The sequence below is a fragment of the Gossypium hirsutum genome, chromosome A07 (assembly GCF_007990345.1).
Source record: "Gossypium hirsutum isolate 1008001.06 chromosome A07, Gossypium_hirsutum_v2.1, whole genome shotgun sequence".
NCBI lineage: Eukaryota > Viridiplantae > Streptophyta > Magnoliopsida > Malvales > Malvaceae > Gossypium > Gossypium hirsutum.
Window position 1 is genome coordinate 19002023 of NC_053430.1, and position 110081 is coordinate 19112103.

The following is a 110081-nucleotide window of genomic DNA, read 5'->3' on the forward strand; positions in this document are numbered from 1 at the left end:
TCAAAATTTTTCGTGTTTTTTTAAAAAATTTCCATATTTCTAAAATTTTCGTGTTTAAAAAATTTCGTATTTTCAAAATTTTTATTTTTTTCAACAATTCTCGTGTTTCACAAATTCTCGTATTTTAAAATTTTTTATGTTTTAAAAAATAAATTTCTCGTGTTTCAAAAATTGTCATGTTTTAAAAATTTTCATGTTTCTAAAATGTTCGTATTTCAAAAAATCCTCGTGTTTTCAAAAATTCTCATGTTTCAAAAATCTTCGTGTTTTCAAAATTCTAGTGTTTCAAAAATTTTCATGTTTTCAAAAATTTCCCCTGTTTTCAAAAATTCTCGTATTTAAAAATTTTCTTTTTTCAAAAAAAAACTTCCGTGTTTTATAAATCTCCGTGTTTTCAAAAAATTCTCGACTTTCAAAAATTTCGTGTTTTCAAAAAATTGACATTGTTTCATAAATTTCCGTGTTTCAAAAAAAATCCTCGTGTTTCATAATTTATCAAAATTTTTGTGTTTTCAAAATAAAATTGTGTTTTAAAAATAAAATTCGTGTTTTCAAAAAAAAAATTCTCGTGTTTCAAAATTTTCGTGTTTTTTTAAAAAAAATTCGTGTTTCGAAAAAATGTTGTGTTTCAAAATTCTCGTGTTTCAATTGGATCACGACTAAATATTAAATTGAACTTGTATTTTTGAAAATTAAGACAACACATGTTTAACAAGATACCAATTTTGGGCGTCGCGAGGGTGCTAATACCTTCCTCGCGCGTAACCGACTCCCGAACTCGAATTTTCTCTGGATTCTTACGTAGACCTAAAATTACCTCTTTTTTAGAAAATTTAAAAATAAAATTTTCTTCTAAAAGAGAATTTATTAGGTGTCCGATCACACCTAGAAAAAAGATCGGTGGCGACTCCTTTTTCAAATAAAATCGAGATTCAGTTTTCAAATTTTCAACAATCAATTCGATTAGCGCCTATCGCCAAAATTTTTAGGTCGCTACAGCTGGCGACTCCACTGGGGACCCTTTTTGAGAGTCGTGTCTGGAATTAAACTCGCGTTGTCAAAATTTTCAAAGTTCCTTGTTCAAATTAACATTTAGTCGTGATCCTCAAATTTTTTGTTTTCAAAAAAATCATGCATTTGCATCGTGTTGTATATATTCTAACTTGTTTTATCCGGTTGTTTTTCAGCTTTAAATTTTTGGTTTTAGTTTTGGTTTAGTTTTTAAATAAAACGTAAAGTTTACAAGTTTCTCCCCACACACCGTGCACGTGCATTTATGTTGCATAACATGAGCTCTATACCCGGGCTCCGTCCCTGTTAAGAGAAAGTAAACGTACGCCTTCGTGAGTTAACTCGTCCTCCGCACAGGCTAGTGAATACTTTCGGGTTACATATGACTTATGCTTTCGTGAGTTAACTTGTCCCTCCGCATAGGCATAAGTAAATGTAATCCCTCGAATTGATCTCGTAAGCCTATGATGGGCCATGACCGAGGCTCTGTACTAATCTTAGTAGATGACAGTGCAGACGATTCGAGTACCCACCTAGAACCAAAACCGCATATAGTGAACCATACGAGCTATCCAATTAGAGCCATGCCGAACCTCTGTCCGCTTATAGTCATCAAAATAAGTACACGGGGAAAATGCCTTTTGCCTTTCATTTACACTGTTTATGCAAAATAATTGGATTGGGTAGTTTAATTTGTTTTTCAAATTATATTTGTTGTGTTTACTAACCAAGTTTGTTTTTTTTACTTTTATTTTCATCATGCATCATAGGCATCATATTAGGAAGGTGTTGATTAAAAGTTGGTTGCCAAAAAAATGGGTTTCTGATGGAGGAGTCAATTACACAAATAACCGAGAAGAATGCCGTGGTTCAGGACTGGTCTCTAAAAATTCAGAGAGAAAAGGGGGATAGTCTAGTGGAAGGGTGTGTCGCTAATTTCCCGAACATATAACTGTAAATGTTCGCCAAAATAACTTTGAGGATTTGGTTCGAATTTGGAATCAGTGGGATTCAGACACTAGAGACATTTTCACTGAGAGGTATGGAGATATAGCTCACCTGATCACCATCCGTGTAGACGAACAGTTGATTCAAGCCATGGTTCGGTTCTGGGACCCAGCTTATCAGTGTTTCACCTTCAATCAAGAAGACATGACTCCAACCATAGAAGAGTATGCTGCTTTACTCCGCATCGACAATGTACAATTCGGCAAAATATATGTGAAGGAGCCTAAGCCGATGACCTTCAAGAAAAAGTTAGTGAGACTGACAGACATGACTGATGCATGGGCCGAAAAACAGATAAAGAAGAAGAATGAAACCATTTGCATTCCATGGTCCTCCCTACGAGATTTGGCTCTGAACCATCCCAACATGCTGAAAAGGGTAAATCTATTCGCTTTGGCCATTTACGGTTTGGTCATTTTCCAAAAGTTCTCGGACATCTCGAAGTTGCAGTAGTTGATTTCTTCGAAAGGTTAAAACAAGGAATCAACCCTGTCCCGACCATCCTAGCCGAGACCTTCAGGTCCCTGAGTAGTTGTCGAAGAAAAGGGGGGGACGATTTATCGGATGCGCGCAGTTGCTCAATGTTTGGATTTTGAGCCACTTCTGGAAGATAGAGCGCACTCTGTTCCATATGTTTTCTAAAACATTCTCCCCGCTAGAAGCTTACCTCAATAAAGAATGGCCGAAGGAAGTCACCGAGCAACATTGGGTATCAGTTTTTCAGAATCTTCGCGCCGAGAATATAACATGGAGAGCACCCTGGATCCGTCCTTCAGTTCTGCTATACAAATGTGGAAGCCAAGATTGGGTACCTTTACTCGGGTTATGGGGAGGAGTTGGATATGCTCCGCTATTAGTCCAAAGGCAATTTTCTTCGCGACAATTCCTCCCCGCAACTGGAGGATTAGCACAGTTCGAGTTCGCTTTCGCGGGTGAAGGATATATGAAGAGAGTCCGAGACACTGCAAAGTATTGGAAGGAAATTCATTTCATGGAATTAGCTTTGTATGTTGATACCCTTACCCAAGATTACGACATATGGAGGAAACAACGGGTAAATAGTCAGCAAATCTCATCAACAAACTACACCATCCAGAATCCTTTCTCGGAGGAAACGCCGTCTGAGTTAGAAATGGCAAGACAAGAATTCGAACGAGAAAAGGCCAAGATGTCTCGGGACCTTAGTGCCCTTCAAGAAGAAAACTATCAACTGAAGATTGAAGTTCAGGTTGAAAGGTCAGGACTGAAAAAGTACAAAAGAAGCCGAGATTGTGAGAAACGACTTAAGGGACCTTCATTTGGAAAACAAGAAATTAAGAAACACTATAAAGAATAGCGGGTTGGGCAAGTCGACAGCAGAATGGAAGGAAGAAATTAGCAATATCAAGGGAGGAATGGAGTTTTGGAAGGGAAAAGCAAAGAAAGAAGAGGAAAAGGCTGCGCGCGCTGTGATAGAGTTAAGAAGGAAGAACGCCAAGTATGAAATAGTGACTGCAAAATTGGCGAATAGTCAGTCTGAACATCAAGAATTAAAAAGGAAAACACGAGATCTAAAAATATGCTGCAATCTCGTCAACAACAATTAGATAACCTCTTGAAGGCTCTAGAAGAAAAGAGTGAGCAGTACGATAGGGACATTCACGCGTATGAAGGAACTCTCAAAGAAAAAGAAATGCAACTTGACTTCTTGATCAATGAAATTCGTAAAGCGGCTATGCAAGTTGTTCAATTATCAATGAAGCCGAAGTTCTCAGTTGCCAATTCCCTCCGAGCCAAAGATCGAGCATATCAGAGTTTTTAGAGCAACTGAAGAAACAAGGCAATGTGGCTAGGAAATTTGTGTAACTGTTGGAAAAATGAGAACTTTGTGTAATAGACTATGTTGATAAATGAAATGCCTAAATATGGGGCTATCTTGAAATCAACACCAATTTCTTGCATTTCATTCATAACTTACATTCATTTGACATTCATGCATTCATTCATGCATCAATTCATTCATTGCATATCCCATACTCGTTCGCTGAGATTAAAGCGTACAATTCGCAGTTGCCAGACTTCAAGACTGGAACCACGTCATCCGTATAAAACGCGCCGACAAGCTAGAGCAATGGAGAATGAATTCAATGAGAGAATTGAAAGGATGGAAAGGGCTCAAAAGGAATTACAAGAGCAACTGGCCAAATCGCAACAAGAGACGAGTGACCTAATGGTGAGATCTCGAGAGGAATCGCTCGAGCAAAGAGATAGATGGCTAAAATGATGGAGATGATGACAACTTTGGTCAAAGGAAAGGGACCCATGCAGAACTCCGATGTTATGGAACCTCGGTCAAGAATTCACCATGATCAGGATCCATTCTATCCCCCGGGATTCACTCCACCGCCGCATATACAATACAAAGAGGGTATACTCAAGAGGAACCCACTGGTTTGGAACATCGACCTATGCCACCTGCTCCACCCACTAATTTGGGGCAAGGAATGTTAGCGTCGAACCTAGGGGCTAGTCTGCTAATCCACTAGTTCCAGATCTGGATGACCCAGCAGAGGAGCCAAGTTGAAATTGGATAACCATGACGCAAAATATAGGAGTCTAGAGGAAAGACTCAAAGCAATAGAAGGCACTGAAGTCTTCTCCGCACTAGGTGCCAAGGAACTCAGTTTGGTACCTGATCTAATTTTGCCTCCGAAGTTCAAAGTGCCTGACTTTGAGAAGTATGATGGGACAAGGAGCCCAAAAGCACATCTCATTATGTTCTGTCGAAAGATGACCGGTTATGTGAACGAGGATAAACTACTCATACATTGCTTTCAAGATAGTCTAACAGGGTCAGCTCTTCGGTGGTACAATCAACTTAGTAGAGAAAAGATTCGATCCTAGAAGGACTTGGCATCAGCATTTTGCGAGCAGTACAAGCATGTATCGGATATGGTGCCAGACCGTATGACCTTGCAAATGATGGAGAAAAAGCCATCAGAGACCTTTAGACAGTATGCGTAGAGATGGAGAGACGTCTCAACTCAAGTGGAACCCCCACTAACAAAAACGGAGATAACCGTTCTCTTTATCAATACTTTAAAGGCACCATTTTATGACAAATTAGTGGGAAGTGCCACGAAAGATTTCGCGGATATTGTAATATCCGGTGAACTCATAGAGAATGCCGTCAAGAGCGGTAGAATGGAAGGATCAGAAGGCTCAAGAAAAGTAGCACCCTTAAGGAAGAAAGAGCCAGAAGCCCTCATGGTGGGAACTGGGAGTCGTTACATTCCCAATTCGTATCCTAATCAACCCCGACCTCGAGATTATCCACCCTCGAATTTCCATTATCCCCCTCAAACCCCTTACTACCAAGCACCACATCCGTCCTGCCCTGTATACGCCACGAACAACCAAAGACCCGTCACCACTTTCCCACAAAACACGGTACCCGCCCAAAGCCAACCCAGAAACGAACCAAGACCATCAAGGCTAATCCCGAGAGACCGCAATTTACCCCCATCCCTGTGTCGTATGGGGAATTGTACCCAAAACTTTTAGAAAAACAGCTAATTTCTCCCCATTACATGGCACCCCTTAAACCTCCATACCCAAAGTGGTACGATCCAAACGCTAGTTGTGCATACCACGCAGGGAACCAAGGGCACTCTACTGAGAACTGTCTCGCTTTCAAAAGGAGAGTTCAAGGACTCATTGACGCGGGTATCCTACGATTCGATAGTGCTAGTAACGCCACGGGGAACCCGTTCCCTAACCATACCGAAGGGAATGTGAGCACAGTGGGGAAAGAGGATGAATGGAAGGTCAGAAGATGTGTGGCAGAAATAAGGACGCCTCTGCAGAAAATCTGGGAGGTATTAGTTAAGAAAGGATTGCTCTGTCACTCTGATAGAGTTTTTGGAGAAGAAGGTCAAAGTTTTTACAATTTTCATGGGATTGTTGGGCACGACATTCAGTCGTGCGAGGACTTTAAAAGGTTACTTCAAGACCGGATGAATAATAAGGAGATCAAGGTCCTTAACAAGAGTGAAGATACCAACGAAAGAGAAGTATGCGTCTCTGCTAGCCAATCATCAGGGCCCCCTTATAGTGCTGATCGACCGTTGGTAATTTATTACGACGCGATGAGAGAGCCATTGAAACCACAGATGGTAATTGAAGTACCATCTCCTTTCCCGTATAAGGACAACAAAACAGTACCGTAGAGATATGACGTTAATATCGTTACACCGGAAGTTGAAAAGTCCAAAGCCATAATTGAAGATGTTGGGGAGGTAGGTCATTTTACTCGAAGTGGACGATGCTATTCTAAAGAAGTTGAACCAGTAAAGAAAAGTAGCGGCTCGAAGCAAAAAAGGAAAGCAGTGATGCACGAGGTCGAAGTCGAGCAATAAATTCCACCCGTGCAAGAAACTAAAAGCCTGTGAATGAGGAAGAAGCTCAAGAATTCTTGAAATTTATTAAGCACAGCGAATATAGTGTGGTGGAACAACTGAGCAAGCAGCCAGCACGAATCTCAGTTCTATCTCTACTGTTAAATTCAGAGCCACACCGGAACGCTTTATTGAAGGTGTTAAATCAAGCTTACGTGGCCAACAACATATCTGTCGAAAAGCTTGATAGGTGGGTAAACAATCTGAATGCGGACAACTTCATCTCTTTTAGTGATGATGAGATACCGCTAAATGGTAGAGGTTCGGTGAAAGCGCTGCATATCACGACCCGCTGCAAGGGCTACATAATACCGAACGTACTCATCGATAATGGGTCAACATTAAATGTTATGCCATTGGCTACACTTTCCAGAATACCGATAGATTTGTCCTACTTAAAGCCCTGTCATTCCACGGTAAGGGCCTTCGACGGGACGAGGCGTGAAGTCATGGAAAGATCGAAATCCCTTTGGAAGTGGGCCCCTACATATATGAGGTCGAATTCCAAGTGATGGACATTACACCCTCTTATAACTGCCTTTTGGGAAGACCTTGGATTCATTCTGCTGGAGCAGTCCCATCATCCCTCCATCAAAAAGTGAAATTCATCATGGATGGCTGTTTGGTCACAGTCGAGGGCGAAGAAGACATCATCGTATCTATCTCTGCTGATGCGCCATACCTGGAAGTAAGCAAGGATGCAGTGGAATGTTCCTTTCGATCCCTTGAATTCATCAATGCCACTTTCGTCGCTGAGGGAAATAGAATTCCGATGCCAAAACTGTCGAGAAATACCAGAATGGGTGTCAAGTTGACCATAGGAAGGGGAGCTCGTGCGAGAAGAGGTTTAGGGAGACATCTGCAAGGAATAGTGAGGGCTTTAAAGCCAGTGCACACAAGGCCCGATACGGTTTGGGGTTCCAGCCTGACATGCGCCAAAGAAGAAGACAGTGGAAGAAGGATCAAGAGAGAATAATTGCAAGAACTTTGGGCCAAGAACCAGAATGGGAACCAATAGAGTACCCTTCTTTGTCAAAAACATTTACATCTGCGGGAATGATGTACCCTGGACAAGAGGATCCACGAAACATGCTGGGATTAATTGAAAAGGATTTTCAGAATGCTAGTATAAATGCCATTGACAAAGAAGCTGGTGCAAGTAAAGATGTCTCGAGGATACGCCCTTGCCCTCCTGGTTTCATGTTAAACAATTGGATTGCTGAGGAGTTTCTTGTAGTTTATAAGCCTTCAGAGTAATGCCAAACATCAACATTATTGTGTCCTTAGATATAATAGAGTTCTTTTGTAAGAGTTTGCATTCGCTCTTTATCATTTCAATGAATTTCAATGAAGATGTATTTTGTCATGATTTTTCGCATTATCACTAATTTCATAATCATTTTTCATTTCATAGCCTATCCTTACATTTGCCTCATTGCCATGACATAACATTTTGTTTGTTGTTTCCAATACTTGGATGTCCCCCGATAGCTTCCTTTTCCATTCAACTTTCAGGTGCTCAGATATTGACGACATGAATAAGCCCGTTATGAATCTTGAAATTGATGTTGAGAAGGCTGTTTGCTTAGGAGAATTTGAAGCCGAAGAAAATGTTGAATATTATGTCTCGTCTCTTGAATTGTTAAGAATGGTGGAACAAGAGGATAAACAGGTTCTGCCTCATGAAGAATCTGTAGAAACAATAAATTTGAGCACTGAAGAGAGGAAACAAGAAGTGAAGATTGGGACTTCTATTTCAGAAAGTACCAGGCGTAGTTTGATCACTTTACTCCGCGAATACAAAGATGTTTTCGCGTGGTCATACCAGGACATGCCAGGGCTAGATGAAGATTTAGTGGTCCATAAGCTCCCATTAAAGCCAGAATGCAAGCCCATCCAGCAAAAATTAAGACGGATGAGGCCCGAAATGCTGTTGAAAATAAAAGAGGAAGTCAAGAAGCAATTTGACGCTGGCTTCCTACAAGCCTCCAAATATCCAGAATGGGTGGCTAACATAGTCCCGGTACTAAAGAAAGATGGAAAAGTACGAATGTGCATGGATTATCGTGACCTGAATCGAGCAAGCCCAAAAGATAATTTTCCCTTTCCACATATTGACACGTTGGTGGACAACACAGCAAAACATTCATTGTTTTCTTTCATGGATGGATTCTCGGGGTATAATCAGATCAAGATGGCTTCTGAGGATATGGAGAAAACTACCTTCATAACAATGTGGGGAACGTTCTGCTACAAGGTGATGCCATTCGGGTTAAAGAATGCTGGGGCAACATATCAGAGGGCTATGGTGACGTTATTCCATGACATGATGCATAAAGAAATAGAGGTCTACGTCGACGATATGATTGCTAAATCTCGAGGAGAAGAAGAGCATGTAATGAACCTCAAGAAGTTGTTCGAAAGGCTGAGAAAGTTTCAGCTAAAGCTTAATCCAGCCAAATGTACATTCGGGGCTACATCGGGAAAGTTGCTAGGCTTCATTGTCAGTGAAAGAGGTATCAAAGTTGATCCAGATAAAATAAAAGCCATCCAAGAATTACCACCTCTGCGCACGCAAAAGGAAGTTAGAGGATTTTTAGGGAGATTAAATTACATCGCCCGATTTATCGCTCAACTTACCAACCAATGCGACCCAATCTTTGGCTTCTTCGAAAACATAACCCGGGAGAATGGAACGAGGAATGCCAAGTGACCTTTGATAAGATAAAACAATATTTGTCCAGTCCTCCAGTGCTAGTACCGCCAACTCCGGGAAGACCATTAATTTTGTATCTGACAGTGTTCGAAAGTTCAATGGGTTGCATACTGGGACAACATGACGAGTCAGGAAAGAAAGAAAAGGCGATCTACTACCTCAGCAAAAAGTTCACTGAATATGAGGCAAAATATTCGTCTGTTGAGAAATATTGTTGCGCTCTGGTTTGGGTAGCTCGGAGACTCAGACAATATATGTTGTATCACACGACATGGCTAATTTCAAACCTGGACCCAATAAAATACATGATGGAATCGCCGGCACTATCAGGAAGAATGGCACGATGGCAGCTCCTCCTTTCGGAATATGACATTGCCTATGTAAGTCAGAAGTCAATAAAAGGGAGCGCAATAGCTGACTTCTTAGCAACTCGAACGACAGAGGAATATGAGCCTTTAAGATTGATTTCCCAGACGAAGACTTAATGTGCATCACAGAAATAGAATCCGAGTCATCAAAAGAGAATTCATGGAAGATGTGCTTTGATGGTGCGTCAAATGCTTTAGGGCATGGAATTGGAGCAATCCTAGTATCACCAGACGGGAATCATTATCCGTTCACTGTAAGACTGAACTTCTTCTGTACCAATAATATCGCAGAATATGAGGCCTGTATCATGGGGCTTCGTGCAGCTATCGAACGAAACATCGAGATCTTGGAGGTGTACGGGGACTCAGCCCTAGTGATTTACCAAATCCGTGGAGAATGGGAAGTGAGGGACTCAAAATTGATTAAGTACAGTGATTTAGTGGCTGGATTGATCAAGGAATTCAAAGAAATAACTTTTCATTACTTCCCACGAGAAGAGAACCAACTGGCTGATGCCCTAGCCACTTTGGCTTCAATGTTCAAAGCAAGTAGAGAAGCAGAAATAATGCCCCTCAAAATGAGCATATACGAGGTCCCTGCACACTGTTGTAGCATTGAGAAAGAAGTAGACGGACAGCCTTGGTTCCATGATATCTTAGAATATATCAAGAATCAAAGGTATCCCGAACAAGTGAATGAGAACGATAAAAGAACAATTAGAAGAATGGCAGCGGGATTTGTTCTTGATGGGGATATCCTGTATAAAAGAGGAAAGGATCAGATGCTTTTGAGATGTGTGGATGATGTTGAAACCAGAAAAATACTTGAAGAGGTCCATGAGGGAATTTGCGGAACGCATGCCAATGGTTTAATATGGCCAGAAAGATCATGAGACTCGGTTATTATTGGCTGACAATGGAAAGTGACTGCATCAATTTTGCCAGAAAATGCCACAAATGTCAAATCTACGGCGATAAAATTCATGTAGCCCCTTCACCCCTTCATGTCATGACTTCTTCGTGGCCTTTTTCTATGTGGGGCATAGATGTCATAGGGCTAATTTCTCCAAAAGCTTCAAATGGACATCGATTCATTTTTGTGGTTATCGATTACTTCACAAAATGGATTGAAGCCGCTTCATTTGCCAATGTGACGAAGACTGCAGTGTGCAAGTTTTTGAAAAAGGAAATCATTTGCCGATATGGTTTGCCTGAAAGAATCATCTCAGATAATGCCACGAATCTGAACAATAAGATGATGAAAGAAGTGTGCGAGCAGTTCCAAATAAAGCATCATAATTCCTCGCCCTATCGCCCAAAGATGAACGGGGCTGTTGAAGCAGCTAACAAGAACATTAAGAGGATCATTGGGAAAATGACTGAGACATATAAAGATTGGCACGAGAAACTTCCATTTGCTTTGTTTGCATATCGCACATCTGTGCGAACATCTACGGGAGCAACTCCTTTCTCTCTAGTCTATGGAATGGAAGCTGTGCTACCTATCGAGGTTCAGATCCCCTCTCTGCGAGTATTGATGGAATCAAAGTTAGAAGAAGCAGAATGGGTTCGAGCTCGATATGATCAGTTGAACCTCATTGAAGAAAAACGTCTAAAGGCAATTTGTCATGGGCAAATGTACCAAAAGAGAATGATCGCAGCCCATGACAAGAAGGTACGACCAAGAGAGTTCCATGAAGGAGAACTCGTTCTGAGAAAGATTCTCCCAATACAAAAAGACCTGCGAGGAAAATGGGCACCAAATTGGGAAGGACCATACGTTGTAAAAAAGGCATTCTCAGAAGGAGCTTTAATCCTTACCGAGATGGATGGGAAGGAGTTACCGAATTCGGTGAATTCGGATGCGGTGAAGAAATATTATTCTTAAGATGAAAACCCGAAAAGGGCATCTAAAAAAAAAAGAGGGCGAAAACCCGAAAAGGGCGTCTTGATTAGTACAAAAAGATTAGGATGAAAACCCGAGAGGGCGTCCTAATGAAACAAACTTGGCGGTCGAACGATAGGTCAAGTAGTGAGACTACAGTATTTGAAGCATTTCTAAAAGCTCGAAATTTTCTACGCAAGAAGCCATGCTCGAAAAGATTATTGATTGAGGAACGTGGAAGAGTTCATGTGTTGAATATCTAGAGCATTTGTATCCGTTGAATACGACCTTTTCTTTCTTTTTGACATTTTTACTCTCATTGGTTAACTTTCTTTGTTTGCCACACTTGAAATAAAGGAATATGAGATATCCTTTGTGTCCCTACCTGACCATTTTCATGCATCTCATTATGTGTTTATTTAATGATAAATAGTGAAATGACATACTCTAAACAAAAGAAATGTCAAGCATTACCCGGATAAGAATTTGATAAGTGCAAGATCTTCAAAGCAAGAACAAAGTTTAACCAAGGGCAAAAAGGGTGATATCTGAGAAACGTCGATTACTCGTAAAGCTCGAAGATAGGTATGAGGCCTGAAGAGAAGGTCGAGAATCAAACAATGAACGCAGATCCTCAACAATCATGGCAAAAATGACATACGACCAATATGCTTAAGGAGCACTGCATAATCATGTAGGCATAAAGGCATTTAAGACAAACATGTGCATATCATGATGACATCATGCATGGCATATACAGGTAATCCAGTAAAGCAAGAAATCTTGAATGAGAGTCGCACTGAATCAAAGGAAAAGATACCCGAGTTCTACCAAAGGACTGGTTTTGGTATTTTGATGTTTAATATTCATGCTTTCCAAGGAAAATCAACTCATATTGCGAGAAATGAGTTGAGCCTCAAGACACGTTGAGGTATTTTTAAATTTTTTAAAAAAATCAACTCATATTGCGAGAAGTGAGTTGAGCCTCGGGGCACGCCGAGGTATTTTTAGTTTATGTTTTAAATTGACTCATATTGCGAGAGGTGAGTTAAGCCTTTTAATTTTTGTTTTTCAAAATCAACTCATATTGCGAGAAATGAGTTGAGCCTCAAGACACGTTGAGGTATTTTTAAATTTTTTAAAAAAATCAACTCATATTGCGAGAAGTGAGTTGAGCCTCGGGGCACACCGAGGTATTTTTAGTTTATGTTTTAAATTGACTCATATTGCGAGAGGTGAGTTAAGCCTTTTAATTTTTGTTTTTCAAAATCAACTCATATTGCGAGAAATGAGTTGAGCCTCAAGACACGTTGAGGTATTTTTAAATTTTTAAAAAAAAATCAACTCATATTGCGAGAAGTGAGTTGAGCCTCGGGGCACGCCGAGGTATGTTTAGTTTATGTTTTAAATTGACTCATGTTGCGAGAGGTGAGTTAAGCCTTTTAATTTTTGTTTTTCAAAATCAACTCATATTGCGAGAAATGAGTTGAGCCATCAAGACATGTTGAGGTATTTTTAAATTTTTTAAAAAAAAAATCAACTCATATTGCGAGAAATGAGTTGAGCCTCGGGGCACGCCGAGGTATTTTTAGTTTATGTTTTAAATTGACTCATATTGCGAGAGGTGAGTTAAGCCTTTTTATTTTTGTTTTTCAAAAATCAACTCATATTGCAAGAGGTGAGTTGAGCCTCGGCTCACATGCTGAGGTATTTTCAATTTATGTTTTTTTCAATCTATGCTTTTCAAAAATCAACTTATATTGCGAGAGGTGAGTTGAGCCTCAAGGCACAATGAGGTATTTTCAATTTCTGCTTTACTAATTCTACTTTTCAAATCAACTCATATTGCAAAAGGTGAGTTGAGTCTCAGGCCACACGCTGAGGTCTTTTCAAATTCTGTTTTTAATTTCTGTTTTTTTTTAATTTCTGTGTTTCAAAAAAAAATCAACTCATATTGCAAGAGGTGAGTTGAGCCTCAGGGCACGCTGAGGTATTTTCAATTTCTACTTTTCAATTTCTGTTTTTCAAAAATCAACTCATATTGCGAGAGGTGAGTTGAGCCTTTTAATTTCTATTTTTCAAAAACCAACTCATATTGCGAGAGGTGAGTTGAGCCTTTTTCTATTTTTCAAAAAATCAACTCATATTGCGAGAGGTGAGTTGAGGCTTTTGCAAATTCTGTTTTCAAAAATCAACTCATATTGCGAGAAGTGAGTTGAGTCTTGGCTCACGTGCTGAGCTATTTTCAATTTCTATTTTTAATGTCTAGTTTTAAAGAGTCAATTCATATTGCGAGAAATGAATTGAGCTCAGGATCACATGCCGAGTAAAGAATAAAGATTGGACAATTGAACAAAATTTAGTGCTTTTAAGTCTTTGCACTATCCTTGTTTCACAATGATGAGCAAAGAGGGGCAGTTGTAAGCACTAAATTTTTGTCCGACTAGAATTTGTGTTTAATTTTCAAAATTTCAAAAAAAATTTAAAAAATAAAAATTGCATTTTGACCCCTAAACTTTTCCTAAATTTTATTTTGACCCTTAAACTTTCTTTAAATTTCACTTAGACCCCTAAACTTTCATTAAATTTCATTTTAATCCTAAATTTTCTAAAAATTACATTTAGCCCCAGAAGTTTTGCTGCATTTGTGATTTGGTCCTTCAGACAGGTTACGTGATTTGGGGCACCCACTTCCCAGATTTTCAGGCCACAAACATGGGTGGCTGCTCCTTCCCCACTTGCTACCTGCAAAAAAGAAGCAAAACCAACTATAAAAAGGAGTTTAAACTCCAAAAATCAGAGGACCCCCACGAATCAAAAAAAAGGAGAAAAAGAAAGTTTCAAAAAAATTTTCAGCAGCAAAAAGAAAGAGGAGAAAGAGAAGAGAAGAGCCCGACCACAGCCACCAAGGGCGGAGGAGATCGACGCAAGTGGCAGCGGCGGTGAAAGAGGCTAGAGCCGAAAGAGGGAAGGAAGAAGAAGAAAAGAAAGAAAAAAAAAGAAAAAAGGGGAAAGAAAAAAAAGAAAGAAATAAATAAAAAATAATATATTGGGTCGACCCGACCCGGATTCAACCCACGAACCGACCCAACAGGCCCAGCAGTAGCAGGCCAGCCCAAAAAAAAAACCAAAGCAAAAAAAAAGCAGCAAAAAGAAGAAGAAAGAAGCAGAAAAAAGAAGAAGAAAGAAGCAGCCCAAATGCAGGCCCAGCGCAGCAGCAGGCCCAGCAGGCCCCCAGGCCCAGCGCAGTAGCAGACCACCCACACCAGCAGGCCAGGCCCAAGCCAGTAGCCCAACCGGCCAGCCCAGCAGAAAAAAAAAGAGAAAAAAAGAAAAAAAGAAAAAACAAGAAAAAAGGGGTTCAATTTTGTGTTACCCGTTCGGCGAAACTTGTGTCTCGAGATTTTTTGGTAATTTCATTTTTTAATTTTAATTTAATGCTCGTATTTTCTTCCGTTTTAATATTATTAGTATTTTATGCATTTTTATATTTTGGCATTTATATTTTTAATTTAATTTAATTTAATTCAATTTTTATTTTATTTTATTTTAAATACTTTGAATAAATAAGGCAACGAATCGATTTAACATGAACTCGTTGATTTCATCGCTATGTTGGGTGAATATCACCGGTTCGAGTTAAAATCGATACGCCCTTTTAAAATCGAAAAATATTCAAAAAATTCGTATTTTCAAAAAAAAATCCTCGCGTTTCGAAATTTTCGTGTCTTCAAAAAAATTTCTCGTGTTTTCAAAAATAAGGTAACGAATCGATTTGACACTAATTCGTTGATTTCATTGCTATATTGAGTGAATATCACCGATTAGTGTTAAATGCGATACGTGCTTAATGAAAAATCATAAAAATTTTCGTGTTTTCAAAAATTTTCGTGTTTTCAAAAAATTCCATTTTTCAAAATTTTTCGTGTTTTTTTAAAAATTTTCCATATTTCTAAAATTTTCGTGTTTAAAAAATTTCGTATTTTCAAAATTTTTTATTTTTTTCAACAATTCTCGTGTTTCACAAATTCTCGTATTTTAAAATTTTTTATGTTTTAAAAAATAAATTTCTCGTGTTTCAAAAATTTTCATGTTTTAAAAATTTTCATGTTTCTAAAATGTTCGTATTTCAAAAAATCCTCGTGTTTTCAAAAATTCTCATGTTTCAAAAATCTTCGTGTTTTCAAAATTCTAGTGTTTCAAAAATTTTCATGTTTTCAAAAATTTCCCCTGTTTTCAAAAATTCTCAAATTTTAAAAATTTTCTTTTTTTCAAAAAAAAAACTTCCGTGTTTTATAAATCTCTGTGTTTTCAAAAAATTCTCGACTTTCAAAAAATTTCGTGTTTTCAAAAAATTTTCTATGATATTTATTGCATAAGAAATTGACATGAGCATAACTTGTTTGTAGATGTTTAAGAGCTCATTTATACCATGTTGTATATTATTGGATAAGTCTGTGTGCATATGTTGTGAGGGTGACAAATGGCTTGGAAAATAGCCTTGTAATTGTCTACACAGGTAGACACACAGGCGTGTGTCTAGACCATGTGTGACACACGGTCTGCCTCAATGGGCGTGTGCCATGGCTGTGTTTTAAAGTCAGTGTTGCACACCGGTTAAGGGCACGGGCGTGTCCCAAGCCACACGGGCATGTGTGACTACAAGGTCTATATCCACACAGGCGTGTGGAGCCTTAAAGCATGAAATTTTTTTAAGTTTTTCTTAAGTTCTCGGTTTAGTCCCAAACCGCCTCTAATGCATGTTTTGGGCCTCGTGAGCCCGTTTAAGGGACAAATTGTATGTGAAATGAAAAGTTTTAAATTGATCAAAATTTTACGGCCCGATTTTTGTGTGATTGGTTGAGTTTAAGTCAGGTAACACCTCGAACCCTATCCTGGCGTCAGATACAGGCGAGGGGTGTTACATAGAACACGGGCGTGTGTCTTGGCCGTGTGAAACCTAAACTTAATTTATGAAAATTAAATTGACCACAAGGCCTAGCACATGGGCATGTGGCAGACTGTGTGGCACAAGTCAGAGAGTTACACGGGCTGGGACACGGCCATGTGCCTCACATCGAATGCCCACATAGCCTGAGACATAGGCATGTCACTTGGCCGTGTGGCCTACCCACACGGGCGTGTGACCCCTGTTTATAAGAAAAATTTCGAAATTTTGAGAAAAATATTCTAAATAACCAATTTAGTCCCGACTTGATTCAAATGTTTAAATTGGGCCTCGAGAGTCCATTCAAGGGACAATATGAATAGTTTTGGATATGAATAGTAAATGACATAATTTACATGAAATTATTCTGTAAACTCTAGTAATACTCCGTAACTCTTTTCCGGCAACAGATACGGGTTAGGGGTGTTACAATATGAACTGATATGTGAAAAGGAGATACGGAAATATGTTTGTATAGCCTCTGGTAGGGCAGATATATTTGTAAGCACTAAATTTTTGTCCGACTAGAATTTGTGTTTAATTTTCAAAATTTCAAAAAAAATTAAAAAAATAAAAATTGCATTTTGACCCCTAAACTTTTCCTAAATTTCATTTTGACCCTTAAACTTTCTTTAAATTTCACTTAGACCCCTAAACTTTCATTAAATTTCATTTTAATCCTAAATTTTCTAAAAATTACATTTAGCCCCAGAAGTTTTGCTGCATTTGTGATTTGGTCCTTCAGACAGGTTACGTGATTTGGGGCACCCACTTCCCAGATTTTCAGGCCACAAACATGGGTGGCTGCTCCTTCCCCACTTGCTACCTGCAAAAAAGAAGCAAAACCAACTATAAAAAGGAGTTTAAACTCCAAAAATCAGAGGACCCCCACGAATCAAAAAAAAGGAGAAAAAGAAAGTTTCAAAAAAATTTTCAGCAGCAAAAAGAAAGAGGAGAAAGAGAATAGGAGAGCCCGACCACAGCCACTGAGGGCGGAGGAGATCGACGCAAGTGGCAGCGGCGGTGAAAGAGGCTAGAGCCGAAAGAGGGAAGGAAGAAGAAGAAAAGAAAGAAAAAAAAAGAAAAAAAGGGAAAGAAAAAAAAGAAAGAAAAAAATAAAAAATAATATATCGGGTCGACCCGACCCGGATTCAACCCGCGAACCGACCCAACAGGCCCAGCAGTAGCAGGCCAGCCTAAAAAAAACCAAAGCAACAAAAAAAGCAGCAAAAAAGAAGAAGAAAGAAGCAGAAAAAAGAAGAAGAAAGAAGCAGCCCAAATGCAGGCCCAGTGCAGCAGCAGGCCCAGCAGGCCCCCAGGCCCAGCGCAGTAGCAGACCACCCACACCAGCAGGCCAGGCCCAAGCCAGCAGCCCAACCGGCCAGCCCAGCAGAAAAAAAAAAGAGAAAAAAAAGAAAAAAGAGAGAAAAAGAAAAAAAAGAAAAAAAGAAAAAACAAGAAAAAAGGGGTTCAATTTTGTGTTACCCGTTCGGCGAAGCTTGTGTCTCGAGATTTTTTGGTAATTTCGTTTTTAATTTTAATTTAATGCTCGTATTTTCTTCCGTTTTAATATTATTAGTATTTTATGCATTTTTATATTTTGGCATTTATATTTTTAATTTAATTTAATTTAATTCAATTTTTATTTTATTTTATTTTAAATACTTTGAATAAATAAGGCAACGAATCGATTTAACATGAACTCGTTGATTTCGTCGCTATGTTGGGTGAATATCATCGGTTCGCGTTAAAATCGATACGCCCTTTTAAAATCGAAAAATATTCAAAAAATTCGTATTTTCAAAAAAAAATCCTCGCGTTTCGAAATTTTCGTGTCTTCAAAAAAATTTCTCGTGTTTTCAAAAATAAGGTAACGAATCGATTTGACACTAATTCGTTGATTTCATTGCTATATTGAGTGAATATCACCGATTAGTGTTAAATGCGATACGTGCTTAATGAAAAATCATAAAAATTTTCGTGTTTTCAAAAATTTTCGTGTTTTCAAAAAATTCCATTTTTCAAAATTTTTCGTGTTTTTTTAAAAAATTTCCATATTTCTAAAATTTTCGTGTTTAAAAATTTCGTATTTTCAAAATTTTTTATTTTTTTCAACAATTCTCGTGTTTCACAAATTCTCGTATTTTAAAATTTTTTATGTTTTAAAAAATAAATTTCTCGTGTTTCAAAAATTGTCATGTTTTAAAAATTTTCATGTTTCTAAAATGTTCGTATTTCAAAAAATCCTCGTGTTTTCAAAAATTCTCATGTTTCAAAAATCTTCGTGTTTTCAAAATTCTAGTGTTTCAAAAATTTTCATGTTTTCAAAAATTTCCCCTGTTTTCAAAAATTCTCGTATTTCAAAAATTTTCTTTTTTTCAAAAAAAACTTCCGTGTTTTATAAATCTCCGTGTTTTCAAAAAATTCTCGACTTTCAAAAAATTTCGTGTTTTCAAAAAATTGACATTGTTTCATAAATTTCCGTGTTTCAAAAAAAATCCTCGTGTTTCATAATTTATCAAAATTTTTGTGTTTTCAAAATAAAATTGTGTTTTAAAAATAAAATTCGTGTTTTCAAAAAAAAAATTCTCGTGTTTCAAAATTTTCGTGTTTTTTTAAAAAAAATTCGTGTTTCTAAAATTCTTGTATTTTAAAATATTTCGTGTTTCGAAAAAATGTTGTGTTTCAAAATTCTCGTGTTTCAATTGGATCACGACTAAATATTAAATTGAACTTGTATTTTTGAAAATTAAGACAACACATGTTTAACAAGATACCAATTTTGGGCGTCGCGAGGGTGCTAATACCTTCCTCGCGCGTAACCGACTCCCGAACTCGAATTTTCTCTGGATTCTTACGTAGACCTAAAATTACCTCTTTTTTAGAAAATTTAAAAATAAAATTTTCTTCTAAAAAGAGAATTTATTAGGTGTCCGATCACACCTAGAAAAAAAGATCGGTGGCGACTCCTTTTTCAAATAAAATCGAGATTCAGTTTTCAAATTTTCAACAATCAATTCGATTAGCGCCTATCGCCAAAATTTTTAGGTCGCTACAATATTGCAAACCAGATTGGCAGATCACAAAAAAAATGCTCTTTAAAATGGAAAAAAAAGATATGTGAATGATACATGCCTACTATATTTCTGATAAACTATTACTATTATTTCTATCACTGTATTACTAATTGCATGTTCAATATGTCTACTGTTACTGTTGAACCAAATACATGTTAAGCATGTCTATTGTTTCTTTATTGTTCTGTTACAAACATGACATATTGGTTTGCATGGGGTGGGACGATATGAATAGAGGAAGTACTGGCAGTTTAATAATATGCAAACACTGGTGGTTTATCCATAATTTTTACTAGAAGTTTATCTGCCAATTACTGGTGGTTTATCTACAATGCAGTGTGTAGGGTTCAATGAGTTTTGGGGTACTCTTATTGTGGTGTGTAACGGAGTTGGGTGCATTTGTCATTCTCAAAGCATTTAGATCCAAAACTGTGAATAAGATATTATATTGATGACTAGATCTGAAAAACTGATTTGTTATTCAATTTTGATTATTCTATGAGTTGTTATTTTGTATGTTTTGTCTAGCATTTTGCACTGTTTTTCTTATGATAGGACTCACACTGAACTTCTTAAGCTCACTCCCCCTTAATTTTCATCTTTATAGATTCCCCATAAGATTAGGACATGAACTCGACATACAGAGGGCTCGACTTGGTTTATTTTAGCTAAAAGTATTTTAGACGTATTTATATTATTTCTATTATTTTGGAATTGTAATGCTTTACTTGAATTGTGGCATGGGGCTTAGATTTTGTGTTTATTTGGCATGCATGATATTTAATTTGATTTTAGAATATTGAAATATGGATTTTGAATTAGTTATGCATAAAATTGTGGTTTTTTGTTCATCAAAACTCTTTTGAATATCACTTTTCCGCTACAATATCACGTAAATGAGATTTTGAAAAGTAAATAAATTGAAAATCAACTTTTGCTAAGTAAATTTTAAAATCCATTGTTTTTGGAAAATTATATCTTTTAGTGAAAAGAAGATAACACGCAAAATTTTTCTTCAAAAATAAGCAAATGTTTTAAACGACTATTTTATAAACTTTGATAATTCTACTAGGCCATTTCGATGGCCAACGTAATTTTTAGAATTTGGTCGTAACGCCAAGGCCGGGTTAGGGAGGTTACAATGTTATTTTCAACTCATTTTAACCTCCCAACTTTAATAAGTTTTCATTTTGGCCAATTATTTCTTTTTTTTTAAATATATTTTTGTCAAAAAAATCTGAATCTATACCAGGAATTGAGCTATTTAGTTGTGGAAATGAAACCCAAAGTTTTCCATAAAAACTCAAGTTTTTCCTATAAACCCCAGGTAATTCACAGTAAAAACCTAAGGAATTTCTTCTTTTTTCTTTTACTAAAAAACTAAAATTAATTCCAAAAGAGGGGAAGGAAATTAAATAGATAAAATGGTTTTTCTTGTAAAAATCCAAGTTTTCTCAATTAAAACCTAGGAAATTCCTTGTAAAAACCCAAGTATTCCCCTTTTATTGAAAAAAATAAAATTAATAATAAAAAATAAAAAAATTTCCTTGTAAAAATTCAAGTTTTTCTTATAAAAATCCAGGTAATCTCCTATAATAATAATAAAAAAACTTATGTTTTCTCCTTTTACTAAAAAAGAAAATAAAAAAGATAAAATGAGTGATGAAAATAAAAAAATTCTAAAGTTTATTGACTAAAATAAGTGTAAATAATTTTTAAATATAATGCGTTGAGTTATGAGAATTGAAACTTTCTAATTTAACCTTTAATTGAAATAGAAATGAAGGGAACTAACGGCATTAAAAATTATAATAAAATGGAAAGGAAATGAAATCAACGTGAAAAACAAGGAGCTAGAGAAGGCATCAAATAGAAAGAAATCGTAGATGAATAAATACTTCATTTCATCTACTATTTTTTTTTTAAAAAAAAAAAGAAAAAAATAAGATGTTTTATATTGAATATTAATTATTTTTTAGCATCATATCAATAAAATTAAAGTCAAAATTTTAATATTTGCAATTATCAACTACAATAAGATCTGTGGAAGTATTGGCTGTGTGCATTTACGTATACGTGAATTATGAATTCAAATTTTATTTTATTTTAAGTCTTCATCTATTTATGCATGTAATAGTTTTATTTTTCCATTTGTAGATACTATTTGGTCCTGAAGTTGAATTCTCTTATGTTTATTGTACTATTTTTTTAGTTTTGTATGATTAAAAACTATATTTTCCCAAACTTCGTCTGGGGAAATCCTTTTATAAATAATAATGATTTGTAATGCATACATTATTTTTAGTATTTTGCTACTGTTATGATCTCCCTACTACAATTAAGAATTTAATATCTTTTCTTTAATTTTTATGTAATTTGGTCGTCGTTGGTTAGTTGAAATAGTAATTATTCTGGCTAAAATATTGAGTTCGAATTTATCCCTTAAAAATATTCATTCCAACTTCATGTAAAAATATATGTATTGTGTTAGAAAAATGTTTTAAAGAGAAATTCATGTAATCATGTATCATTTACACTAACTAATTTCATTATAAAAATAGATGATCAAATTATATCAAATTAAAATATAATAACTAAATCTCAAATGCAAGCATAGTAGAGAGATCGAAGATACAATTTTACCATTATATTATAATGACTAAAAAAATGTTGTCTTTAGATAGCCCAAATATTTAGTACCCTACATATTTTTTTTGTAGCTGATGTGAACTTTTTTAAATAACACTCTTTCCAATTCATTTTGTTAAAATATTTGTTATTAGAATAGTATTTTTTTTGAAATCAACATAAAAAATTTAATTAAAATAGTTAAACATGTTAATTATTTAGAATAATTAATGTTATTGGAATATTTGAGAATTAAATTATATCAAATTAAAATATAAGAATTAAATCTCAAATGTTATTATAATAGAGGGACTAAAATTGAAGTTTTACCATTATAATTATAATTAGGATTTTGAGTGCTTAGGTTTGATACGCATGGTACATTTACTTAGTGAATTTAAGTAATAGTTTAATTTTGATTGTAGTTTAATTTTGTTGTACGCTATATTAATTGAGTAGACTATATGTAATTAATAATTGTAGTGATATTCAGGGGCGAAGTAAGAAATTTTTTTTTGGAAGTCGAATAAAATTTTAATTTTTTATATTTTATATCTTTATCATCCTTAAAAGATTAAATTAAATTTTATAATTTTAGTGGGTTATAGTGCAATTTTAACTTCACTAATTTAAAATTTTAAAAAGCTTAAATAAAAATTTTCTAATTTAAGGAGGCCAGTCCTCTGCCAACCCCACTAAATTCGCCTATGGTATACCTAAAAAAACTTGTACAATTACCAAACTCTTACACCATATTTGAACAAACCCCTTACAATTAGGTAATATTCTTTTTTTTTCTTTTTTTTTACTCATTTAATATAAAAATTTATTTACTAAACACTCCAAAATCTCTTACAATTCCTTTTATTTTTCCTTTTTATTGAAAAAACTAAAATTAATAATAAAAATGAAATTAAAAAGAAAAAATAGTTTTTTTCATGTAAAAACTCAAGTAATTCTCTGTAAAAAAAATTCAGATTTTTCCCTTTTACTGAAAAATAATGAATTCTAAAAGAAAAAAAATAATAAAAGAAATTAAAAAGATAAATTAAGTTACTAAAGCTTGGTGACTAAAATAAGTGTATAATTAACCGGATGTGATAAATAAAAATAATTTTTTAAATGTAGTGCTTAAAATGTAAAAAAAAAAAGTTGATGCTCGAAATGAAAATTTATGAAAATTATAGTTGACCTATAATATTTTTTTTATCAAAATAATTGACCTATAATTGAAATTGAAAAGAGGGGAATTAAGCTTTCCGATGCATTAAAAATGAAATGGAAAAAAATTAACGTGAAAAATAAGGGAGCAAGAGATGGCATCAAATAGAGGCTTAGAGAAAGAAAGTGTAGTATTTTATTTTTAAAGAAAAAATTGGTATATTAAAAAAATGTTGATGGGTGATTTTTCGAGTCTTATGGGTTCTAAGATTGCTCACTGTTTATTGTTAGTTTTGTATGATAAAAAAGAAATATTATTAGCGGAAATCTTTTTATATTTTTTTTATGCAGTCGATGAGAGCACAAAAAATATTTTATTCCCTACAAAATAATGAAAAAGAACAGTAAAGAGGAAGTAGGGTCGAATCCTTAAGAACCACATTGCACGAATGTTTGTTTCTCGAAATCCTAGGCAGAATCGTATCACCTATTAAGGGACATGGACGAAAGCATCAGCCCCGTAATGCGGAGAAACGATGAATACCCTGTTAAGCTCGAATTCTAAGCCTCATGAACCCTTTTTGGAGAATTTTGACAACTTTTGGCTAGATAGATTTAGTGGTTCATGATTTTTGGAAAACAAATAAATATAATAGAAATGGAAATTTTATTGAAGAAAATATGGAGAGAACAAAAACTAAGCTTTTTTAGAGAGAGTGTTTACAGAAAAAGATATGTCTAATTTGTGCCACTCCATCTCCTATTTATAGTACTAGAAAACCTAGTCTATTCCTAATTAAATTCTAAAAGATAAATACAAATAAATAAAGATAATTAAAGATAATAAAAGATAAATGAAAATAAATCCTAAAATTAAATCCAAATAATAATCCTTAATAATTATCCTAATATAATTGGAGTTAAAATAAAGTCTTGTGCTATAAAATCTCTTCTTTTGTATTTTTGCCCCAAAAGTCTTGCGCACTTTGTATTTTCGACATCACTTCTCTCCTACTTCGCGTGCTGGCCTAATTCATCCTTAATTTCACGCTTTTTGCTTACAAAATTTTTTTTGCCTTCAATTTAGTCCCTACAAGACGAAGAACCATAAATAGCCCAAATTAGTAGGATCATACTCAAAATAAACATGTAATTAGCACATAAAAATATGACGTTCTAGAGTATTATCAAATTCCCCCTACTTAGCCCATGCTTGCCCTCAAGTATGGTTCTTATCCACTGTGGAAATTAGATCCTGCCATGAAAAAAATACTACTCCAAAGTTTTATAAAAATTAGTCAAAATGCATACGAAAAATAAAGAGAACCCTTAGCTTGATTTAAGTAAAATTGAAAAAATGTTCCAATTAACACACACAAAAATTAAGATCGACTTGGATTATTTCATGAAAATTAGGTAATTTACCAAACCTATCAAGACACCCTAGTTGTTTCTACCTTTAGTCCCCACATTTTATTAATACATCTCTTTTTTTTCTTTTTTAATTAATTAATTTTTGCTCAGGAATATATTGAACCTTTTGACGCGAAGAGAGATGACAGCCGAGCACCTCACCCTGGTTATTCAGCCCAACACACTCTTAATTTTTATTTTTCTTAAGAACATATCGAACCTTTTGACGCGAAGAGAGATGACAGCCAAGCACCTTACCCCGGTTACTCAGCCCAACACATTCTTAAAAATTAATTCCGGTTAGGGGAGTTTTACCTAACACGTCACACAACCTTTTAACGCGAAATAGGATGACAACCCAAGCACCCTACCTTGGTTACTCAGCTAGTCACATCTTAAGTTGCACTTATAACCACAGAAACATTATTATTAAACGAAATTTTAATTTTGGAGGACTTAGGAGCAACAATCAAGTGTCAAAAATAAATTTCAGCAACCACCTTAATAGTCATGTACATATTTTAAGCATGCAATTGTATTAAGTGTCCTCTCTATATTTAGACTTAATCAAATTTACTAAAAGCAAAATAGGGTTAACTCTATTAATCATAATTATTTTAACATAATATAAATAAAACAGTGGGGATGAAATCAATTATAGGAAAATCATAATTTTCTCAGAAGACAAAAATCATGATTGTAAGCCAAACAATGGGCAATTCCTGGTAAAAATCTTAGGTATGAAAAGAAACAGAATATTCTTAAAAAAATAAATGTGGGCAGAAACGAGTGCAAGGCAGCAGCAACAGTAACACAACAGTAAAATCAGCAGATAAAATGACAGAAATAATGAGGAATGTCTTCCTCCTACTTAAAATACATTGTCCTCGATGTAAAAAATAATATTAATAAATATGCTGAAAAGAAAGAGTATAGAACATTCCCCATGTCGTCACTATCGTGTATGCATAAATGCAAGGAGAAAAAGGTTTGACGTCGCGTGGAGGAGGGGAAGGCGTTCATCGGCTAAGTTGACGTGTTGGGGCGCTGGGTATTGACGCCGGCAGCTATTCATGGTGAATGATGGTTCAGCGGTGGCTCGACTTCGGGTTTTTACCATGGTGTTGGAGAAATCAGCGGTGGAAGGGGTAGAAGGAAGTTGCAATGGCTGGTGGGAGTTTGGGTGAAAAATAGGATAAGTTTTTAGGGTTTGGAGGTGTATAGATGGAGTGTTTGGCTGAAGGGTTGATGTTTGGTTGCAGGTTGTGGGTAATCAGGAGCATGGATGCGCTATTCTTGGTTGAAATAAGGATAAGATTAGGGCTATTTCATGCCATTTTTTTTAGTTTTTCTCCTTTTTCTCCCTATTTTCGCGTCGGTGTACCCAAATAAAAGAAGAGAAATTAATTATCACCCAAACAAAATAAATTAATAAATAATAAAATAAAATAAAGTAATGAATAAATATATAAAAAATAAAATAAAATAAAAAATAAAAATTGGGTTGCCTCCCAATAAGCGCAGCGCTTGTTTAACATCGCTAGCTTGACGCCTCAACTAGTATTGGGGTTGTTCCAGCTGAATTCTTTCGTTTGTATGGGTTTCGAAATTCTCTTTTTTTATCACATTCATCATATTTGGGTTTAATTGTCCTTGCGCCTCTTTCCTTGGTTTCATATTTTCCTCCAAGGGGTTGATCCCTTTTAAGTCGTCAATGGTCTCATTATTCTCCAAAAATGTGAATTTGAGATACTCGGGAAGTTATTTTAATTTCGGATCTAGTGCCTGCACAACAGAAGGTAGAAGTTTAGTATCCATAGGTGCCAATAATTTATTAACAGATTCAAAATCATCAAACATCATTTTAGATTTATCTCCATAAGATGACTCAAAAATTTTTTCTACTGCTGAGTCAATTATGTCGACATGGTTTACACCCAAGACTTCACTTCGGTGACTAATAATGCTATATACGTGAGGACTATCAAACATCATTTGGTGGAAGTTGACTCTAGCCAATAATCGCTTTTGTGGGACTATCTTCTACTAGATAGTCACTTCCCAACGGCGAATACCACGCCATTTTGTCTCTTGGAATCGCCAACCTCTGACGCAGAAAGCCAACGAACCTACTGTGCAATCTTCCCAAAATGTAAAAAGCGGTTGTTCACAAGTTGAAAATATCACCTATTAAGGGACATGGACGGAAGCGTCTGCCCCGTAATGCGGAGAAGCGATAAATACCCTGTTGAGAAGACTAAGCGCGGATTCTAAGCCTCATGAACCATTTTTGGGGAATTTTGACAACTTTTGGCTAGATGGATTTAGTGGTTCATGATTTTTGGGAAAGAAATAAATATAATGGAAATGGAAATTTTATTGAAGAAAATATAGAGAAAACAAAAACTAAGCTTTTTAGGGGAGAGAGTGTTTACAGAAAAAAGATGTGTCCAATTTGTGTCACTCCATCCCCTATAAATAGTATTAGAAAACCTAGTCTATTCCTAATTAAATTCTAAAAATTAAATATAAATAAATAAAGATAATTAAAGATAATAAAATATAAATGAAAAAATTAAATCTAAATAATTATCCTAATATAATTGGAATTAAAATAGTCTTGTGCTATAAAATCTCTTCTTTTGTATTTTTACCCCAAAAGTCTTGCACACTTTGCATTTTCGACACTACTTCTCTCCTAGAAATTTTATTTTGCCTTCAATTTAGTCCCTACAAGACAAAGAACCATAAATAGCCCAAATTAGTAGGATCATACTCAAAATAAACATGTAATTAGCACATAAAAATATGACGTTCTAGAGTATTATCATTTTTCTTAAAATTTAATGATATGTTATGTACCAAAAGAAATTAATATTAATCAATTTCATTCCAACATGTTTTTATCATTTGTAATGCATATATTGTTTTTAGTATTTCTTTTTTATAAAAAAAATTGAATGCCAAATGATCCCTTTACTAAGTTACAATTTACAACTTAGTATTTATTCTTTAATTTTATATAATTTGGTTCCTCTACATGATGTCATTGGTTAGTTGAAATAGTTGAACCTTGATCAAAATGTTGAGTTCGATTTTTTCTCTTAAAAATATTCATTCCAACTTCATGCAAAAATATATGTGTTGTATTAAAAATTGTGTTTTTAAGAGAAATTCATGTAATCATTTTATCGATATAATTAAGGATTGTAATTATTTGGACTAACTAATGATGACCGAATTATGTCAAATTAAACTACAATTTTACCAATATTATAATGACTAAAAAAAGTTGTGTAAGTTCAAATATTTACTACCCAAGATATTTTTGGTAGCTAATGTGTATTTTTTAATAACACTTATTCCATTTCATTATGTTAAAACAATTTTTTAGTAGAATAGTATTCTTTTAAAGAAATAATTAAAACAGCTAAGGAGGTTAATTATTTAGACTAATTAATGTTATTGTAAAATTTGAGAACCAAATTATATCAAATTAAAATATAACTAAATTTAAATGTTATAATAATAGAGGGACTAAAACTGAAGTTTTACCATTATAATTATAATGGCAAAAAAATCAACAAAAGGTGATTGGATGCGTGTCAGGAGGTGTTAGGCATTCCTTTTATATAGACTCAGTAGTATGATTTCAGCACGCTCGGTCTTGTATTAATTATTTATTTATTTTAGATTAATTTATAAAGTAAAAATTTAAAAATTATAATATGCTTTGTATATTTGTAATTTATTTTTTTATTTTATTTTAAAAAATTTAATATTTTTATTTTTTGGATTTAAAATTGTAAGTTTAGTGCTTAATATTGTTAAAATATATCTATTAAAATTAAGTTCATTACAACATCATTTTTTATACATTACTACTAAGTAAATAATTTTTTATTTCAAAATTTCATTTCAACGAAATTAATAAAAGAATTTTGGCAAAGTTAATAATTGAACTTGAATTTTTAAAATATAAAAAGTAGAAAAACTAAATCTTTAAAAATAAGAATAAAAAAATTAAATTGTTGAAAATAAAAATAAAAAATAAATTTCAAATATACGAAAAAGTACAAATATTTGGATAGTAAAATAACTTTACCAAATTTAATTTATTGCTAAAATAAAACTTAGGAGGGGTTTGATAAAATATTGAAAAATTTCAAATCCATTTAAAAATTTTGGAGAGTATCTTAAGCTAAAGTTGATCTATTTGGAAGGATTTTTTTTTGTAAGAATTTATGTTGAAAAGCTTTATGCGGTCCTAAAACTGGAAGTGCTTTTATGAAACTCAGTTGTCGGGTCCTCAGTTGACTTTTTAATATATTTTTCTGAATTAAGATTAAATTCACATCATTTATAATGTTAAAAGACTAAAATTTTAAAAGCATCGTCAATTTTCTGTCAAATTATTTTTTTATTAGTTATTTAATGGTAGACGACCAAAAATGATAAATTTAAAAATATTAATAATTATTTTATAATTTTTTATAATTAAACGTTTAAAAAGGAAATAAGTGATTACTTATATAATTTGCTTTTTTTTTTTGGCTTATATGAAAGATAGGTACTCAAACTTTGTAAATTTTCCACTTTAGGTATTTAAAGTAGTTTTTAACTAAAGTTTTGTTCTGTTACACATTTAAGTTCAAAGTTGACATCTGTAAGAAAAGAAAACTTGAACTCCAATGAAATATTTACACAGGACAAAAAAAAAAATATTATATATATTCTTTTTTTCCATTTGTTATTTTTCCTATCTCTCTTGAATTTTTTAAAATTAAAATTAAGATGATAAATTTTGTAAGCGTTAATAGTTAAATTTATTAAAAATTTTAAATTTAAAATCAAATTGTTAAAATAGGTAAATATTAAATGGTTAAATTTATTATTAAGTCAATAAAAAAACCTCACACCCACTTTTCATCCCTTATCTAATAGGAAACTGAAACTGACTGAAACATTTGTTTTCATAAAATTAAATGACTAAATAATTAATAATAATAGTTGAATCACCAAAATAAAATTAAAAGCATAGTATACTCACTATATTTGTAGTTTACCCATAAAATAAAATAAAAGATAATTTATACAAATAATCAATCAACTATGCCCGCATTCTTGGTTATCCAACTTTAAAAATTTTCAATTTAGACACTAACATTTAAATTTATTTCTATTCTAGTCATTGAAAAAACTTTTTTTTTACTAGTACAATAACATATTTAGTCCTCAATAATTTGATACTAATTCTAAATAATTCAATGGCAAAATTCGTCATTATATTTGTAGTTTAGCCATAAAATAAAATAATTAAAAAAATTAAATAGTAATCTATAAATTAGAGCCTTTATGATACGAGTAATAAATACATAATTTCATAACAGTTGGGAAAAATCAACAACGCAGCCTGCGTCTATATATTTCATTATTGTATGTAATTTTTAGTATGTCCTGTAAACAAATCAACATCGCCTTGAGATTCATTGATAACAGACAAAACTCCTCCTCCTCCTCCTCCCTCCCAATCCCCAAGCTGCTGCTAACCTCTGACTAACAAACACAAATGCATTGATGCCGATTAAAACTCTATACTCTGGATGAAAATGGACAACGAGCATTTGCCTCTTAAAACGGAAAAAAAGATACCTATCTACGAGTTTATATTCTGCTTATGTCGCGACCGAACACAAAAGTTGTGAGCCAGTTAATAGCCACATAGAATCTGTTCCTCCAGCTGACGACTCGTGTTAGATATGCCGAGCGCCATATAAACCAGCTGACAAAGCCTGCTAGAGATATCCCTTTTGCCTCCTATAAAAAGGAATCAAATAAGTCTCACAACTCATCCAAACTAATAGCTCAAATGCGGGGAAAGAAAAAGAACAGAATCACCTTGCTCTGTCTTAGATCAACAAGAGCCTTAAATCTGCCCACAGTTGCCATGCTTCCAAGATGCTTGTACTCAAACGGATCCCCCAAGTTCATGTCCTTAGCACCGTTGGCATGTCCTCCACCATCTTTACAGATTTTATTCAATAGCTTTGCCAGATACTTTCCTTGTCGCTCGGCAACCTGAACAGGATTGAAATATTGGCACCGCAGTTGTTCGAAGCAACAAAAGGGTAGGCATTATCAATCTCCCTGGTGTATAAAGAGAACTATATATCTAGTCTAGAAAGCTAATATAGAAAGTTCATCATAGAGTTTGACATTCAATTGATACACAACTTGGGTCCAACTCTGTATTGTACCCGTGTTTTGGATTGAAAAGAGTAGTTCGAAAAAAACACCATACGGAAGAATCAAATTTAAGTTAGGAGTAGGTAAGAACAGTTCACTTAGCCAATCCAATGAATTCATGTAGTAACAAGCATGCAGGAAACACCCAAGTCCAATTTCGAATGGAACTGGATGATCTTATCTCGAACTTTATGAGAAGAAAAAGACTTGAAGGAAGGCATGGAAAAGGTTGGGGTCCTAGCTTACCTGCGCTAAAGCCGGAAGGACTGGTTTGCCGGTACTTTCCAGAAACCCGCTGCAATCACCAATTGAAAATACATCTTGCACAGTAGGAACCCGAAGCCACTCATCAACACCAATCCTGTTAGTAAAAAGGAATTGAATTAGGTGAACCAGCTGGTATCTTAAGTTTTATTTACAATTTATGAAAACTTACCAACAATTTTTATGCCAGTTGGTTCAAAACTCTATAAGGTGCATATTACCAAGCCATCAAGAAATCTTCATAAAAATAAAAACAATGTCACTGGGATTTTATCTTACCTTCCACCCGGAGATTTCGGAAGTCCTAGAGAGTTCACAAAAGGAGAAGGACCAACACCTGTTGACCATACTAACAATCCATAGGGAACCTCAGAACCATCAGTGAGGACAAGATTTTCAGGTTTAACATCCTTCACAATCCCACGAACTAGACGAACTCCTGACTGAGAAAAAACTACTTGATGAAATAAAAAAAATAAAATAAAATCCTCTCTTCTCAGCAGCCTAACAGAAGATATTTAAACTCCTTCAATGGAGTTAGAAAGCTAAAACAATATTTGCGTCAATCAACCATCTTTTACCTTCGTTAAATGCTTAATTGCATAGCGCCGGAGACGATCGTCAAAGGAAGACAGTATCTCATTAGCCTGAAAAAAAGATAATAATTTTATTATAATTCACAAATCTCCTCAATTCAGCAACTTAAAACAAGGCATGAGCACAAGAAGAATCTCAAGAAGGTCTTCAAGTTTCCAGGCAGAGTTCAGAAAGCCAGCACTGGCTTCAACAAAGATATTAGAAGACAAAAGAACTACATAAATGGCAGTACGGAGGAAAAACTGATATCGTAGTGAAACAAACCTCAATCAGTGTGACATGGATATAGTCTTTTACATGAGTGTATCTTTCATGAACATCCCTCCTAATAAAATCACTAAGTTCACCACTAAACTCAACCCCGGTCGGACCGCCTCCTACAACAACACAATGCAGCAATCTACGTTTCTCTTCTTCAGGAAGCCCTGCCTCGACACCGAACCAATAGGTAAAACATATAATCATACTCAAGAAATTATTTTCCATTACAGCAGGTAGAAAAACCAAAGTGTGGCATTACCCGGCACATCGGATAGCATCAAGTTGAGAAGTAGCTTCCTCCGAATTTCCTGAGCATGGTGAACTTCACGCAGAAAAATAGCATGTTCCTTCACACCATGGATTCCGAAAGTCGATGCCTGTGCTCCTGATGCAATTACCAACTTATCATATGAAATCTTAAACTTCCATGGGTCCAGGGTGTCGGTTCCATCAGTAACAGTCTCACAATGCACCTTCAAATACCCAAAACCAAATATTCCATGATCAAAAGGTCAAAAATCCAAAATTTCCTACTGCATTTTATTTTTCATCAAACAGAACAAGAACAAAGAACTTTCCGAGTACAGTGAGGGAATGCTACCAACAAGCTTAATTCAACAATTGCATTCTACAAAGCAATATCTAGACATACGATCCATCACTATTCTCTAGTTCAAAAAAGTAGAAATCTTTAGTAAAATTAAACTAAATTCAATACCCAAAAGCCCAAAGCCAAAAATTTAAACAATCAAGCTAATTTTAGAATCATAAAAGGACTCCCAACCTTAAATTGACATTCAACTCAGCCAACAGTCAATGCCTTTTGATTTTAGTTCTCCCAAAACGGAAATAATAACTAATTAAACCCAATAAAGGCGACATATTGTTGAAATACCTCATGGTTTTCAGTATCCACTGCAGTAGAATTGGCAAGAAAAAAATAAGATCCAGGTGCTGAAGAGATGGAGGGCTGAATCCTCGCAATGGGTTCGGCAACGGACCTGAACTCAAGAGTCCCAACACAAGTAGAAGCCAATAGGGGAGTAAATACCATATGGTTCCTAGGCGAGACACAAACGATGTCATACAGCTTGGGGTCCAAGCCTTTCATTAGCCTGCAACCAGCCCATCCAGATCCTAACACCACCACCCTTGGTTTGTCGTGTGGCTTGGTGGGTCCGAGACCTGATGGCTGAGCCTGAGCCGAGGCAGGGGGTTGGTTGGCGGTGCTGAAGTTGGATAAAGAAGCTTGTAGAAGATTTTTGGTGATGGGGGTTTTGGATTTGATAGGTGTGGATAGTTTGATCAAGTTCCTATACCAAAACATGGCTGCCTGATTACGTTTCTTTCATAAAACAATGAGAGATTGCTTTGGGGGAGGATGTATTGGGATTTGGGATGGGAGAGTTTCAGTCAACTTCAGTGGCACGTGTCAGGTGATGGTTGAAATTTGCATGCAAATAGAAAAGCCCATTCCCTCACTGGGCTAAAATTTTCTAAAAGAAGCATCATACTCCATTTAGACTGTGATTAGAAAGAAATGGTTGAAGTACATTTACACCTTTAAGTAGGCTATAGCATGTTACTAATTTGGCTATCCTCTCATTTGTGCCATTTAGATCATGGGACTCCATTGAACTTTCGTGAAGAAGGAAAAAGCATCACTTGCAGAAGAGACTCCTATGGAAACATGTGGGAAAGAGGAGATGCAGACCAAACAAGTCATCTATGGCAATGCTAATGCCATCATTCCCATTCACTGAGAGAGAGTAAAACATTGGCAAGTCACGGTCAATACATCTGAGTCCTAAAGTCTACAAGTCAACAACAGATTATCTCGGATAGTCTCTGTCAGATGGGAATAGTTGGCAAAATTGTCGGTAGTTAATATACCTCCTTCCTGGCAATTAACATGGTTAAGCATTGTGTTCCTTTCTCCTCTCTTGCTGCTTCCATTTTTCTCTTACTTTGTTTTATCTTTTCATTAGTTGCAATTGGTGTGTATTTGAAAGGTTATTTATTAATGTAACCAAGAGAAAAAGGTGATGGTAAGCCTTTGGCAAACCTTTTCAAACATTCTTAGATGAGCTTTAATTTTCAGGTCATAAAAGTATTCCACCCTGAAAGCTCCATAGCTAACAAAGAGTCTAAAAGGTTGCAGAGGCAGAAGACGAATAATACTCCTTACAGTGAACATGAGTATACTGATGGAGACCAGATTTCACAACATAAAGACAACAGGTGTGTTCCTCTGGGATTAAAGTCAATGGAGGGCACAGAAGTTTATAAGACCATCTCAAAACCGCCTCAATATGAGTTTGCTTGCTGGGTGTACTGGATTAAAACAGATGTAGACTGTAAGTAAAAATCTAACCATATTGCTCATTCAAATGATTTATCCATTGTCTGAAATAGTGGATACCAAAAAACAGGGATTAAAATAGCAGTCGGGTAGTGGAATAGAGGCTGGTGTATAGCGGTTGGGGTGCCATCCGAAATCGCTATTGCTGAAATAGCTGTGTGAAGCGGAGTCACACCAATAGCAGTGGATCGTGGTTGCAATTTAATGGGTAACGGTCAATTGCGGTAATAAGAGTCGTTATTTCCGTTATTTTTTTCGTTATTCCCGTTTATATCTTCTTCTTTTTTACTTTGTTATTAGTTATTAGTTGTGTGAATTTTAAAAAAAGTCACAACCGCAATACCTGCAGTGACCGCAATAGCATCCATTATGTTCGTAACCGCGATAAACATAACGCGACCAAAAACGCAGCCACAACCGCAATTTAAATCCCTGCAAAAAAGTTTCCCATAAACTACAAGTATTACTATTATCATAAAATAAGAGGTCGTGGGGGCAGGAGCAGTGATCCGGGATCACAAAGGCTCTTGGATTGTTGGCTCATATGTCATTTCGTCATGTTCCACTTGCGACTACCGTAGAAGCGGACTTATGGGCCCTTCGTGACGGCTTTAGACTTGCTAAGAGCTTAAATATTAGGCATTTGGTCATTGAAGTTGATTCTACTTTAATCATTCATTTCATGTCTAATATAAATACTACTAATCTACTGTTATCTCCAATTATGAATGATTGTAAGCCTCTGTCTATTGATTTCTAAGAGTATTAAACATATCTTTCGAGTTTAGTACGTATTCGGAACAACCTTCTTGATAATTCCTCTTTGGTTTGTAACTCTTTTGATGATTTCTTTTGTACTGGTAACTCCCCTCGTAGCTCCTTAATTCCAATTGTTGAGGCGGATGCCAGAAAGGACATTTTGTTCATGTAGAACCTTTTATCAATGAAGTTCCTTTCTTGACAAAAAAAAAAAGGAAAAGAAAAATGACAATATTACATTTACATCGTCGTCCCATCACTTTAATTTTTACATACAAAAAAAAAAGGCATAATGCAACAGGCAACAGCTATAAATACAAATCTAATTGTCTTATTCACTAAAAATTAATCCCTTAAAATCATAAACGACAAAAAGCTCTTTACTTACTTCCAAGCAAGTGTAGTTACATGGGATTTTGACAAGTGGAGTTCTTTTGAAGCTAAACATGTAAAAATTCGAACTTTATAGTCATTTCTTTTCAAGGAAGGGATTATTTTCAGAATTTCAGTAAACTGGTTAAGAAGTTAAGTTGGGTGCAGAGAAGTTTGAGTACTAAAGGCCAAAAGTCAACATTAAGTTTATACAAAATGCGAAAGATGGCTGATGACGTGGAGAAAGACGAGGACCGCGGTGGTCCGTAGCGCTGCAAGCGGTAGCGGGACTGGAAGAAGATGACCTTTTTTTTTTTATTTTTTTTTATAAAATGATTATTTTGTCTTTTGGTAGATTCTTGACTGACTTTCATTGGGCCACCGCATTGTACCAAAAATCAGTTCGGCCTAATCTGTAAGCCCAAGAGCTTTTTCTTTGGCGAACAGGAAAGTATATAAAAGAATTTTTATAAAAATTTGATAATTCGTAGAAAATTATGATTTTTCTTTAAAAAATTGAAATTTTTTTAATTTTTATTTCTTAACTAAAAGTTGAATCGATTGAACTGAAAAGGTAAATATTTAATCGATTTGACAATAATTCAATTTTTAAAATTCTATATATTATCTATTATATATTTATTGATTGAATCTCTCAACAGCAATAAAATATTATCTCGTATCATAATTTTTTCTTTTAATTCTATCAACAACTCAAATGCTTTAAAAAAACTTATTCATAACAAGAAGTTCACTGAATCAGGACTCTCTCGATTGGAGGAAATATTAACCGCAAATATTAGAGGAAAGGTGTATGGAACTTAGAATGAAGGGTCAGAAGCGTATGAAAGCAAATTGAGGACATGGCACTCTTGGAGCACAACGTGGATGTTGTAGCGCCTATGACGTGTGTTGCAACGCTTTTGGCCATTTTGGCCCCATTTTTGTCTTTAAATGCAAATTTTCGACTCTTTGATGCCAAGTCTGACTTTGAAACCCTAGAAGGTCATACAAAGACATATAAATAGCATACTTTAGGCTACGATAAATATGTGAAATTAGGTTATTAGAAACTATTTTGTTTTTATCTAATTTTCTAACTTAGACTTTTAGTTCTTCTTTGTTTTTCAAGAGTGATTGTTTGGAGATTTTGTTTGTAAATTCGATCAACTCTTAGATTGAATTATTGAAGAAATGTGCTTCAATTGAATAAAAATTTTCTTCTTTTTTCTTTAAATCTTTTTCATTGTTATAATTATGTTATTATTTATCTTTTTGTGTTGATTTGAATTTCATCATGAATTAATTCTTCCAAATGATTGAGGATAGGCCAATGGATTGAAAATTAAAATAGGTTAAAGATTGCGTAGTGTAATGTTTTGGAGTTAAGTTCAGGTTTAAGAATCCAAAAACAAAATCTACATGCAAACATACACGTAATCATAAAATGATTAGTAAATTCAAATGAAAATCACTATACTTACCTTACCTTGATATGAGCATGTCAAACATATATCTTAACAAAGTTATACGTTAAACTAGAATAAAAGCATGGCAATGTTAAAGCATTCAAAATTGTATTAAACATATAATGAAATTCTCTACACAACAAGTTTTAGCATAATCATTTTCATTCCACGTCTCAAGATTCAAAACACATCTCTCAATTAAACTAAGTATGTTATTATAATCACACAAATTATAATCACATATTGATTTCATTAGTATGTTATTATCAGAATTACGGATTTCACACTTAGTGTAACCTTAGTAAAACAAGACTTTGACACACACATTTTCACTAAAATATATCAAAGAAAACATTAGCATTATAAGTGCAACTATCCAAACATCGAGAGAGTTTTCAAAAAGATAGTATATACACTTTGTTTGCATAATATGTCCAACCAAGGGATTACACATCAGAACTCTATATCCACATTAAACTAGAACAAAAATGTACATATAACATTAATTAGTTTGTCAATCGTATTAATACAATATTAATAGATTTTAAGCGAAAATTTTGGTGGAACTAAAATTAAAGAGGACATTGATTTTATTAATTTCTTTTTTTTAAAAAATTTATCTTCAAATTTTGATAAAAAGAGATCATTTGTTATATTATTTCATTTTTTCCAAAGCTTAGAGCGATTCGTTGAAACTCAACTAAAAAAATGAAATAATATCACAAATGATTTCTCATAGTTTTATCTTAATTATAGAAAAATATTTTTTTAATTTTACTAATCAAGATAATGGCCAATTTATTAGTGACACCAATTTAATCTACATAATAATTGTTAAATTTTCATTTGAGCCCAAAAATGATAAAATACACTTTTTGGTCCAAGTGCGGATTTTGGTAAATAAACTTTTGAATAAAAAATAATAAAAGGTAATCTTTTCCGCATTTAAATACTATAGATTACAGTTATTTATTAAGACATAAATTTAATTTAATTTCAGCAGGCCACACCAAATCTTTCTTTTTCTACAACGTAACATGCGAATAAGAAATCACAGCCATCAATGGTTGGGCCCTAGTTGATGAACGTCAAAGATGCATCCAAAATGCAGCGAAAACTGGTTCTTGATGAGGGAGCATAGCCAAGATGAAGCGAAAATAACGTGAGAGAGAGTTGAAAAAAGAATATATTCCGATTTTTTTTTCTTTTCTTTATCTGTTGTTTTTTTCCCCTTTTTTAACTTCTCTTCATATGTATATATATATATATTATTTGCCATGCTTAAGAAGAACGTACATGTTCAGTCAAATGGCGGCACTGGTGTTCGACTGGAGAAACCGACAAACCCTCTGTTTTGTGGGAAACTGAAACGTAACAAAATGAGTGGGAGGAAGAAACTTGATGTTAAGGAAAAAGTTGAGGTAATGTGGTTATTGCCCATTATGGTTTTTGTGATTTTTTTTTTCAAAAAAAAAATTGGTTTCAAATTCTGGGTTGTAATTTTGAATGTTCTTAATGTGGGTACTTTTCTTAGAAACACTGGGTTGTTATTATTATTATTTTTGGTTTTGTTTATAGTTGAAAGTTTCAAATACTGTTAATCAGTCTAATTAGAGCTACATTTTGTTGTTTGGTTCTTTTTCTCTGTAGTAATTTGCTTATCTGCCTGTTTTGGGGTCTCTTTGGTAGCCATGCAATTAAAACTTGGAGCAAGTGTTTTTTACGCTCAAATTTTCGTCTCTCATTGGTTGGGCTCTTAGTTTTTGAATATGAATAAAAAAATTGGATTTGAAGTTTTAGTTCATTGCATAACAAAGTTGGTATGGTGTAGGTGAGGAGTGAGGAAGAGGGATTTCAGGGCTCATGGCATCAAGGGACTGTTATTGCATGGGATAAGCGGGGGTTTCACATCAAGTATGACCACATTGTTGTTGATGATGGTTCTGATAGTCTCGTTGACATTGTGGGTGTTTCACCTGGAATAAATGGTATTGACTGTACCTGTGAGAATCATCGTCACTATCGAGGGTTAATGAGGCGATTGCCACCTAAGCTAGAGTTCAGTAAATGGAGTCTTTGCTATGGTATCTGTGTGGATGTATGGTATATGGATGCCTGGTGGGAAGGTGTGATTTTTGACCATGAAGATGGTTCAGAGAATAGGAGAGTGTTCTTTCCTGATTTGGGTGATGAAATGGTCGCTGGACTTGGCGATTTACGGATTACACAAGATTGGGATGATTTTGAAGAGGAGTGGCACCAACGTGGAACTTGGTTGTTTCTTGAGTTGATTAAACAATATGAGCATGAGTGGTACATTTCTGTTTCTGTGAAGCAACTCTGGTATGATTTACGGGAGAAAAATAGTTTTCAGAATGTTAGAGAGTGGACTATTTCTTGTGATTCTTTGTGGAAAAAATTGGTGCTGGAGGTAATAAAAGATAATCATGAGATCACTGTGAATCATTTTGTTAGGGTATTAGGCCTTCCTGGGTCCTCTCAACCAGAATCTGAGTCGCAACTGGAGCCTACTATGCCAGATGCAGATTTAGATGGAACTGCTTCTCTTTTACCATTTGAGCATAAGGTTAACAGTAATTTGTTAACTCCAAATTCATCTATTGTTCAACCAATTCAAGAGAAATCTAGTATAGGTCCGTTGATGTGCATCTCAAATGATGATACTCATGTTTTAACTGAATGCAATGGGTCCTCTCTTGATAAAGCACTTTCTGTTTTACCTGAAGCTTTGTTGGTCTCACCCTCTGTTGTGGACGGAATTTCTTGTATCTGTTCTCTAACCAGCAATAAAAGATTTTCCAAAACCGATAATGATATGGCTCAAAGGAGGGCCAGGCTAAAGAGACACAATGCAAAGGTGACATGGATAACTGCTGGTCCCAACCTTGTTCCTGAGGCTGAGTCATGCCCTGATGCCATTAGAAAATATGCTCTTGCTGACAAGAAACATCTGAATGCTTTGAGAACTGATGTTAGGAAGCATCTTCTATATCAAGGATGGAGAATTGAATCGAAGCAAGAAAAACATCTTGTCAGAATGCGATACATCTCACCTACTGGTGTTTGTTATTACTCCCTTTATAAGCTCTGCTCACATTTAATGAATAACACCAGGGAGCTTATTTGTTCAGACACAAAAGATGCGCATCATGTTATTGAATCAAACATCAAGGTTCAACATGTTGTTGATCCTGAATATTGCCCTCAAGCTGTTTTAAATTGGTCTAAAGCTGATATCAATGCGATTTGCAAGCGCCGTCTCAGGAAAAGTGATATGATACCGAAGGCAAAAAAGCATCTCTCATGGCTGGGTTGGGTGTTTCACTATGCAGTCAGCAATGGAAGGCGCTATTTGTGCTATACTTCACCGAGAGGAAGGACATGTTATTCACTTCGTGGAGCCTGCAAAATTTGTATAAAAGAAGGCGGACTTTCACAAGATGCTGCTTCTCCTTCTGTATCTGTCGAAAACATTAATGTCACTGGAGAGGTAGATAGTCAACTAGCAGGCAAGAAGCTTTCTTCTGCACTCTCTAATATGGATATCCAGAGGAAGCTTGTTTGTTCTGACACCAAAGATGCACATCATGTTGTTGAACCAAACATCAAAGATCTACATGTTGAACCAGAATATTGCCCTCAAGCTCTTTTGAATTGGTCTAAAGCTGAATCCAATGAGATTCAAAAGTGTCATTTCAGGAGAAGTGATATGACCCTGAAGGCTTCTCCTATACCCGTAGAGAAAATTAATGTCAATGAGGAGGTTGATAGCCAGCTAGCAAGTGAGAAGCTTAATGTCAATGAGGAGGTTAACAGTCAGCTAGCAAGTGAGAAGCTTTGTTCTGCACTTTCTGATACAGATATCCTGAGAAGCTTGGTGCCATCAAATGCTAAATCTAACAATTGGACTAGAAAATCTTATTCTAAACTGGAGACTAGAAATGTTTCTGAGCAAAGTATAGTAGTAGGTCAAAGAACTCAGAAGCCTAAGAGGAAAAAGGATAGTTTATCGAATCTTGTGACTGACTTAGTTAAAAAGCAAACTGACTCACCTGTTAAAAACACTAGCATCTCAAGATTGAAAGGTGGAAAATCACCTGCAGCATTGATCAAATTAAGAGAGAATCTCAATGGCAATCAACATAACCATTTGTTACGATCAACCAAAAGAGTGCAGCAGGTTGTAACTCCTAGTCTGTTGCATAAAAATCCACGAACTGTGTTGTCTTGGCTGATAGATAACAATGTTGTTTTACCAAGGTCAAAAGTACATTACTGGAGGAAGGAAAAGAGATTAAAAGTTGAAGGCCGGATAACTCGTAATGGAGTTAAGTGCAATTGTTGTGACAAGATATACACTCTCGGTGGCTTTGTAGCACATGGTGGCAGCAGTAACCACAGAGCAGCTGCCAAGATCTTCTTGGAAGATGGCAGGTCTCTGTTGGACTGCCAACGTGAAATGATGCTAAGTAATAAGATGAAGTTTGAAAGAAAACGGAGTTGCCGTTTGACTCGCAATTCTCAAATAGACAAGAATGACGACATTTGTTATGTTTGTCATTATGGAGGTGAACTAATATTGTGTGATCAGTGCCCATCATCATTCCATAAAAGCTGCCTCAATTTAGAGGTATATCTTTTATTCTGTTGTCAGTTTATTCGGATTTAGATTTACTTTTTCTTTTTTCCATTTTCTTAAAACCCCCAGATCTTTGATCTATCATAGAGTATTCCAGATGGTGACTGGTTCTGTCCATCGTGTTGCTGTGGAATCTGTGGTCAAAGCAAGCTTAAAGAAGACGTTGCTAATATTGAGGATGATAGAGTTCTTACTTGTGCTCAGTGTGAGCATAAATGTAGGTTGCTTTTCTCCATTTTCTGACAGGTCAAAGCCACATATTAATGGTTTCTTATGCTTTTTTTTTTTGGTGTGTATTTGATGCAGATCATGTTCGGTGCATATGCCGTAGAGGGGCAGATAGGTTGGAAATATGTGCAAAAGAAAATTGGTTTTGCTGCAAAAAGTGTGAAGAGGTATTTCCGATCTGCTTTATTTTTGTAATGTTTATTGTGCATCAATAAGTGGTAGCTACTGCTGACTGCTTTCTGACCTTTTATTTTGGGCACGTGTAGTTTTGCATCTTCAATCCTCTGTTAACTATTTGAGTGGTTCATAGTAGAAACCTAGTAATATTTTCATTTCTCCCTTGATTTACCTTGTAAGAAGACTTTTAGCTCTTTTTATGTGCATGTTTAGAATCAAGCAGTGAATTGCTAGCAGCAGGGAACTTCTTTTGCTGGAAAAGATTTTACAATGTGATTGATATGATGGAATGATAATTGGTGGGAGATATTTCTGCTATTTATAAAATTAATCACAGGGATTATTGATAGTGACATGGATTGCTTTCACCTGAGAATAACAGCCAATTCTAGCCTTCTTGTCACCGGTAATATTGTTAGGATTAGGTCATAAATGTTATTTCATTACTCATTTATTTACAACAGTAGCCTACTTTAAAGTTAGTATTGCAGCAGTGTAATACCATAGATGATAGTACATCTTGAAAATGTTGCTTATACCCTGGTCTTGCTGCAGATATTTTTGGTCCTTCATGAACTTTTAGAAAGACCAATTCCTGTCGGAACAGACAATCTAACATGGACACTAATTAAATCCATGCCATCGAATACTCATGATGAGGCTTCAGATAATGAAGCCATGGTTGAGAATTATAGCAAACTTAGCATCGCGCTTGACGTGATGCATGAGTGTTTCAAGCCTATAAAAGAACTTCGCACTGGCAGAGATCTTGTTGCAGATATTATATTCAGTAGAAGGTGTGATATTCTTATTTTTCTTAAGCCATCTTGATAACTTCAATATCTACTGAGCATTGAGGTTGTTATTAGTGATGATTTATTAAAATTTTTTGTGTTTACTATTAGAACTTCAGTATTTATTGGGAATTGAACTGATCATTAGTGATGATTTATTCAAATTTCGTGTGTTTACTATAAGCAAATAACTTGAACTTTTATCATCATGATTTTGAATTCTACAGCTCTGAACATAACCGCTTGAACTTCCAAGGCTTCTACACAATACTTTTGGAAAGACAGGATGAAGTCATTACTGTTGCTAATGTTAGGTATGCTTATCTAATTAACAATATTTAAATTAACAATATTTAGCTGTATAGAGCTAAAGCTTTTGGTTTGACTCTTCTGTATGTTTGCTTTGATTTGTCTATTCAAGGGTCCATGGAGAAAAAGTAGCCGAAATACCTTTAATTGGTACCAGATTTCAATACCGGCGACTTGGAATGTGTCGTATTTTGATGGATGAGCTTGAAAAGGTTAGTTACACCTAGTTTGTTTGGGTTTGTATTACCAGTTCCTTATGTTCATTGGTCAAATTCCTTCATAATTTATGGCACTCGATATTTGAGATTAGTTATCATCCTACATTTTTTGTGCTAAAATGCATTGCATCTTACAAATTTCTGACTATTGTTTGTTGATTTCTTCAGAAGCTCATAGAATTAGGAGTTCAGAGGCTGATGTTACCTGCTGTTCCTGATGTGCTGCCCACCTGGACTGGTTCATTTGGGTTTTCAAAGATGACTTCATTAGAGAGATTACAATTTGTTGATTATACATTGTTAGGTTTCCAGGGTGCCATCATGTGCCAGAAGCTTTTACCGAAGAGTTCTTTAGTGGAATCAAACCTATCTCTTGGTATTCCCTGTTATAGCCACCTAGTTCAAGTATTAATTACTGCAATGAACCAGTGATTCACATTCATGTTTACGTTACATCTTCCAGGATCCCAGTTTGAACTTCATAGTGATGAAAATGCCAATGCAGATGGGTCCAGTTCAGTCTCTGGAGCACTCCAAGCGATTGAGGAAAACAGATGTATGGATCAAGGACCAATGGAGTACGTATGACCTTTTTTATTAACTCTAGTTCGAAGGGAAAATGAAAAGTGGAAGGGGTAAAAAAGCTCTAGCTTTGCTCTCCTTAGGTTGGTCAAACTTGTGAGAACTATTGGCTTAGACACTAACCAAGTTATTAAGATGAAAGATCTCCTATGTAAATTTTAAAACTCTTAAGTCAGTTAGGTTCAGGTAGTTGTGGTTTGTGGGAAGAAAATATTCCTAGGTAGTCATCCTTTGGTATTTGAGGTTCTCAGCAAAGAGAGACTTCGCAGTCTTTACAACTATTAGAGAGGCAGAGATCATAAATGACAACTCTTACAAAGCAAATACCCTTTACTGGTATGTGTTGATACTGTTAACTTTGTAAAATATGAAAGCAGTGACCCTAGAATGCCCCACTTCCACTCTTTAGTTTAACCGAGCTACCATGTTTCAGTTGGATATAGTTACAGGTTGTTCATTGCTGGCCTTTGAATCCTGAACTCTTTCAAGTATATCAGTTGGATATGGTTTTCGATGGTAATGATGATGGGTTGCTCATTGCTGTTCTTCCAATCCTGAATGTTTTGTTATCACTTATTAGCCCTTTGGAATGATCAGCATCGGAAGTCTTTGTCTCTTACCAAAGACACAGATGTATGGGATATAGCTGCGTACAGTTGTTTACACCTGTGAATTGATGGTCTCACCGTCTATGCTAATTTATGAAGTAATAAGCTGAGTTGTACACCTATTTCAAACAATTCGGACTCTGCTTTGACTCGGGATATTTATTGGCTCCACTCATATGAACCTCTTTATTTTCTCAAATTTTCATGTTATATTCTCTGTTCAAACATACTGCCGCTGATGCTGCCTGCTAAAATATGTTAATAATAATAGGTATATGATGTTTTGGCAGGATTGATACTGGCGGGTGGATTACTAACAATGTTGATATTGTGGTTACGGTACTTTCTTATTGACTCTCAAGCACATTTCATTAGTCCATCATTAACCTAATTCTTTCATTTTATTTTCTCCTTCTCGACTCACCAGATCTTTCTCAGTTACAGGCGAACCAACCAACTCAAATTGACCATGCTCGATGCGATAATGAAGTCAATCGAGATTGCTCAGTTCAGGCTGCCTATTGTGAGGAAACAAAAGGTGGCGGTAACCATTGTCAAGTGCTGCTACAACAAGCGCAGGAGGATATCTGTGAATAGGAGGTAAGGATACCTACAGATTCTGCCATCAGATGGGAGTTGTGCCATGGTGAAACCAAAATGGTGTTTTTCATTTTTTGGATGCTGTCAACACATGAACACAGCTGCAGGGCATCTGAGTTTTCTTCATGGATGTGTAAATTTCTTGTACAGAACATCTCAAAATCAGATAAGTTGTGTTTATATCAAGTATAAACTTGGGAAATTATACCTTATAGGATGAAGGATACAGATCTCATTTTGATTACCTTTTTGTCCATAAATTCCCTTGTTTCATGTTCTTTTTGATGGGTTTGGCAATTAAAATATATCATAAGTTAAACTGGAAGCTGCACTTCTCTCTCTGTCCCCAGGCTTCAAATTTTACCATAACTTCCTTTGAAGAAGTAAAAACAGGTATGTTGACATGAATACCTTTTCATTCAAGCGAAACATAACTTCTCTCTTTCTACAAATTTTAACTATTTAATTTAAAAATTAATTCCAATACATAATAACACTAATGTTAAACTACATTACTCAGCCTTCAATTGAAAATGTTACAATATAGTGCCATGCTATTTTTTTAATTGGTATAATATAATATAATAAATTTGGTCATAACTTTTATATTTTATATCAATTTCACCTTAATTGCATACAAAAATTATAAAAATATATATATATAATATATACAGAAAATTATAAATATAGATAAGACTTTAAATACATTAAAATACATCTAATTTATTAAAAGTAAAATTTTAAAATATATAAAAATACATTAAAATTTCCAAAAATGTTTTTAATATCTACTTTGAATTTGAATTATTTTTAATTTAATTTTATGCAAATTTTAAAGTTATACATGAACTTTGATTCAATGTACAATTATACACATGAAATTTAGATTGTGGTTCTAAACTTTAATTTTAATTCGACCATGCAGATTTAAAATAAATATATCAATTTATTTTTATATTGTATAATTAGGGAAGAGATCTACTTACACATGGTAAAAAAACTAAAGTAATTTTACACACTTCCATAACTATTTATATAATTAATATTTTAATAATCTAATCGTTGAATTTATCAATATAGTTGTATTTGTCATGTATGTAAATTTTTGAATCGATCCGATATCTCTATCATATTAATCTAAATCACTCTGTATATTAATAAATATTCAATGGTTAAAAAAGTTTTTTACATAAAATAAATAGTTAGAAGTTTTAAATTTATATTAAAATTAACAAGCATAATCTATATGAATAGATCATCAAATATAACGATTAAATCATTAAAATGTTAATCATATAAATAGTTATGAAAGTATATGAAATTAATTTAATTTTTACATTATATAAATATAATTATTTGTATATATAATATAAATATAATTATTATATTAATAATTGTATTAATAACCTATGAATTTTCCTCACCTGCAATTTAATTGGTTCAACAAAAGCTTTTGTCCATCCAGTAATTTGATTGGTTGAACAAGAGCTTTTTGGAGAAAGCAGAGTCTTGAGTAGAAGCCAATGTGTTATTTTGTTCAGCAAATTGCCTGGGATTGGGAGAGGATGATGGCAGAGTGAAATTTGAATAATAATAATATTACTTTCACTATGTTTGGTTGGGTGTATTGGATTAGCCAATACACCCCTAATCCGTGGGCCCCACTTAAGCCCCTCTTAAGCAGTCTTAAGCAGTTGTTTGGTTCAATGTATTGGCTAATACACCCCTAATACGTTACGGCCCTAATCCCCGAAAATCTCTGTTTTCTAATCCCTGACTCCTCCTCAGTTTACATCCGTTTTAGTTTCACGCCCTAATTTGCCCTCTGTTTCCTGGGTTTGTCTCTCCTTTATCTCTTTCATTGCTTGCTTCGCCTTCGGCCAGTAGCCCCAATTTCTTGCTTCGCCTTTCGTGCTTAGTTTTGCTGCAAAAATGGAATACTTTTGACTTTAAATCCGTTCCTAAATAGTAGAAGGAAAATACCAGTTCAAACACTCTACTAAACTGCATCAAATTTCGGATCCTCCATTTCTTTAAAAGAATTTTCTCAGTTTCTTTTCTATTCCATTTTGATCTTATTTATTTCCCACCAATTTTTCTCACAAACTTCCGCGTTGCTGTTGCAAGCAGTACCGGAAATTCCCCTCTCTTTTTATCTTTAATCGGTTTCCACAGTTATTTTTCTTCGATTATTTGAATGAAGCTGAGGTAGCTGTTTTAGGAACAAAGGCGATTTGAAACATTTTTGAAAGAAAGGATTGATGGATAGTTATTTGAACCAGAACTTCGATTTGAAATCGAAGCATTCGTCGGATGAAGCATTGGAAAAATGGAGGACAGTTGTTGGTTTCGTGAAGAATCCGAAACGGCGGTTTCGATTCACTGCCAACCTCTCCAAACGTTATGAGGCTGCTGCTATGCGTCGCACTAATCAGGTCCCTTCACTTTTCAATCCATTCTCTCATTTAGAGATTGCTCAAATATCATTTTCAATTTTTCATCATTTTCTAAATGTAGTAAAGATATACTGATTAGTGATTATCATGAGAGAAATGAGCAGAATTTTTTAGTTTTGTTAATTGGCTTTGCGTTTCTAATATGGTAGTAGGATTATGGCAATGTAGAGATTGTTATTATTATGGAAAATTGCAGGAAAAATTGAGAATTGCTGTACTGGTTTCGAAAGCTGCCTTTCAGTTTATATCAGGTGAGACCGTTTGCTGCAAATTCAACTTTGTTCACGTTTTTATTTCGTAAAACGCCTTTGAATATGTATAAATGAATCTTCGTTTTGCAGGTGTACAACCTAGTGACTATGTTGTTCCTGAGCAAGTCATAGCTGCTGGTTTTCAACTTTGTGCTGATGAGTTAGGATCCATTGTGGAAGGCCATGATGTGAAGAAACTAAAGTTTCATGGTGGAGTAAGTGGCATTGCTGAAAAACTCTCCACATCCACCAACACTGGACTAAGTTCTGATGCTGCTTTGTTGAGTAAAAGACAAGAGATTTATGGAATCAATAAGTTTGCTGAGCCTGAAGCTAAGGGATTCTGGGTCTTTGTTTGGGAAGCTCTTCAGGATATGACTCTTATGATCCTTGGGGCATGTGCTATTGTGTCGTTGGTCGTTGGGATAGCAATGGAAGGTTGGCCAGCCGGAGCTCATGATGGACTTGGGATTGTTGCAAGTATCTTATTAGTCGTGTTCGTCACGGCAACCAGCGATTATCGCCAATCTTTGCAGTTTAAGGATTTGGACAAGGAGAAAAAGAAAATCACCATTCAGGTAACAAGAAATGATTGTAGGCAGAAATTATCCATATATGATTTGCTTCCTGGTGATATTGTACACCTTAATATTGGTGACCAAGTCCCTGCTGATGGCCTTTTTGTGTCGGGATTTTCCGTGCTAATCGATGAATCAAGTTTAACAGGGGAGAGTGAGCCAGTAGTGGTGAATGATAAAAACCCTTTTATGCTTTCTGGTACTAAGCTTCAAGATGGATCATGCAAGATGTTGGTTACCACTGTTGGGATGAGAACTCAATGGGGCAAATTGATGGCAACCCTCAGTGAAGGGGGAGATGATGAGACCCCACTGCAGGTGAAATTGAATGGAGTAGCAACTATCATTGGGAAGGTAGGCCTGTTTTTTGCTGTAGTGACTTTTGCCGTAATGGTGCAAGGACTGTTAAGGAGTAAACTGCAAGAAGGGACTATCTGGAGTTGGTCTGGCGATGAGGCACTGAAATTGCTGGAGTTCTTTGCTCAAGTTAATTCCTAAGATTCAGGTGTCCTCCCATTGTTATTTTTGCTTCAAATACCAGTTAGGTGCTTCTAACAAAAGGATAAATCCTGTAATTCATACCTCAATTCTCGTTTTGCAGGTGATAGCTCGATCTTCTCCTATGGACAAGCATACTCTGGTAAAGCAATTGCGAACTGATATTCTTTCATGCGCCTGATACTAGTGTTATGATAATGATTCTTTGTTAGATCCTAGTAAAATATTTGCTCAAGTATATGTACTGCGTGATATTTACCAAAATCAAGATTCAACTAATCTCAATTCTCAATTCCAGGTGGCTAAGGAGAGTGCTGATGTCATCATTCTTGATGACAATTTCTCAACAATTCTGACAGTGGCCAAATGGGGCCGTTCAGTGTACATAAATATTCAGAAATTTGTACAGTTTCAACTGACTGTCAACATTGTTGCCTTAATTGTTAACTTCTCCTCAGCATGTTTGACAGGTAACAACGGAATATGTTTGCCTACTAATATTTTAAACCAATGTTCTAGCTTCTTTGCAAATGATAATCACTTGAACAGGAATATGAAATATGGTTATGTGTTCATGAGTGTAAGTATCAAGGAAACGAAAACTCCGAACAATATAAAATTTCTCATATTTTCTTATGCTGCAGGGAGTGCTCCTCTGACAGCTGTTCAGCTATTGTGGGTGAATATGATCATGGATACTTTAGGAGCACTTGCACTTGCAACCGAGCCGCCAACCGATCGGGTTCTTCAGCATGCCGATCGCTGCTGCTTTGAAGCTGGTCCCAGTATGAAGCCTATATGCCTGGATTTTGTGAAGAACATCAAGGAAGCCTTAATGTCACTCTTCGTGATGTATAGGGAAGAATTCTTACCAGCACCTGGAATTTACATGAGCTTAGCCTCTACACTATTCATAGTGTGAACCATTACCATTGTGCACCCCTAAATATTGTCTAACTTAATTATTATAACAGTTAACATCATCTGAGAAATAAGCAAAAAGTTGTCTCTACCTTCAAGGAGTTATCATCATTAGGAGAAAAAAAGACCAAGATTCCATCCATTATTAACACTAAGGTAGATCTAGACACCAAATAAAAGTGATGCTGTAGAAACCTATAATCCATCCTTTCTATAATTCCAACGATAGAGCAACAATCATACCCTTCTATTTTCTTCCACCATTTTGATAAATAGTCAAGATGAATGGAAATGCTAAAATACATGAGCGAGAGAAGATTTGCAGGCTACAATCCAACAATATAGGGAGATGCAAGCCTAGAATGAATTACTTTGGGCTCAACTCCGGGAATGCGCCTGATAAGGTTCTTAAGAGATAAAATTTAACCGACGATCAGCGGTATGATGCTTTGAGTAAAATTCCCGATCATCCAACTCAAATGATCGTTTTCTTCAGTTTACCTTCTGTTGCCCGATTGGAATGGGTCAGAAGATTTCTTTCTCACCATTAAATATCAATGTTCAAACTTTTTGATGTTGTAAAACTTTTGAACATATTGATTATGATGTACAATTTCATTTTCATCTAACTTTTTCTTAGTATAAGTTAATTATGTTTATGCAGAATATAATTTTCAAGTTATATATTTAATAATAATTATGTTAATTTATATTTTACAGTATCATATATTATGATTTGAGTAAATTAATATAAGAATATTAATTATTAAGAATTTTATTAAATTATATAGTTTAATTAAAATATATTTAATAATAATTATGTTAATTTATATTTTACAGTATCATATATTATGATTTGAGTAAATTAACATAAGAATATTAATTATTAAGAATTTTATTAAATTATATATTTTAATTAAAATATATTTAATAATAATTATGTTTAAATATGATTAAATTATTTATTATTGATAATAATAATCTTATTATAATTTAAATAACAATAACAATAATCATTTACCAAAACAAATTTATGCTAAGGGTATTCTAGTCATTTTAGTTTTTTCCATTATGCTATTACACCTCTATTCCATTCAACCAAACACAAAATTACTATTACGCCTCTATTCCATTACATTCAACCAAACAGTGGATTAGCTATTACACCTCTAATCCAATACACCTCTAATCCCAATACACCTCTAATCCAATACGCCTCTAATCCAATACAGCGAACCAAACGTGCCCTTTGTAGTTTATTTGTTACGAGAACGCTGTCCCTTGACATGAATTCTTGGGAAAATGGGAACATTGAAATAACTATCCATTTCCTTTTATAAGAAAATCAAGATTTACTAGTGAAGTCAGAAAATATTTTTGTTAAAAATTAAATTATAATTTTTTACGATAGTAAAAATATAATTTTATTATTTTAATAATTTATATTTTTATAATTTTTAAAAAATTAAATCAATTTTTATTATTTTTAAAGGGGATAAAGTGTAATTTTACTTTTACTAATTTAAAATTTTTAAAAATTATCTAAATTAAAAAATTTTCATCTTTAGGAGGGGTCGGGGCATTTCCAGCCTCTCTAGCTAAGCCCTTGTTGTACCTGAAAGGCGTAGCATTACTTGAGATTGAATCTTTAAAATGGGAGAAAGCTTTAGACTTGCTGCAACTGTACTAAAGACACAAAAGACTTCGGCCATCAGAGTTTGAATTTAGTTGATTTAGCTCAAAAGAACACAAGGCAAGACGAGACGAGAATTCTACCTAGACTAGGCAAGAGCTTGAAAAGAAAATATGAAAACAAACCTATAAAAGAGAAAATAAGGGTAAACTACATTGAAGATCATTAAATGATTAGTTACATTTTGGTTATTGAACTAATTGAAAGTTCTTATTTAAGTCACTGAATTATATGAAAGTTTTTATTTAAGCCATTAGGGTATTAAGTTTTATTTTTTAAAAAGTTCGATTAGCGAGCTCTAAGCAATGATTTGAAGATCGATAAGATGGATTAGTACCCATCGATGAGTAGAAGAACATTCCTTCGATCCAAGTCAATTTGAAGGTCAGTGTCAAAGATTAAAGAAGAAAGCTATTTAGATTTTGATTCACATATTCGTGACATTCAAAATTATTTCATAAAAACAAAATTGAACTATAAAAGAGAATGGAAAAGAGATTTTTCAATTGGTGCATGTATTATGAACAAATATAGCGGTGATTTTATTAGTCCATTGACTTAAATGAAAACTTTTAAACAATTCAATGATCATTTTATAACTTTTTAAAATTGAGCGATCAAAACGTAAACTTTCTAATAATTTAATGACATTTGTTGTAGTTTACCTTAAAAAGAAATGTTTGAGTGAATTAAAGGATCAAACTTTGAAGCAAAGATTTCCCTCTTCTCTTCTCTATCCGCAAATCCCTTCATTCAAGCTTAAAATTCAGGCATATAGAAATAGAAAGGGAAATTTAAATTTATATCAATTAGGTTTCCAAGTGAAGTTTGAACTTTTTATGTATTTATATAATTTTCTAAATTTTTATTTATTTTCAAGTATTTATGTATATTTTTTATTTTTTATAATTTTTTAAAAAATTGATTTTTATATATAACTAGGGTTAAATTGAAAAAAATATAAAAATTAAAAACTAAATTTATTGTTAAACCAATTTAAGAATATCATGTTATCATTCTGCTAGTCACCCAACAATAGGGTGACCAAAAAGAATAATTTTGAAAATGTTGGTGATCAAATAGAGTCAAGAGTTGACTCACATGCAAGTTTATTGTAACCTCCTCAACTCAGCCTGGACATTAGATCCGAGTTCGGAAGATTACGTTAGCCACCGAAGTGGCTTGGTAAGCTATCAGAGTTTTTAAAAAAGATCGTTTTAAGACGTTTGTTTAATTTGTTTAGAAAATTTAGTTAAATACATGATTTATTATTCCTCAAGTTTTATTTATTATCTAACAACAAAAAAGCTGGCAATTACTTATTTTTTAATAAAATCGAGGAATGTCATACAAAATAATATCAAATCTAAAACCTAAGTCCCATGCCACGATTTATAAATAATACAATCTTTTAAAGGAAATATATAATATCAATAAAACCTATAATATTAAGGAAAAAAAACCAGAACTAAGCCAAGTCCCTTTGGTCGTCTTTCCTGTACCCTAACCTGGTGGGTTATCTGAAAAGATGAAAATTAAAGGGGAAAGAGCTATGACGCTCAGTGTGAGTTTATTTACAATAAAACCAATGCAAACAGTTGTTAGGACACATTAAATAACATTGCACATAATTATCATAAATAGCAATTCAATTTAGAGTACAAGTTTTTTCAATGCAACCATCATTTAAGCATTAGAATTCACAAATCACAGATTTCAAAATAGGCAAATTCTCATATTTGCCACTATAACCATATAAAAATATACACATTTAAATATATGTATCCACTCATATGCTCATAAATATCATAACATAGTTTCCAGAACTATATGCACATGATATCAAATATGCCATACAATTTCAAGTTTAAACAAAATATATTCTACCTTACCGCCACACACCACATTGGGAGTTTCCAAGAACTCTAACCACCAACATACCAAATTGTGGATTAACCATTAATAGTTTACAGTTTTACTACTGATAACTGTGAACACACAACAATACATCGCAAATGGAATCTACTATGGTTGTGGGTGCACGACAAAGTATTGCAGGTGAAATTTGTCAATGGCTGTGGAAACACAACATGCTCATAAATGATAACTATCAGAGGGTTGTGATTGCACAACAAAACATCATAAGTGAAATCTGCTATGGTTGTGGGTACACACAAGACCATCGCAATTGAACTCTACTATGGTTATGGGTACACAACAAAAATAAATGCAGATATACTACCGATTCTTCCTTCGATCATATCGTCCCAATCCCATGCAATATGCAATATGAATGACAATACAAACACATTTTTAAGTAACAGATTACGTAGTACATTATCACTAAAAAGTTTACTCATCAAATTTCATACAAACAAGTGCAAAACACATAGACTTAGTTTAGATTCCACACAGGTTTACAGATAAGGTTCACATGAAGGTTTGTAGTACAGTATACATAAGGGTCCGCATAATAGTTAAAAGGATCACATAACTGTTTACAAAAGGGGTTCACATATCATTCACTAAGGGGTTCGTATAACATTCACTAAGGGGTTCACACAACATTCACTAAGGGGTTGGCACAAATATTCATTAAGGGGTTGGCATAAATATTCACTGAGGGGTTCGCATAACATTCACTGAGGGGTTCGCATAAATATTCATTAAGGGGTTTGCATAACATTCACTAAAGGGGTTTGCATAAATATTCACTAAGGGGTTGGGCTTATCCGATGATGCATTGTGTGTATGCCAATATAGTTGCTCCGATTTATCTGATGATGCAATGTGTATACCAATATAGTTGCTTTGGTTTATCCGATGATGCACTGTGTATGCCAATATAGTTGTTCCAGTATATTTGGTGATGCACTGTATGTGCTAGCATAGTTTATTCGGTTTATCCAATGATTCATTATTTGTGACAGTATAATTGTTTCGATATATTCAATGATGCATTGTGTGTGCCAATATGATTGTTTCAGTTTTATCCAATGATGCATTATGATGCTAGATTGGGATACAAGTTGGTTGATCTATGTGTCTAGCTTGAGTCCGAGCAAGATTAATAAAAGTTATATCATGTGAATAGGTTAAGAGAAATACAAATTGCGATGTATGAATATCAATAACATGCGGAAGACCATGTGATACAATTAAATGAGTCTAAGGATCAATAAGAAAGATAACAAATGAATTAATTCGATTTGAAAATAAAATTCTAGTATCCTTACCTCTTTTCAGGTTAATTTCGGATACGAAATTTCTTATAAGGGGAGAACTGTAACAACCCAATTTTCAGTGGTGTGAGAAAATGACGGTTTCAGAATTCTATTTTTGATGAGTGAGTATGTAAATATTATTATTAAATATTTACAAAGTTTTTATATAGGTGAATTGAATTTTTGATAGGTAACTTTACTGAAAAGTGATTAATCAAGGTAAAAGGACTAAATCGAAAAGTTTCAAAAGTTAACTCATTGAGATTTTAATTGCTTAGGGGCTTAAAAGATAATTAAATTAAGGTTTGAAATGGTATAAAAAAAATTGTATCACCCAAATTTTAGGACCTTTTAATTTTTGGTGTTCTTGAACTTAAGTAATGTAGTATAAATCGAGGAAAAAACTTAATGATGCTAAAATTTTGATCTAGCGAAATCGAAAAAGTCTTCGATGAACACGTTTGTTATACGAGAATTTAGATTGATCTAAAATTTTGAATAAACTCGGTAGACATTGATATTATTTCATTTAAATGTCACACCCTGATTTATTTCCTACGGATTTATTTTAAGTGATATCGAACTTAGGACATTTAACAAATTATTTATTCTCGACTGACTTTGTAAACTTATCTTCTAGAGATGATCAGTTAACTAAATTAGAAAAAAAATGTAAATGGAATCCTTAAAAACAAATTAAACAAGTAAAGTGGGTCAATTATATGATATAGAAGAGGTTGACGTTAATGCATGAATTGAGTCTTTAATTGTCGAATAAAATGTTATTTTAGAAATGTAAGTTGAGTTTTGCTAATGACAAGCTTAATGTTGTATTAAATAAGTGATTTTAGTGGCTTCATGTGCAAATTGTATTGAATTGTTTTCAAACTTAGAACAAATCTATGTGTGTTTGATGAGGGTATTGAACAAATACTAATATTACATGCTTAAGTTTAGGGATATACCACTAAGTACTTTTCTCTGTGTATGGTTTATTTTTCTCCATGCGTAGTTTAGATTTACTTTGAGATTTTCTGAATATCAATCTCAGCATCCCATCCACAATCCCGGCCTTAGCAATGTTTGGTTGTTCAACCTTAGTTATAATTGGCATGTACCTAGTAGGTTAGGTTCCATAGTATTAAATAATATTACAACTAGACTTTCATCTTCGTAAGCTAGTTCTAATATATATAAATATAAATATATGGTTGATCAGTTGTATGTTATTAGTGGCATATATAAATGAAACTCGTAGTTACTTAAGTATGTTTAATGAATGTATATTCGTTTGATTTTAGTCATAATTGTTTAATTTAGTTGTGAATTATTTGTAGTTGCCTTGGCAATGGATGCGGCACACTGTAGCTCAGACCCGACGATCGGGTCGGGTATGGGGTGTTACAGTGACAAACATGTTTAAACAGTAGTTACGGATTTACTTCTAAATTGTTAGAAATATACTACTCCAAAACAAAAATTGTTAGCATTGACAAAAAAAAACCAATTGAGCGTAAATAACGAAAGAACCACTGTGCCGTGGAAAAACTACTTCCTTAGAAGCAAATCCATCTTGATTGGTGTAATGGTGTAGTGAATGTCGCCTCATAAAGTTAATACTGTACTTCAATATTCATACAACCAAATAAAAAAGGTGGATCACAATTGGTATTGCTCTTCTCACAAAGGAATCAAAACCGAAAAACAAAAGCTCTAAAAGAAATAGATGAGTTGTGGGAGAAAAGATTGATTGTTGTTGTTAAAAATGAGAAGAATGGTATGCTACTTATATTATTTTCAAAGGGGCAAAATGGTAAAATAACAGTGTCAGTTTTCAAAAATAGCAGAGGATTAATATTTTGCAACAATTAGAGGATTTTCTTCAACCGAAAACATTCTAAAAAATAAAGAAAATATTTTTTTGCATTACCAACATTCCCCCACTAATGCAAATGAATTGAAAATTTTGTAAACATGAGAAAAGGTAAAACATGAGAAGAGCAACAGTGAAATTAGCCGCTTAAGCACTAGTATCTTGTGGATTTGAACTAGCACGTAGTGCAATAAGTGATTATTCTTTTTAACAAGTGATCAAATCTTGAACTTGTTAATATACCGGTTAACTCATGACACATGCCTAATCTCATATCCAATTGATGTTCCACAATAGATCAACAAGTTTTAACTAATATACCTCGAGTTGCTAGCAAGTGCTTTAGAAAGACTACCTACTGTCTTCAGCAATGAAACCATCTGTGAAAATACCATGCAATGAGCTATTAACAAAATATTGAATTTTTTTGTTGTTGCCTTCACTCCTAAACATATTCTGATCCCCTCCATTATTGGAATTTCTTGACAGAAGCCTCTAGCTAGTTGGCGCAAACTTAACTCTAATGGTTCCTCCATTAGTAACCTTGGTGCTAGTGGTGCTAGTGCTTTTGGTAGAGATCATAATAAAACTTGGATTATAGGATCATACCATCATATTCTACATGTGGAAACTGAATTTTGGGCTCTCGAGATGGTTTACATCTTACTTATAACAATATCACTAACTGGAAATCGAATTGGATGTTACTACCATTATTGATTTTATGTCAAACATACTCTTAGTGAAGGTAATGAAGGCGTTGATCTTAGGGGCGAAGTCAGAATAGTTGATAAGGGGTCGATATATTTTTATCAAATATGCACGAGTCGGGACTACTTTTACTAATGTATTTTTAAATTCAGGACAATCTTGATTACCAAATTTTAGGAAAATAAAATAAGTTAATGTTCACTTTGTATTAGATATTATAATTATTTAACATTATTTCTTTACCTACTTAATATTTAGATACCATTTATACTTAGATATTGCAATTATTAAACTTTATTTTTACCAGATTAATGTTTAGATACTATTTTGTATTAGTTTACCAAATTAAACTAAAAATATTACTAAATTTATCATTAAAAAGTTAAACTCTATAAAAGAAATCAAAATAAAAACTTTGGGAAAAAACACAAATTTGTCCTTTTTTTTAAACACTAATTATAATATCAAAATAAAAAAACTTAAAACTTGGACTTAAAAATAATTTTACAAAATTTAGTGGGGTGCGGCCTCTGCCAACCCCACTAATTTTGCCTCTGGTTGATTTGATATTATATTTTACTAATACATATTAGGTGCAATGTTGAGACACATTTCACTCATGGAGAGAAAACTCAAGTTCAAATTGACAACATTGTTGGAAATAATAGTTAAGAACCTTAAAAAAAATTGTGTTCATGAATCATAAAAGAAACATGGAAAATACTTTCATAATATTATATATATAAACAAAAAGCGTTAATGCTATTGCTGGTTTGGTAAGTATTTTATAATATCTCATTCACGTATCTCTTTTGGATGTAACTTCCATTTTTTTTACCAAGAGCCCTATGATTGTATTAAAGTGAGTCTAGGGTGAAACTATAAAATTTTTTGAGGGGAGTCGGAATAAAGTTGTATATTTTTATGATAACAAAAGTGAAATTTCACCATTTTAATAATCTATATCTTTATAATTTTTAAAGGATTAAATCAAAATTTTTCTCATTTTTGGAGGGCCAAAGTGTAATTTTACCATATACTAATTTAAATTTTTAAAAATTATAAAAAGATTAAAGTTAAAAATTTTCATTTTAAGGCCTGCCAGCCCCCCTTGGCTTCGCCCCTAAGTGAGTCTGCTAGTTGAAGCTAATGGTAGTGTAGTGTATCCAACCATATTTTAATTTGACACTTATTTAGTCCTCCGATTTTATAGATAATATCATCTTAGTTTTTTATTTAATTTTTCGTCTCTTTTAACTTTTAAATTTGTACTTTTTTTATTAAATTATCTCAAAATGGATGGAAAAATTAATAAATGTTAACTTTGATGATATGGATATACACATGAACTACGACGTGGATGCGACATTAGCAATTAATTAATTTTTAAAAATTTTATTTTTTTATTTTTATAAAGTTTTTAAATAATTTTAATAACTTTAAATTTTTTTTGAATTTTTTAAAAAAATTAAGTACTTGTTAATATCCATATGGTAGTCCACTTGTATGTCCATGTCAACAAAATTAATGTTTGTTATATTGTCTATTTATTTTGAACTGATTTGACAAAAAAGTACAAATTCAAGAGTTAAAAAAAGGAAAAAAGTTAAATGAAAATCTAATATAATTTTTTTGTAAAAACTGAGGACTAAACATGTGATTATACCTTTTAATTTTGAATGAATGGTGATAGAGTGAAAAAATTAAAAAACACAAATTCAAATCCACCGCCAAGTTGAGAAACACACCATGCTAAGCTCACGTGATGGCCTATCATCTAGACCACAACACAACAAAAAAGCACCACTCTTTTATAAGAACCTCACAAATCACCATGGCCTTAAAGCCCCCACATTCTTTCTTTTTTATATAGTAATAATACTGCACTACTATTCCTTTCCAGTTTCCTCCCTCTTTTCTCTTCTTTATTATCTCCTTTCTTATTTTGGCTTTTTCCTTTGGCTTGCTTTCTCTTCAAAATGACCCTTGTTTCTTCTCATCTATTCAAGCCATGTCTAACCTTTGTTTTTCTAGCTTTGTTTCAGTCTCACACAACTTTCTCTGCTCTGATATTGAGCTTGAGGAACCACCGTAGCTACCCCCAACATCCAAGGCCAATGTTCCAAACCAACCGAACTACTTGTGCATTGTTTGCAGGGACTTGGGTCCGTGATGATACTTACCCATTGTACCAATACTCGAACTGCCCAGCCATAGACGCTGAATTCAACTGTCAAATGTCTGGGAGACCTGATTCCGGTTACCTTAAATATCGATGGCAGCCTCTCAATTGTCAGCTCCCAAGGTATCAGATAAACTTTTTTTTTTGCAAAAATTCCCCCCCCCACAGTTTTAGTTGATTTGTTTTTACATTTTGTGATAATCTATGTTGTAGTATGTTAATGTCAGGTTCGATGGGCTTGTTTTTTTGTCGAAAATGAGAGGGAAAACAGTGATGTTCGTTGGTGATTCACTGGGAAGGAATCAATTTGAGTCTTTGATTTGTATGATTTTAGCTGCCAACCCCCAAACCCAGACTCAGATGAACAGAGCAATGCCTCTCTCTACTTTCAAGTTCCTGGTCAGTCTTCCTCTTATCTAACCTAATTTCTACTTTATTCCATTCCCTTACCTTCTTTCTACACTGGTTACAGGCTGTAAGCAACCTATTTTGACCATTTTTATATACTTGTATCAAACACATATTAATACAACGAAAAAAAAAAAAGAGGATCCCAAATTTCCTTTGGCAGATAGTGTCTTTCAAAATATCTGAACCCAAAATTTGCTTTTGCAAATAGTGTTGAAGCTTTTTCAAGTTTTTATAAGTAGATTTTTGTTCAAAGCTTTTACACTTGATGGCCTAAAAGTGGTTTAAAGCACATGTCCTTATAGCAGTTGCTTTTAGCTAAAGCTGAGACATGAATTTGACGTTTGAGGGACCCGAAGTGAGAACTGTTTTGTCAAATATCGTGCTAATACTTGCCAACTAAAAGCCACTACCTAGTCTCTTTTTTCCCCATATTATTTTTGTGCTAATATATTGACATGCTCTTTTTTTTAATTACAATAATTCTTTATCTATGAGAGATGATATTTCATATTTTTGTATTAAATTGTATCAGATACAGACTATTGTTTCCACTAAGTAATCCCAAATGATTAAGAACAGTGAGCATCTTGTGGGTTGAATTTTGTTTACAATGATGAATACAGGAATATGGTGTATCCATATCATATTTTCGAGCTCCATTTTTGGTGGACGTAGATGTGATGCAAGGGAAGAGGATTGTAAAGTTAGACGACATAGCTGGAAATGGAAACGCCTGGCGAATGGCCGACGTGCTGGTGTTTAACACAGGCCATTGGTGGGGTCATGAAGGATCTCTTCGAGGGTAGGCTAAAACTGTTCCTTACTGGTGTTGCTTTTATATTTGTGAAAAGTCTTGAATGAGGGATATCAAATGGGATTTTGTTTTTTTTTGTTTATTTTTGAATGGTTTGAGGTAAATCTTGGCAGGTGGGATTTGATTCAATCAGGAGGTAAATATTACCAGGACATGGATCGTATGGTTGCTATGGAGAAAGGGCTAAGAACATGGGCCAATTGGGTTGACTCCAATGTCGACATAACTAGAACCAGAGTCTTTTTCCAGTCTGCTTCCCCCGACCATTACAAGTAAGTCTCTCAGTTGTTTGGAATCTACCATCGGATTTAAATTGCAATTGCAGATGTCTTTGATTTAAAGGCTTTTTGTATGAATCTAAATTTTTTATTTTCATTAAATTAAATTTATTAAAGAATAAGAGGGGTTGTGGCTGGTTAGGAAGATCTGAATCATATGATAGCAGAAAATATCTACTTGAGGTTCTGATACCCCATAATATCAACATAGTACGATACAACTAATAATGTATTTACTTGATTTGACTGGTTTTATTGTTCTCTTTTTACAACTGTAACCTCGTGAAACAGTGACTGAAGTTTCTTTTTAAACCACTTTTAGTGTCGGTGGCCAATAGCCCTTTATTTTAAATGATGCTTAGAAATGTTACAGTAAACGTGTGCAAGATGCCCTACTGCGACCACACCTTGCAACTGGGCCTATGTCCCTCACAAAAAGGTCATGATAATGCATGGATGACCATATTGCTCTGTTTTGATAATTCAATGATTTTGTTTGGTTAACTCCATTGACAGTCCAAATGAATGGAGTGCTGCAGCAACTGCGATGACTGCAAAAAACTGTTATGGAGAGACGGAACCAATGAAAGGGACTACGTACACCAGTGCATATGCAGATCAGATGGGTGTAGTGAATGAAGTCATCAGGGAGATGCATGTTCCTACATATTTGATGGACATAACAATGCTCTCTGAGCTTAGGAAAGACGGGCACCCATCAATTTACCGTGGTGATTTCAGCCCTTCTCAGAGGGCTAACCCGCAAAAGTCAGCTGATTGTAGCCATTGGTGCCTTCCCGGATTACCTGATACTTGGAATGAACTATTTTATACTGTATTATTCTACTAGTTTCGATCTGGTTCACTTCATTTTATAGTAATATGGTTACTATTGATTTTGATGATAGGTTAGTGTAGCCTTCATTATTAAGCAATACATTATCATTTTGAAGTGAAGATTCTCATTAACGATTAACTTTCCAGTGCAAATTATCAACAACATAGTTTCAAAAGCTTAAGCAACATGTCGATGACAACAACAGACGGTGATCAAACAATCAGAAATTGTTTTAGTTACTCATAAACACCGCTTATAGTACACATCAGAGAATTATGAAGTTTCATGGATATATGCCACAAATTCTACTCTGAATTATTCAATTCATGTGTTCTGCTTTCCTTCCTGTAGGCAGGTACTAGCTCTGTATGGCAACTCTGGGAACTTCAATCATCCGTGGTATATTGTCGATAACCTTGGATGGCATGTTGCTGAGTGGAGTCTCGGCATTGTAAGCAGAGAGATGGACTCCCAGGGCGGCCCTGCCTGAAGGGTCAAGGTTATTCTTCCAGGCAGAATCCCACTCAACTGCTTTAGCAGTGCTGCATGCTACGGTAGCTCCTCCAGGTACGGTCAATCTTGCCGAATTCTGTTTAAACCAAGCAATTATCGTTACTTACAGTTATAAATATATCCTAACTGTGGAGTTTCGGAAAATCACCTGAGGGAAGAATCTCTCGAAAATCATCCTGTAGTAGTAAGCTTCTTTTGTAGTTGGTGTGTTGTGAGGGAAGATGTTAGATGCGTTACGCATCATCTTATTGGTTACCTGAAAGTATAAGGTGAAAATCAATAAGTCATCCCATCACTCTTTTTTAACTTGATTCCACATGGAAATGAGATGATGTTACTTACATGTTGGTCAGCATGTGCTTTGAGACCATCAATCCAACTATAACCCACACCATCACTAAACTGTTCTTTCTGTCTGTAAAGGATATGCTGCAGGGCATCAAACAAAACATGTTAGTTTGGTTACTTGTGTTGTGGACATATGCCAAAGACAGGAGAAGATTATATGATAATACCTTTGGCAGATAGGGATGTTCTTCATCATCGAAGGCCCTCCTAAGAATCCACTTCTCGATGCGTCCTTCATCCTTTTTTATCTGATTCATGAAATAGAGAAGCATGTATAATGAACCAAGCAATTCCAAGACAACAATAAATTGATTGCTTACCATCTTTGATTCAGGGTCTATAGACATGGCAACATTGATGAATTGCTTGTCTAAGAATGGGACTCGAGCCTCCAATCCCCATGCAGATGTTGCTTTGTTAGCTCTCAAACAATCATACTGGTGAAGAGCCTTTATCTGCATAAAAAAGCAACAAAATAGACCAAATCTCAGTATCTTCTTACATTCAAACTCCCCTGGTAGTAATCAAGTGCTATATAAGATGGATCCATCACCTTACGGCAGGTTTCGTGGTGGAATTCATCCTTATTTGGTGCCTTGTGGAAGTATAAATACCCACCAAAAATCTCATCAGAACCTTCACCAGATATAACCATCTTCACCCCTAAAGACTTGATCTTCCGCGACATCAAGAACATTGGAGTGCTTGCCCTGATTGTGGTAACATCATAGGTTTCTATGTGGTAGATGACATCTTCGATGGCATCAATACCATCCTGCAACATTAGAAGGAAGTTTAGCTTTGTCCAAGGATGTTATTAAACACGAAATAGAAGTATTAGTAAATCTTCAGTAAATACTTGAACAGTAAAGTGAAACTCATGATGAACCGTTCCCAGATATTCTGCAACCTCCCTTGCAGCCTTCAAATCTGGTGAATTCTGCAAATAAACCGACCCCAAAAAAAAAAAGTTTCAACGAACAAACCTATAAAGCTATACTTTTAAGGCTTCATTATCACATATTATACCACTTTACCTCGAGGCCAACACAAAAAGAATGGAGCTGGCTTCCCCAATGTTTAGCAGTCTTGGTACCAGCCAAGTATCGAGCTGTGATAGAAGCAACCAACGATGAATCGAGACCTCCAGATAGAAGAACTCCAAAAGGTACATCGGTCATCAGTCTTTTGATCACAGCCTGCAAATACATTCGATGCGACCTGTGAGATAAAATTACTAGAAATGTTCTTTTAAGTGTTGGGTTGTTTCTTCATCGTATCTTACATTTTCAAAAGCACGTCTTAGAACAAGGGGATCGTATGGAACTGATGGAATGGCCTCAGAGAACCATGGTGGATTGTACCATCTTCTAAATACTCCTGTTTTGCTGGAGTACAAGTGACCAGGAGGAAAGCACTCAAAGTGTTCACAGTCATTATTTAATCCTTTCATTTCGGAAGATATCCAAACCGAACCTGAATATTAAAAAAAAGTAGGGAGTTGGCAAAAAACTGACTAAAACCCAGATTTCAAGAGCTGGAAATCGATGCAAAGATTGAATACCGTCAAGTCCCCAGCCAATGTAGAGGGATGTGACCCCAATAGCATCACGTGCAACAATGTAGCTGTTGTCTCGGGTATCAAGCAACACAAATGAGAAGATTCCATCCAACATATCCACAAAGTCTTCCCCATACTCCTCGTACTATCACATAGTTTAAGTTTAAATTAGAGCAAGAATTCGCAAACACAAGCTAGAGAAATTGAAACCCAAAATCAGATTTATGCCTGAAACTTACCAGATGGGCAATAACATCACAGTCACTGCCAGTCCTGAACTTGTGGTTTACCAATTTCTTCCTCAGTTCTTCATGGTTGTAAATCTCTCCATTCACCTAGTTTTCAGCACATTTTGTTCATCTCCATCAGTAAACTTAAAATTACAAACTATTTCCAGAGTGTCATTATTAGCCGCCAAATTTGAAAATATAAGTGCCAGTATGGTTTCTTTTATTATTCATTTCGAAGGTATATTCGGCCAAGTGACCATCATCGGCAAAAAGGGAATATATTAAGCAGCAAATATGTTATTTGGTTTGGAGTGTGATATGATTCATATCCGAATACGCAGAGACCTACCGTGACAACAACACTCTTGTCTTCGTTAAAGAGAGGTTGGTCACCCGAAGCAGGATCAACGATGGCAAGGCGTTGATGGGCCAAATAGCAGTCTCCATGTTGGTGGAGGCCACTCCAGTCTGGACCACGGTGTTTCAGCCTGTTTATACATCAATTTTCAGCTCACTATTTCTCTACTACTCCAATTAGACACTAATTAATTGATAGATAGACTAAGTAATTTATTTATTTATTTATGCTAATATTGAGTTAACGTGTTTTAAAGACACAACCATCAAAAGTAGCTAAAAGGAAAAAAGATGAATTTGCCTGCGGGAAAGTTCCAGCACTCGAACCCTTTTTGCCTGAGAATCGTCAGAACAACCCAAAACAGCTAAAATCCCACACATTTTTCTTTCAAAAAAAAAACAAGAACACCTTTTTTGGGGGGGGCTTGTCAAGGAGAAGAACTAAATAAAGTAATGGATATCCTTAAATCCCGAAGAAAGATGCTGCGAAATGAACAGAGAAAACAGAGGAGCTAAAAACAGGGGAAAGGTAATACGTAACGTAAGCTGTTTTTCCAAAACTTGATGAAAATGCCACGTATTTATAGTTGCAAAACTTTAGGGGCTTTCTCTCTCTTTCGTCGCGCGACACAACTCTCTCTTTCCACCACTTGGTGTCAAGTGATTGGTTTTTACCCTTCCACCATGGTGACCCATTTTATCCATTTCTCCGGTGGGGTCAAAAGTAGTTTGTTTTTTTTTTCATTTTGCTCATTTTCTCCGTTGGCGATGCAATCTAGGCCGTTCATTCATTTCACTTCAGATACCATCAACTGAAATTAGAAAATTGATTTCTCTCCTTTTTATTTATTTTTAATTTTTAAATATTTTTAAATTGAAAAATAAACTTATTCGATTAATTAAAACTAGACTCCATAGCCTCCACCTATACTAACACCTCTAAGATTTCATTGCCATGTGACCTATTTTTTATATTTTATGTGAATTTTTATAGTTAGAAGAACTACGCTGATATTATATATCACATTAAATAGAGCTAAGAAAAAAAAATTAAAACTAACTCGAATAAAAGTGTTTGAAGGGTTTATAAAATGAAAATTAAAAAATTGAGACTACTCGAAGTTGAATCAATTTTTTTTATAATATAGAATTAACATATAAAATAGTGAAATAATTTAAAATTTCTATATAAAATAATTTTTTCAAAAAATAGCATGTAAAATTTATTGCTAATTTTTTATTTACTTGAAAAATTATTGTTTCCTAGAAATATTTATAATATATATTGTATTTTACAATCCAAAAATTATAAAACAAAGTTTATTTTGTGAAAATAAATCTAAAAATTCAAAACCAAAATTTAAGATAAAAAAATTGAAAATAGAACCGAACCAAATTATGATAGACAATTTGAAAAAATCCATAAAAAAAAGTGTAACTAAACTAATATCAAGCAATAGTTAAGATGGTTTTTGAAATTTCTTTTAAAAAAAGAAAAATAATATTTGTAAAAAGAAAGCGTAAGTTTCAAAGTAAGTAAATATAAAATTGTATGTTAAGGTTAGATTGAGAAAGAGATGAGGCAGTAATAAACAAAATAAAAGAAGATGTCAAATATTTGAAAATAACAATACACACACATATATATATATATATATATTACCACTTAGGTTTATTCATTTGATGGTCCATTTTAGTTTTGTCTGCTTTTCTTTTTTCCTTGTACAATTATATCTGATCAACCAAGATGTTATAATTAACATTATATTTTTGCCGTTTTATTTTTGGGTTTGCCTAACAAGTAGATCCCATCATAATGTTTGCATGTTGTATATACTAATAAAATAAAATATCCTATTAGTTTTCGTATTTCTTTAAAATTTGAGATTTAGTCATTATATTTTAAAATAATTTAAAATTTTTTAATCCAATCATTATCGTTAATGGTAATTTTTGTCAAAATTTGTCAACTTAACATGTTTATTTTCTGTCAATCATATACAATGACATACGAGGACAGTCTAATCAACATGTCAAGTTAGAGGTGATATTATTAGGAGAGGCAATTACAAATTCCGAATATAAACCGTAAAACAGACATAAAGAATATTAAAAAAATTGTAAGATTTAAGTTTAAAGTTTTGGCAATGACATCCTCTATTTATAATGTACAAAAAAAATCATTTTATTTTTTTAAATCACAATAATAGACATCTTAGCATTTTAGATATAGAAGCTGAATTTAAAGAGGTGTAAAATGCATCGTTTTGAAGGATGAACAATGTTCAATAGCAACTCACCACTTGTTCTAAAAAGTTGTTGTTCATCATTATCACAACTTCTTAAAAACACAATCCTTAGAGTACATTTATGGTAGAATCTTAAAGATTTTGATATAATAATCTATAATAAAACAACGCCACCATCCAAAGCAACTTATAAAAGAGAGAACGGATCATAATATCTCGAGGAAGGTCACTTTATAACCCTCCTCTCGACTTGAAAAGGGGGGAAGGAATATTGTTATACCCCTTTTCGTATCAACACAAGTGGAAAGCCAGAAAGACGCCCAAATAGTAAGACTACCACCAGACTACACCAGTGATTCGAGAGGTCACCTGCGAATTTTTCCTTTTGAGTTGACTATCCAGACAAGTGCAGAGCATTTGCCATCCGAATCTTTGAACTTCATCGGGAATATGAAGTTGTTGGTCTCCAAATACAATGTAGGTTCAACTGCTACATACCATTAGGTCAGAATAAATAACACGATCTGTTCCATCACAGGCATCCTTGTCTTATCAAAGATATCCACCTCATGCAATCTATAATGATGGCTTAATGGCAAGCCCAACACATTAACATGACCTTACATGAAACTTTTGCCTATAAATTCCTCCAAGAATAAGGAAGAAATGATCGACTCTTCAAGCATACCAAGTATACACTCTGTTAGTACTTCTTTAGCTCTCAAAACTCTTTCATTACTCACTCTACATAACCTCTGGCTCTCCACCCCGACTAGGTGAATTGACCTCCTTAACAACCACTACTACCTCATCTGTACACCCCTCCTTATTATATCATTGTATCAACAATTGTAGTATTTTATTTAAAAATGTAACACTCCAAAAATTTAAGTTTTGTTGTTAAGTTGTGTTAATGAATATGTGTTTGTTTCCGTGGTTGTGTGTTCTATTTGCTTATTTGTGATTTGAGGTTTGAGTCGCATGAATTTTGGAATTTATTAATTTCTTTATTTGAACCTTAGTTTAGGTTTCCTTCCTTAAGTTTAATTTTGTGCCTTTTTGTGTTAAGAATGAGCCTATTGGTTCACTGGTTAAGTATTTGCCCATTCTCTGGTCTCGTGTTCGAGTTTTTACGTATACATCAAAGACTTTTGTTTTTGCATTTTTCTGTAAATCTGTTCTGAACTTTAAATGCTCATTCCTTTAATACGCTTTAAAACGTTTTCTTCTTTATTTTTTTTCCATTTTTTATTTGCTTTCATTCATCTCAAAATTCTTATTTTCTTCCATTCATCTTGTGAAATTGCTACGTTGAGTCACAATATTGCGGTAAGTTGATTTCCATATGTTTTGGTCAAGTGTGTCGAAGGTTTCGACGAAAATTGTTTGTTGTTTGTGTATTTACGAATGTGTTATTGAGTTCGACGTTGGAACTTGTTTTAGGCTTGGAAATTGCATTGTGGTGCTTTTACAACTGTAATACCCCTACCCGTATTCATTGCCGGAATAGGGTACGAGGCATTACCGGAGTTTACGAATTAATTTTTTTTTTCAATTCAACATATTTTCATGATAGATTCATGCATTTATATAAGATAACGTCATCACATATCTATAACCAGGTTTGTTAACCATACTAATGGCATAACATTTACTTTGTTAGCTTATACATGCCATTGATTTCCAAAATAAAGTTTCTTTATATACTGAAATCCTGAGGTTGACAGTGTGATGTGTCTCCGACCAAATCTGACCTCCGAGCTCTTAACACTACAAAACAGGGAAAAAGGAAACGGGGTAAGCACTTTGTGCTTAGTAAGCTCATGTAACAAGAATTATACTTGCCTAATATTTTCAATACAATATAATAAACATTCATATATCCATTCAATGCATTATTACCCTAACATGCACAAACTCAACATTCAAGTTAGTACAATAATTTCCATGTATCAATAATATATATACCATGATTGATGTACTCATCAATACCATGATTTTCATTCCCTTATTATTTTTCATATTTATCCCGTTGAATTTATCAGAATTTCGATGGATTTTCAGAGGTACACTTTTAGTGTACAATTCCGAGTCTGTCAATTCATATTCATGTGCGCACATTTCCATTTCAGAGAGCACACTCCTGCGAACCTCAACCTTGCAGCGGGATTACCAGTCTAGGCTAAATCCCCTGCAATATAAACTCATAGAGTATTGTCGCGATTACCAGTCCAGGCTAAATCCCCTGCAACGACAATTACTCTAATGAGCTTGGATCTGAATTATCAGTCCAGGCTAAATTCAGACCCTAATTCGGATTACCCGTCCGGGCTAAATCCATTTTACACATATTCTTCGGGAGGGCTATATCAGGATAGGATCACCCGTCCGGGCTAGATCCTTTTTACCGTCAATTCCTTTTCAGAGATCCATCGAATTTTCCTTTCATTCAAACGGGGTTTCTTCCCATTTTATCAAATATATCAATGTTTCATAAATTTTCATACAATGAACATTCAAATCATATTCATATCAAAAACATGTATTTCAAGCATTTAAGAATATAATTCAAGTTACATGAACTTACCTTGATACTTGTTTGTAAACAGTAAAAATCTATTAATCCCGAACTTTTTCCTTTCCTTGATCTAGCTTCGTATTTGAATCTTCTGGATCTAAATAAATAAATTTAATTATCAATTTAATACATTTCATGTTCATATGCAACATTCTCTATAATTCAACTATTATTTATAGTTCATTCAAAGCTGTCTACTTGAGTCATAGTCACTAAATTATTTATAACTTGAGCTACGGAACTCCAAATTAAGATCCGTTAATTTTACCTGAAACTAGACTCATATATATTTTTATCATAAAATTTTCAGAATTTTTGGTTTACCCAATCAGTACAGTTTATTCTTCAAAGTCACCCCTGTTCTGTTGTCTAACAGTTCTGACCCTTCTTCACTAAAAATAAATTATCTCTTTATACAGAATTCAAATGATGTTCTTGTTTGTTTCTATTAAAAATAGACTCATTCAGAATTCTAGACATATAAATTTAAGTCCCTAATTATTTTTATTCAATTTTTTATAATTTTTCAAAGTCAGAACAGGGGAACCCGAATTCATTCTGACCTTGTCTCACAAAATTCATTATATCTCAAAATTTACAAATCCATTGCTTACAATATTTCTTCTATGAGAAACTAGACTCAATAAGCTTTAATTCCATATTTTGTTCATCTTCTAATTAGATTCCTACAATTTTGGTGATTTTTCAAAGTTAGTCTACTGCTGCTGTCCAAACTGTTTTAGTGCAAGCTGTTTATTACCATTTTTCCCCTAAGCTTTTAATAAATGATAATTTTGTCCCTACTCAATTAGCCTCTCAATTGAGCTGATTTTTCTCAATTAACATTTTATTCTATCACCTTAAACTAGTTTACAACCTTTAGGAATCAGAATTTCAGCAATAGACTTTAATTCCAAACATTTTCACAATTAGGTCCCAAAAATCAATTTCCATTGAAATTGCCTAATAAAATCATCTCATAAACAAATTAAAGCTTTAATTTCATTCTATTTCATCATAAACTTACAGCACTCAACCATAGTAACTTTAAATTTCATCCATGAAATCAAAAACTAATGAATTTAATAGTAGGATCTAGTTGTAAAAGTCTTAGAAACACAAAAATTACAAGAAAAAGGCAAGGATTAACTCACTTGGTGCAAAAAATTATGAAATACCAGCTTAGAGAACCCTTCTATGGCGTTTTTAGCCGCTGGAATTGAAGAGAAATGAAGAAAAATCTAGATATTTCCTATTTAGTCCTAGTTTTATTTAGTTAATTTTGCAATATTCCAATTTTACCCTTAATTTATCAATTTTTCTGCTGATTTCATACCCTTTCCGTCCAGCCCAAATAACTTTTGGGTCTAATTGCCTTTTATATCCTTTCTCATTAGACTAATAAGCTATTTAATCACTCTAGTAACTTTTACACCTATTACAATTCAGTCTTTTTCATTTAATTGACTACCCAAACATTAAAATTTCCTAACGAAATTTTAATACCACATTAATAACATTTCATAAATATTTATAAAATTGTTTTTGACTTGGTTTTACGAGATAGAGGTCCTGATACCTTATTTTACCCAATTTCTTCAATAATTTCTTTTTCTAACTAATCACTAAATTGATAAAATTTTCCTATCAATATTTTCATACGATTTTCCTATCATATAAATTTTCAAGCAAAAATATTGAAATAAAATTCTCTTTAAATCGGATTTGTGGTTACGAAACCACTGTTCCGATAACATTGAATTTACGCCATTACAACTCTCCCCCTCTTTTAAGGATTTTCGTCCTAAAAAATCTTACCAGTAAAGAGGTTTGGGTATTGTTTCCTCATTGCCTCCTCCGGTTCCCATGTTGCTTCCTCAATCCCGTGCTTTTGCCACAATACTTTCACCAAATTTATCTTTTTATTTCTAAGCTCTTTTGTCTCCCGTGCCAATATCTTGACCGGTTCTTCACTGTAAGTCATATCCGGTTGAATCTCTACTTCTGTCGGAGAAATAACATGTGAAGGATCTGATCGATATCGTCGTAACATAGATACATGAAAAACATTATGGATTCTATCAAGTTTCGGTGGTAATGCCAATCGATAAGCGACCGGTCCAATTCTTTCTATGATTTCATAGGGCCCGATAAATCTTGGACTCAATTTACCCTTTCGACCGAATCAAAGAACTTTCTTCTAAGGAGACACTTTCAGAAATACCTTGTCACCGACTTGAAATTTAATCTCTTTTCGCTTAAGGTCGGCGTATGATTTTTGACGATCGGAAGTTGCTTTTAGACTATCTCGAATAACCTTTACTTTTTCTTCTGTTTCCCGGATCAAATCAACCCCATGTATCTTCCTTTCACTGAGCTCTGTCCAATATAACGGTGTTCTACATTTTCTACCATACAAAGCTTCATACGGAGCTATTTTAATACTGGACTGATAACTGTTATTGTAAGCAAATTCAATCAAAGGTAGATACCTCTCCCAATTACCTTCAAACTCTAGCATACAACATCAGAGCATATCTTCCAATACTTGAATTACACGCTAAGATTGACCATCTGTCTGAGGATGAAATGCAATGCTGAAATACAACTGAGTACCCAAGGCTTCTTGCAATTTGTCCCAGAAACGAGACGTAAATCGGGGATCTCTATCTGATATAATGGAGACAGGCACTCCATGTAACCTGACAATCTCAGATATGTATAGTTCAGCTAGTTTATCTAAAGAATAATCCATACGTACCGGAATAAAGTGAGCTGACTTTGTCAATCGGTCTACAATCACCCAAATAGCATCTTTTTTCCTCGGAGACAAAGGTAGCCCCGATACAAAATCCATAGTGATTCTTTCCCATTTCCATTCCGGTATAGTAATTGGCTGAAGTAACCCCGAAGGTACCTGATGTTCAGCTTTAACTTGTTGACATATTAAATACCTTGATACAAACTCAGAGATATCACGTTTCATTCCCGACCACCAGTACATCTTTTTCAGATCATTATACATTTTATTACTCCCCGGATGTACAGACATAGTACTACTGTGGGCCTCGCGTAGAATCTTCTGTATGAGCTCTGAATTCTGAGGTACACATACCCTACCTCTGAATAATAAATAATCATCAGAACCAATCTGAAATTCAGAATCATTACCTGACTCACACTGTGCCCGTTTAACTTGTAACTTCTCATCATTCTTCTTAGCTTCACATATTTGCTGTAAAAATGTCGGTTTAGCTCTCAATTCAGCTAGGATTGAACCATCATCAGTCAATGATAACCGAGTATTCATAGCTCGTAAAGCAAACAGAGATTTCCGGCTCAAAGCTTCAGCTACAACATTAGCCTTACCCGGATGGTAATCAATAATCAAATCATAGTCCTTTATCAGTTCAAGCCACCTGCGCTGTCTCAAATTCAAATCTTTCTGTGTCATCAAATATTTCAAGCTTTTATGATCAGTATAAATATGAAATTTCTCACCGTACAAGTAATGCCGCCATATCTTCAGCGCAAATACAATAGCAGCTAATTCAAGATCATGTACTGGATAATTTCTTTCATGTGGTTTAAGTTGTCTTGAAGCATAGGCTATTACTTTACCTTCTTGCATCAAAACACAACCTAAACCATTTAATGAGGCATCACTGTAAATAACAAATTCCTTACCCGGTTCAGGCTGCACTAATACAGGTGCTTTCGTTAATAGATCTTTTAATCGGTTGAAACTTTGTTGACATTCATCAGTCCACTCAAACTTTACATCTTTCTGCAATAATCGAGTCATTGGAGAAGCTATCATAGAGAATCCCTATACAAATCTCCGATAATAACCAGCTAAACCCAAGAAACTTCTAACTTCAGATACATTCTTCGGTGGACTCCAATTGACAATAGCTGAGATTTTACTTGGATCTACCCTGATGCCTTCGGCAGATACAATGTGTCCAAGAAAACTCACTTCTCGAAGCCAAAATTCACATTTACTGAATTTAGCATACAACTGCTTCTCTCGTAGAATTTGCAACACAATTCTCAAATGTTCTGCATGTTTTTCTTCATCCCGAGAATAAACCAAAATATCATCAATGAATACTACTACAAATCTGTCTAAGTACGGTCTAAATATCCGGTTCATCAAATCCATGAATATTGCAGGTGCATTAGTTAGCCCAAACGGCATAACTAGAAACTCATAATGCCCGTACCTGGTTCTAAAGGCTGTTTTTGGCACATCTGACTCCTTTAGCCGTAACTGATAATAACCTGATCGAAGATCAATCTTTGAAAACATAGTAGCACCTTTCAACTGATCAAATAAATCATCAATCCGGGGTAACGGGTACTTATTCTTTATGGTTACTTTATTAAGCTGCCGGTAGTCGATACACAATCTCAAAGACCCATCTTTCTTTTTCACAAACAGAACCGGAGCACCCCAAGGTGAATGACTCGGTCGAACAAAACCCCTGTCAACAAGCTCTTACAATTGTGTCTTTAACTCTTTTAATTCTATAGGAGCCATCTGGTACGGAGCTATGGAGATCGGAGTAGTTCCCGGAATCAAATCTATAGAAAATTCCACTTCTCTTTCTGGTGGCAATCCTGGTAATTCTTCTGGAAACACATCAGAAAATTCACATACCACTGGAACTGCCTGTATCTTTGACTCAGATACCTTGGTGTCAAGTACATAAGCCAAGTAAGCATCATACCCCTTTTTGACATACCTCTGTGCTGCCATTACTGAAATCATATCAGATAACCCCTCTGTCTGATCAGATTTAACCCGGAGCAACTCACCATTCTGACATTTTAACATAATATATTTTTGTTTACAATTTACTATCGCATCATGCTGGGTTAACCAATCCATACCCAATATCACGTCAAATTCATCAAATGGTAGTAACATCAAATCAGCCGGGAAACAATAACCTCTTACCATCAGTGGACAATTTTTACAAATTTTATCCACTAACACAGACTGGCCCAGGGGGTTCGAGACTTTAACCACAAATTCAGTAGGTTCAACAGATAAATTTTTAACAATTGCAAGTTTAACACATATATATGAATGCGTAGAACCAGGATCAATCAATGCAGTAATATCAGTATCAAGTAAAGAAAATGTACCAGTAATAACATTGGGTGCTGAAGCATCTTCTCTGGCACGAATGGCATATGTCCTAGCAGGTGCTCGTACCTCAGGCCTACCTATAGTATCTTTTGTAGCTCCTCGACTACCACTGACATTACCGGATGGTCGAGGTGGTCTGCCCATCGAAACTAGATTACTCGGCTTCGATATATGTTCAACTTCTTTTTCAACCCTTTCTGGACAATCTCTGAGGAAATGGTCAAAAAAACCACATCGGTAACAAGCCCCACTCTTAAATCGGCATTCACCAAAATGAGCTTTATTACAGTACTGGCATCTCGGTTTAGGAGTGCCACCACTGCCAACACTGGTCACTGATGGAGTAGAAGGCCTTGGATTAGTGCGTTGAGAACCTCGTTCTTTGCCCGAATACCCAATGGCTAAAGTAGAACGATCCTGATATTTCTTCAATTTCTTTGAAGTAGAAAACTGGGATTTTCCCATCGGTCTTTTACTAAAAATTCGAGCTTCCCTCTCAGCCTGTTTCTTTTCTTTGCTCAATTCTTCTGCTTTATAAGCTCTCTCTACCAATGTAGCGAACTCTCGAATTTAAAGAATTCCGATCAGTAACTTAATGTCTTCATTCAACCCTTCTTCGAATCGTTTGCACATTTCAACTTCTGACTGTACCCATTCTCAAGCATATTTACTCAATCGAACAAATTCTCTTTCATATTCAGATACTGATCTATTGCCCTATTTTAGCTTAAGAAATTCTTTTCTTTTCTGGTCAAGGAACCTCTGGCTGATATATTTTTTTCTGAACTCGGTCTGAAAGAATTCCCATGTAATTTATTCTTTCGGAACAACTGAAGCTTTAGTATTCCACCAATGGTAAGCTGTATCTTTTAGCAGTGAGACGGCACATTTCAGACATTCTTCTGGTGTACAAGATAATTCTTCCAGAACCCGAGTAGTATTTTCTAACCAGAATTCAGCCCATTCGGAATCATCATCAACTGCTGCTCGAAATTCTTCGGCCCCATATTTTCGAATTTTATCTACTGGAGCTTTCCTTTTTCTGACAGATTCAGTACCTGTACCTTGTGGGATCTCGGGAACCGGTGAAGGAGCAGGAGGGGGAGCTTGAACTTGCTGCACTACAGGGTTAGTTCTTAAGTATTGATTAAACCATTCATTCATCATTTGAAAGAAGGCTGTTTTTGCCTCCTCCCCTCGACCCTCTGTCTCGGGCCTTCTACTGCTAGTTTCTTCTCTTTGTACTGAAGCCGGAGCATGACTCCCAACTTCCTCAGATTGAGCTCGGTCGGATGACATTACTATAAGAAAAACACATTTTAAATGGTCAGGAGATATCACACTATCAATAATAATTTAAATGGCATGTATAGCTAATCCCGTATTTGCTACATCGGTCCTAGAACCGGCTAAACCGTAGCTTTGATACCAATAAATGTAATTTCCCTACCCGTATTCATTGCCGGAATAGGGTACGAGGCATTACCGGAGTTTACGAATTAATTTTTTTTTTCAATTCAACATATTTTCATGATAGATTCATGCATTTATATAAGATAACGTCATCACATATCTATAACCAGGTTTGTTAACCATACTAATGGCTAACTTTACATTCATTTCACGTTAACATTTACTTTGTTAGCTTATACATGCCATTGATTTCCAAAATAAAGTTTCTTTATATACTGAAATCCTGAGGTTGACAGTGTGATGTGTCTCCGACCAAATCTGACCTCCGAGCTCTTAACACTACAAAACAGGGAAAAAGGAAACGGGGTAAGCACTTTGTGCTTAGTAAGCTCATGTAACAAGAATTATACTTACCTAATATTTTCAATACAATATAATAAACATTCATATATCCATTCAATGCATTATTACCCTAACATGCACAAACTCAACATTCAAGTTAGTACAATAATTTCCATGTATCAATAATATATATACCATGATTGATGTACTCATCAATACCATGATTTTCATTCCCTTATTATTTTTCATATTTATCCCGTTGAATTTATCGGAATTTCGATGGATTTTCAGAGGTACACTTTTAGTGTACAATTCCGGGTCCGTCAATTCATATTCATGTGTGCACATTTCCATTTCAGAGAGCACACTCCTGCGAACCTCAACCTTGCAGCGGGATTACCAGTCCAGGCTAAATCCCCTGCAATATAAACTCATAGAGTATTGTCGAGATTACCAGTCCAGGCTAAATCCCCTGCAACGACAATTACTCTAATGAGCTTGGATCTGAATTACCAGTCCAGGCTAAATTCAGACCCTAATTCGGATTACCCGTCCGGGATAAATCCATTTTACACATATTCTTCGGGAGGGCTATATCAGGATAGGATCACCCGTCCGGGCTAGCTCCTTTTTACCGTCAATTCCTTTTCAAAGATCCATCGAATTTTCCTTTCATTCAAACGGGGTTTCTTCCCATTTTATCAAATATATCAATGTTTCATAAATTTTCATACAATGAACATTCAAATCATATTCATATCAAAAACATGCATTTCAAGCATTTAAGAATATAATTCAAGTTACATGAACTTACCTTGATACTTGTTTGTAAACAGTAAAAATCTATTAATCCCGAACTTTTTCCTTTCCTCGATCTAGCTTCGTATTTGAATCTTCTGGATCTAAATAAATAAATTTAATTATCAATTTAATACATTTCATGTTCATATGCAACATTCTCTATAATTCAACTATTATTTATAGTTCATTCAAAACTGTCTACTTGAGTCATAGTCACTAAATTATTTATAACTTGAGCTACGGAACTCCAAATTAAGATCCGTTAATTTTCCCTAAAACTAGACTCATATATATTTTTACCATAAAATTTTCAGAATTTTTGGTTTACCCAATCAGTACATTTTATTCTTCAAAGTCACCCCTGTTCTGTTGTCTAACAGTTCTGACCCTTCTTCACTAAAAATAAATTATCTCTTTATACAGAATTCAAATGATGTTCTTGTTTGTTTCTATTAAAAATATACTCATTAATAATTCTAGACATATAAATTTAAGTCCCTAATTATTTTTATTCAATTTTTTATAATTTTTCAAAGTCAGAACAGGGGAACCTGAATTCATTCTGACCTTGTCTCACAAAATTCATTATATCTCAAAATTTACAAATCCATTGCTTACAATATTTCTTCTATGAGAAACTAGACTCAATAAGCTTTAATTCCATATTTTGTTCATCTTCTAATTAGATTCCTACAATTTTTGGTGATTTTTCAAAGTTAGTCTACTACTGCTGTCCAAACTGTTTTAGTGCAAGCTGTTTATTACCATTTTTCCCCTAAGCTTTTAATAAATGATAATTTCGTCCCTACTCAATTAGCCTCTCAATTGAGCTGATTTTTCTCAATTAACATTTTATTCTATCACCTTAAACTAGTTTACAACCTTTAGGAATCAGAATTTCAGCAATAGACTTTAATTCCAAACATTTTCACAATTAGGTCCCAAAAATCAATTTCCATTGAAATTGCCTAATAAAATCATCTCATAAACAAATTAAAGCTTTAATTTCATTCTATTTCATCATAAACTTACAGCACTCAACCATGGTGACTTTAAATTTCATCCATGAAATCAAAAACTAATGAATTTAATAGTAGGATCTAGTTGTAAAAGTCTTAGAAACACAAAAATTACAAGAAAAAGGCAAGGATTAACTCACTTTGTGCAAAAAATTATGAAATACCAGCTTAGAGAACCATCCTATGGCGTTTTTAGCTGCTGGAATTGAAGAGAAATGAAGAAAAATCTAGATATTTCCTATTTAGTCCTAGTTTTATTTAGTTAATTTTGCAATATTCCAATTTTACCCTTAATTTATCAATTTTTCTGCTGATTTCATACCCTTCCCGTCCAGCCCAAATAACTTTTGGGTCTAATTGCCTTTTATATCCTTTCTCATTAGACTAATAAGCTATTTAATCACTCTAGCAACTTTTACACCTATTACAATTCAGTCTTTTTCATTTAATTGACTACCCAAACATTAAAATTTCCTAACGAAATTTTAATACCACATTAATAACATTTCATAAATATTTATAAAATTGTTTTTGACTTGATTTTACGAGATAGAGGTCCTGATACCTTATTTTACCCAATTTCTTCAATAATTTCTTTTTCTAACTAATCACTAAATTGATAAAATTTTCCTATCAATATTTTCATACGATTTTCCTATCATATAAATTTTCAAGCAAAAATATTGAAATAAATTTCTCTTTAAATCGGATTTGTGGTTACGAAACCACTGTTCCGATAACATTGAATTTACGCCATTACAACAACGTTGGTAACAGGTGGGTGTCGAAACCCCTTCTTTTACTGTATTTTTCATTGTCTGAATCGAGACTATTAACGAGATACTGGTTTCCACACAGGCGTGTGTGTAGGCCGTGTGGTGGACCATGTAACTCCCTAACTTCGAATTTGTGGTCACACAAGCAAACCATACAGGCATGTGTCTAAGTCGTGTAACTCATTAAGTTCATATTACAGTCACACAGGCGAGAGACACAGACGTGTGTCCAGACCATGTAACTCACTTACTTCGAATTAGAGTCACACGGGCAAGTATCCAGGCCGTGTGACTCTCTAAGTTTAGATTTGAGACACACGGGTGTGTTGCAGGCCGTATGGGTGTGTAAGCCTGAATTTGAAATTTTGTTAGCGTGATAGTTGATGTGCAAGGCGGGGGGTAAGTCATCGTATGAATTGAACTAAATTGTATGAACTTATTTATCATAAATATTAGTTAGTCCTGAATATCGAAATAAGATAGATATTAATGATATGGACATTTTGCTATATTAGAAACATGTGATTGTATCTGCAGCTGCGTTATATATATGTGTTTGATATCTGTTCCGAAACTGCATGAGGTGGAAGTTATGAAGTGAAGGAAGTGTTTTATGTTGAATCGGTGGTCAAACTACCTATATATTATGTTCAATTTGGCAGTGAGACTGTAAACACTGCAACATGTCATATCGACACTATAAGGTGTATAGGGATGGACGGGTATAATATAACAATTGGTGTGTAAGGGGGATGGAGATGGCGTGTAGCGGTTAGACTAGGGAAATTGCATCTGTATTTATGTCAATATGACATCTGTATCTACCAATGTGTTTGTGTTATATGTATGTCTGTAACTGATCTGTTGTATTTCAGGATTGTTTTGTGTCTGAATTTGTTTTAGGTTACTACTTTGATTGATGATACCGAATATCTGGACACTTAATGGCATCTGAGTTTCTATACATAGTATAGTTTAACTATGTTTTATTCTATTTTGCAACGCTCTAACTATTCGTATGAATTTCAGGGAACTCATAAGACTAAACGATTGGTGGATATGGGACTCGGTCATCTATAAGACTTACTATATGTATGTGTGTAAATCTATAAACTTGAATTCATATTGCAAAACTTATAAGTTTTAACTATGTTTCAAATAATGAATGTTTACAAAACTTAACACTAGTTGAAAGGTTTGCTTAAAATGTAACTAAGTTCTGGTAAGTTGTCGTGGCGTTCTAAACTTGATCTTTCCATCTAAGCTGGATTTAGGGTGTTACAAAAAATAACAAATGCCTTTATTTGTTATTGACTTGTTCAAATTGTTCTTGAATAGTTGTTGTTGTTTTTTTCTTTCTTTTGGTTAAAACCTGAATAAAATTTTAAATTGTTAAAGAATGTGTTTCATTTATATGTTGGTGAAATTTGTTTGTTAATTTGTAGCTCTATCTCTATAAAGAAAAATTAATCTAATTTAATTCTCAACATAAAAATCATCTTACCAGATTTAATAAAATTTTTCAACTTTGTAATTATAAAAACAATACAAATCACAAATTAATAATATATCACCATATGAATTAACACAGTTATTTATGTTCCATTTCCTTGTATTACATAATAGTGTTTGTCTAAAATAATCAATAGAGTTGTGTTGACCTTAACAAATAAGGTTGTAAAAAGTTGAAAACTACATTATTTTGTCTACATTATTGGCAATTAATCTTTTCTTTTATTCCTATTCAATCTCACATTATAGATATAGAAAGATTAATATCTTAATTTCAAGTTACGAAAAAAAAAAGAGCTTAAAACTCTAGTGAGGGCTACAAGCTGTTAACAAAGTCTGAAACACATCAACTATGATCACATGTGTAATTTTTTCTTAATGTTGTAGCAAAAAGAAACTATATCTTCTCATTAATTTAGGTTTTGAAATCTAAAAAAAGATAAGTTGTAATATCCAAATTCCGTCCATTTGAAGGAATGGGGCAAAGTTGAAGTTAAAGTTAGATGAGATGAAGGAGCAGCTAGTTTTTCAACAAATGGGCAATCATTTCTATTTTACATTGGAATTTTCTATCCTTTTGAAAGAATGAAGCAAGTTGTGCATGTGGTTGATATAATAACGAGGTTGCAAGAATTAAGAAACCTCAAATATTATAATGTATTGGGTAATGGCTTAGTTATGGGACCAATTTCATAGCTGCTTTTCGTTTTTGCATGATATGCTTATTCGGGCTTCAACAATATTTTTTTAATTTTTGGAACTTATTAATTAAATATTAATTATTTCAAGATTGGAATTTAAATTATCCTATTTCAATTTTTAAAGTTTAGAGGAAAACAAATAATTTGGTATGGAATGACTTTGAATTTTACAAATTTTAACATTGTCCATAAAAATAAAAACTGACTTTTCATTCCTACGTGGGAAATATGTGGCGTATAGGAAGGATAGTTAAAGTTGATTTTAATAATAACGATTCACAATGAAACTGTAAATTGATCCACAATCATGTTATTTTGTTTTTATTGCTTAACCCCTGCCTCCTTCATTTCTGTCCTTTCCTACCAACATAACATCTCTCACTCAAAAACATTTTCAAAACTCTTATGTAAATTATTGGAATCAAATTCCACCCATAGAAGAGTTAAATTGATTAATTTTCTTTATTTTTAAAATTTTATATCTTATATTTATAATTTATTCGATTAAAACGGTAATTAAAACTAGTTGTATGATCGATTTGATCACCCACTCGATCATGAAAACCTTAATTATTACATCTTTATTTTTTTCAATATTTCTTCTTATTTATCAACAACTTCTTAATCTAAAGACAATAACCGATATAAAAATTCAAAATTTTAAAATTGTTGATGGTCCCAAAAGGGGTTTCGTGCGGCGACACGTTGGAGTTGCGTGTGTAAACTACTAAGAATCCGGCATTCTAATTTTAAGTATACACACTAACCATGCGTGTGTTTTTATATGCAAGCTAAAAGTAAAATCATTTCATTGACTTGCTATATATGCTACTTCCCAATAATAATAATAATAATAATATTAACGTAGTATGCATCCCTTTATGTTTCAACGATGTTTCTTTTTTGAAAACAATTACGATAATGATAATAACTATTTTTCCACTAATGTCTTTGTGAATTGTAGCTCAAATTCCTCCACTTTGGAACGTCTCTTGCAAATCTTTCAAACAAATTTTCTTAACAATATTTTATTCTTCTTATCTTATATAATATTACTAGAGAAATATTATTTTTACGGAAAAAAATATATTGTGAAAGTAAATTGGTTATTCTATTAAAAATTCTATTCATTTTTACGATTAAAAATCGATCATTGTATGTCAATATGAGGTACACCATGTGTCATTATCTAGTTATTTCATCAATCACACCAATTTTTAACGGTACAAATATATGAAATTTTAAATAAAAAATGTCCACTTTACTTTTTTATCTAACTTACATAAACTAATTTTCTTATTTTTTAAATAAAAAAACCAAAATATAATTTAAAACTTACTATAAAAATTTTCACAATACTTTTACCTATCATTACTTAAATAAAATAATATATATTACAGTTTTTGAATTACTCTAAATGATAAAGATAATCCCAAGAATGAAAAGAAAAAATTTTTTTTTGGTAGAATTCTATGTTCAACTTTAAGACTAGGCATATATTCACAATTTCCCAACACAACAAAGCCATTGAATAGTCATAATTTTTGGGGTTGAAGCAACAAATGTTTCCGATTTGAAAAGAAATAGTCATACCTTTATCCATTGGATCTGTTAAACATGATAATTTGGTTTCACCACTCAAATTATTGTATATTTAGATATAAAGATCTAGATTGAATTTTAATTCAGTTGGTATTAATATTGTTACTTATACAAGAGGATGTGGATTTGAATGCTCTGAAATACATTTATCCTCCTATTGAAGCGTTGGCGAGGAACTATGAGTAGTTCTAAAGCATTTATATAAAAAAATATATAAAGATTTTGATAATTTTATAGATAAGAATAAATATTAAGATTATACATAAACTTTGATCTAATATGGAACTTAATGCATGAACTTTAGTTTTGTGAAATTATACATATTAAACTTTAATTTTGGTTCAAATATAGACATGAAATTTTGATTTTGGTTCAATTATACACATTTAAAGAAACAAATACTTCAACTTATTTTTATTTTGGATAAGTATAACTATTAGTGTATGTAATATGTAAATGTAAAATGGTGTTATATTGGTAATGATGTTATTTTTTTTTTTGGTTAAAATTGAATTAAAACAAAATGCCATATATAAAATTGTACAAAATCGGACTTCAACATTGCATATTTAACCAAAATTCGTGTATAATTTTGAGATTTATTCCTAATAAATATTATAGCAAAACTTAGAGTAAATTATATTATTTGAAAATACCTAAAACAATATGCATTATATGCAACAACCTCACTTGTTTTCGATTAGCATATATTTTCTGGATATTTAAGTGAGACATAATTGAAGGTAATTAAGGCTTCAACTTTTGAAATGAAAGTAAAACATAAAACAATATTTTTGTACCACGAAGTCATTCTAATTAAAATATTTAATGCACTTAAATGGTTAATTTTGTTGACATATTCACACAAGATAAATCTTGCTAAAACACCTTTGAACTTTGACATATATGATTTCCGAATAAAAAATATCTTTAGTCAACATTAATTATAATAGTGTAGTATTTAGGTAAAATTATCTTTATAATTAAACTAACTAATGACATTATAAAATAGAATGAGCAAATTATGCAAAATTAAAGGAGAGACTCTATTGCAAATTTTAGCATAACAAAGGGGACCAAAAAAGAATTTGACCAATAAAATATAAGGTTTTATTTGGATCCAATGGGTCCATCAAAGTTGGTTTCAGCTAGAAATTAGCAATTCCAAGCCCTAAACTTTTGGTGGGTAAAGCAGCAGGCCTATTCAAACTTATGAAGCATTGTTAATAAGATTCATAGGCCTGACCCAATGTTATGAGCCTTTGCTAATGGACTATGCCCTACACTTAGAGCTGGCAAAACAAGTCTAAGCCCAAAAGCCCGTTCATGCCGATCCAAGCCAGTAACAATTTAAGTTTGAAAATTTTGAGCTCGTGAAAATTTGAGTCCAATAAAACTTATAACTAAACAACCATAATAGATTTTAATAATTAATATAATTTTATGATAATACTTAAAATATAAATAAATGATAATTATTTACCTTTTGAAAATGTATTGATAAGCATTGCATATTTATATTAAAAATTTATTAATAGAAAAAATATTTAATAATAATTTTTTATGTTAAATTATAAAGTCAAATAATTTTTTAAAAACATTAATTTGGTATAAAATATTTAAAATATATAAAATTAATAAGTATTAAACAAATCTTCATTTACTTAAATTAATGTCCATATAATCGTACCGTCCAGTAACACACTTTAGCAGCATGGTATATTTGTTATTTTTAAACCTCTTGTTAATTGCAATTTAAGTTCCCAAGCTATTTACTAATTAAAAATCTATAGCGAAATTATATATTACAATTTAGTCCCTTGCCCCTAATTAATCACAAATTCAGTTAAATTAACTATCCAAATTTCAATTCATCTAAATTTTAATTCCGTAAATATTCTTATTAAATATTTATGGACTTGGCTTACAGAAATGGGGTCCCAAAACTGTCTTTTTCGACACCACTAGAAATCGGGTCGTTACAATTCTCCCCTCTTAAGAAATCTCATCCTTGAAATTTGTCTGAAAAGAGATGGAGATACTGAGATTTCATTGCCTATTTCAGTTCCCAGGCCGCCTCTTCACGGTATGGCTATGCTAGAGGACTTTTACCAAAGGCACTCATTTATTCCTTAGCTCTTTCACTCATCGAGTTAAGATTTTGATCAGTTCTTCCGCATAAGATAAATCAGGTTGAACTTCAATTTCTTCCACCGAAATAATATGACACAGGTCAGATTGAGATTGCCGGAGCATGGATACATAGAATACATCATGAATCTTTTGCTATTCCAACGGTAGAGCTAGGCAATAAGCAATTGGTCCCGCTCTCTTGATAATTTCATACGGCTTGATAAACTTGAGACTCAATTTCCCTTCACATCCAAAACGTAGGATCTTTTTCCACGGAGACATTTTCCAGAATACCTTGTCACCCACTGCGTATTCGATATTTCTTTGTTTCAAATTAGCATACGACTTTTATCTATCAAACGTTGCTTTCAATCTATCCTTGATTAGTTTTACCACATTTTCAGCTTATAAAAGATATAGTGTTTAATCATTATATTATAGAATTTAATAAAAGATATAGTATTACATTATATTATAGTGTTAAATCATTGATGCATATACAAACTATTAATATATTATATACCACATGATATGATATAGCATTATATAATATAGTAGGAGGGCTATCTTTCAAATGTATGAAAAGTATATGGACTTAGAGCATATTTCAACCAATATAATAATAAACAATAATATATAATAATTAATATACAATGTACTACTATTACATATAACTATTATTATATTATATGATAATAAACAATAATATATGACAATAATTAATATATTATGTACTACTCTACTATTATAGTATGTAAGATAGTATTATACAATGAACTAATATATTTTATAAGTATTAATATAATAAATTTTATTATATTATAGATTATAATAAAATATATGTAATTTAGTATATTAAAATACATATTTATAATTATAACTAGCAATACGAAAATAATATTAAAATTTTAATATCTTAATAAATATTAATTTTCAAATTAGATTTTTAATTGGGCTTTAATTTTTACAAATTATATTTGGGTGTTGGGTTTAATTTATTTTTATTTTGAATTTGAGAATTGAGTTATAATTAATTTATTTTGAATTTGGGTAATAATGAGTATATTATTTGGGTTTGGGATTAGTATGATATATTTGAGTTTTAGAATAAATATTTTAAAACATAAGTATTAGGTTTATAAATTTAATAAGAAAAAAAAGATTATTTAATTGTTAATATAATATAATAATAAACAATAAAAAATATTTTTATTAATTCATATAATGTAATAAAATAATAAATTTTACATACGTTAAGCATTTTAACTATTTTATATAAAACAATTTTATTAAATACATATAATTTATTTTTTATAAGAAAATTTTAAATTATATTGTCAACTTGTCATCATAAAATGAATTGTTAATTTAAAATTAAAATATTTATAATTATAAAATTTAAAATTATTTAAATCTGTGAAAGTCGGATTTAACTTAAATCCAAAAAAATTAAATCAAGCCCAAAATTCCGAATATGAAATAAATCCGTCCGAGCCTGCACGATTAACAGCTTTACCTACGCTTGTAACATTCCACCATGCCACTGAATAATGCTGTGGTTGTGGCCACCGACGTATTCCATCAAACCAAACACTGCACACACTAATGGCTAGTATTATATTTATATACACAAGACATGAGGTAGGCATTAATGTTGTGCTTCACTTTAGCTCCATTTATTAGTTTTTGATAAATCTGAAATTTTAAATATATATTTAAGTGGATTTTCACGTTATTTAGGATGTTATCACTGTCATTATTTTAATTTTAATTGTCAAATTTTATTAGAATTAAATTTATATTAGAAAAATTTATTATTTAGGTTCTAAAATGATCATATTTACTTTTTTTGATATAATACCTAGAGCTATCCATAATCCCATCATACTCAAACTCACGTCCTACATTATTAATAATACTCATGCAATTCGAACTAAGACTCAATCGACAATAATTTCAAACTTTTCATTATTGTTTTATGTAGGCTTCAATTTATTTATTTCGATTGTGTTATAAAATTGGAAAAGATTACATCATTTTGACAACATATAGAAAGTCCCTTTATATTTTATGTAAACTAGAAGCCCCTACCTCAGTATTTTACGCTTAAATTATGCAAATAAATCTTAATCAACAAGCAGGTGAGTAAGTGAAGCAACTTGCTTTTTAAGTTGGTAAGAAACCATTAATACATTGCAAATGTGTATTTACTCAACAATTTGTAAAAAATCATTATTTCGTCACTAAAAATTAGTAAAAAAATATAAATTTAAGTCGTATTTAAAATAAAACAATAGATATATATATGTCAATTTATCATTTCTTTTCTTCAAATATTTACTTGAAAAAGACAATGTTATTTGAAAAGAAAATGTTAATGTTAGGGGCATAGCAAGGGAAAATATAAGACTTTAGTCACTTGGACTAATAATAATTTTATTCCCTTAAAAGAATGTTTATGTTAATTGTGTCATCAATTCAGTTATGGAATTATTAAAAAAATAATAATTAAGATTATTATGACGATACTTTTGTCTTTTTATATCATCTTTAAATAAAAGAAATAAAAATTATAAATTTAAAGATTGAAGACGTTTTTAATAGTATTAAAATAAAAGTTTGTTATCATTCCATCTACATTCATTATTGAATAAATTTTAGAAAATATTTTCTTTCACTGACATTGTGAATGTGACAAAATCTAGTATTGATAAAATTGTTGATTGAGTTAATGTCACAAGTTAACTCAACCCAATTAAAGATATATGACATTACTATAATAAACAATTGTAGTGCATTTAGTATTATGAATCTGATATATGTATGTTGTTTTACTTACAATATTATATATATATTTTCATTTTAATATGTACATATTTCATGTGTTACCATACACTTCATTATTTATTATATGTTATTTTTAAACACACATATTTGTTCTAAATACTAGTTGAATTTAAGTTCTGTAAGACAAAATATCTTCCAAAATTTTTAAAATATATTTAAAAATACATTAATTAATATTTTTTAAAATTCCACAAGGACAATTACTTAGTATGGTTATAGGTTGTATTAAGATATATTTAAAAACTAAAAACAAATTTAAAAATAAGTGAGAGCTAGGATGGATTGTTAAATTAAAAAAAAAAAGTAAATCAACTACCTCAAGGGTTGTGGAAGATGGATGCATTATTGCTCAATTATTATTGTATTTAGTTTTGGCTTTTTAATAAGTTTGACTACCATGACTTGTTAGGGTTATTTTGTTATACAAATAGAGGAAGAAAGCATTAATTTCCCTTTATAAATCTTATTATTATAACTGATCACTACAAATTTTTTTAGTTTTTCTATTAAAAAAATAACTAATTAATCCCTCTACATTAGATGGGTGAGTAAAACAATCCGGTTAAATTTTGGTGTTTATTTGTAAGGTACAAAATTTATTTTTCCCTCAACCTTTTAAACATTTATTCAATTTGACCCCTACTCTTTTATTAGAAGTAAATTAAAAATTTGTGAAACTAATAAGGCTAAAGGGTATAAAAGGCCTTAGTAACAAATAATAAAAAATCAATTAAGCCCTTTTAAAATTTTAAAAAATTTATTTAAAAAATCATAAAATTATAAACAAGATTTATAAAAAGAAGTTATAAAAATTTTAAAACTGTAAATATTTTTATTAAAAAAATTAACAATAACAAAGTCTAATGGTCTTTAAAAAAATTTTGACCCCTACTCTTTTATTGGGTACTGATTGTTATTTTTAATAAAAAATTTATAATTTTTATAACTTTATTTTTAAAAATCATTTTTTTATAATTTTATGATTTTTAAATAATTTTTTTTAAATTTTAAAATGACTTAATTGATTTTTTTAAAATTGTTACTAAGGCTTTTTTTGACCCTTTAGTCTTACTAGTTTAAAAAGAAAAATTCTAATTTACTTCTACTAAAAGAGTAGGTGTTAAATTGAATAAATATGTGAAATTGAAAGTTAAATTTGTTATTATACCTTACATATAAACACTAAATTTTAGCGGAAGGATTATTTTACTCACTCATCTAACATATAAGGACTAATTTACTTAATTTTTAGTAGAGAAAGTACAATGCAATCCGGATTATAATGATAGGGTTAAAACCTGAAAAAAAAAATCAGGGTTAGAAGTTAGAACAAAGTGTCAATATGACAAGTTACTTGCAAAATGAGAAAGTTAGGTCAGTCAAGCGTTCTTTAAAACCGTGAACTGATAAGAAAACCTAAATCTGTAATCATTAGGCTGAAAATAAGGAAGGAGGAGTGTGCGTAGGTAGGCGACCTAAAGCAAAACTCAAATTATAACGATAAATCTTGTAGCGGGGGTGATCTTTCACATGCTTCTTATTTGTGTATACTAATTTTAAACTGTCTTTCATACATTGGCAATCCTTTTTTTTTCTTCTTAATTTTGAGCTAGTAATTAAGAGGTTATTACATGTTCAACCTACTTTCATATTTTTTTCTTTATCTTTTCTCATTAATGTTTATCTTTTGTAAGTTTGGTTTTTTTTTTCATATCATATTGGTTCTCAATCTTTATAAACTTTAATAAATTTGTTGTTTTTTAGATGGAAAATTGATTGGATCATTAAGATTTTGACGATCTTAATATGACAATTTATGTAACAGTTCACATGTCCTTCATTAAAATTTTAAAAAAAATTCACAAAAATCTTTATCAAGGTTATCCATATTAGAAAAAAATAACACATAAATTACTGTGTAGGCCGCCCCATTAATACTATTAAAATTTTAATAGATCAGTTAATTTTTTGATCCAATACAAAACCATTTGACTAAATTTTGTTGGTTAAGGGCTAAAAAAAATAAAATCGAAGTGACAAAATAAAAAAAAAGTTAGAGATTAAATTTATCATTATATCTATTTATAAAAGAGAATGGTTTATATGAAGCTTGTAAAGTTTAAGATTTATGATGATGCATAGCTTGCAATGTGCCTTGAAGTGTGGTTTCAAAGTGTTGGCATATTTCTCTCCACGCCTTAACGGTAGTCAATACACCATTATGAAGAGTTGACAATTTTAACGTGCTATTTATTACTATCTTTTTTAAGTAGCAAAATTGCAACAATTTAGCTGTTGTGCTTAAAAGATAATTATTCTTGCTCAAACAAATATAAAACATTATATATATATATATATATATCTCGAAGACTTTTAATTGATCAAGGAAGTGAAATTCATCACAATGAGTCCTTCCATTAAGACTTCTTTAGCTAATAAGATATGGCTATTTCAACCAAGTAATTTGAGAATATATCAACTTATATTGCTGAAAATGATAAAAGTTGAATATCAACAATTAAATAGACTCACTTATCTCTTGCATATGTAGAGATCGATTTTACCAAACTTTTTTAGTTTATTTATGGGTAGCTTTATATGGTGAGATGGATAGAACATTATGAGAGTGTATTTTCTTTCCGCTAAAGGGATTAGTTTGAGTGCTTTGTATTTTACTTTTAAGTGATTACATACATTATATTGTTTTGATTTGGGAGACTTCATACTAAATGTACTGGAGCGAGGCTATAATTATTTTCTTTTCGGAAAAATGTTTCGTGAGATTTAGAAATGAAATTCTTTTCTGAAAAATGTTTCGTAGACGTCGGCTAAATTCAAACTGTGTTAACAATGCTTTGCGTTCTCTTTTTTACTTTTGTGTGTGACATAAGGTGTGCTCATTTCACTTGATACACCTCATTACTAGACTTTTCAGTTTATATTTATATTTGAATAACTTAAAAGAATAAATATATAAGTATAATCACAATTTTACTTACAAATAATACATTTGAATAAATACAATAAAAACCAAACATTAGAAAAGCACGATTAATTAATAACTAGAATATAACAAGATCTAGATCAAAATAAACCTGAATTTGAGTTACATTTGAATAATTAACACATGGTTTACAAAAGGTAAACTTGAACTTGGAATCTCTAAATTTTCAAGACCTTAATAGTACCCATAACACATATATCCTTGGAGGTTATTTTTAAACTCTTTATATACCATTGTTCTTCAAATATATATATATATATATGAAGTTGCCAATTGAAATAGCGCCATGACTTAATCAACATTAAAATTGATGAAAAATATAAAAAAATTAAATAATTAAATTTAAAAAAATGCAAAGATAAATATGTGTGAACTAAATTTTTTTATAAAAAGAAATATTGTTTAAAATTTTATCCCCATCACTAAAACCACTCACTTTTAATGGTGAAGAAGAAAAAAGCCAATCTTATTATATATCACTATCCATTTTTTAAATAAAACTTATCACTATTTTTCAAAATAAAAATTTATATAAAATATTAAATTTCCACCTCAAATTTAAATTTTTTTTGAAAAATAAAGTAGTTAGATAATATATTCTAAAACATTTAAATTTACATCCTTTTATACTAACAATCATATTAATACTAATCGAACTAATATTCAATTGACAAAATAACTAAATATCTAACTCATGTTAAACTAGTAAACATATGCGATTTAAATGAAGTCGAGATTTTTGTTTTCATATAGGCTTCAGATTTTGATTGGAAAGGCAGCAATTGAGTTAAAAGGATTGTTGGTTTTAAAAGGTAGAGTGAGAGGTAGAATCACGAGGCAATTGTGAGATACAAGTAGAAGGTATGCAAGTGCTGAGTGAGGGTGTGTAGTGTAAAAAGAAAAGCCTAAAGTAAGGGATTATAGTTGGCATAAAGTCGTTGTCCATTGGATTTAGATATTTGATGGCAACCGCTGTCCTCATTTTCCTTTATTTTTTTATGTTGCTTCACCCATTTGTTGCAACTTCCGATGTCATCCGCCAACGCATCATATCTTGTACTAAAAGTCATCACTAAGCTGCTACCTATGTCTTTTTTCCATTTTTATTTTTATTTTTTAAAATTCCCATTTTTCTACGATATTTGCCTCTCTTTTTTTCTTTTCTTCAGACTGAATGTTACATTTCAAGAGATTTCAACTAATTAAGTTATGCTTAAATTCCTTCTCCTTTATTGTAATACCTTAATTGGCTATTAATATAAGAGAATGGTAGAGTTAGTTATATCCTCTAGCATTAGTGTTTCATAAATAAGTTATGGGTTTTGCCGAGTTGATAAATGAATTTTGTGTTTTGGTACTAAATAATTCACATTTTCTCATTTTCTTAGATTCCTTTAAATGTTCAATTTTTTTATTTATATTTCATGTATTAATTATATATAAATATATATTATTTGTGAAAGTAGAGTGTTTATGGATTAAGTCTGGTTGAAATACGACTTGATTTTAACAATTATTTGGCCTAACATGATTAATCTAAATAACCCGTTTTACTGTTTAAAAACAATAAAATATTTAAAACATAGATTTTATATTAATATTTATATGTTTTTATAATTAAATTTAGATAAACATATTGTTTAATTACCTACTTTTAATTCAATCTGGACCAAATCAGCTCAATGATATAAATACCTTGTTAAGCTTTGCCTATTGTGTCAAATTGACTACTTGACTCATGAATAGGTCCAAGTGAACAACAAAATACCATCTCATCAAAAATAAATTTTTTTGTGATACATGTTTTGGGCAAACGGAAAAAAAAATACTATCATTACGAAGGATTAACTAACATTCAAAGAATTTTAAAGAATTTAACTTAGTCATTCATTCATTTTAGATTCTTATATATAATTACTGAAAGATATAAACATTATTGTAATAATTTTAAAAATTTAAAATTTTCAATTGAATTGATATCTAATTAATTTATAATACTAACTTAATTAACAACTTTATAAGCAATACAATTGACATAAACCGATTTTATATGAAATATGAAGGTAGTTTGGGCCCAGCAAAACGAAGCTAAGTTGTTACTCAATCCCATGCCTCAAATGTCTATAACACCACACCAAGATGATTGAAATTCCTAACATGGATGGTGTGTGAACCACCACTAAACATATATATATATATAAATCAATAATTAGAATTGAATGTTTTAAGGCATCTTACTTTCAACTACACTCTAATATATAGTGTTAGAAATGAGAAAGAAAAGGTGCCTTCCACAATACCCTAACACCACCACCACTACGTAGATGGGGGAATGCTTTCGAGTGACGTTTAAACAGATCAAATTAGCCTCCAATATATTCATGTTATGGGGACAGATGACATCATCCTTATATGGACCATCTGTTATGGGGGGAAGAAATATTCAAGTTTGCAGGCGTCCAAAAGGTAGCATAAAATTCATCAAATATTAAATTTACAACTTCATATCTATTGGATTAGATTGTGCGAGTATGAATCTCGAGGGAGGTTGGGTGATCCAGCAAAATGGGCAAGTTGACTGTTTAAAGGATATTGTTGATGTTGTTATGAGTTCCAATCCCAAGAGCCGATGGTTCACTCACAACCAATCATTAATAATAATAATATTATTATTAGGGGAAAGGCAGGCAGGCAGGCAGGCAGCCAAGCAAACAAGTAGACCAGCTTTGTTTGGTCAGTGACAGCCAAGAAACATATAAAACAAAAAGCAGTTATTTATGATAAGCTGTTTGTGTTGTTACTATTACATATGATCAGCAGCAACTTGCACGAACTGTAACTAACTAACTAACATATGTATGTTACAAAGCGCAAGCGCTTTCTCTCTCTCCCAAGCCATACTCCAATGACTTATTAGAGCCGGAGAGCCCTCTCTTCCTCCTTTTCGCTTTCATTGGCCAGTAGTCGAGTGTAGTGTGTGTGTGTCTCTACACTATTACTCTCCAATTCATGACAGCAGCAGCTGCCGTTGGTATGGACCCATCTCATCTCAAACCATACCCAAAACACAACACCCCCCCCCCAACCCCAATACTAGAATTATTCCTTGGTTAAATTTTGCTCCAAGTCCCTTTCAAATTTAGTTTCTGTTTACATTTTCAAAAATTTATAATCTCTTTGAAGAAAACATATTTGGCTGAAGTTTTTTAAAAATGACTTTAAGAAAATAAAAATGAAAATATGCAAAAATTAGAAAATAATAAAAAATATTTTTTATTGTTTTCATTAAAAATTTTAAGACTATGTAATTAATTGACTCTAGTTCAAACCCATATAAAGGTAAAATTATTATTTTTCATTAAAGTTTCAAATATTAAATCTAGTACCTTGATTCGAATCCATATGGATGTAAAAATTATTTATTTTTATTTCTAGTGTTTCTATTATAAAAAAATAATTATCAATCATCTTTTCATTATTGAAAATAAATTTTTATTTCTATTTACCAAATAAATTTTCAATTTTTAAAATATAGAAAATGAAAATTGTTTTCTAAAAATGAAAATGGAAAATGAAATAAAAGATATTTTCAAAATTCAAACCTTTTGTGTTAATATAATTAAAAAATTTCTATTAAATTCGTTGGTATGACATATTGAAATATAAAAAGTAATCACTTGGTAGCCATGTAACAAAAAGAAGAAGTTATATGAACATGAATTTAACCGAAGAATTTTAATAGTATTAATGATTAAACTTGTATTTTTAAATTAAAAAAATAAAGAATTTAATATTTAATTTAAATTTGTCTTCCCCATTTTCAATGATTAATGTTGGTACTAGTTATAAGCTCTCAACTTCAAGTTTAGTTGTAAATTGAGGAAAAGTAACTTGCCTTCTTTAATTGATATATCTTAAACAATTAATTTAATTCTATAATTGTTGAATATTTAATATTATTAGCCGTGTAAGACTCAATTTGTGCCCGGGCTTACACCAAAACCGAAACCAAAAAAGTAAAATAATAAATAATAAATAATAAATAATAAAACCAAAATAATTTAAAAGTCCAGTCCATTTACATTTTTTTTAAATCCAACAATAAACCCAAATCTTTAACAAAGCTAACAGCCCATTACAGTGGCCCAGATCACAGACCTAAACTTCGGTTTCAAGAACTGAAACCCTAGGAAGGTTTGCGCCGCAGCCTCGCTTGGAATCAGTTCCCCCACGCGCCGTTGCTTCACGCTTTACGTCACACCCTACGAACGGCCTCTCCATGTCAGCAGCACCACGACCTTTGTACCTGCAACGGACTAACAACCACAATAACAAGTAGCAGATAATAGCAAATGACAGCAAGAAAATAGAGTTTTTATTTTTTTTATTTTATGCTGTAAAATCCGGCTATAAAAAGCCATCATTTGTACTATAAAAGGGGATCGATAATACGCATATGGAAATCAATACCAAAAGTTTGAATAAAAAACAGTTTTTTAGGAGGTAATTGAAAATCCCTTTTTTCTTTTCATTTTGCTGTTATATATTTGATTTTGTTACTATATGAGTATGAAAATAAAAAATAAAGAAAAGGGAGAGTACTTATTGTAAAAGTCCATTTTTGCCCGGGCCCATACCAACAAAATAACCCAAATAATAAAACCCAAAACCTAAAATCAACCTAGCCCAACATCCAAGCCCAATCCCAAAACCCTAGACTCCCACTTTCCTCTTCCCATTCTCCCATGTTGTCTGCCACCAGCACCACTCCCACTCTCCCATGCTGTCTGCCACCACCATGCCTTTTGCCGCACCTGCAAACAAGCAAAGGAAAAGGACAAAAAATGGAGCAATAAACATTAACAGAATATTGTATTTTTGGCTATAAAAGCCACAAGCAAAATCGGACCAGGGAGGGGGGAAAAAAAAGAGAAACAAAAAAAAAGGAGGGGGGACTTTTGTAACAAAAAAGAGAAGATTCGGCTTTTGAAAAAATTGAAAGAAATAAAAAAGGGGGCTTTAGAAGGTGATTCACCTTGTTTTTTTTTCGTTTTCTTTATTTTCGTTCTATTTCGGTTTTTCTATAGTATTTCTTTCTCTTTTTTTATTATCATTCAATCAACACACATATATATAAGATAAAAAAATAAAAGTAAAAAGGAGTTTACCTGTTTCCGGCGGCGGTGGAAAGAGGAAGAACCGAAAGGTCTCTTTCGATTTTGGCCCTTTTCGCCGGGATTTCGGCTTTTCTAACCCTAGATCTGGACTCTATTCGCAAAAAGGAGAAAAAGGGAGCTTTTTTTGGTTTTCCGGCCACCGCGAACGGCGGCGTCGTCGCCGGCGTCCGGTGACCGGTGCGGTGGTCGATGGCCGGCAAAGGGGGCTCTTCCTCTCTTTTTACGGACACAAGAACAATAAAAACATAAACTTTGAATCGGAGAAGTAATTTTCGTTTCTTTATTTTTGTGTGTTTTTACATCTAGTTTGATTTCTTTTTATTTCTTTCTACTTACGAAAATAAAAACAAAAGAAATAAGGAGAGGAGAAACTCACCGGAGTTGGCCGTGACCGTGCCGCCGGGGTTTTTCTTCCATCGTCGGCCGTCGGTCTTGGTGGCGTGGTGGCACTCAAGGTGTTAAGAAACCCAAGTGTTGGGTGTTTGAAAAAAATGGTGGTTTGAAAGAAGGCAGAGCCTTTTTCCTCTAGCAAATTCAAAAAGTGAAAGAATAAAAATATAAAACATTTTTGGTCTTTTTTTCAATCATGAACGGCACATTAGTGGGGAATCTTGCACATGCTTGTCCTTAATGGGTAATTTATGCATTTAGTCCCTCCATCTTGCGTTGAAATGCAATCAAACCTTTTATTTTTTTCGATTTGGGCCGCGAGTTTTGTTTCTGTTTCAATCAGGTCCTTTGACCATGTATGGTCCTTTGCGCTGAAACGTTGCACTCTAGGACTAGGGAATATTTCTCTTTTCAGTCCTTCCCTTTTCGCGCGCCTCACATTTTAATCCTTTACTCTATTTCATTTTTGATTTCAGCCCTGAGATTTCGTTTCCGTTTTGATTTAGTCCTATTATTATTATTATTATTATTATTATTATTACCTATTTGTTTATATTTATTTTATTTAAATTTTCGGCACATATATACATATACATGCGTATATTTTTGTGATATACATACATTGTTTTTATAACATATATACTTATATAGTTTATATATTTTACAACTTATGTACATATCTATATATCTATATATATATTTTCATTTTCCTAAATATATACATATTTGTATATAATCTTTATAGTTTAAAATATACTTTTTTATAAATCCGTATATACACACATATTACTATTAATTTATATACATACATATCCTTTTATTTTATAAGTATATATATTTTTATATGCACGTACATACATATTTTTGTATATCTTAATTTACATAAATATATATACATTTTCAATATATTTTTTTACATGTATCAAAATTAACGTATTTATTCGTATACATACGTATATTTTCATTATTTTTAAACTTTAATTTGTACATACATACTTTCTTTTATTTTTCAACATATATATATACTTACTTTTATATGTATTTTATTATTTTCATATTCCATAGTTTTATACACCCATATATATGTACATATTTTTATATATACACATTTATCGTTTCTTTTATATATTAAAATATACTTTATACATTTTGTTAATTTATATATATACATATTTTAGTTTATGTCTATATATATCTTTTTATATTTAATTGTATTTGTTACTTATTTATTTCATTTTCGTTATTATTTTGAATGAATATTTTAATTTATTTGTTTATATATATATTGTTATTTTATATGATTGTAGGTATGACTTCTATTTATTTTATATTGTTGCTATTGCTCGTATTATTTTTTATTTTTATGTGTATTATGATTTTACCACGTATAACAACAATGTAATTTGCTTTCACATTTTTTACTACGATTTTCGTGTTTTATTTTACTCGATATAACAAAATTTGTTTTAAAAATATTTCGTATTTAGATTCGAAAGGATCGTACTCTAACTTACTGGGTTTCGATTTTCATAATAAATCTAAATACACGAATCTTTTCAAACTCAAGTTTTTAAACGATCTCGGGAATTAAGAAAAGATCATGCCCTAACTTACTGGGTCTGATTTATTTCTAAAACCAAGATAATAAAATATCTTTTAAATAAGCATTTTTCATCCGCGTATCGGGAATTTGAGACATTGTGTCCTAACTTACTGGATATGATTCTCTTTCTCGAATAACGTGAAATATCCCCTTTTTCCTGAAAATTTTCAACGTTTTAATACAAGGGTCGTATTTTTAAAATTCTTCAAGGTTCTCAATTTTTGACATTAAGACATTAAGTAATCAACTAGGTACCAATTTTGGGCGTATCGAGGGTGCTAATCCTTCCTCGTGCGTAACCGACTCCCGAACCCGTTTTTCTGAATTTCGTAGACCAAACTTGTTGTTTTAATAAAATCAAACCGTTTATTAAAAACAACCCCTCTTCGAGGTGATCCAATCGCACCTCATAAAAAAAAGAGGATTGGTGGCGACTCCCGTTTCTTTTTTTCAAAACCCAAGTCAACCCCATTTTTCATCCTAAAAAATGGTGTCAACACCTTGGCGACTCCACTGGGGACAATAAGAGAGTCAAGCCACGTGTTGATTATTTCTTGTCTTTCTGTTGAAAGTGGAAAATTTGATTTAAATTTACGATCCTCTCATTGCATCTCTTTTGTTTTGAGTTATATTTTTTTATCGTGTTCTGTATTTTATTTTATACCTCTGCACATTGCATTGCATGACCGCTGGTCATACCCTTTTTAAGTGGGAGTGAGAAGCTACGCCTTCGTGAGGTTTTCACCTCCGCATGGGATAGTGAATCGCTTTCGGGATATATCCGTACCTATGTCTTCGTGAGATTTTCATCTCCGCATGGCCATAGGGAAATGTATCCCCCTGAATCGAACTCGGTCCGTATGAGCCTATAATGGGTGAGGATCGAGGAATCTGCTGGTTCAGGTACCCTACTTTAGAACCAAATCACATGTAATGAGCCATAGGAACTGACCTAGGTAGAGCTACTCCAAATTTTAGTGCTTACCTAAATGAATGATTGTCGCTTATTTTAAATCTTATTCTGTGTTTAATGCTAATTTACTTTGTTTGTGATTGCATGGCATCTTCATTCTAAAAGAGGTGTCGATTTACGTTCAGTTTCTGGGTAGAAAGCTTATCATGGAAAAGGGGTTTTTTGATAAAGTAGAGGATAATGTGGCTGTGCGAATATGGGCTGAAACGACACAACGAGAGAAAGGCGATAGTCTTACCGAAGGGTACGTGTCAGAATTGTGGGATTTTACCCGTATCAGTGTAATCCAGAATGACCTTCGAGAAATGAAAGAAGTCTGGGATCAATGGGATGTCGAGGCCAAGCAGCTGTTCTATTGTAACTACGGTGACCTACCTTATCTGCTTAGTGTCAAAGTGGACAAGTATTTATTCCGAGCCCTTGCTCAGTTTTGGAATCCTGCCTACAGTTGTTTTACTTTTGGGAAAGTAGATTTGACGCCTACTGTGGAGGAGTATACGACCTTACTTCGGTGCCCAAAGATTCAAGTCGACAAGGCTTATTCCAGAGCTGCTTGTGTCCCTCCGTTGTTAAAGAAATTAATGAACATCACTGGGATGAGCGAGCAGTGGGTCGCTGCCCGGATCCAACAGAAGGGCAACAGTAAATGTGTTCCTTGGAAAAGTTTGCGAGATTTGGTGCTTGTACATCCTGACTTAAAGAAAAGGGTCGATGTCTTCGCTTTAGGTATCTGTGGACTAGTGGTTTTCCCCAAAGCTTTAGGACACATAGACGAGGCTGTGTCTGATTTGTTTGATCGGCTTAGTAAAGGGGTTACACCGTTTCCGGCAATACTCGCTGAAACTTTTAGATCCTTGAATGCGTGTCGAAAAGCAGGGGAGGGAAGGTTTATTGGATGCACGCAGCTCTTATTGGCATGGTTCCATAGCCACTTCTGGAAAGTCGAAAAGGTCTCTTATCGGGTATTCTCTGATAGCTACTCCCCTCTAGGAGAATTGGTGGCCACGCCAAGACGGGATGATATTTCAGAAGAAAAATGGATAGAGATACTCCAGAATCTCCAGGATGAAGATATCGAATGGAGGGTTCCTTGGTTAATTCCTGATGAGATATTGTACCGATGTGGAGATTTTGACTGGGTTCCGCTGCTCGGGATATGGGGAGCTATCGGATATGCTCCTCTACTCGTATCAAGACAGTATAGATCACGACAATTCATACCAGCAACGCAGGGGTTGGCCTATTGTGATTTTTCCTATAGGGAGGACAATTACAAGAAGAAGGTTCGAGAAATATCTAGTGCCTGGAACCAGACTCGTCGAATGAAGATCTTAGCCGTGGGTCCGACAATTACCCCCGAGTATAGTCAGTGGCGTGATCAAAGGATCAACGACAACATCCCGGCGTCAAATGCAAAAACTGCTTGATCTTTAGAGGAACACTTACAAGTTTTGCCTTCTGAGATAGAAATCATCAAACAAGAATTTGAAAAAAGGAGTTTAGAATTGGGGAAGAAGATAGAACAACTAGAGGAAGAAAAAATGCAGTTAGGACTGGATGTGGACATTCAAAGATTAGAGGCCGATAAATTGAGAAAAGGAAAGAACAAAGCAAAAGAAGATTTGGACAGCCTGAAGACAGATTACAAGAAGTTGCGTAGGTCGGTAAGAGCTGCTGGCTTGGGTAAAACGCCAGAACAATGGCGACAAGAAATTCAGGAGGAAAAGACGAAAGCAAATCAATGGGAAAAGAAATTTCAGGATACTCGGACTCGAGAAGTCGCATTGGGAAAGAGTCTACTAGTTTGCCAAGACGAGAAGACGGAGTTGAAGGTCCGGATAACTGAACTAGAAAGATCGCTTCACCAGTACTGTAATCATAATGCTACGGTTGAATTAAGGGCGAGCTTAGACAAAATTGAAGAATTAAAAGGACAAATAGGAGGGCTAGAGAATGCATTGCAAAATAGTGAAATCCGGATAGAGCTTCTGGAAGAAAATAATGAGCAGTGGCAAAGACAATTCCGTCGGTCTCAAGAGCAGATTAGAGAAAGAGATTATATTATGGGAGAGGCGGTGGCTCAAGTGCGCGAAGTAGCTGATCATCTGCAAACCCTGGCGGTTCAGGCTGATCTATTAAATTTGAAATATGAGTTAGAGTCGGACAGGGGCCGAGAATTAGCTTGGCTTCTTAGAAAGGTTAAGGCTTTGAGTGTAAGGGCAAAGCCATATATGTAGTCTATTTTATGTAAAGAAACTCTTTATCTAGTAAAGTTTTCTAATGAAGTTGAATTAGAATCAGTGCCTCTTTTTCTTTGCATTCTTTTCATGCATTGCATCACATCATATGCATTAATGACCATTTAAAAAAAAACCTAATCGAATAAAATCATTTCAGTTAACCTGGAAAACCAACAAAGTTACGGCACCCGAGCTAAGGCAAAAATTATGGACCAAAGGTTGGAGAAGCTAGAGCGACTTCAAAAAGAAATGCAAGACCAGTTGCAGGCGCAAATGAAAGAGCAAATGGAAAAGATTCAGCGTGACATGGTGCAAAAGATGGAGGAGTCCCAAAATGATCTGGTGGCTAAGATGACGCAATTATTGAAGGGAGTAGATAAGGGTAAAGGTCCTGTGATTGTTGGTGAAGAAGAAAACAATGGTGAACCACTTTATCCTCCAGGTTTCACGCCTCCGCATGCGCAAGTACAGACTGAGCTGCATCCGCGGAGACCCTCTGTGTCGGTTAGGCCCCAGCAGTTCCAAGGCGATGCTTCAATCCCAAGGAATTTTCAACCCGGAGCGGGCTTTAATCCCGGTGATAGCCCGAATAATATTGCTGTCCCAGATCTTGATGAGATGGTTGAAAAGGACAAGGCGAAGGAGGAATTTCCAAAACAATTTGAGGAGAAATGGAAATGGATAGAAGAAAAGTTTAGGGCAATAGAAAGCATCGAAAGCTATGGAATAGATGCAAAGGATCTGAGCTTGGTTCCGGACTTGGTGCTCCCTTACAAATTTAAGATACCGGAATTCGAGAAATACAACGGGACTAGTTGCCCAGGATCCCATATTACTATGTTTTGTAGAAGAATGACGGGGCATATTAATAATGATCAATTATTAATACACTGCTTTCAGGAAAGTCTTACGGGAGCGGCGTCAAAGTGGTACAATCAGCTGAGCCGAGCTAAAATTGCTACTTGGAGGGATTTAGCACAGGCTTTCCTGAGACAATACAATCATGTCTCAGAAATGATGCCTGACAGGATAACTCTGCAAAATTTAGAGAAGAAATCAAACGAAAGCTTCAGACAATATGCGCAGAGGTGGCGAGAGGTGGCGGTTCAGGTGCAACCACCACTTTTGGAAAAAGAGATAACGACGCTTTTTATTAATACTTTGAAAGCCCCGTTCATCACTCACATGTTGGGAAGCGCTTCAAAAAACTTCTCGGATATAATCATGAATGGTGAAATGATTGAGCATGCCATTAAAAGTGGAAAAATAGATGGAGGAGAAAATAATAGGAGGGCACCCCCGAGGAAAAGAGAAAATGAAGTGAATAATGTGAATGCTTATGGTAGGTCAATTACCGTGAATCAACCAAAGAAAGTGGTTGCTAATCAACAGGGATCATCAAGACAAGAGTTGGGAGCTAGGCAAATTACTGAAAAGCCCCAATTCACGCCAATCCCGATGTCATACAAGGAGTTGTATCAGACTTTATTCGATGCACATGTTGTTGCTCCTCGTTACTTGAGTCCTCTACAACCCCCGTATCCAAAATGGTATGATACGAACGCGCAATGTGATTATCATTCGGGAATTTCTGGGCACTCGATAGAAAATTGTACTGCCTTCAAGAAGGTAGTAGAATGACTTATCAATTTAGGTGTTGTCAAACTTGACGACTCACCTAACGCAAAGAATCCATTACCTAATCACTCAGATAAGGGGGTGAATATGGTTAGCGAAGGTACGGGAGAAGAAGTCAAGACTGACATTGCTGAAGTAAAAACTCCATTGAAACGGGTTTGGAAAGAAATGGCGAAAAGAGGGTTGGTTATTTCAGATTCTGAGGAAGGGCATGAGATGGGAAATTATTGTGAATTTCACCATAAAACAGGGCATGAAATCCAAGAATGTGAAGGATTCAAGGCTTTGGTTCAAAGCATGATGGATAACAAGGAGATGAGGTTTTATGAAGATGCGAAAGAAATGAGGAGCATATGCGCGACAGAGTTAGGAACAAAGGCTCCAAAAATAAATCATCCTGTGGTCATTATCTCACGCCCTAAGGGTAATGAGGTTAGGGCTCAGGTAACACCGAAAATTGTAATCCAGAAACCATCAAATTTCTTTTATAGGGATAACAAAATGGTGCCGTGGAATTACGGGTGTAATGTGACCATTTTGGGAAAAGAAGCAGAAAGAAACCAGGAAATAGGTTCTTACACGCGCAACGGAAAAAGACATGACGCTCAAGCAGAGTCGTCCAGGGAAGAGAATTGGAAGAAAGAACAGAGGAAAGGGAAAGCAGTGGAAGTTGAGCCATTGGTAAATGAACCAATAAAAGAAGAGGAGGCAAAGGAGTTTTTGAAGTTTTTGAAACACAGTGAATACAGTGTTGTAGAGCAACTGCACAAACAGCCAGCCCGCATTTCTGTATTAGCTTTACTTCTAAACTCAGAAGTACATCGGAATGCACTTTTAAAGGTGCTAAACGAAACATATGTGGCTGACGATATTTCGGTAAACAAGCTGGATCGGTTGATCAACAATATTGGTGCTGACAATTTTATCTTCTTCAATGATGATGAAATACCATCCGGAGGAAGAGGTTCTACTAAAGCCCTGCATGTTACTGTCCGATGCAAAGGGTACACACTCCCGGGGGCCTTGGTTGATAATGGATCTGCACTAAATGTATTGCCTTTGTCCACTCTTAGTCGATTACCAATAGACAGTTCGCACATGAGAGCATGCCAGAGCATAGTAAGGGCATTTGATGGAACAAAAAAGGAGGTTATGGGGAGAATTGAGGTACCATTAAGGATTGGCCCAGTCGCTTATGAGGTGGATTTCTTGGTAATGGATATTAAACCTTCCTACAACTGTCTATTGGGGAGACCGTAGATACACTCAGCAGGGGCAGTACCTTCATCATTACATCAGAAGGTGAAGTTGGTATCGGAGGATCGGTTGGTAACGATAGATGCAGAGGAGGATATTATCGCAATGATGACTAGCGATGCACCTTATGTGGACATCAACGATGAGGCACTAGAATGTTCTTTTCGGTCGTTAGAATTTGTGAATGCGATGTTTATTGCGGAGGGAAATAGAATTCCAGTACCGAAAATATCCAGGACCACTGAGATGGGATTGCGATTGATGGTAGGAAGAGGAGCCTTACCCGGGAAAGAATTGGGAAAATATCTTCAGGGGAGGATTGAGGCACCAATGCCGAAGGAAAAGTTTGATAGATTTGGTTTAGGGTACAAGCCAGACATGAAGCAGAAAAAGAAAGAAGTAGAGAAGAGACAAGAGAAAAAAAGGGCGCGTTTGAATGGACATGAAGCTAAGTGTGAGCCTTTAACCTTTCCCCACATATCTGCATCTTTTGTGTCGGGAGGATTTATTCATTCTGAATGTGGAGTGTCCGGTAGCGGCATGGGAAGAATGTTGGAAAATGTTTATACCAACGCCATAGAAGCAACGGAAAGGAGGGCCTTGTTGGAGATCTGCCCTTATGAGCCTGGAAGCGAGCTAAACAATTGGACTGCTGAAGAAATCCCTGTAGTCTTTAGGGCTTATTCAGAGTAATGCTCAAAACATTCCTGTTGTTTGTTGGCCTAGAAACGATATAAAATCTTTTGTGAAATAGGCATTGGGCCTAAGTATCATTATTTTAATGAAATACGTGTCTACGTTCATCTCGATCAGTCATTTTTTTTTCCTTTTATATTTTCCATTTGATTGATTGTCTTACAAATAATTCTTTCATTTGTAATTCTTTTGCACAAACATATTCATAAATTTATATATTCTTGGTATATTCTTTGATATGCCCTCATAGGTCTTCAGATATCAATGACATGAGTGACGCTGCCTCAAACGCGGAGCCTATTTTTGAGCAAGAAGTGTGTTTAGAGGGATCCCACGACTTTGAAAATGACGAAGGTTATGATGCATCTCTGGACTTGTTAAGAATGGTGGAACAAGAGGATAAGCATATCCTACCTCATAGGGAATCATTAGAAATAGTGAGCCTAGAGGATGGAAAGGAGGTGAAAATTGGAACTGAAATCACCACAAAGACAAGGCAAGACCTCATTAATTTGCTCCGAGAGTTCAAAGATGTTTTCGCGTGGTCGTACCAAGATATGCCTGGGCTAACTACTAACATTGTGGTGCATCGTCTGCCCATAAAGGAGGATTGTAAACCCGTTCAACAGAAGCTCAGGAGAATGAGACCTGACATTGTATTGAAAATAAGAGAAGAAGTCAAAAGACAATTCGACGCTGGATTCTTACAAGAAGTCAAGTATTCGGATTGGGTAGCCAACATCGTCCCTGTTCCCAAAAAAGATGGAAAGGTACGAATGTGTGTGGATTATAGGGATTTGAACAAGGCTAGTCCAAAGGACAACTTTCCACTGCCTCACATTGATACTTTGGTAGATAACACGGCGGGCTATTCATTGTTTTCTTTCATGGATGGTTTCTCTGGATACAATCAAATAAAGATGCATCCTGGGGACATGAGGAAAACCACATTCATTACCTTATGGGGAACATTCTGTTACAAGGTAATGCCCTTCGGATTGAAGAATGCGGGAGCAACATATCAAAGAGCTATGGTGACTTTGTTTCACGACATGATGCACAAGGAGATCGAAGTCTATGTTGACGATATGATCGCGAAGTCTAGAACGGAAGAAGAGCATGTTCAGGTCTTGAAAAGGTTATTTTTGAGATTAAAGAAATTTCAGCTCAAGCTTAACCCGGCCAAATGCACGTTTGGAGCCAGATCAGGGAAGTTATTAGGCTTCATAGTTAGCAAAAAGGGGATCGAGGTTGACCCAGACAAAGTAAAGGCAATACGAGATTTACCTCCCCCGCGCACTCAGAAGGAGGTTCGAGGCTTCCTAGGGAGGCTGAATTACATTGCTCGGTTCATCTCACAACTGACAGAGAAATGTGATCCAGTATTCCGGCTCTTAAAGAAACATAATCGGGTGAATGGGATGAAGAGTGTCAGAGGGCTTTCGATAAGATAAAGCAGTACTTGGCTAATACTCCAGTCTTATCACCTCCAATTCCAGATAGGCCATTGATATTGTATCTAACAGTGTTGGAGAATTCCATGGGATGTGTATTGGGCCAGCATGATGAGACGGGAAAGAAAGAAAGGGCAATATACTATCTCAGTAAGAAATTTACCGATTGCGAAATGAGGTACTCATCAATTGAGAAGTTGTGTTGTGCTCTAATCTGGGCAACCCGACGACTGAGGCAGTATATGTTGTATCACACGACTTGGCTGATTTCAAAGTTAGATCCTTTAAAGTATATGATGGAATCGACTGCTTTGAACGGGAGAATGGCTAGATGGCAGATCTTGCTCTCAGAATTTGATATAGTATATGTCAGTCAGAAGGCCATAAAGGGAAGTGCAATAGCCGATTTCCTAGCTAGTAGAGCCTTGGAGGACTATGAATCTTTGAATTTCGATTTTCCAAACGAGGACTTGATGTATGTGGCGAATACTGAAGAAAATCCTCAAATGGATCACGTATGGAAGTTAAATTTCGATGGAGCTTCAAATGCTACGGGTAATGGAGTTGGGGCAGTTTTGGTATCCCCAAGTGGAGATCATTATCCTGTTGCTAGCAAGTTGGACTTCGATTGTACAAATAACATGACAGAATATGAAGCATGTATTATGGGCATTCGTGCAGCCATTGAACGGAACATTAAAGTACTGAGAGTATACGGGGATTCAGCGTTGGTGATATACCAACTCAAAGGGGAGTGGGAGACTAGAGATCCTAAGCTAATCGGTTATAGAAAACTAGTTCTTGAATTGGCTGAGGAGTTTGACGATATCACCTTCTATTACCTCCCACGAGAGGAAAACCAAATGGCTGATGCATTAGCTACTCTAGCTTCGATGATTCAGGTGAATAGACTTGAGGCAATGAGGCCTGTTCAGATGAGTATCTCTGAGACCCCGGCTAATTGCTGCAATATTGAGGAGGAGGGAAAAGATGATTGTCCTTGGTATCAGAGTATCCTACAATATGTGAAGAATCGGGAATACCCTGATCAAGCGACAGAGAATGACAAAAGAACTCTGAGAAAGATAGCCATTGAATATGTCTTAGATGAAGAAGTGTTATATAAAAAAAGGAAGGATCAAGTACTGTTAAGATGTGTGGATGCTGTGGAAGCTAAGAAAATTTTGGAAGAAGTCCATGAGGGTATTTGTGGGACGCACGCCAATAGTTTCACGATGGCCAGACAGATCATGAGATTTGGGTACTATTGGCCCACCATGGAAGGAGATTGTATTGATCATGCCAGGAAGTGCCACAAATGCCAAATTTACGGAGACAAAATACACGCGCCTCCTTCACCTCTTCACGTCATGACCTCTCCTTGGCCGTTTTCCATGTGGGGTATGGATGTTATTGGGCCAATATCACCAAAGGCTTCTAATGGGCATCGCTTCATCTTCGTAGTAATTGATTACTTTACCAAGTGGGTGGAGGCTGCTTCATATGCAAATGTCACGAAAGCAGTAGTCAGCAAATTCTTGAAGAAGAAATCATTTGTCGATATGGAATGCCTGAGAGGATCATATCCGACAATGCGATGAACTTGAATAATAGCACAATAGCTGAAGTTTGTAGCAAATTTAAAATTAAGCATCATAACTCATCGCCTTATCGTCCCAAAATAATGGTGCAGTGGAGGCGGCCAATAAAAACATTAAAAGGATTGTGGGGAAAATGACTGAAACCTACAAGGATTGGCATGAGAAATTATCATTTGCTCTCCTTGCCTATCGAACATCTGTTAGAACTTCTACTGGGGCAACGCCTTTTTCTCTGGTTTATGGAATGGAGGCAGTATTACCCATTGAAGTTGAAATCCCTTCTCTACGGGTGTTATCTGAGTTACAGTTGGATAAAGCCGATTGGATCCAATCTCGGTACGATCAGTTGAACCTAATAGAGGAAAAGAGGCTAAGAGCTATTCACCATGGGCAAATGTACCAGAAACGAATGATGCGAGCCTATAATAAAAAGGTTCGCCCCCGAGAATTTCGTGAAGGGGACTTGGTACTAAAAAAGATTCTTCTATGCAAAAATATTTTAGAGGAAAATGGATGCCAAATTGGGAAGGCCCTTATGTTGTAAAGAAGGCCTTTTCTGGTGGAGCTTTGATCCTATGCGAGATGGATGGCAAAAGTTTACCAAATCCTGTAAACGCAGACTCCGTCAAGAAATACTTCACTTGAAGAAAGGGGAACCAAAGTGAAAACCCGTGAAGGGCGCTTTGCTTCCTAAAAAAAAAAACTTTGGGGAGGCTAAGGTGAAAACCCGTAAAAGGCACTTTGAGACCAAAGAGGGCTTGAGTCGAAAACCCGAAAAGGCGACTCAAGTACTGGGCAGGATTGGAACATCAGGATTTGAGCGGATCAAATTTTGATCAGGGGCATATGATTATCTTGCTTTACTTGAACCAATAAGAAAGGATATGCAACGTCTTGGAACATGGACAGAGTATTGCAGATCTCCTGAACACATGTCAAACTCAGAAGGGTCTTCGGAAAGTTTGTACAGAGAAACTCAAGCTGCGATAACTGGGGCACCTAGTTCTTATGTGTATTCTTGAAAATACATTCTTTTATTTTCTTTCTTTCTTCCTTTCTTTTTGTGAAAACGCACATTCTCAATCCACTTCTTTGTTAACCTTCTTTCGCCATCTTTGATGTTTTATTCGAGTTATGATCAGAACTAGCTTTATTCTTATCCATTGTTATGATCTTTTTGCAAGCATGTTGCATAGGAATAATGATTAACGAACTAATAAAACTTTCAGGAAAGAAGTTTTGCACATTACTCTGGAAAATTTCTAAATAATATAGAGACCTGAAACATGACTATTGTTTAGAAAATGCCAAGTTTAAAGGGTGAAATATCTAAGAAGGAAGAGTCTAAGTTAAAGACTATCCTTTCAGATTTTGTTGTCTAAACATTGATTGAACAAAATGACAAGCTGTCGTGTTACAAAGCTTAAATGAACAAGCAAGCAATGATCATCAGGCAATAGGAAGAGGTTACCTCGGAGAAGAGAGCCTTCACTTGCGCATAAGACTTTGGTACGACACCTTGAGAATGGTGTAGGAAACCAGAACGGTTCAGATCCTATATCCCCGAATTGTGATAAAAGAGGACAGAGGAAAAGCCACATATTTCTACCCTTAGATTACTGTGAGAGAATGATGGTACAAATTTTGGCGTCCCAGTGGATATAACTTTGAGGTTTACAATGGGGACAGTCTGGCTAAATGTTTCTTCAGAAAAGTCAGTCAAGCGAGAAGGCGTTGAAGCACGTCAGTCACAAAGCCTTAGTAAACTTCGAGTAATGACAACCTAAGCGAGATCATTCTCGGAAAAATAAAATTCTGCATTCATGCAAACACTATTCACATATGTCTAGTTAGGAGCATTTGTTTCATTTTGATCATGTCATCCTAATCATTAGGCATAATTAGGTTTATTATACAGGTCTTATCTCCCTGAGATTACAGTAGAGTAGACCGAAGAATTTCAGATCTTATCTCCCTGAGGTTACAGTGGAGCAGATTGAAGCCAGAGATCTTATCTCTCTGA

At 33.9% G+C, this 110081-nt stretch overlaps 6 protein-coding genes and 1 long non-coding RNA gene across 11 annotated transcripts; 4 read left to right on the forward strand and 3 right to left on the reverse strand.

The window, feature by feature from the left end:
- Nucleotides 1–29967: 29967 nt before the first annotated feature.
- On the reverse strand, nucleotides 29968–33383 carry LOC107940888 (internal alternative NAD(P)H-ubiquinone oxidoreductase A2, mitochondrial). Of its 2 annotated transcripts, none has more exons than XM_016874351.2 (9): nucleotides 32915–33383; nucleotides 32279–32492; nucleotides 32023–32183; nucleotides 31743–31808; nucleotides 31441–31604; nucleotides 31144–31258; nucleotides 30550–30729; nucleotides 30304–30468; nucleotides 29968–30203 (listed from the first exon to the last, which is right to left on the reverse strand). In XM_016874351.2, exons 1-8 carry the CDS (start codon nucleotides 33344–33346, stop codon nucleotides 30316–30318), a joined length of 1485 nt encoding a protein of 494 aa, XP_016729840.2. In that variant the 5' UTR covers nucleotides 33347–33383; the 3' UTR covers nucleotides 29968–30203; nucleotides 30304–30315. The 2 variants fall into 2 exon arrangements, with proteins under 2 accessions (XP_016729840.2, XP_016729839.2); XM_016874350.2 differs by having other exon boundaries at nucleotides 29968–30207.
- Nucleotides 33384–33901: 518 nt separating this feature from the next.
- Nucleotides 33902–35342, forward strand: LOC121232186 (uncharacterized). 2 transcript variants are annotated; one of them, XR_005930458.1, is made up of 3 exons: nucleotides 33902–34376; nucleotides 34452–34605; nucleotides 34731–35342. It is a non-coding gene; the product is annotated as an uncharacterized lncRNA (long non-coding RNA). The 2 variants fall into 2 exon arrangements; XR_005930457.1 differs by lacking the exon at nucleotides 34731–35342 and having other exon boundaries at nucleotides 34452–34630.
- Nucleotides 35343–37990: 2648 nt separating this feature from the next.
- Nucleotides 37991–45474, forward strand: LOC107940881 (uncharacterized). 2 transcript variants are annotated; one of them, XM_016874341.2, is made up of 11 exons: nucleotides 37991–38402; nucleotides 38813–41632; nucleotides 41729–41858; nucleotides 41948–42036; nucleotides 42602–42843; nucleotides 43068–43154; nucleotides 43262–43361; nucleotides 43536–43743; nucleotides 43831–43945; nucleotides 44848–44896; nucleotides 44996–45474. In XM_016874341.2, the coding sequence occupies exons 1-11, from the start codon at nucleotides 38259–38261 to the stop codon at nucleotides 45152–45154; spliced, it is 4143 nt and encodes a 1380-aa protein (XP_016729830.2). In that variant the 5' UTR covers nucleotides 37991–38258; the 3' UTR covers nucleotides 45155–45474. The 2 variants fall into 2 exon arrangements, with proteins under 2 accessions (XP_016729830.2, XP_016729831.2); XM_016874342.2 differs by having other exon boundaries at nucleotides 45002–45474.
- Nucleotides 45475–46870: 1396 nt separating this feature from the next.
- Nucleotides 46871–49952, forward strand: LOC107940882 (calcium-transporting ATPase 2, plasma membrane-type). Its single transcript, XM_016874343.2, has 6 exons — nucleotides 46871–47592; nucleotides 47810–47864; nucleotides 47955–48937; nucleotides 49044–49082; nucleotides 49239–49410; nucleotides 49585–49952. The coding sequence occupies exons 1-6, from the start codon at nucleotides 47419–47421 to the stop codon at nucleotides 49860–49862; spliced, it is 1701 nt and encodes a 566-aa protein (XP_016729832.1). The 5' UTR covers nucleotides 46871–47418; the 3' UTR covers nucleotides 49863–49952.
- Nucleotides 49953–59209: 9257 nt separating this feature from the next.
- LOC107940887 (protein PMR5) lies at nucleotides 59210–62023 on the forward strand. The gene is made up of 5 exons (XM_016874349.2): nucleotides 59210–59667; nucleotides 59772–59943; nucleotides 60579–60757; nucleotides 60883–61041; nucleotides 61564–62023. The coding sequence occupies exons 1-5, from the start codon at nucleotides 59342–59344 to the stop codon at nucleotides 61895–61897; spliced, it is 1170 nt and encodes a 389-aa protein (XP_016729838.2). The 5' UTR covers nucleotides 59210–59341; the 3' UTR covers nucleotides 61898–62023.
- On the reverse strand, nucleotides 61993–65455 carry LOC107940886 (asparagine synthetase [glutamine-hydrolyzing] 1). Of its 2 annotated transcripts, XM_016874348.2 has the most exons (13): nucleotides 65196–65455; nucleotides 64887–65025; nucleotides 64547–64642; nucleotides 64311–64452; nucleotides 64032–64222; nucleotides 63784–63945; nucleotides 63606–63686; nucleotides 63300–63521; nucleotides 63067–63201; nucleotides 62914–62994; nucleotides 62741–62827; nucleotides 62547–62654; nucleotides 61993–62474 (listed from the first exon to the last, which is right to left on the reverse strand). In XM_016874348.2, exons 1-13 carry the CDS (start codon nucleotides 65273–65275, stop codon nucleotides 62244–62246), a joined length of 1755 nt encoding a protein of 584 aa, XP_016729837.1. In that variant the 5' UTR covers nucleotides 65276–65455; the 3' UTR covers nucleotides 61993–62243. The 2 variants fall into 2 exon arrangements, with proteins under 2 accessions (XP_016729837.1, XP_040973642.1); XM_041117708.1 differs by having other exon boundaries at nucleotides 62914–63201.
- Nucleotides 65456–95055: 29600 nt separating this feature from the next.
- On the reverse strand, nucleotides 95056–96747 carry LOC121232187 (uncharacterized). Its single transcript, XM_041117709.1, has 3 exons — nucleotides 96583–96747; nucleotides 96198–96422; nucleotides 95056–95843 (listed from the first exon to the last, which is right to left on the reverse strand). Exons 1-3 carry the CDS (start codon nucleotides 96621–96623, stop codon nucleotides 95711–95713), a joined length of 399 nt encoding a protein of 132 aa, XP_040973643.1. The 5' UTR covers nucleotides 96624–96747; the 3' UTR covers nucleotides 95056–95710.
- Nucleotides 96748–110081: the final 13334 nt, after the last annotated feature.

What these genes read in the sequence shown, in the direction of transcription:
- LOC107940888 (XM_016874351.2), bottom strand. Translation starts at nt 33,346, where the DNA reads ATGTTTTGGTATAGGAACTTGATCAAACTATCCACACCTATCAAATCC. An exon ending in CCGAAATCTCCGGGTGGAAG is followed by an intron (nt 31,259 to 31,440) that starts GTAAGATAAAAT and finishes TTTTACTAACAG; the next exon opens with GATTGGTGTTGATGAGTGGC. An exon ending in TCCTTCCGGCTTTAGCGCAG is followed by an intron (nt 30,730 to 31,143) that starts GTAAGCTAGGAC and finishes AATCCTGTTCAG; the next exon opens with GTTGCCGAGCGACAAGGAAA.
- LOC107940881 (XM_016874341.2), top strand. Translation starts at nt 38,259, where the DNA reads ATGCTTAAGAAGAACGTACATGTTCAGTCAAATGGCGGCACTGGTGTT. An exon ending in ATGTTAAGGAAAAAGTTGAG is followed by an intron (nt 38,403 to 38,812) that starts GTAATGTGGTTA and finishes GGTATGGTGTAG; the next exon opens with GTGAGGAGTGAGGAAGAGGG. An exon ending in GCTGCAAAAAGTGTGAAGAG is followed by an intron (nt 42,037 to 42,601) that starts GTATTTCCGATC and finishes GTCTTGCTGCAG; the next exon opens with ATATTTTTGGTCCTTCATGA.
- LOC107940882 (XM_016874343.2), top strand. Translation starts at nt 47,419, where the DNA reads ATGGATAGTTATTTGAACCAGAACTTCGATTTGAAATCGAAGCATTCG. An exon ending in TGCCTTTCAGTTTATATCAG is followed by an intron (nt 47,865 to 47,954) that starts GTGAGACCGTTT and finishes TTCGTTTTGCAG; the next exon opens with GTGTACAACCTAGTGACTAT. An exon ending in CTATGGACAAGCATACTCTG is followed by an intron (nt 49,083 to 49,238) that starts GTAAAGCAATTG and finishes TCTCAATTCCAG; the next exon opens with GTGGCTAAGGAGAGTGCTGA.
- LOC107940887 (XM_016874349.2), top strand. Translation starts at nt 59,342, where the DNA reads ATGACCCTTGTTTCTTCTCATCTATTCAAGCCATGTCTAACCTTTGTT. An exon ending in CTCAATTGTCAGCTCCCAAG is followed by an intron (nt 59,668 to 59,771) that starts GTATCAGATAAA and finishes TGTTAATGTCAG; the next exon opens with GTTCGATGGGCTTGTTTTTT. An exon ending in TCTCTACTTTCAAGTTCCTG is followed by an intron (nt 59,944 to 60,578) that starts GTCAGTCTTCCT and finishes TGATGAATACAG; the next exon opens with GAATATGGTGTATCCATATC.
- LOC107940886 (XM_041117708.1), bottom strand. Translation starts at nt 65,275, where the DNA reads ATGTGTGGGATTTTAGCTGTTTTGGGTTGTTCTGACGATTCTCAGGCA. An exon ending in CTTTTTGTGTTGGCCTCGAG is followed by an intron (nt 63,687 to 63,783) that starts GTAAAGTGGTAT and finishes GTTTATTTGCAG; the next exon opens with AATTCACCAGATTTGAAGGC. An exon ending in TCGAGAGATTCTTCCCTCAG is followed by an intron (nt 62,475 to 62,546) that starts GTGATTTTCCGA and finishes TGGTTTAAACAG; the next exon opens with AATTCGGCAAGATTGACCGT.
- LOC121232187 (XM_041117709.1), bottom strand. Translation starts at nt 96,623, where the DNA reads ATGGAAGAAAAACCCCGGCGGCACGGTCACGGCCAACTCCG. An exon ending in CACGGTCACGGCCAACTCCG is followed by an intron (nt 96,423 to 96,582) that starts GTGAGTTTCTCC and finishes GTCCGTAAAAAG; the next exon opens with AGAGGAAGAGCCCCCTTTGC. An exon ending in TCCACCGCCGCCGGAAACAG is followed by an intron (nt 95,844 to 96,197) that starts GTAAACTCCTTT and finishes GCTTGTTTGCAG; the next exon opens with GTGCGGCAAAAGGCATGGTG.